This window comes from Phyllobates terribilis, unplaced genomic scaffold (assembly GCF_046119375.1).
Source record: "Phyllobates terribilis strain yellow unplaced genomic scaffold, ASM4611937v1 Scaffold_11__3_contigs__length_659146591, whole genome shotgun sequence".
Classification (NCBI taxonomy): Eukaryota; Metazoa; Chordata; class Amphibia; order Anura; family Dendrobatidae; genus Phyllobates; species Phyllobates terribilis.
The window spans coordinates 32,515,732-32,659,910 of NW_027362771.1; the positions used below are offsets into that span (position 1 = coordinate 32,515,732).

At 42.4% G+C, this 144,179-nt stretch overlaps 1 protein-coding gene across 6 annotated transcripts; it reads left to right on the forward strand.

Annotated features, from left to right (window-relative positions):
- Positions 1-19,866: 19,866 nt before the first annotated feature.
- On the forward strand, positions 19,867-110,932 carry PRR7 (proline rich 7, synaptic). Of its 6 annotated transcripts, none has more exons than XM_073650633.1 (5): positions 19,867-20,092; positions 66,632-66,671; positions 76,548-77,361; positions 77,455-77,502; positions 109,651-110,932. In XM_073650633.1, exons 3-5 carry the CDS (start codon positions 76,962-76,964, stop codon positions 110,028-110,030), a joined length of 828 nt encoding a protein of 275 aa, XP_073506734.1. In that variant the 5' UTR covers positions 19,867-20,092; positions 66,632-66,671; positions 76,548-76,961; the 3' UTR covers positions 110,031-110,932. The 6 variants fall into 6 exon arrangements, with proteins under 6 accessions (XP_073506734.1, XP_073506733.1, XP_073506732.1 ...); XM_073650631.1 differs by lacking the exon at positions 19,867-20,092 and adding an exon at positions 20,099-20,424; XM_073650634.1 differs by lacking the exon at positions 19,867-20,092 and adding an exon at positions 20,480-20,496.
- The last annotated feature ends 33,247 nt before the right edge of the window (positions 110,933-144,179 follow it).

Here is a 144,179-nt window from a genome sequence, read left to right on the forward strand (position 1 = left end):
CCAGCCTGACTACAAGTCCACCCCGCCAGCCTGACTACAAGTCCAGTCTGCCAGCCTGACTACAAGTCCAGTCTGCCAGCCTGACTACCAGCCCTGTCCGACAGCTTGTCTACTCTCCAGCCCAACAGTCTGTCTACGGTCCAGTCCGCCAGTCTGTCAATGGGCCCTGCCCGCCTGCTTACCTGGAAGCACCTGCCTGTTACCTGCCGTGCCTGCCAGCCCGCTTACCTGGAAGCATCTGCCTGTTACCTGCCGTGCCTACCAGCCAGCCTACCTGGAGGCTCCTGCTTGTTACCTGCCGTGTCTGCCAGTCCGCCTACCCGGATCACCCGTCAGCCTGCCTGCCGTGCTCATCTGCTGTACCGGTCAGTTCCTGCCTTCTGACCCGTGGGAGTCACCTGCTCTCATACAAGGTCTGGCCCAGAGTAGCACCTGGTCCCTCTGCTCGGTCCTTCCCTGGTCATGGAGTCGATTGAGCCGCTGTACGACCTTGGTCAGTCCGAGTTGATACCTAGTTACACCCCTCTGGTCCCTCCTTGCACCGCAGCACAGAGGTTCCACCACCCGGATCTGTAACAGTTTGCACGGGCCATGGAACCCGGTGGCCCCCAAGCTCCTTCGCTTGCTGACCTATACCAGGAGGTTTCTCGTCAGAGATCCCAACAGGAAACCATCCTGACCTACACTCCCAACAGCAATTTTAAGATCATTCCACAGGTGTTCAATGGGATTTAGATCCGGACTCATTGCTGGCCACTTTCAGAACTCTCTAGCGCTTTGTTTCCATCCATTTCTGACTGCTTCTTGAAGTATGTTTGAAGTCATTGTCCTGCTGGAAGACCCATGACCTAAGACTCAAACCCAGCTTTCTGACACTGGGCACTACATTGCTACCCAAAATACTTTGGTAATCTTCAAATTTCATGATGCCTTACACACAGTCAAGGCACCCAGTGTCAGAGGCAGCAAAACAACCCCAAAACATCTTTGAACGTCCACTATATTTCACTGAAGGTACTGTGTTCTTTTCTTTGTATGCCTTATTCCGTTTTCAGTAAACAGCAGATGATGTGTTTTACCAAAAGCTCTATCTTGGTCTCATCTGTCCACAAGACGCTTTCCCAGAAAGATTTTGGCTTATTTACATGCATTTTGGCAAACTGCAGTCTAGCTTTTTCATGTCTCTGTCAGCAGTGGTGTCCTCCTGGGTCTCCTGCCATAGCATTTAATTTTATTCAAATGTCGAGAGATAGTTTGCGCTGACACAGATGCACTCTGAGCCTGCAGGAAAGCTTGAATTTCTTTGGAACTTGATTGAGGCTGCTTATCCACTATCTGGACTATCCTGCCTTGCAGCCTCCATGGAGATTAAGCTACAGTGCCATGGGTTGTAAACTTCTTGATTATGCTGTGCACCGTGGACAAAGGAAAAACAAGATCTCTGGAGATGGACTTGTAACCTTGAGATTCTTGATATCTTTCAACAATTTTGGTTCTCAGATCCTCAGATAGTTCTCTTCTCTTTCTGTTCTCCATGCCTAGTGTGGCACACACAAACATGCAATGCAATCATTGAGTTTCTTTTTTTTATCTAGTTTCAGGTGTGATTTTCATATTGCCCACACCTGTTACTTGCCACAGGTGAGTTTGAACGAGCATCATATGGTTAAAACAAAAGTTCTTTACCCACAATTTTGGAAAAGTGCAAACAATTTTGTCCTGTCCATTTTTAGGGTTTTGTGTGAAATTATGTCCAATTTGCCTTTTTTTCTCTTTTTTTGTGCTATTCCAATACACACTAAGGAATTAAATGTGTTTAACAAAACATGTGTAATTGCAATCTTTTTCTGGGAGAAAGACTTCATTTTCTGGAACAATTTCAAGGGTACCAACACTTTCGGCCATGCCTGTACATCACAGAGGATATACTGAGACTGCTGCATGCATCACATAGGATACACTGAGACTCTTCTGTGTATATATCACATATGATACACTGAGACTCTACTGTATATATCCAGGTGCATCTCACTAAATTAAAATATCATCAAAAAATTCATTTATTTCAGTTCTTCAATAGAAAAAGTGAAACTCATATATTACAACCCCTGGCAAAAATTATGGAATCACCGGGCTCAGAGGATGTTCATTCAGTTGTTTAATGTTGTTGAAAAAAAGCAGATCACAGACATGGCACAAAACTAAAGTAATTTCAAATGGCAACTTTAGGGCTTTAAGAAACACTAGAAGAAATCAAGATTAAAAATGTGGTACTCAGTAAGGGTAATTTTTTTCAGACCATATAGTGATTACAAACAGAGTGATCTATTTCAAGTGTTTATTTCTGTTAATGTTGATGATTATGGCTTACAGCCAATGAAAACACAAAAGTCATTATCTCAGTAAATTAGAATACTTTATAACAACAGCTTGAAAAAAAATGTTTAAATCCGAAATGCTGGCCTACTGGATTGTATGTTCAGTAAATGCACTCAATACTTGGTCGGGGCTCCTTTTGCATCACTTACTGCATCAATGCAGCGTGGCATGGAGTCGATCAGCCTGTGGCACTGCTGAGGTGTTATGGAAGCCCAGGTTGCTTTGATAGCAGCCTTCAGATCGCCTGCATTGTTGGTCTGGTGTCTCTCATCTTCCTCTTGACAATACCCCATAGATTCTCTATGAGGTTAAGGTCAGGCGAGTTTGCTGGCCAATCAAGCACAGTGATACTGTTGTTTATAAACCAGGTATTGGTACTTTTGACAGTGTGGACAGGTGCCAAGTCCTGCTGGAGAATTAAATTTCCATCTACAAAAAGCTTGTCGGCAGAGGGAAGGATGAAGTGCTCTAAAATTTCCTGGTAGACGGCTTTGCTAACTTTGGTCTTGATAAAACACAGTGGACATACACCAGCAGATGACATGGCTCCCCAAACCATCACTGATGGTGGAAATTTCACACTAGACCTCAAGCAGCTTGGATTGTGGCCTCTCCACTCTTCCTCCAGACTCTGGTACCTTGCTTTCCAAATGAAATGCAAAATTTACTTTGCATTTACTTAGTGTCAATGACTGCCTTCAAAACATCTGTTAAGTCAGCAGTCTTCCCCATGATTGTGGAGCCTACTGAAACAGACTAAGGGATCTTTTTAAATGCTTAGGAAGCCTTTGCAGGTGTTTTTTGTTAATTATTTTAATTTACTGAGATAATGACTTTTGTGTTTTCATTGGCTGTAAGCCATAATCAGTAACATTAACAGAAATAAACACTTGAAATAGATCACTCTGTTTGTAATGGCTCTGTATAATATATGAGTTTCACTTTTTGTATTGAAGAACTGAAATAAATTAACTTTTTGTATTCTAATTTAGTGAGATGCACCTGTATCACTGAGACTCTTCCTTATTCATTACATAGGAGATATTGATACTCTGCTGACTATACATCACATAGGAGACTCTGAGACTGCTGTGTACATCATAGGAAACACTGAAACACCTGTAAGTATATACAGCATATATGTAAAATCAGGAATCTCAGTGTATTCAAGTGATGTATAAACAGCAATATCAGTGTCTCCTATGTGTTGTGTATATATATTACATTGGAGACATGTGACTGCTGTATACATCATAGGATATACTGACACAGTGGTATATGAATTGACCAAGACCCTGGAGATGCAAAGCTAAAGAGTTCTGATGGTGGGAGCCAGACATGAGGGTGGAGTGTGCTAACTCTGCCCACAAAGAAAGTCCTGATGCTGGCACTGGCTAATGTCAGACTTCTGTGCACAGTGGCTTTCAGTACAAAAATAAAGGTCTGGTGGCTGAAAAACTACGCCGTTGACCCTCTATGCATTTAAGCACTGTGGCTCACTGAAAATTTGTCTTGGGACACAGTAACAGCCATCCTGGGCTGCATGGGGGTTTTACTCCGTGCACTAAACCCTAAGGGATATATTATTACTAACCCCTAAGCCATCCTATGTAAAAATGCATATTACATGTGACACAAAGTAAATATATTGCTGCCTAAGGAGACTCCCATATAATCTAGGAGAACAGGGAATGAAGGACAAGAAAATCTTTTTATTATATATTTAGAAGCCTCCTTGTCCTTTTACTTCCTTTCTTCAATATAGTGGTAATTTTTGTAATTTTGCCTTAAAGGGGAATTCCCATCTCCAAGACCCTATCCCAATATGTAGTAGGTGTATTAAAAATATTAGCAAGTACCTTCAATTAGAAATTTTGTATAGTTCTTCTGATAAGCTATGTCGCTTACAGAATGTGCAGGGCATTTCAGTAGCTTAGGTATCTATGGTTACAACCAGAAACAACTAACTGTCACTATATGAGTGACCATAACCATGGCTACCTAAGCTACTGCAATGCCCTGCACATGGGGTAAGCGACATAGCTTATCAGAAGAACTGTACTACATTTCTAATTGGAAGTATTTGCTAATATTATTATTATTACACCTACTACCGGACTATCGGACATCATGTAGCTGTTAAATTCAAAAGTGCTGTAGAGTAGATCTGCTATAAGGGAAAAAACAGCTTGGCAATATCCCAATCGTTCCACATGTAATGAGGATCAGTTATTAGTTGATTTTTTTTTTTTTTTTTTTTTAAAGGGGGTTGCACCCAGCTAATATGTTTTCATTATTGGTAAAGGATAACTTATTGATCACTAAGGGTCCGAGCTCTGGTGCCCTCATCGATTCTAAGATCCGAGCTCTGCTTTATGCAGTTCCACATCCTCGACCTCTGCTACATTAATTCTCTATGGGATTGCCAGAAGTAGCGCAGCGGAGTTCCAGGTGTAAAAGCTCCTCTTCACTTTGATGAGATTCTGCACAGCCTCTTCTTGGAGCTGATGGAAGTCCCAGTGGTCATACCCCTTCTCAACCCTCTTTCATGATCAAAAGATATCTCCCATCCTTTCAACAGGGAAAAAATTATTAATTTGGTACAACTCAATGCGCATTTCGGTGAACCTTCGTCATGGGGGCGTTGCACTAATGTCCAGGAAGGGGTTTAAATATTAAAACCCCTTCCTGGACATTAGTGCACCGCCCCCTGATGAAGGTTCGCCGAAACGCACGTTGAGGCGGACGTGCGCTCACCCAGTAAATGGCATTGCTCCAGTGCCCCTTATTTGAGGTACATATACGGGCTACATGTACGAAGGGTATTTGCTCTGCTATTAGATGCAATCATGCAGTAGTCAGGACTATGGAAGTATTAACACTGTGAGAGTGTCTCTCTATGTATTGCTCTGTATGCCAATTAATCAGGGTGACTTGAATGTCCGGTTTGTCTTTGCATATGTTTCCTGTCACTTGCTTCAATTGTGTGATATTTGTCTAAATATTTAAATGTTAAATAAAGGTTTTTCTATTTTTATAATTCAGTCAGAGGGCTCTTGTCGCTGTTTCTTTCTTCGCTTAGCAAATGTCCTTTATTAGTGATGTCCTCTCTTTGCTGTCCTTAGCATATTCCACTCGGGTGTGATTCATCTCCTTAGGATATCATGCTTTACTTTCTGTGGTATATCTCTTGTATGGAAGACTATGTTGGGACCATTATAATGTAGGGAGCACTTTTTGTAGCCATTATACTGTATGGATGACTATGTGGGGCTCATTCTGCATGGAGGACTTTTTGTGGCCATTATACTGTATGGAGGGCTGTGTGGAGATTACAGTTGGAGAATCATACATTGATGGGGTCACCATTCTTTGTTGGGGGGAATGAGGGATGGGGGGTACAGTAGGGTCATCATGAGATCGGTATGTGTAGAGGAATTCACTGTGGTGGTATCTTACTATGTTTGGAAGCACTTTTGTTGGCATCATACTTTATCATCTGCATTATGCAAGGTTTTTTATATTTTATTACATGTATAAATTAGGCTATTGGGTCATATGCTTTTTACTGCTCTTGCATAACATATTATTCCAATATGGTATTATAAGATATATTAATTAAAATGTACTTTGTTCGTGGGACAACCCCCATAAGTTTGTTTCCACATGAAAAAGTTTTTAATTTTGGCCCTCTGTGTATTTGAGTTTGACATCCCTGCTTTAAGGTGATTATCCCCTGACCAGCATTTATAGGAACTCTGTGTTGCTCTGTTTATTGGGAGAATGCTAGATGGAACTTTATAATAGGAAAGTCTTTTAGCAGTACGCGGCACTCCATTTATTAGGCTACTAATTCCTTTTTATTTTACAAAAATTCAAAATAATGATATTTTGGTCTATCTAGTAGACCTTCATCAGATACACGTATTGCAGAAAGAGAGTCAGGTTAAGGCCACGGCCCCACTATCAATATTTGGTCAGTATTCGGTCAGTAATTTTTCTCAGGAGTGGGAGCCAAAACCAGGAGTGGGTGATAAATGCAGAATTGGTGACTTGTTTCTATTAGACCTTTACTCTGTTCCTCACCTGGTTTTAGCTCCCAATCCTGAGAAAAAATACTGACCAAATACTGACCAAATACTGATAGTGGGGCCGTGGCCTAAGGCAGAAAGTAGCAGTGTTTATATGCTACATGGAATTTGACTTCATCACTATAAGGCCGCGGCCCCACTATCAGTATTTGGTCATGGAGGAGGTGGGGAGATATGGCAATGATGATGTAGGAGGTAAGGGGAGATATGGCAATGATGATGGAGGAGATGGGGAGAGATATGGCAATGATGATGGAGGAGGTGGGGGGAGATATGGAAATCATGATGGAGGAGGTGGGGGAGATATGGCAATGATGATGGAGGAGGTGGGGGAGATATAGCAATGATGGAGGAGGTGGGGGAGATATGGCAATGATGGAGGAGGTGGGGGAGATATGACAAAGATGGAGGAAGTGGGGGAGATATGACAATGATAGAGGAGGTGGGGGAGATATGACAATGATGGAGAAGGTGGGGGAGAGCAATGATGGAGAAGGTGGGGGAGAGCAATGATGGAGGAGGTGGGGGAAAGCAATGAAGGGGGAGGTGGGGGAAAGCAATGATGGAGGTGAGGGGGAGAGCAATGACGGAGGAGGTGGGAGGAGAGCAATGATGGAGGAGGTGGGAGAGAGTAATGATGGAGGAGGGAGAGAGCAATGATGGTGAAGGTGGGGGAGAGCAATGACTTGGATGGGAGAGAGCAATGATGGGGATTGGGGAAAGCAATGATAGAGGAGATGGGGGGAGAGCAATGATGGAGGAGGTGGGGGAGAGCAATGATGGAGGAGAGGGAGAGCAATGATGGAGGAGGTGGGGGAGAGCAATGATGGGGAATTATTTGGATGTTATATGCTGTTAATATCTAGTCTGGTCACGGTGTCGTGGTTTTTCTCCCTTTTACAGTATGTGGTATTAGTCAATCACTATGTGGTGGTAATATGTGGTCTGGTCACGGGTGTCACTGTATTTCTCCCTTGCATGGAGTATTATTCGGTCACTATGTGGTGGTAATACATGGTCTGGTCATGGTGTGGTGGTATTTCTCCCTAGTATGTAGAATTATTTGGTCGCTATATGCTGGTAATATCTGGTCTGGCCACGGTGTAGCAGTATTTCTCCTTTGCATGTGGTATTATTTGGTCGCTATATGCTGGAAATATGTAGTCCAGTCATGGTGTGGCGGTATTTCTCCAATGTATGTGGTACTATTGGTGTTGGTATAGTGGATTGTGTTGTATATGGCGGTCATTTGTTCTCTCTGATATTAATTAGGAGAAGATTCTTTATTTCCATTAGTGACTAAATATTTGGAACAAGATGCACTTACAGGGGTTCTCCAGGGAATATAAGCAATCACTTCTCCACAGGAGAAGTGATAACTTATTGATTAGTGGGGGTCTGAATACTGGGACCTGCACCGGTTGGTAGAATGTGGAGTTTTTATCCCCATTAGAATGGAGCTCATGTGCGACTTGACCACTGATCCATTCATTCCCTCAGTGGCTGTTCTTGTTTTTTTTCTGGAAGCCCCAAAGAGAATGAATGAGGCTTCGGTCAGACGTCCTACCTGCAACTGCATTTTAAAATGGGGATAAGAGTCCTGACAGAGATAAAACTTCCCCATTCTTCTGATAGCTGCGTTTTCCAATGACCCAAACGATCAATAAGTAATCACCTATCAGGATCAGTGATCATGTGGAGCCCATGGATCGGTGATGATAACTTGTTTTAACCAATTATGGTGGCGCACAGTAGATGTACAGGAGCCGCCTGTGATTTACAGTCGACGCTCCACTATAACAGGGATAAAGGCTAACATGTATTTGCATATACAGTAGCTGTAGTGTGGGCCCCGAGGATCAATTCCTCTTCTGGGCCCCAGACACCCTAGTCAGACACTGTCTGCATTTATCACCCACTCCTGGTTTTGGCTCCCACACCCACACTTGCCCAAGAGCTGTGGCATGATCAGACCACGTTCAGACACAGCCATTACACAGTACACAGCAGGGGCACATTTATAAGATTATCTCAGCACAGGAACATATTATTTAAACACATCCAGTTGTGAAAGTTATTATTATTATTCCAAGATCTATTGATTAAAATGAACTTTTGTTCGTGGGAAAACCCCTTTAATTTAATCTTAAATGTGTGTCCATCTATGGTGAACACATATTTAATAGGGGTCCATTTAGAATCCAAAAGATTTGGCCCTTTTTGGTAAGCGGAGCCAAGTGATCCAGATCACCAAAAAGAGCTGGAATGCCCATCACTATAACTTACTCAGAGTTTCCCAAAGCTTTTCAAGCTCAACACAATCAAAAGCCTAGGTATAAGCAATGAAGCACAGGTAGAGCTTCTTCTGGTACTCCCTCATCTTTTCTATGATCCATCTCAGGTTTGCAATGTGATCACGAATACCTCTGCCCTCATGAGAACCAGTTTGGACGTCAGAAAGTTCTCTGTAAAGGATGGTGCCTAAGCGCTTCTGAATGATCTTTAGAAGCACCTTGCTAGTGTGGGGAATCAGTGTTATTGTTTTATAGTTGGCACAGTCAGGGCCGGCTCCAGGTTTTTCTGGGCCCCGGGCGAAAGAGTCTCAGTGGGCCCCTTTAACACATACCACGATTCATGATGCACAGATACCGCAGAGAAATATATATATATATATATATAGTACAATGCAAAGATTTCACTTCTTACATTACATGAGTGATATCTATTGTAAATTCCACAATAGCTCAGAAACCGGTGAATCGCTCCACACAGAATACTGGCCCCCATATAAGGCTCCATACGGAATACTGGCCCCCATATAACGCTTCATACAGGATACTGGCCCCCATATAACGCTCCACACAGAATACTGGCCCCCATATAACGCTCCATACAGGATACTGGCCCCCATATAACGCTCCACACAGAATACTGGCCCCCATATAAGGCTCCATACGGAATACTGGCCCCCATATAAAGCTTCATACGGAATACTGGCCCCCATATAAGGCTCCATACGGAATACTGGCCTCCATATAAGGCTCCATATGGAATACTGGCCCCCATATAAGGCTCCATACGGAATACTGGCCCCCATATAACGCTCCATACAGGATACTGGTCCCCTTATAAAGCTCTATACAGGATACTGGCCCCCATATAACGCTCCATACAGGATACTGGTCCCCTTATAAAACTCCATACAGGATACTGGCCCCCATATAACGCTCCATACAGGATACCGGTCCCCTTATAACGCTCCATACAGGATACCGGTCCCCTTATAACGCTCCATACAGGATACCGGTCCCCTTATAACTCTCCATACAGGATACTGGCCCCAATATAATGCTGCATGCAGGCTGTTACCCCCCACATAATGCCCCATACAGGCTGTCCCCCCCTTATAATGCTCCATGCAGGCTGTTACCCGCCACATAATGCCCCATACAGGCCCCCCCCCTTTAATGCTCCATGCAGGCTGTTACCCCCCACATAATGCCCCATACAGGCCCCCCCCTTTTAATGCTCCATGCAGGCTGTTACCCTCCACATAATGCCCCATACAGGCCCCCCCCCTTTTAATGCTCCATGCAGGCTGTTACCCCCCACATAATGCCCCATACAGGCTGCCCCCCCTTATAATGCTCCATGCAGGCTGTTCCCCCCCACATAATGCACTATGCAGGCTGCCCCCCCTTTATAATGCCCCATGCAGGATGTCATCCCCCCTTTATAATGCCCCATGCAGGATGTCGTCCCCCCCTTTATAATGCCCCATGCAGGATGCCCCCCCCCTTCTCTTTATAATGCCCCATGCAGGCTGTTCCCCCCCCCTCCTCTATATAATGCCTCATGCAGGATGTCCCCTCCCCCCCTTTATAATGCCCCATGCAGGATGCCCCCCCCTTCTCTTTATAATGCCCCATGCAGGCTGTCCCCCCCCCTCTATATAATGCCCCATGCAGGATGTCCCCCCCCCTCTATATAATGCCCCATGCAGGCTGTCCCCCCCCTCTATATAATGCCCCATGCAGGATGTCCCCCCCTCTTTATAATGCCCCATGCAGGCTGTCCCCCCCCTCTATATAATGTCCCATGCAGGATGTCCCCCCCCCTCTATATAATGCCCCATGCAGGATGTCCCCCCCCTCTATATAATGCCCCATGCAGGCTGCCCCCCCCCCTCTATATAATGCCCCATGCAGGATGCCCCCCCCCTCTTTATAATGCCCCATGCAGGATGTCCCCCCTCTCTTTATAATGCCCCATGCAGGATGTCCCCCCCCTCTCTTTATAATGCCCCATGCCTCCATACATTAAAAAAAAAAAATCAAATACTCACCTCCCTTCTCCTCACCTGCTGCCTGCTGCCTGCTGCCCGCTGCCCGCTGCCCGCCGCTCGCTGCTCGGCTCCGAACTCCAGCGTTGTCGGCGTCTTCCCGCTCAGCGCTCCCTGTGACGGCTCAGGGGAGAGCGCGGTGTAAAGACGTCACCGCGCCCTCTGACCTGAGACGTCACAGGGAGCGCAGAGCAGGAAGACAGCGGATCTGCGGAGGCACGGGGAGAGGTAAGTATCGGGCTGCCGGGGCCCTGAGCAAGCGGCGGAGAAGGGCGGGCGCTGACACCGCTCTCCTCCGCCCATAGCCCAGCGCGGTACGCGACCGCCAGTGGGCCCCTCTGCCTGCTCAGGGCCCCGGCATTTGCCCGGGTGCGCCGGGTGCTGACGCCGGCCCTGCCGCACAGTCCCTAGCATTGCTTTTCTTTGGCAGTTAAATGAAAAATGATCTTTTCCAGTTCTTTGGCCATGTTCAGGTCTTCCAGATCTTCTGACATAGTGCTGTTCTTGGGACTGGTTTGAGCTGCTCGGCAGGGAAAGTGCTTTGTTGTTTGGCAGCTGCCTCAATCCACTTCACTTTCCAATAGGTCTGGTTCTGGTTACTGTTAGCCCCTGTGCTCCTCATGATGGTTTGTGCTGGCATATAGTTTCTCTGTATTCTTTCCGTCTCTGCTTGATTTCCTGCTGCTTGCTAGTTCCATTTCCATCAGTCTTTGATGGTTGTTTGGAGTGCTAAGAAAGGATTCTCCACTTGTTTCACCATGTCAAATAATTTTGTGGTGTGACCCGTATGGCTTCACTTTGGAAATCAGCATTGAGTCGCCTTGCCTCATTTGACCTGCCCCTAGCCGTGGTCTCACTCCTCTTGCAATTTGGAGGATGGTTGCAGTTAGCCAATTCCCATCACGTATTAGCTTGTGTATTGCACATGCTCTTGAGCAGTATCAGTGATGGGCTCTTTGATTTATGCCAACATTTTATGTGGGCCCCTTTCTTCCTGCCTGAACCTAATGCTTTGATTGAATGGAGTGCAAATATCTTTACTGACATCAAACTTCATCTGCATGGCAGCATGCTTTATGGTGCATAGTGTGACCCTGATCTGGGCTATGAGGAGTTGGTGATCAGACACACAGTCGGCGCATGGTAGTGTTTAGGGGCTATAATGTAATTCTATAATTCCCTGCATAGAGGGTGGCTGTGGTCAACTTGCAGGCAAAAATACTATAGGGGCTACATTGCAAAATCAATGCTGCGGCTTCATCATTCTCAGGATTGGCAAGGTTCTTTGAAGTGGCATCTGCATCCTAAAGTGATGGCATATCCTATTGTGTTTATGTGTGTGCCTTTCAGCAATTTCGTGACTATGGCCATATTATTTGAGGGTGGATCTAAACAACTCCTAATCATGGGATCCAGCAGAACCGCAGATTTCAGGTGCTGGTGCTGTACTTGTAGAGTCTACTACTTCTGCGTCACACCGGGCCATCCCAGAATCGTCTGATGAGTTCAAGCTCAAAAAAACACTGCTGAAAACTGCATTGCTGCAAACTTAGCCGGAGATTAAAGTGTAACCGTCGTTTTAATTTCTATTTCATAAATCAATGGAACACGTGAAAATTAGCAACTTTGTAATACAGTAGTGTTCAAAATAATAGCAATACAATATGACTAACCAGATTAATCACTGTTTTTGGTATAAATTATATTACTACATGCCAAACAATTTACCAGTAGGTCCAGTAGATTGTAAGAAAACCAACACACTCAGCATTCATGATCTGCATGTTTTTGAGTCTGTGTATTTGAATAATTAATTGAGAGGGGGTGTGTCCAAAATAATAACAGTGTGGAGTTCAATTAGTGACGTCAATCATTCTGTGAAGAAACAGGTGTGAATCAGGTGCCCTTATTTAAGGGTGAAGCCAGCACATATTGCACATGCATTTCTCCTTGAAAGTCTGAGAAATAAGACAGGGGCTGGAGGCAAATGGAATTAGGTGGAAGCCCCTCATGACTGGGATTGGTTAGGAGGGACAGTTGAAATAATGCAGGGACTTCTTTTAGGGTAGTCATTGGTTGGAAAAAGCAAAGGAAAAAATGGAAGGCCCCTGTACTGAGTTATGGTTCTTTGGTATTCTGATTGATTCGGTTGGGATGTAATGTCAGTTGCCCGAGGATGAGTTATTTTTGTTAAGGCAGGAAATTGAAAGGATATTCAGACTACAGAAGGTAATGTTGAAGGATTTGCAATCCCTTTTAGGTAGGTTAAATTTTGCATGCAGGATCCTACCTATGGGCAGAATTTTTTGTCGAAGATTGGCAGGAGCGACGGAGGGTGTTAGGGCTCTGCATCATTACATTCATTTGAATAAGGAGCACAGGGATAATTTGTTGATTTTGGAAAGCTATAATAGACGGTCTTTGATTCAGAACGAGGTTGTAGATAGTTTTGATTGCGAGATTTTTACGGACACGGCAGGTGGTGCAGGTTTTAGAGCCTATTGGAAAGGGTGGTGGTGTGCTGGCGAATGGCCAGTGGCTTGGAAAGAGCACGGGTATCTAAAAAATTTGGCATTGTTAGAACTGTTTCCAATAGTTGTGGCGGTTTCAAATATGGGGTGAAGCTTTTAGGAACTTTAGGTTGGTTAGAGAGTTAGTTTTACGTTGTTTGGAATTGAATGCATGGGCGTTGGCTGTACATGTTCCTGGGAGTCAAAATTCCATTGCGGATGCATTATCTCATTTTCAGTGGGATCATTTTTGTACGGTGGCACCCAAAGCAGACATCAGGGGAGAGGAGTGTCCTTTACATCTGTGGAAGCTGGTTTTTGGAGGAGCAGGACGATTAATTCAGAGTCGACTGGGCTTTGTACGAGGCATTGTGGAAAGTATGGATGGGTTGGGTCGAGTATTGGTGTAATGTTATTTCAGACAAAGATAAGATGTTAGCAGTTTTGTTTTTGGTGGGCTGAGCAGCAGATTTGGGTTGGTCGGTAGCTATTAAGTTTGTAGCGGGCCTTGCTTTTGGTTTCAAGAAGCAGGGAGTTAATGATGTTACAAAGTTTTTCCTGTTTAGGTAGGATTTGATAGGTTTCAGGAAGGAGAGGACGGTAAAAGATCAGCAGAGACAGCTTTTAGGTACTGGAAAAATTAGGCATAGTATTAGAAGAAATTTGTGGTTCTAAGTTTGAGGTGGCCCTTTTTAGATTGGCGTTTTCTATGGCCTTTTTTGGGGTTTTGAGAATAAGCGAATTGGTGGCGTCAAGTAAGGGTAGGGTAGGTGGTTTGTTTGCAGAAGACGTTAACTGTTGGGTTGGGGTCATTCAGTTTTGGTTTCATAGATCAAAAGCCGTTCAACTAGGAAAAGGGAGGCGTGTGGTGTTAGGAGGGGTCAACGGGGCATTGATGTGTCCTAAGAAGTGTATAGTGAGCTACTGGCAGGTTTGGTCGGGCAGAGCTGGCCCGCTTCTCTGTTATGTTGGTGGGGGTTATTTATCCCGTTTTCAATTCACAGCAGTTCTAAAAATGGGTTCACAGGAACTGGATCTCGACTCTTCCGTATGCGGTTCACATTCTTTTCGAATTGGTGCTGCTACCGAAACTGCAAACAGAAGTTTGGACCCTGAGGTTATCAGGCACATCGGTAGATGGAGCTCAAGTCGCTATTTGTCTTATGTTAGACGTTGATTAGTATGGGGCCATGTTAACGGTTCTTTTGGTTGTTGGTTAATTGCATAATTTCCTTTTATGATTATTTTACAGACCGTGCCCTTCTTAACATGGATTTTTAGACATTCATTCGTCCATTGGGGGGCGTTGCACGCCGATGTCAGGCCGGACGGTAGGCAACTAGGTTTTGGAAGCGATAGAGTCATAATCAGGTGGTGGGGATTTAGAGGCATGGTATGGAGTAGGATATTGCCTGAATTAAATAAAGCAGATAGATTGGATAGGATGCCGGATATTTTGGTGCTGCATATGGGTGGGAATGATCTAGGGACAAGGCCCATGAGGGAACTAATGCGCAACATCCGTTTTGATCTGCTGCGGCTGTGGACATCTTTTCCGGGTGTTTTAACAGTCTGGTCTGAGATTGTCCCGTGGAAAACATGTAGGCTGGAGCGATCTGTAAAAGGGATCAATAAGGCCAGGGTAAAATTGAATACTGCGATCTCGGATTTTGTTACAAGGAACTGGGGTATTAGTGTTCAGCACCACGAATTGGAATCTGGAGATGGGAGTTTTTGGCTCAATGATGGAGTGCATTTGAATGCAATCGGAATCGATTTGTGGGCACTTGCTCTTCAAGAAGGTATTGAAAGAGCTTTGGCGGTGGTGGGACACTCAGAAGTCTGAAGTGTCAGGACTATTCGTGGTGGCTGGGGGTGGGGGTCCTTGGAGTTGGTGTATTATTGGTACCAGTATCCGTATTATTGTATCAGTTTAATATGGAAAAAGGGTTGATCTGGCTTTTATTTGGCTCTGGGCGGGGTTTTACCACGGGAGCTTGTGGTTGTTAAGCTTGTGGTAATATGATGCTCTCGAGCTGGAGTTCACGACTAAGGGTAAAATGGTCGGTTAGTAATTTTAGTAGGTGGTGACAGTTCTCTTAGCTCCAAGATCCCCGTCCCCCTTTCTTTTCCTTTAAGTTTACATGGTATTGTTCTTAAATTAATGTTGTAATGTTTTAATAAATGGCCGCTGTGGCCAAAATTTTCCAAAAGTAAAAAAGTGTCAGTGTTTTAATTGGGGAGACGGAGGAAAGTGGATTTGGGGAGGAAAGATGACGGGGTAGTTGCAATCCGAGTCAGCCATACCCTGTCATGGGTTGTTCGAGACATTGTTCAGAAGAACAGTGTACTTTGATTAAAAAGTTGATTGGAGCGGGTAACATTTATAAAGAAGAGCAGACAATGATAGGCTGTTCAGCTAAAATGATCTCCAATGCTTTAAAATGGAAAGCAAAACCAGAGAGACGTGGAAGAAAACGGAAGACTACCATTTGAATGGATCGAAGAATAGCCAGAATGGCAAAGGCTCAGCCATTGATCAGCTCCAGGATGATCAAAGACAATCTCAAGTTACCTGTGAGTACTGTGACAGTTAGAAGACGCCTGTGTGAAGCTAATCTCTTAGCAAGAAGTCCCGTAAGGTCCCACTGTTAAAAAAAAGACATGTACTGAAGCGGATACAATTTGCCAAAGAAAATTTCAACTGGTCTAAAGAGAAATGGAGAAACATTTTGTGGACCGATTAAAGTATAATTGTTCTTTTGGGGTCCAAAGGCCGCAGACAGTTCGTCAGACGACCCCCAAACTCTGCATTCAAGCCACAGTATACTCTGAAGACAGTGAAGCATGGTTGTGCAAGCATGATGATAAGGGCATGTTTCTCTTACTTTGGTGCCGGATCTATTTACCGCATACCAGGGATCATGGACCAGTTTGCATATATTAAAATACTTGAATAGGTCATGTTGTCTTACGCTGAAGAGGATATGCCTTTGAAATGGGTGTTTCAACAAGACAACGACCCTAAACACACCAGTAAATGAGCAAAATCTTGGTTCCAGTCCAACAAAATTGAGGTTATGGAAAGGCCAGCCCAATCTCCAGACCTTAATCCGATAGAATGCTTGTAGGGTGACATCAAAAATGCCGTTCTGAGGCAAAGCCAACAAATGCCAAAAAATTGTGGGATGTAGTCAAAGCATCCTGGGCTGGAATAATAGAAGTTGGTTGACTCTATGCAACACAGATGTGAAGCAGTTCTAAAAAACTGTGGGTATACAACTAAATATTATGTTAGTGATTCACAGGAATGCTTAATCCTCAAAAAAGAGAGTACATGTACATATTGTTAGTTTGTAAAGACAAATGCAGACACTGCTATATTTTAGAACAGCCCAATGTTCATTTTTTGTTATTTTCTGTAAAATAGTTAAAAATTATATACACTGCTCAAAAAAATAAAGGGAACACTTAAACAACAGAATATAACTCCAAGTAAATCAAACTTCTGTGAAATCAAACTATCCACTTAGGAAGCAACACTGATTGACAATCAATTTCACATGCTGTTGTGCAAATGGAATAGACAATAGATGGAAATTATTGGCAATTATCAAGACACACTCAATAAAGGAATGGTTCTGCAGGTGGGGACCACAGACCACCTCTCTGTACCAATGCTTTCTGGCTGAAATTTTGGTCACTTTTGAATGTTGGTTGTGCTTTCACACTCGTGGTAGCATAAGACAGACTCTACAACCCACAGAAGTTGTTCAGGTAGTGCAGCTCATCCAGGATGGCACATCAATGCGAGCTGTGGCAAGAAGGTTTGCTGTGTCTGTCAGCGTAGTGTCCAGAGACTGGAGGCGCAACCAGGAGATGTGGAGGGGTCCGTAGTAGGGCAACAACCTAGCAGCAGGACTGCTACCTCCGCCTTTGTGCAAGGAGGAACAGGAGGAGCACTGCCAGAGACCTGCAAAATGACCTCCAACAGGCCACAAATGTGCATGTGTCTGCACAAATGGTTAGAAACCGACTCCATGAGTGTGGCATGAGGGCCCGACGTCCACAGATGGGGGTTGTGCTCACAGCCCAACACTGTGCAGGACACTTTGCATTTGCCACAGAACACCAGGATTGGCAAAGTCGCCACTGGCGCCCTGTACTCTTCACAGATGAAAGCAGGTTCACACTGAGCACATGTGACAGACGTGACAAAGTCTCGAGACGCTGTGGAGAGCGATCTGCTGCCTGCAACATCCTTCAGCATAACCGGTTTGGCAGTGGGTCAGTAATGGAGTGGGTGGCATTTCTTTGGAGGGCCGCACAGCCCTCCATGTGCTCGCCAGAGGTAGCCTGACTGCCATTAGGTACCGAGATGAGATTCTCAGAACCCCTTGTGAGACCATATGCTGGTGCAGTTGGCCCTGGGTTCCTCCTAATGCAGGACAATGCCAGACCTCATGCGGCTGGAGTGTGTCAGCATTTCCTGCAAGATAATGGCATTGAAGATATGGATTGGCCCGCCCGTTCCCCAGACCTGAATCCGATTGAGCACTTTTGGGACATCATGTGACAGTCTCGCTCCATCCACCAACGTCACATTGTACCACAGACTGTCCAGGAGTTGGCAGATGCTTTAGTCCAGGTCTGGGAGGAGATCCCACAGGAGACCATCCGCAACCTCATCAGGAGCATTCCCAGGCGTTGTAGGGAGGTCATACAGGCACGTGGAGGCCACACACAATACTGAGCCTCATTTTGACTTGTTTTAAGGACATTACATGAAAGTTGGATCAGCCTGTAGTGTGTTTTTTCCACTTTAATTTTGGGGGTGACTGCAAATCCAGGCCTCCATTGGTTAATAAATTTGATTTCCATTGATGATTTTTGTGTGATTTTGTTGTCAGCAAAAATGTACAGTCGCGGTTTCTGTGCGTCTCAATGCAAGTCAATGGCGGGAGTTCCGCTGCACTTCCGCAAAATTAAATGACATGCTGCGGATTTTTGTACGCAGCATAAACGCTGCGGAAAAATCCGCAGCATGTGCATAGAACATGCGGAATCCCCTTGGGGACCATGGGGTGCGGATTACCTAGCGTTTTACAAGCGTTTCCGCTGCGGAAATTCCGCAGCATAAACGCTTGAAAAACGCTACGTGGGCACACAGCCTAACTCATGTTTTTGAACACACTGCTATTATTTTGAACACTACTGTATGTCTTAGAGAAATCTGCTTCTTTCTCCTCAAGGGATGACCATTCATTGTCAAAATTCTTAATTCACGGGTAAAATCTGTATTCAATGAAGACAGAATGTTACATTACTGAGATAGGAGATGACATTTACTACTGATAAGATTCTATGGAGAAGGGAAGAGGAACTTTGCCTAACTAAAGTGAATTGTTCGGGCCCTGCTTTTTTCTCATACTTGTTGTCAGCACTGTAATATAAAAATCTGTCTTCACTGCATACAGATTTTACCCGTGAGTTGAGAATTTTAAAAATGAATGATCAGTCCTGACGGAGAATAAAAGCAGATCTCTCTGATAAGATATATTACGATGTTTCTTCTTTTCATGTGTGCTATTGATTTATGCAATAAAAATGACATCAGCAATTACTCTTTAAGCTAACCTGGAGCAGGTAGGCAGCTGCTCTCTAATCACATCGAAGCATAATTGTCCTCATGTCCCAAGTAGCCAAGTCATCAGAAAGATGACGCCCACCAGTAATGGCTGCGGCTACAGGTGCCACGGCAAAGTGATACACACAAGAAGGTGAACTTAAAGGGGTCTGTTGATGCAGCGTAGTAAGCGACCACTGCAGCCAGTCACTGAGCTCAGTGGTGATACCGACTACACGGCACAAGATAGCAGGGCCCACAGATTGGCTGTAGCAGTAACGTGTAGTTATTAATCAGGGCAAACTCATTTAAGTGTATACACCCGCCAGGCTTGGGAAGGCTATGACAAGAGTGTAGCGTGAAGGTTTATGGTATCATCGGTGGTCCACTGTATTGGAGGATGTACAGGGGGTGTCCAGGGGAAGGTTCAGGTGTATGTGTGTAATATGGCGTATACACACGGGGGGAAACTCCCAGCATGCCCTGGCGGCTACAGACCGTCAGGCCATGCTGGGTCTTCTTGTCCACCCTCTGGGCTCAGGGTTGGAGTGTCACATAAGTGTAGAGCAGGATGGGTCAATGGCTGGTGTGCACCAGATCATTTCTTGTAAGGAGCCATGAGCAATGAATGTGCAGCAGCTCTAGGTGCAGGAGGAAATGTACTTAGCACTGTGCCCACACACAAGCCTGATGACACATGAGGTGGGCAGTGCAGGGCCTGGGTACCCTGGGCTCTGTGTGACAGGCAGCAGGAGCTCCCTGGGTACCAGTGACGCCGGGTAGCGCCATAGCATTAACCCTGTGAGTGCAATAAGCGCCTGCACGCTCCCCTCACCACCCCCGACCGCCTGCCACATTGTGCTGTCTGCGAGCGTCGTGATTTCCTGCTTACTCTGTTACTATGACAACAGCTGCTAGCAGTGTAATGAATAGGAATCCGGCGACACATGCCAGCACATACAGTGCACGTGTGCCGCACATAGAGGGGCGCTACACCCCCGGGCACTGCCACCCTCCCCTCCGTATAGTCCGTGTAGGAGGGGAGGAGAGGGAGAGAAGGGAACCCAGGCACTGGGGACACAGACAGTTCATCCCCTCCCTCTGGGGGAAAAGGGAACCCTGCGTATGACAGGGACACATAGAGGTAATATGGGGGGAGGGGACATCCGCTAGACTGGAGCCTGGCTAAGCAATGGCCATGGCAGGTGCTGGCTGAGGGGATTCTCCGCTCACCACCGGCTCCCAGGTGCCCCCTGCACCGCTGCCCACAGCTGGGGGAGGACTTCAGAGCAAGGTGCCACCATCACACAGGAGCTGCAGACGAGAACCAGCCTCGCATCCTCACCAGCCAAATCTGGGGGAGGGAGTTGTAGGAAGGAGGAAGACAGACTGTCAGCTCAGTGTACCAGGCAACAAAAGGCTGGCACCATTCTGTCTGCCCGTCTCCTGCCATCACAGGCTGCCCTACCAGCTCAGGTACCAGGGAACCTCTGCAAAGGGAGGGGCGAGTGGCTAAGGGGTGATGGAGCCTTGGGGGCACGGGGAGAGGTGAGCGGGGTCTGTGGCATGCAGATCGATGTGGGCAGCAGCTGAGGACTGCATCCCTCCATGTCTATATATATGTATGTAGATAGCCTACTGGGCTAGTATATACCTGTGGATATAGTCAGTATATATATATAGTCAGTATGTATATAGCCGTGTCCCAGCTGCTCTAGTATATACCTGTGGATATATAGTCAGTATATATATATATATATATATATATATATAGCCATGTCCCAGCTGCTCTAGTATATACCTGTATATATAGTTAGTATGTATATAGCCGTGTCCCAGCTGCTCTAGTATATACCTGTGGATATAGTCAGTATATATATATAGTCAGTATGTATATAGCCATGTCCCAGCTGCTCTAGTATATACCTGTGGATATATAGTCAGTATATATATATATATATATATATATATAGCCATGTCCCAGCTGCTCTAGTATATACCTGTATATATAGTTAGTATGTATATAGCCGTGTCCCAGCTGCTCTAGTATATACCTGTGGATATAGTCAGTATATATATATAGTCAGTATGTATATAGCCGTGTCCCAGCTGCTCTAGTATATACCTGTGGATATATAGTCAGTATATATATATAGTCAGTATGTATATAGCCGTGTCCCAGCTGCTCTAGTATATACCTGTGGATATATAGTCAGTATATATATATATATATATATATATAGCCATGTCCCAGCTGCTCTAGTATATACCTGTATATATAGTCAGTATGTATATAGCCGTGTCCCAGCTGCTCTAGTATATACCTGTATATATAGTCATTATGTATATAGTCGTGTCCCAGCTGCTCTAGTATATACCTGTGTATATAGTCAGTATATATATATAGTCATTATGTATATAGTCGTGTCCCAGCTGCTCTAGTATATTCCTGTGTATATAGTCAGTATGTATATATATAGTCATTATGTATATAGCCATGTCCCAGCTGCTCTAGTATATTCCTGTGTATATAGTCAGTATGTATATATATAGTCATTATGTATATAGCCATGTCCCAGCTGCTCTAGTATATTCCTGTGTATATAGTCAGTATGTATATATATAGTCATTATGTATATAGTCGTGTCCCAGCTGCTCTAGTATATTCCTGTGTATATAGTCAGTATGTATATATATAGTCATTATGTATATAGTCGTGTCCCAGCTGCTCTAGTATATACCTGTGGATATATAGTCAGTATATATATATATATATATATATATATATAGCCATGTCCCAGCTGCTCTAGTATATACCTGTATATATAGTCAGTATGTATATAGCCGTGTCCCAGCTGCTCTAGTATATTCCTGTGTATATAGTCAGTATGTATATATATAGTCATTATGTATATAGCCGTGTCCCAGCTGCTCTAGTATATACCTGTGTATATAGTCAGTATATATATATAGTCATTATGTATATAGTCGTGTCCCAGCTGCTCTAGTATATTCCTGTGTATATAGTCAGTATGTATATATATAGTCATTATGTATATAGCCGTGTCCCAGCTGCTCTAGTATATACCTGTGTATATAGTCAGTATGTATATATATAGTCATTATGTATATAGCCGTGTCCCAGCTGCTCTAGTATATACCTGTGGATATATAGTCAGTATGTATATAGCCATGTCCCAGCTGCTCTAGTATATACCTGTATATATAGTCAGTATGTATATAGCCGTGTCCCAGCTGCTCTAGTATATACCTGTGGATATATAGTCAGTATATATATATAGTCAGTATGTATATAGCCGTGTCCCAGCTGCTCTAGTATATACCTGTGGATATATAGTCAGTATATATATATATATATATATATATAGCCATGTCCCAGCTGCTCTAGTATATACCTGTATATATAGTCAGTATGTATATAGCCGTGTCCCAGCTGCTCTAGTATATACCTGTATATATAGTCATTATGTATATAGTCGTGTCCCAGCTGCTCTAGTATATACCTGTGTATATAGTCAGTATATATATATATAGTCATTATGTATATAGTCGTGTCCCAGCTGCTCTAGTATATTCCTGTGTATATAGTCAGTATGTATATATATAGTCATTATGTATATAGCCATGTCCCAGCTGCTCTAGTATATTCCTGTGTATATAGTCAGTATGTATATATATAGTCATTATGTATATAGCCATGTCCCAGCTGCTCTAGTATATTCCTGTGTATATAGTCAGTATGTATATATATAGTCATTATGTATATAGTCGTGTCCCAGCTGCTCTAGTATATACCTGTGGATATATAGTCAGTATATATATATATATATATATATATATATATATATATATATATAGCCATGTCCCAGCTGCTCTAGTATATACCTGTATATATAGTCAGTATGTATATAGCCGTGTCCCAGCTGCTCTAGTATATTCCTGTGTATATAGTCAGTATGTATATATGTAGTCATTATGTATATAGCCGTGTCCCAGCTGCTCTAGTATATACCTGTGTATATAGTCAGTATATATATATAGTCATTATGTATATAGTCGTGTCCCAGCTGCTCTAGTATATTCCTGTGTATATAGTCAGTATGTATATATATAGTCATTATGTATATAGCCGTGTCCCAGCTGCTCTAGTATATACCTGTGTATATAGTCAGTATGTATATATATAGTCATTATGTATATAGCCGTGTCCCAGCTGCTCTAGTATATACCTGTGGATATATAGTCAGTATGTATATATATAGTCATTATGTATATAGCCATGTCCCAGCTGCTCTAGTATATACCTGTATATATAGTCATTATGTATATAGCCGTGTCCCAGCTGCTCTAGTATATACCTGTGGATATATAGTCAGTATGTATATATATAGTCATTATGTATATAGCCGTGTCCCAGCTGCTCTAGTATATACCTGTATATATAGTCATTATGTATATAGCCGTGTCCCAGCTGCTCTAGTATATACCTGTGTATATAGTCAGTATGTATATATATATAGTCATTATGTATAGTGCCGTGTCCCAGCTGCTCTAGTATATTCCTGTGTATATAGTCAGTATGTATATATATAGTCATTATGTATATAGCCATGTCCCAGCTGCTCTAGTATATACCTGTGGATATATAGTCAGTATGTATATAGCCGTGTCCCAGCTGCTCTAGTATATACCTGTATATATAGTCAGTATGTGTATAGCCGTGTCCCAGCTGCTCTAGTATATACCTGTATATATAGTCAGTATGTGTATAGCCATGTCCCAGCTGCTCTAGTATATACCTGTGTATATAGTCAGTATGTATATAGCCATATCCCAGCTGGTCTAGTATATACCTTTGTATATACCGTCAGTATGTATACTGTCAGTATATATATATATATATATATATATATAGCCATGTCCCAGCTGCTCTAGTAAATACCTGTGTATACAGTCAGTATGTATATATATATATATATAGCCATATCCCAGCTGGTCTAGTATATACCTGTATATATAGTCAGTATGTATATAGCCGTGTCCCAGCTGCTCTAGTATATACCTGTATATATAGTCAGTATGTGTATAGCCGTGTCCCAGCTGCTCTAGTATATACCTGTATATATAGTCAGTATGTGTATAGCCATGTCCCAGCTGCTCTAGTATATACCTGTGTATATAGTCAGTATGTATATAGCCATATCCCAGCTGGTCTAGTATATACCTTTGTATATACCGTCAGTATGTATACTGTCAGTATATATATATATATATATATATATATATATATATAGCCATGTCCCAGCTGCTCTAGTATATACCTGTGTATACAGTCAGTATGTATATATATATATATATATAGCCATATCCCAGCTGGTCTAGTATATACCTGTGTATACAGTCAGTATGTATACAGTCATTAGGTATATAATCAGTATGTATATAGTATGTATATAGCCAGTATGTATATAGTCAGTATGTATACGGCCAGTGTGTATATAGCAGTATGTATATAGTCAGCATGTATACGGTCAGTATGTATATGGTCATTGTGTATACAGTCAGTATATATATAGCCAGTATGTATACGTTCAGTGTGTATACAGTCAGTGTGTATACGGTCAGTATGTATATGGTCAGTGTGTATATAGATAGTATGTATATGGTCAGTATGTGTACGGCCAGTGTGTATATAGCAGTATGTATATAGTCAGCATGTATACGGTCAGTATGTATACGGTCAGTATGTATATGGTCAGTCTGTATACAGTCAGTGTGTATACGGTCAATATGTATATGGTCAGTATGTATATGGTCAGTGTGTATACAGTCAGTATGCATATAGCCAGTGTGTATACAGTCAGTATGTATATGGTCAGAGTGTATACAGTCAGTATATATATAGTCAGCATGTATATAGCCAGTATGTATATGGTCAGTGTGTATACAGTGTGTATACGGTCAGTATGTATATTGTCAGTGTGTATACAGTCATTATTTATATAGCCAGTATGTATATGGTCAGTGTGTATACAGCCAGTATGTATATGGTCAGTGTGTATACAGTCAGTGTGTATACGGTCAATATGTATATGGTCAGTATGTATATGGTCAGTGTGTATACAGTCAGTATGCATATAGCCAGTGTGTATACAGTCAGTATGTATATGGTCAGAGTGTATACAGTCAGTATATATATAGCCAGTATGTATATGGTCAGTGTGTATACAGTGTGTATACGGTCAGTATGTATATTGTCAGTGTGTATACAGTCATTATTTATATAGCCAGTATGTATATGGTCAGTGTGTATACAGCCAGTATGTATATGGTCAGCATGTATACGGTCAGTATGTATATGGTCAGTGTGTATACAGTCAGTATATATATAGCCAGTATGTATACGGTCAGTATGTATACGGTCAGTGTGTATACAGTCAGTGTGTATACGGTCAGTATGTATATGGTCAGTGTGTATACAGCCAGTATGTATATGGTCAGTATGTATATGGTCAGAGTGTATACAGTCAGTATATATATAGTCAGTATGTATATAGCCAGTATGTATATGGTCAGTGTGTATACAGTGTGTATACAGTCAGTGTGTATACGGTCAGTGTATATACGGTCAGTATGTATATAGTTAGTGTGTATACAGTCATTATGTATATAGCCAGTATGTATGTGGTCAGTGTGTATACATTCAGTATGTATATGGTCAGAGTGCATACAGTCAGTATATATATAGCCAGTATGTATACAGTCAGTATGTATATGGTCAGTGTGTATACTGTCAGTGTGTATACAGTCAGTGTGTATACAGTCAGTGTGTATATGGTCAGTGTGTATACAGTCAGTGTGTATACAGTCAGTGTGTATACAGTTAGTATGTATATGGTCAGTGTGTATACAGTCAGTGTGTATACAGTTAGTATGTATATGGTCAGTGTGTATACAATCAGTATGTATATGGTCAGTGTGTATATGGTCAGTGTGTATACTGTCAGTGTGTATATGGTCAGTGTGTATACAATCAGTATGTATATGGTCAGTGTGTATACGGTCAGTGTGTATACTGTCAGTGTGTATATGGTCAGTGTGTATACGGTCAGTGTGTATACTGTCAGTGTGTATACTGTCAGTGTGTATACGGTCAGTGTGTATATGGTCAGTGTGTATACAATCAGTATGTATATGGTCAGTGTGTATATGGTCAGTGTGTATACAATCAGTGTGTATATGGTCAGTGTGTATACTGTCAGTGTGTATACTGTCAGTGTGTATATGGTCAGTGTGTATACGGTCAGTGTGTATATGGTCAGTGTGTATACAATCAGTATGTATATGGTCAGTGTGTATATGGTCAGTGTGTATACAGTCAGTGTGTAGTCAGTATGTATATGGTCAGTGTGTATACAATCAGTATGTATATGGTCAGTGTGTATATGGTCAGTGTGTATACAGTCAGTGTGTATATAGTCAGTGTGTATATGGTCAGTGTGTATACAGTCAGTGTGTAGTCAGTATGTATATGGTCAGTGTGTATACAATCAGTATGTATATGATCAGTGTGTATACAATCAGTATGTATATGGTCAGTGTATATACAGTCAGTGTGTATACAATCAGTCTGTATACGGTCAGTGTGTATACAGTCAGTGTGTATATGGTCAGTGTGTATACAGTCAGTGTGTATATGGTCAGTGTGTATAGTCAGTGTGTATATGGTCAGTGTGTATATGGTCAGTGTGTATACAGTCAGTGTGTAGTCAGTATGTATATGGTCAGTGTGTATACAATCAGTATGTATATGGTCAGTGTGTATACAATCAGTATGTATATGGTCAGTGTGTATGCAATCAGTATGTATATGGTCAGTGTGTATACAATCAGTATGTATACGGTCAGTGTGTATACAGTCAGTGTGTAGTCAGTATGTATATGGTCAGTGTGTATACAGTCAGTGTGTATTCGGTCAGTGTGTATTCGGTCAGTGTGTATTCAGTCAGTGTGTATATAGTCAGTGTGTATGCAATCAGTATGTATATGGTCAGTGTGTATATGGTCAGTGTGTATACAGTCAGTGTGTATATAGTCAGTGTGTATACAGTCAGTATGTATAAGGTCAGTGTGTATATAGTCAGTGTGTATACAGTCAGTGTGTATACAGCCAGTGTGTATATATTCAGTGTGTACAGTTATATGAAAAAGTTTGGGCACCCCTATTAATCTTAAGCTTAATGTTTTATAAAAATTGGTGTTTTTGCAACAGCTATTTCAGTTTGATATATGTAATAACTGTTGGACACAGTAATGTTTCAGCCTTGAAATGAGGTTTATTGTACTAACAGAAAATGTGCAATCTGCCTTCAAACAAAATTTGACAGGTGCATAAGTCTAGGCACCTCACCAGAAAAGTGACATTAATATTTAGTAGATCCTCCTTTTGCAAAAATAACAGCCTCTAGTCGCTTCCTGTAGCTTTTAATGAGTTCCTGGATCCTGGATGAAGGTATTTTTGACCATTCCTCTTTACAAAACAATTCCAGTTCAGTTAAGTTTGATGGTCGCCGAGCATGGACAGCCCTCTTCAAATGATCCCACAGATGTTCAATGATATTCAGGTCTGGGGACTGGGATGGCCATTCCAGAACATTGTAATTGTTCCTCTGCATGAATGCCTGAGTAGATTTGGAGCGGTGTTTTGGATCATTGTCTTGCTGAAAGATCCATCCCCTGCGTAACTTCAACTTTATCACTGATTCTTGAACATTGTTGTCAAGAATCTGCTGATACTGAGTGGAATCCATGCGTCCCTCAACTTTAACAAGATTCCCAGTGCCGGCATTGGCCACACAGCCCCAAAGCATGATGGAACCTCCACCAAATTTTACTGTGGGTAGCAAGTGTTTTTCTTGGAATGCTGTGTTTTTTTGCCGCCATGCATAACGCCTTTTTGTATGACCAAACAACTCAATCTTGGTTTCATCAGTCCACAGGACTTCCAAAAAGAAATTGGCTTCTCCAAATGTGCTTTTGCATACCTCAGCCGACTCTGTTTGTGGCGTGCTTGCAGAAACGGCTTCTTTCGCATCACTCTCCCATACAGCTTCTCCTTGTGCAAAGTGCGTTGTATAGTTGACCGATGCACAGTGACAATATCTGCAGCAAGTTGATGCTGCAGCTCTCTGGAGGTGGTCTGAGGATTGTCCTTGACTGATCTCACCATTCTTCTTCTCTGCCTTTCTGATGTTTTTCTTGGCCTGCCACTTCTGGCCTTAACAAGAACTGTCCCTGTGTTCTTCCATTTCCTTACTATGTTCCTCACAGTGGAAACTGGCAGGTTAAATCTCTGAGACAGCTTTTTGTATCCTTCCCCTGAACAACTATGTTGAATAATCTTTGTTTTCAGATCATTTGACAGTTGTTTTGAGGAGCCCATGATGCCACTCGTCAGCGGAGATTCAAACAGGAGAACAACTTGCAAGTGACCACTTTAAGTAGCTTTTCTCATGATTGCATACACCTGGTTATGAAGTTCAAAGCTCAATGAGGTTACAAAACCAAAAAAAGTGCTTTTGTAAGTCAGTAAAAAGTAGGTAGGAGTATTTAAAACAAGAAAATGATAAGGGTGCCCATACTTATGCACCTGTTAAATTTTGTTTGAATGCAGATTGCACATTTTCTGTTAGTACAATAAACCTCATTTCAAGGCAGAAACATTACTGTGTCCAACAGTTATTACATATATTAAACTGAAATAGCTGTTGCAAAAACACCAATTTTTATAAAACATTAAGCTTAAGATTAATAGGGGTGCCCAAACTTTTTCATATAACTGTATATGGTCAGTGTGTATACAGCCAGTGTGTATATAGTCAGTGTGTATATGGTCAGTGTGTATACAGTCAGTGTGTATACAGCCAGTGTGTATATAGCGTGGACGGCTGGTGCATTCAGTGCCTGGATGGATCTCCCTGTTGCTTGCACAGTACTCCTCTGCTGGATGTGCTATGGATGTGGTGTCTCAGCAGTCACAGATTTCTGCAGGCAGTGTATATATGTATGAAGCTGTGACAGCTGGCATGCTGGGTACATGATGGGCCTCCATAGAGCAGCAGTTTCTGGTCCATGAATGGTATACGCAGTGCACACCACCTTCACACATAGAGCTGCATTCTGTAATTTTGCATCTGTGCCTTCTATGTACCAGTTCTTGCTCTATTCTGTATGTTATGGGCTGGATGGTAATCTGCATTATGTGGATCAGATTATACAGCTGATTGGTGGTTATGTATTCTAGTTTGTGGACTCCTTTGCTTTCATTTCACATTTCCAGATAGCCAGAATGGTTTTGCGGTTATGGAAAATTTGGCTGATTTTGGTTTCAGACCTTTTGGTTTTTTTTAGCCAAACCAAGTACAAAATAGAGGAGAGTATTGAAAGGAAGGACTTGTACATCTCTTTCTACTCACTCCATTGGAAATCTGTATAAGTGAATCCGGACTAGAAAGATGTTCAGGAGCAGTGCTGATTTCAGGTGTTTTTAAATTACTTTTCAGCCTTCATAAACTCAGGACTGTAGGTAATAGGGCTATGAATGTGTTCTTTTTGACAGGGAACATGTAAAAATACAACTGAGGATGACATGTAAGCCCAGTCTAGGGGTATGTGCACACGATCCGTACTGTCAGCGCTTTGAACACAGTATACTCTATGTTGCGTCCAAAGCGCTGCACGCAGGGGAATCCGCATGTGTTCATTGAACCGTTCACCGCATTCAATACATTGTACTGATCTAATTTCTCTTGCTGCGACTAGCGGCTCCAGAAGAGACATTGACATGCTGCGGTCTGTGAAGACGCGCCGCATGTCCATGTCCACAGGTGATCCGCAGAAGCATGGAGACGCATAGTGGGCATGGGATTTCTACACATCCATCCACTTTGCTTGTAATGTAGAATGCTGTGTCCTATTCGCAGCGTTTCCAGACCATGTGCACGTACCCTAATAACTTTAATGATGGCAGGACATCACCCCCATGCCACTGCCCTGTTCACACTACAGTTTTGCATTATGTTCAGGGTTCCTCCTGAATCCCCCAAAAAACAGGAATCAAAAAACGCCAAATAACAAAAAATAAACACAAAAACAAATTTCAAATTAACTTGGTTTGTGATTACTGTTTTTTCCAAAGCATCCGTTTTCTCAGACTGGCACAGAAACATAGGCTGCTACGTTTATGTACACATGTAAACTAATGGGTACTTTAGCAGAAACTCCATTTGTGTCATAGCAGAATATGGGTTCGTTGGGTGTCCATCTGAATCGTGTTCTTAGGGAGATTCAGTTAGTGTTCAGGAACGTAGTGTGAACTTGGTCTTATAGAACAGTGGTCAAATCATTATTAGCAGGTAGCTTTTTTATTAAAGCTCTTACTTAGGCTCTTTTCACATGGTGGTATTTTCCAACAATGATATTGGACTGAATTTGCACCTTATTAGACCCACTCCTAGTTCTAGCTTACACATATGCCAATTTGTCAAATGCCATTTGTTACAATGAAGATGTACGTCTTTTAAGCTCATGTCGTGCTTTCTTTCACAATTGATTAATGGGTTATTTGGAGTAATTTTTCTTTAGTAGTTCATGATGTGGCACAAATGGCTGTAAACATGGCAGATAACAACAATGGCACCATAAATAGTTGTGACGTGATGTGCTAACTGCACGGTGACGTCATCACACTTAATAGAGGGAATGGACATTAGTACAGTTTTGTGTTTTAGTTCCAGTATATGTAAAGTCAATGACAGGTGCAAGGCCCAGGTGTAGATTTCACATTGGTCCAGACACCTCCTGCTAAGCCTCTGATTGGACTTATCCATTTCTTAAAGGGAATCTGTCAACATGATTTCACCCCCACCAACTCTTTATAAGCGCATGTAGCTGTTTCAAATACAAGTCCAGCAATACCTTTATCTAGCCAGTCCATTCCTCCATTACTGAGAATTTGCTATGTGAATGGCTATAGTGGATCAGAAGCCTCTGTCACTCCAGCTCTATTTCCCGCTCAGTGCTGCGTCCTCTTGCTCGACTGATGGTTCCTTTGTCTGAAGTCACACATCATAGTACTCTGTCAGTCAAGCAGGTGGAAGTGGCCCTGGTTGTGGAATAGAGCTGGAGTAACTAAGGCTTCAGATCTACCATAGCTCTTCAGCCTCATTTGCATATCAATTCAAACGCTGATTTCCCAGTAACGGAGGAACAGAATGGCCATCTAAAGCTATTGCTGTACTTGTCTTTGAAAGAGCTACATGCCCTTATAAATAGTTTAAGCGGGGTGAAATTCTGCTGACAGATTCCCTTTCAATATTATCACATAGAAGAGTCAGGAGCACATGGCAAATCAGAATAAGGTCCCCTTTATCATTTTGTATTTCTCTAACACCAGTCTTACCTATTGACTTAAAAGCACAGTGATATTAGAAAGATATTGAGCAGCTTCATTGTGCAGCTCAGCCATTAAAGGAAACTTGTCATGTGATAAAATGCTATTAAGCTGCAGATAAGGGGTTAATCTGCTGGTTAATAGAGTTCTGATGCTGTGCGGCTGCCGCACTGAAAGCCCAGCTGGCGGGAGGAAATTGACTTTATTCGTCCTGGCAGCCTCATGCTTTCAGTCACTGCTCAGTACATAGTGAGCATTGGCTGAAACTGCGCCCCTGGCACTGACTGACAGCCAGCTCAGCAGTGCATCATCAAAACACAACTGGGGTTCCCTTACCAACGTATGTAAACCAAAGCAGATAAGGATGCTGTCCCTATTGTATGTACACGCTACTGTACAACCCTTCACTTTGTGGATTTTTAATACAGTTCATATAGCCTGCTTTCTATGTATCCATATTGTACCTCTGTGCCCTATGTGAAATTGGTGAAAAAAGTATGTCATGACACAAATGGGGGCATGTTACATCAGATAGGTATTCTCACCAACAAACTAATGCCTCTGGCATTGGCAGACGCCATATAGACGCAAATGGAGACCTGCAGATTCATAATAGTGTGGGCATGAATAAGTCATACTGTCAATACGGACTAGTGCATAGATCAGAGAATAGAGGGACAATACAGTCATCAAAACATTTAGGATAGCTGCTTAATTCTAAATACCCATCCGCATCACTGTCATATGCTAATATAGTTATATTTAGCGAGACTTCAAAGTTGCATTATTTCACCCCTGCTATCCTGTGTGCTGTATTCGTTTTTGAGATGAAAATGGATGACAGCAAAAAGTATATATGAAATAGTGGCTTTAGATTTATCAAAGAGGCCCTGCCAGCTCTTCTGACATGTTCATTGTAGCAAATACTGGTACTCTCTATGGGATTACAATTCCGGATCATTTTTTCGTATAACTTTGTGTTGTGTTGTTCATCTCTTATAAATTTCTGAATAAACTGACATTGTGAACTTTGTCTGTCTCCTTAAGCGGCGGGTCCCCACACAATCTAAGGGCTCATACTCATATGTGAGAAAAAAAAGTTCCGATATCGGGACAGAAAAAAAGGATGAGTGACATGCGAGTGTCATGCGATTTTAATGCGAGTGCTATGCGATTTTCTCACCTAGCTTCCGATTTACATCCGATTGCAATGCGATTTTAACATGGGCTTTTACATAGGGGAATTGTCTAGGTTATTTACACATAGTTTGCTATGGAAATATTCTTCACTACATATATATATATATATATATATATATATATATATATATATATATACATATATATACAGTACAGACCAAAAGTTTGGACACACCTTCTCATTTAAAGATTTTTCTGTATTTTCATGACTATGAAAATTGTACATTCACACTGAAGGCATCAAAACTATGAATTAACACACATGGAATTATATACTTAACAAAAAAGTGTGAAACAACTGAAAATATGTCTTATATTCTAGGTTCTTCAAAGTAGCCACCTTTTGCTTTGATGACTGCTTTGCACACTCTTGGCATTCTCTTGATGAGCTTCAAGAGGTAGTCCCCGGAAATGGTCTGTCAACAATCTTGAAGGAGTTCCCAGAGATGCTTAGCACTTGTTGGCCCTTTTGCCTTCACTCTGCGGTCCAGCTCACCCCAAACCATCTCGATTGGGTTCAGGTCTGGTGACTGTGGAGGCCAGGTCATCTGGCGTAGCACCCCAGCACTCTCCTTGGTCAAATAGCCCTTACACAGCCTGGAGGTGTGTTTGGGGTCATTGTCCTGTTGAAAAATAAATGATGGTCCAACTAAACGCAAACCGGATGGAATAGCATGCCGCTGCAAGATGCTGTGGTAGCCATGCTGGTTCAGAATGCCTTCAATTTTGAATAAATCCCCAACAGTGTCACCAGCAAAGCACCCCCACACCATCACACCTCCTCCTCCATGCTTCACGGTGGGAACCAGGCATGTAGAGTCCATCCATTCACCTTTTCTGCGTCGCACAAAGACACGGTGGTTGGAACCAAAGATCTCAAATTTGGACTCATCAGACCAAAGCACAGATTTCCACTGGTCTAATGTCCATTCCTTGTGTTCTTTAGCCCAAACAAGTCTCTTCTGCTTGTTGCCTGTCCTTAGCAGTGGTTTCCTAGCAGCTATTTTACCATGAAGGCCTGCGGCACAAAGTATCCTCTTAACAGTTGTTGAAGAGATGTGTCTGCTGCTAGAACTCTGTGTGGCATTGACCTGGTCTCTAATCTGAGCTGCTGTTAACCTGCGATTTCTGAGGCAGGTGACTCGAATAAACTTATCCTCAGAAGCAGAGGTGACTCTTGGTCTTCCTTTCCTGGGGCGGTCCTTATGAGAGCCAGTTTCTTTGTAGCGCATGATGGTTTTTGCAACTGCTTTTGGGGACACTTTCAAAGTTTTCCCAATTTTTCGCACTGACTGACCTTCATTTCTTAAAGTAATGATGGCCACTCGTTTTTCTTTACTTAGAATTTGTATTATGGCAAGAAAAAAGCAGCTAACAGTCTATTCAGTAGGACTATCAGCTGTTTATCCACCAGACTTCTGCACAACACAACTGATGGTCCCAACCCCATTTATAAGGCAAGAAATCCCACTTATTAAACCTGACAGGGCACACCTGTGAAGTGAAAACCATTTCCGGTGACTACCTCTTGAAGCTCATCAAGAGAATGCCAAGAGTGTGCAAAGCAGTCATCAAAGCAAAAGGTGGCTACTTTGAAGAACCTAGAATATAAGACATATTTTCAGTTGTTTCACACTTTTTTGTTAAGTATATAATTCCACATGTGTTAATTCATAGTTTTGATGCCTTCAGTGTGAATGTACAATTTTCATAGTCAGGAAAATACAGAAAAATCTTTAAATGAGAAGGTGTGTCCAAACTTTTGGTCTGTACTGTATATATATATATATATATATATATATATATATATATATATATATGATAGCTATATACAGATAGATAGATACATACACAAATTCTGAAATATATAAATATAGTTATAAATGTGTAAGTAAATGTGTGTTTTGCATGTGTTGCTTACTGTACATGTAATTTTAAGAAAAAAAAAATTGTGTGGGGTCCCCCCTAATTTTATTCACTAGCGGAGGGTAAGTAGACAGCTGTGGGCAGATGTTTGTAGCAAGGGATGGGGGTAATACCCATGGAGCTTCCTATGCTATTAATATCAGCTCCCAGCTGTATGCTTACCCTTTACTGGCTATTAAATTGGGGGACCCCCAAAAATATTTACGTGGTGTCCCCCTATTTTAACAGCCAGCAAAGGCTAGGCAGACAGCTCGTGGCTGATATTAATAGCCTAGGAAGGGGCCATGAATATTGGCCCCCTCCCAGACTACAAACATTAGCTCTCAGCCATCCCAGAAATGGCGCATCCATAAGATGTGTCATTTCTGGCACTTAGCCTCCGCTCTGCCCACTGCCCTGTGGTAGTGACAGTGCGGTTATAGGGTTGGGGTTGATGACAGCTTAAATTGGCAGCTGACATCAAACCCAGGCTAGTAATGGAGATGCGTCTATAAGACTCAATATTACTAACACCATAGTGAAAGTTAAATAGTGAAAAAAAAACACCCTCACCCAGAATAAAATATTTAATTTGAAATAAACACACTGACTCCTTTAATAGTTCTAAATTAAACCCAACTTAACATTACGTCCATTCCACTGAATCCATTCTCACCTGTAATAAAAATAAAATAATAAACCAACCTCATCCTCACCTCTCCAACATGAAGAACATAATCCATTTGTCCGCGACTATCCAGCCTGCCACTCTGCAGATACACTGAGGAGCGAATGTTTGCGCACCTCAGTGACCCGCAGTGCCATCATCAAGTTGAGCGGGGTTCATGTCATATGAACTCCGTTCACCTCATTGACGTCAGCGTGAGTGTGGAAAAGTTCTCATTTGCCGGCATGGGTACACCCACAACTGGTAATAACCAGTTATCAATTTATTCATATATTTCGAATAATAAAGGAGCAAAATACAAAATTTTAAGATATGTCACATTAGAATGCTACAATTTACTAAAGCGTGTTAAGAGAGAGAAATGTGATTTATTTGGACATGATTAAGCCATGCAAGCTAAACATGTTCAATATGGACAACCTAAAGGGGTGGCCTCATGAGGACTTCTGCTGCCTCCAATGATTGGCTGAAGACACAGGTAATCAGACATCATTGACTGTCAATGTAATGGACAGAAAGGCCTACTAGAGCAGTAATCACTCCTACAGAACGACGTCAATCCATTATGGCTCACAGAGGGAGGTCCTAAGAAGGGGGAGCTTCTCAATATGGCATCTTTCTGCCTTACAGCCTTTTAGATTTTCATATTGTTTGGGAATTTAAAGGGTATATGTCACCAGGTTTATGCCACCTAATCTGAGAGCAGCATACTGTAGAGAAAAGTGTCACTTTCTTGGCTGCTTGCTGTTGTTTTGATAAAATCACTTATTGATCAGCAGGAGATTATCTCTAGAGGACTACCGTAGTAAACCATGTAGTGCTCCATATTCATGAGCTCTGTTTATCTCCGCCCACACCACTGATTATTAGTTTTCTACCTATGCACAGTGTACACAGAAAGCAGTGTGTACAGTGTCAATTAGTGGTGTGGGCTGGATTATACAGAGTTTAGCATCCAGAGAACTGGTAGATCTGCTGCAGATAAAACAGCAATTTTATTATAACTGCAGGAAGTAGACACATCGCTGAAATCAGGGCTCTGTCCCAACATCATGCTGCTCCCAGATAACGTAGCAAAAACATGTTGACAAATTCATTTTAGGCTGTGTGCCCACGATACGTTTTTTAAGCGTTTCCACAGCGGCAAAAAACGCTTGGTAGAAGGCCTGCCGTGTTCCCCAATGATAATCCACATGTGCTGTGCACATGCTGCAGAAATTTCTGCTGCGAGTTATCATTGCGGAAAAAAATGCAGCTCTACCAATTATTTTGCGGAAGCGCTGCGTTTTCGCCGCCATTGACTTGCATTGAACGCATGGATTCCGCATCACTGGATCTGTAGATGCGGAATCCATGCGTTTCAATGTGCGGATGGTACCCGGGTGTGGAGGACAGGAGACTCTCCTCTGGACCCTGATACCATAGAACCTGTGAAAAAAAGAAGAAAATAAAAAATAAATATTATATTTACCTTCTGACGGCCCCCAGTCTCCTTGTCTTCACTTGCCGGCAACTCGTGGTGGACTGAAGGACCTGCGCTGACGTCATAGTCATGTGACGGCAAGTCCTTCAGTGTACCGCGAGCTGCCGGCAGCCAGGACGGAGCGAATAAAGACTGCGGGGGCCATCGGAAGATAAGTATAGATTTATTTTTTACCATTCTTTAAGGTCACACTATAAGGTCTTTAAGGTCACACTATATAAATCCATGCATTTTGCATGGATTTATATAGTGTGACCAAGTTGACAAGCACTTTCCAAGTGATGCTAAAATCGCTTGGAAAGCGCTTGTCAACCCGCATGCGGAAATGCGTCTGAAGAACGCTTCACATCCGCATGTCCCTGGCAGGAAAAACGCATATACAATCCGCATATACAATCCGCATGTACAATCCACATGTACAATCCGCATGCGTTTTTTCTGCCAGGGAGATGCAGAAACGCTCAGGAAAAATCCGGAGCATTTCTGCATCGTGGGCACATAACCTTAGGATAAATTGCTGACTTGCCACATAGAATCACCCACAGGTGGCCAAATCACAGACTTTATAACATTTGTGGTCAGGTTTTTGCAACTTTTTATTGCTTAGATTATCAATATGGTTCTTGCTTGCCTTCCTGGTTTAACCTGGTACTTACAGATACCTGAAGTATACATACCCTTGTTGCTGTATTTGGATTGCAATGCAGGTATTACATGATACTGCAGCAGATAGATTACAGGTAGTGATGAGCGAGCATGCTCGCTTCTGCTCTGTATCTCACTGCTCAAGATGCTCGGCGAGTACTTCCGGGATGCTCGGGCGTGGCTCGAGTCCCCACCCTGCATGTTTGGTGCTGTTTTAACAGTGAATAAACATGCGAGGATTGCCTGCCACTCACTGTAATGCCGCAGCCATGTTGGTTGTGGCAATACAGTGATTGGCTGGCCGCATAGCTTCATTGGGTCTATATCAGACCCGGTAACCCTATGCTCATCACAGTCTACCCTTCAGACAGGCAAAGTAGGGAGTGGTGCTGCTAAGCGAGGGAGAGAATTGGCGGTTTATTAGGTATAGGTACTCCACATCCACAGCAATATCTATATATACATCTGAACTAACAGTCCTTCTGAGGACTAATCCAGCTGTATATATTATTCCTGGGGATAGCAGGAGTTAGGCAGGCAGAGTTTGTGGACAGTGTATAGAGCAGAATAGGGTCCATTGCACATTTTGTCTGCTGCTGTTGCAGATATCCATAGCCCTAGATATCAGGGCTATTTTTTTTTTTGCTCTTAATCCTGATTATCTATATCTATAATGCCACTGCCTAATCAGACGTGATCCAATATTACTGCCATAATAATCGTGACATTTTTTGGAGTTTGACAAATATTACCCTCTATTTAAAGTCTGCCAGTTGTGTGTTGTTCAACCTATTCACACTTAGTCGCTGACCAATACCACATCTATAACGTCACTGCCTCCATTTAAAGTCTGCCAGTTGTGTTTTGTTCAACCTATTCACACTTGGTCGCTGACCAATACCACACCTATAACGCCACTGTGTAAAACTGTGGTCATTAGACGTGATCCGATATTACTGCGGTAATAATCGTGACATTTTTTTAAGCGTTCCAAGTATTACCCTCCATTTAAAGTCTGTCAGTTGTGTGTTGTTCATCCTATTCACCCATGGTGGCTGACCAGTACCACATTTATGAGGCCACTGCGTAAAACCATGGTCATTGTGATATTTTTTTTGACATTTAAAATGGGCAAGGCGCATGGCAAGGGACGGGTAAGTGGACGTGATGGTTATGGTCCACGCAAAGGCTGAGGCCGTGGGCATGCTGAAATTGTGCCTGCTGAGGGAGCACAACAAGCACCCACATCATGTCGCCCTACCTTACTGTCCCACTTTGTAGGGGGCCGCGGAACACCACTATTGAAGCCAGAGCAGTGTGAAAAGATTGTTGGTTGGGTAGCTGATAATGGTTCCAGTCAGTTTGCCGCCACCACCACCCTGCCTTCCACACGGTCCAGTCTCAGTAGCCGTGAGTCTGGACCACATATTCCTCACCCTGATCCTCCTTCAAGTGGGACAAGAGGAGATCGCATGTAACAATACCCAAATACTTGAGCTGCCACGGTCACACGAAGGCGACAGTGGGAAAGTGCAATTACTGTCGTAAGAGGATGATGATGAGACACAATTGTCATGAGGAGGCCCAGGTGGTGGACGATGAAGTCACTGACCTAACCTGGCAAGGTGTCATGCATAGCGAGGACAGCAGCACAGAGGGCGAGGGAGGCGTAGCACCACAACAGGCAGAAACAAGCAGTGGGGTGGCCACAGACATAAGGCGGGCAACTGTTCCCCCGACCCCGAACACCAACACGAGGGAAGTTGTCAGTCCAACTGTTAGGTCTTCAAGAGTCTGGCTCTTTTTTAAAGACTGTCCAGTTAACCCCAAAAAGGTAATTTGCAACATCTGCCATAGCAGCATCAGCAGGGGCACAGCAAAACTACCAGCCTGACCACAACCAGCATGCTCAGGCACATGACAGCAAAGCACCCAACTTGTTGGGCAGAACGCCAGGGTACAGAAACTGTCTTCGGGTGACACCACTGCCTGTACCGCTGTTGTGTGTGCATGCCAATCCCCCGAAGATGCCGCCTGCCTTGCACTTGTCATTGCACACTCGCAACCACCACTATCAGCAACCATGTACTTGTCCCAGCGCAGCGTTCAGTTGTCCCTACCCCAGTCCTTTGATCGCAAGCGCAAATACGCAGCCAACCACCCACAGGCCACAGCACTAAACTGACACATTTCTAGAATGCTTGCACTTGAAATGTTGCCTTTTTGCCTCGTGGAGACGGAATCTTTCTGCAACTTCATGGCCGTCCCTCGGTACTCAGTCCCCAGCCGACACTATTTCTCCCAGTGTGCCGTCCCCGCCTCACACAAGCATGTGTCCCAGAACATTAGCCATGCTCTCAACAACGCAGTTAGTAGGAAGGTCCACCTAACCATGGACAAATGGACAAGTGCTTTTGGCCAGGGACGGTACATCTTGCTGACGGCACACTGGGTTAATATAGTGGAAGCGGGGACCCAGTTGGACCCTGGGACGGAACACGTCCTCTTGACGCCGAGGTTTGCGAGCCCTGGGTCAATCAGGGTTACCCTTACATTCTACAGCTCCTGCACCTCCTCCTCCTCTTCAGCCTCCATCTCCTAAATGACCACATCAGTTGGAAGCTGGAAGCACTGCCTTGGCCAAGCGGCAACAGGCTGTGCTGAAGCTAATATGTTTAGGGGACAAACCGCACACCACTGCAGAGTTGTTGACAGCTGTAACAGAGCAGGCAGATCAGCGGCTGTCACTGCTGAACCTTCAGCTAGGCATGGTCGTGTGTGACAATGGCCGGAACCTGGTGGCGGCTCTGAAGCTTGGCAACCTCGCATACGTACCATACCTGGCCCATGTGCTCAACCTAGTGGTTCAACGGTTTCTCAGAACCTACCCGAATCTGCTTGAGCTGCTTGCCAAAGTACGCTGTCTGTCTGCCCATTTCAGAAAGTCAGCTACAGCTTCCGCCGCCTTCGCCGTGCCTCAGCAGCGTTTGCAGCTTCCAGCTGACCGACTGGTGTGCGATGTCACCATGCGTTGGAACTGAACCTTGCATATGTTGGGAAGGATTTGTGAGCAGCAGAGGGCAGTTGTTGAGTACCAGCTTCAACACGCCCGTCGGTATTCAGGTCAGCCTCCGCACATAAGAGCTGATGAGTGGGCATGGATGTTTGACATCTGTGCCGTCCTCCAAAACTTTGAGGACTCCATCAAGATGGTGAGCAGCGATGACGCCATAATTAGTGTCACCGTACCACTTCTCTGTCTACTGAAACGCTGGCTGCTCACAAAGAGGAGGCATTGCAGGCGGAGCACGATGAGAGGGAGCAATAAACTATACAGGGTAATCCTACACAGCCCAGTCTCATCTTATCTCAACACAGATTGGGTGATAATGAGGAGGAGGAACAGGAGCTGGTTTCCTGCGCTACAGACGGTACTACCCACACAGCATTCATACCATCTGTTCAGAATGGATGGCTTGAGGAGCGGGAGAATGAGGAGGAGAGCATGGACAGTCGTCCCCTTGGTCAGGACAGGGAAGTCTTGGCTGTTGGCATTCTGGCACATGGCAGACTTTATGTTTCGCTGCCTTTGCCATGACCCTCGCGTTGTACACGTTTTGGACAACAATAATTACTGGTTGGTTACACTTCTAGACCCACGCTACAAGGAGAACTTTCTATCTATCCTTCCCATGGCGGAGAGGTTTAATAAAATGTTGCAGTACCAGAAGGCTCTTGTTGAGGAATTATTAAAAAAATTCCCATCTGAAAACGCTGGCGGCAGAGGTCACAGTTCGTTGGTCAACCAAGGAGTACAGGCGAAGGAGACACAAATACGATGCAGCAGAGGCAATGTCAAATGTGTGGGACAGTTTTCTCAGACCTCCCAGCACATAGGCTCTGATGCGCGGGGTACTCTGACTAGGAGGGAAAAGTTTTGGAATATGCTGAAGGAGTACTTTGCCAACCGTACCAACGTCCTCTGTGATTCCTCTGTGCCTTATAATTATTGGGTATCCAAGCTGGACACGTGGCATGAACTGGCTCTCTACGTCTTGGAGGTCCTGGCATGTCCTGCCGCTAGCGTTTTTTCAGAGCAGGTTTTTAGTGCCGCCGGCGGTATTATAACTGATAGGTGCATCCGCCTGTCAACTGAAAATGCTGACAGGCTGACTATTATAAAAATGAAAAAGGGCTGGATTGGGCCAGATTTCTCAACACCACCAGATGATAGCAGCGGAACATAAAGTCAAATCCATTGGTTTTTTTTGGGAGGGGGGGGTCTATTCCCATGCACCTCTTCACACCCAGACATGGGTATGGGTATACGCTTCCTGGTTTTGTCTATTTTCTGTTCCCCTTCTCCTCAAACTTCACCATTATATCACCAGGGTGAAAATGATGCAACACCCACATAATTTTTTTTAAGGGTGTTTATGATACCCGTAGGAAATTTTTTTAGAGGCCTACCGCTAACATTCTGTATGTTATACAGTATGTTCATGTATATCCCCCAGGGGTAAATGTTTTTCAGCCCATGTATTTAGTGCATGGGCATTACCAGTATAGGAGACCTGCTTCTTAACAATGGGAACAATTTTTTTTTAATGAGACCCTCTTCTACATTTCTTCAAAGGGGTATTGGATGCGTCCAATTTTTTGGCAGCCCTTGCAGTCACTGCATGGGCATTACCACTATAAGAGACCCACTCCTTAATAATGGGAACAATTTTTCTAATGAGGTCCTCCTCTATGTCTCTTCAAAGGGGTATTGGAGTGCGTCCTAATTTTTGGCAGCCCTTGCGGTCACTGCATATGCAATAACAGTATAGGAGACCCACTCCTTAATAATGGAAACAACAAATCATAGCCAGCGGATGGCCCTCTAACAATAGTAAGGGCAGCCTGATGGCCTTGTAAAAATAGGTTTTGTGACTTTCACAGTCCCTCCTTCATAAATGAAACAGGATGTGTCTGATCATGTCTCACACACCACATGGCCAGATAAGGTAGTAAAATGTTAAAATTACATTTACTGGTGAATGTATTTTTCATCGTTGAAAGCAATGCAAAAGTGCAAAAACTCATCAAAAACGCTACAAGTGAACGTAGGTCAAGGTGTGGAGGAGCATTTTTGGTTTTGGTTATTTATTTTGCCTTGTATACAAGTCATTATTTTGGCTTCGTTTTTGTATGTTTTATTGTGAGTCCGTAAAAGTGGCATAATACTCTGACAACATTGTTCACAGCAGTGACCTGGGAGTCAGAGATGCTTCCAGGGGCCTTCCCCATGCTGTTCCCATATCATTCGACCACTGTTTCCATTGATTTTGCCAATTTGTAGGCCCGCTCCAGACCACCGGGGGAGGCCGCCGGAAAAATGCTTGAGTTTCCCATTGATTTACATTGGACTCGTTGCTCGGGTCAAGCACCCAAGCATTACGATTTGCTCGACCTAAGCAGCAAGCATCCGAACAGTTTAGTGCTCGCTCATCACTCATTACAGGTCCTCTTATTTGTATACTTTATTATAACAGGATTGCCGTATAGTGGATTGCCCATATAGATCAATGCCTACATGAGTGTAACTCAATATTAACAAAAGTAATCTTATATGGCGGTGCCTCAAAGGGCATCAACCATAAAACAAGATAAAGCTTAAACGGCGGCATTCCCTGAGGGCAGTTCTGTAGCAATGAACACTGGCCTAGCAAGACCTGTCTATCAGTAATGGAGCTCTCTTGCAGCAGACATCCTTCTCTGGCGATTTGCATATGAATAGCTGTTCACATGAAGCTTCTTGGCTGCTAACAGTACAGAACAGAGTATAGTGCTTAACTGTGAAGTTTGCATTCTGGTCTTGAAGGCTCAGGACCTCAGCCAAAATGCGTTGTCATATGTAAACTACAAAGAAGCACATTTTTTCAATATCAGTATTGCTTTATTGTTTCCATTCTTGAAGTAATCCCAGCACCAATTTTGGTGATCACATCCTGGTGAATTGATTTCACTCCAAAGTTATCTACTGCACGATCAGAAATACAGACAGGATACCGATGGTGATCATATTACTTTAGGCTGCCGACTTCTCGCACACATATGTCCTAACATGATTTACAGCAGTGTTTCCCTTCTCTTCCCCAGTATTAACAGCATTGCCTGCCCCAGCAGTTCCTGACAATTTAAAGAGGGATTATTGGTCGTTCCGAAAGTAACCATCAATTCGTACCCTGATACTTAATAACCTTAAAATAAACACATGACTGCTTGCGACTTGGTAAGAATGGCCACAGCAGTCTTTTATTAACTTTACACACAAACTTGGGGCTCCCACAATCCTAGCGCCCCAAGCATTATAGACAATGTAAACATTATAAAACATGAAATAACATTAACCAGCTGATAGGTGTTATTTGGAAGGTTGGGTGTTATGCCTCTGTACCAGACCTAATTAATACCCCTAACTTTGCAGGACATACACCTGCAAGTTACCTTGGCCTATCACAGAAGCCACCATACCCTAATAGTGTCTTCCAACCAAAGGCCATTACCACTTTAAAAGCCTCTAACACAGACTATCACCCTGCCGCTGTGACATAAAAAGACATATTATCAACTCTTTATTTTTTTTTATACAAAAATCAAAAAAAGAGAAGGGCAGGTGGGTAGGCAGCTGGATCCAGTAAGCAAGAGAAGGTAAGAAACCCCTCCTACCTTTAAATAGCCCCCCCTTTTACCCTGCCCCTAAATCTCCCCTCACCAATCAGGCTCCCTGGACCTACATCAGCACAAAATACATCCCATCCTTATTTTCAAACAATTTAACCCCTTCATGCCCACGCTCTAAAATTGTCATGAGGTCCGTCCTCCCTATGGGCTCCATGGCCTTTCTTTACCCTTGTATTCACAGTAGTACTCCTTTACTTAGGATGGGGAATGCAATGTTTTAACTCTTGTCCCCTAATAGTCACAGTAGTGCATGCAACCTTTCCTAGTAGTCACAGCTTTCCCCAGTAATCACTCTAATCATCTTCCAATGTCCAACCACTACTCACAGTTGTGGCTTTTTGTACACTTTCTCCAATAGCCATAAAAATGCTTCACTATCATTAGTTCCAGAAGTGTCTGTCCACCTATCCTATCTACTCATCCACATAATGCAAACATCCACGTAATGCACCAATTGCAAGCTGCAAGTATAAGGCCTCTTTCAGATGTCAAAAAGTGTCATCAGAGTGTTTTGGATCCAATTTTCATCAGTGTTTGGCCAGTGTGTCAATTTTTACCAATAGTGTTTTACCAGTGATTTACACTTATGAAAATAGAAATGAATGGCAAAACCTGTCCTTTCCACCACAATGTTAATCATGGACAGCACACGGATGGCATAGTAATGGAATCTGTGTGCTGCCGTTCATTTTCACGGACCCATAGACTTGTATTGGTAATTTTCATCTACGATGCAGATCAAAATTGGACGTCTCCTTGATTTTTTTTTTGCTGACTCATAGTGTACAGTTCCATAGATTATAATATGCGCGTGTTCTATCCGTCGTTTTCATGACTATGTGAAAAACGGATGTCTGAATGAGACCTAAAAGGTGATTTGATAATTACACAACATGACAACATGCCCCGGGTCCTCAATGTGAATGAAGCCGTAGTACTCACCGCTCCATATTGTCTATGGGACTGTCAACGATAGCGAAGTACAGCACTTGTCATCTCCATCAGTCCACGTCTCCATACTGTTTATGGGACTGTCGACGATAGTGAAGTACAGCACTTGTCTTCTCCATCAGTCTACGGCTCCATACTGTCTATAGAACTGTCGACAATAACGAAGTACAGCACTTGTCATCTCCATCAGTCCACGTCTCCAGACTGTCTAAGGGACTGTTGACGATATCGAAGTACTGCACTTGTCATCTCCATCAGTCCACGGCTCCATACTGTCTATAGGACTATCAACGATAGCGAAGTACAGCACTTGTCATCTCCAACAGTCCACAGCTCCATACTGTCTAAGGGACTCTTGACGATAGCAAAGTACAGCACTTGTCATCTCCATCAGTCTACGGCTCCATACTGTCTATAGGACTGTCGACGATAGCGAAGTACAGCACTTGTCATCTCCATCAGTCCACGGCTCCATACTGTCTATAGGGCTGTCGATGATAGCAAAATACAGCACTTGTCTTCTCCATCAGTCTACTTCTCCATACTGTCTATGGGACTGTCGATGATAGCGAAGTACTAGACTTGTCTTCTCTATCAGTCCATGGCTCCATACTGTCTATAGGACTGTCGACGATAGTGAAGTATAGCACTTGTCATCTCCATCAGTCCACGGCTCCATACTGTCTATAGGACTGTCGACGATAGCGAAGTACAGCACTTGTATTCTCCATCAGTCTACGGCTCCATACTGTCTATAGGACTGTCGACGATAGCGAAGTACAGCACTTGTCATCTCCCATCAGTCTACGGCTCCATACTGTCTATAGGACTGTCGATGATAGCGAAGTACAGCACTTGTCATCTCCATCAGTCCACGACTCCATACTGTCTAAGGGACTGTTGACGATAGCGAAGTACTGTATTTGTCATCTCCATCAGTCTACTGCTCCATACTGTCTATAGGACTATCGACGATAGCAAAGTACAGCACTTGTCATCTCCATCTTTCCATGGCTCCATACTGTCTATAGGACTGTCGACGATAGCGAAGTACAGCACTTGTCATCTCCCATCAGTCTACGGCTCCATACTGTCTATAGGACTGTCGATGATAGCGAAGTACAGCACTTGTCATCTCCATCAGTCCACGGCTCCATACTGTCTAAGGGACTGTTGACGATAGCGAAGTACAGTATTTGTCATCTCCATCAGTCTACAGCTCCGTACTGTGTATAGGACTATCGACGATAGCAAAGTACAGCACTTGTCATCTTCATCAGTCTACGGCTCCATACTGTCTATAGGACTGTCAATGATAGCAAGTACAGCACTTGTCATTTCCATCAGTCCACGGCTCCATACTGTCTATGGGACTGTTGATGATAGCAAAGTACAGCACTTGTCATCTCCATCAGTCTCTTGTACAGCACTTGTCATCTCCATCAGTCCCTCAGACAGTGAATAGTGCGTTGGTCTTGAACTCAGTGACCCACTCTTTTGTGATTATGGGGGTCCAGGTGGTCAGACCCGACTAATCAGACACTTCTCCTAATGATTATTTTAGATTCACATAAATAATGTCGTGTTTTCTCACTTATCGTTCAGATGCCTCACCTGTTTACATTAAGCGCTGATCGCATATGCTCGCTCATTTGCTTTTGCTTCCACCAGTTATCTGCACATGTAAATGGTCCCTGTATGCGAGGTGCCAGTTACATGTAACTTACTATTATTGCATCCATTTCTACTAACATAATTGAGTGCAGAAAGCGAGCACAGCGCTATCATCATCTGGTCCAGCAGGAGCTGTCTATTTTCACCTGCGTCAGGAAAGCGCCCAGTGACTAGCTTTATGTATTTGGGCTTAAAGGAAGGCCCAGTCGACAGGGCCAATTTTCTAGTCACCATGACGACTGGATTTTTCACAGTTTTGCTATTGAACAATTTATGATATAAAAAGCGGTAACCCCCAGCGTTATATGGAGAAGACTTGTACACCCCATCTTGTTCAGTTCATTAGTAATAAAAGTAGCAACGTGTCATCTTTAAATTGCCACCATATGATAATAAACAAAACCAGATTATTTTCTATGAAAGGAATAGTCTGATGTAAATGTTAAGTAGCCAGAAAATAGAGATTTCTTTTGTTCGGAAATATGTTCTGTGACGCAGGCTTCATTGCTAGCACGAGGCTATTTGTGTCACTGCATGCATCCTGTTTCTATTTACACGCTGCTACTATCACGACCTTGTGTAAAACTGGAGAAACATATTACTGTGCAAGTGATACAGACTGGCAAGCATCTATAAAAGCACAGCATGACCTCACAGCTACCAATTCTCTGGCCTTTCCTATCATCTATGTACACTAAATATGCACACTCGAGGGTTAGGGACTGAAGCTTTACAGATTTTGCTTCTGATGAATAAAAATAGGAAGAATAGTCTCGTAACTAGAACTCCATATTGTGGAAATTCTGGAAGAAATGAATGATTCATCTGTAGAAACATTATTATGTGTCACGAAAACGTGAATGTCATTTCTATATTGTAAATTGCTTCTATATTCACACATACAGTACAGACCAAAAGTTTGGACACACCTTCTCATTTAAAGATTTTTCTGTATTTTCATTACTATGAAAATTGTACATTCACACTGAAGGCATCAAAACTATGAATTAACACATGTGGAATTATATACTTAACAAAAAAGTGTGAAACAACTGAAAATATGTCTTATATTCTAGGTTCTTCAAAGTAGCCACCTTTTGACTTGATGACTGCTTTGCACACTCTTTGCATTCTCTTGATGAGCTTCAAGAGGTAGTCACTGGAAATGGTTTTCATTTCACTGGTGTGCCCTGTCAGGTTTAATAAGTGGGATTTCTTTCCTTATAAATGGGGTTGGGACCATGAGTTGTTTTGTGGAGGAGTCTGGGGGATACATAGCTGATAGTCCTACTGAATAGACTGTTAGAATTTGTATTATGGCAAGAAAAAAGCAGCTAAGTAAAGAAAAACAAGTGGCCATCATTACTTTAAGAAATGAAGGTCAGTCAGTGCGAAAAATTGGGAAAACTTTGAAAGTGTCCCCAAGTGCAGTTACAAAAACCATCAAACGCTACAAAGAAACTGGCTCACATGAGGACCGCCCCTGGAAAGGAAGACCAACCTCTGCTTCTGAGGTTAAGTATATCTGAGTCACCAGCCTCAGAAATCGCAGGTTAACAGCAGCTCAGATTAGAGTCCAGGTCAATGCCACACAGAGTTCTAGCAGCAGACACATCTCTACAACAACTGTTAAGAGGAGACTTTGTGCAGCAGGCCTTCATGGTAAAATAGCTGCTAGGAAACCACTACTAAGGACAGGCAACAAGCAGAAGAGACTTGTTTGGGCTAAAGAACACAAGGAATGGACATTAGACCAGTGGAAATCTGTGCTTTGGTCTGATGAGTCCAAATTTGAGATCTTTGGTTCCAACCACCGTGTCTTTGTGCGACGCAGAAAAGGTGAACGGATGGACTCTACATGCCTGGTTCCCACCGTGAAGCATGGAGGAGGAGGTGTGATGGTGTGGGGGTGCTTTGCTGGTGACACTGTTGGGGATTTATTCAAAATTGAAGGCATACTGAACCAGCATGGGTACCACAGCATCTTGCAGCGGCATGCTATTACATCCGGTTTGCATTTAGTTGGACCATCATTTATTTTTCAACAGGACAATGACCCCAAACACACCTCCAGGCAGTGTAAGGGCTATTTGACCAAGAAGGAGAGTGATGGGGTGCTAGGCCAGATAACCTGGCCTCCACAGTCACCAGACCTGAACCCAATCGAGATGGTTTGGGGTGAGCTGGACCGCAGAGTGAAGGCAAAAGGGCCAACAAGTGCTACGCATCTCTGGGAACTCCTTCAAGATTGTTGGAAGACCATTTCCGGTGACTACCTCTTGAAGCTCATCAAGAGAATGCCAAGAGTGTGCAAAGCAGTCATCAAAGCAAAAGGTGGCTACTTTGAAGAACCTAGAATATAAGACATATTTTCAGTTGTTTCACACTTTTTTGTTAAGTATATAATTCCACATGTGTTAATTCATAGTTTTGATGCCTTCAGTGTGAATGTACAATTTTCAGAGTCATGAAAATACAGAAAAATCTTTAAATGAGAAGGTGTGTCCAAACTTTTGGCTTGTACTGTATATATATACTGTGTACATATATATATATATACTGTATATATATATATATATATATATATATATATATATGTATATATACGATACTGTGTTAAAAGAGTGGTCCGAAACACAAATTTAATTTCATCCTAAATATCTATTTAATGCCATAATTATTTTCTAATATAATTTAATTAACAAGTCCCTATCCTTCTTTAACGACACTAGCTGCTTTATTTATTTTTTTACTACTTCTTTTTTTATGACGCTTTGCTGATCTCAGTGCATGCTGGGATAGTCAAACAAAGTGTAATCAGGGGGCAGAGCCTGCAGTCACTGCCACAGCCTCTGCCCACTCCCTAAAATGAACGGTCAACAGTGACCTCCATTTCAGGGGCTGGGCTAGGCACTGGTCTACTGAGCAAGCATCAGTTGTCAATTCCGATGTATGTTTAGTAGATTACTATCACTGTGCAATGTGCTCAATGACAGTGTTGTCTCTTACCAGCTAAGATCAGAAGTAATGAGTCGGGAACAGAGTGCACTGTTAGTGTGCGATGTAAGAATTCCCAGTGTGCAAAGACAAGCGCCTACCCCACAAGTGATGTCACATAAGCCTATGAGCATATACAGTGCCTACAAGTAGTATTCAACCCCCTGCAGATTTAGCTGGTTGACACATGTAGAATTAACTTGGCATTGTGACATTTGTACTGTAGATCAGCCTGGAAGTGGGAAATACAAAAACAAAATTTGCTGCAGTGCTTTTTTTGTTTGTTTTTTTTTAAAACGTTAAAAGTTAATTCAGAGTGTCATTTATTATTCAACCCCTCAAACCACAAGAATTCTCTTTGGTCCCCCTAAAGTATTAAGAAGTAGTTCAGGCACCAAGAATAATGAGAGATTAAAGATCTCTTTTGCCAGCCTTTTCTGACTATTTAAGACCCTCCCCAAACTTGTGAACAGCACTCAGACATGGTCAACATGGGAAAGACAAAGGAGCATTCCAAGGCCATCAGAGACAAGATCGTGGAGGGTCACAAGGCTGGCAAGGGGTACAAAACCCTTTACAAGGAGTTGGGCCTACCTGTCTCCACTGTTGGGAGCATCATCCATAAGTGGAAGGCTTATGGAACTACTGTTAGCCTTCCACGGCCAGGACAGCCTTTGAAAGTGTCCTCCCGTGCCGAGGCCAGGCTTGTCCGAAGAGTCAAGGCTAACCCAAGGACAACAAGGAAGGAGCTCCGGGAAGATCTCATGGCAGTCGGGACATTGGTTTCAGTCAATACCATAAGTAACGTACTCCACCGCAATAGTCTCCGTTCCAGACGAGCCCGTAAGGTACCTTTACTTTCAAAGCGTCATGTCAAGGCTCGTCTACAGTTTGCTCATGATCACTTGGAGGACTCTGAGACAGACTGGTTCAAGGTTCTATGGTCTGATGAGACCAAGATCGAGATCTTTGGTGCCAACCACACATGTGACGTTTGGAGACTGGATGGCACTGCATACGACCCCAAGAATACCATCCCTACAGTCAAGCATGGTGGTGGCAGCATCATGCTGTGGGGCTGTTTCTCTGCCAAGGGGCCTGGCCATCTGGTCCGCATCCATGGGAAGATGGATAGCACAGCCTACCTGGAGATTTTGGCCAAGAACCTCCGCTCCTCCATCAAGGATCTTAAGATGGGTCGTAATTTCATCTTCCAACAAGACAACGACCCAAAGCACACAGCCAAGAAAACCAAGGCCTGGTTCAATAGGGAAAAAGTCAAGGTGTTGGAGTGGCCTAGTCAGTCTCCTGACCTTAACCCAATTGAAAACTTGTGGAAGGAGCTCAAGAATAAAGTCCACATGAGACACCCAAAGAACCTAGATAACTTGGAGAAGATCTGCATGGAGGAGTGGGCCAAGATAACTCCACAGACCTGTGCCGGCCTGATCAGGTCTTATAAAAGACGATTATTAGCTGTAATTGCAAACAAGGGTTATTCCACAAAATATTAAACATAGGGGTTGAATAATAATTGACCCACACTTTTATGTTTAAAATTTAATAAAATTCAACTGAGCAACATAACTTTTTGGTTTGTAAGATTTATGCTTCTGTTCATAAAACCTACTCTCGTTTGCAGTTTGAAGGCTCTAACTTATTTGCATCTTATCAAACCAGCTAAATCTGCAGGGGGTTGAATACTACTTGTAGGCACTGTATATATGTGCACATGCAACATCATATCTTTTTATGTTGGTAACAGACCCTGCCATTCCCTTAAAAAACTATTACCATCTGATGGGCAGCATGGTGGCTCAGTGGTTAGCACCGCAGCCTTGCAGCGCTGGAGTCCTGGATTCAATTCCAACCAAGGACAACATCTGCAAGGAGTTTGTATGTTCTCCCTGTGTTTGGTGGGTTTCCTCTGGGTTCTCAGGTTTCCTCCCACATTCCAAAGACATACTGATAGGGAATTTAGGTTGTGAGCCCCAATGGGGACAGTGCCCATAATGTCTGTAAAGCGCTGTGAAATTAGTGGCACTATATTAGTGAGTAAAATAAATAAAGTAGTATGCATATCTGTAGGATATTGCATCACTTTATGATCGGTGGTTAACCTAGTTGTTATACTCCTTCTGACCCTGAGCGTAAAGAGGTAATATCAGTTTTGTAACACTGTAGTACCTTTCTGTGTTTTTTATGTGAATGGGTTTGTGCTGTTCCTCACTGCACAGCCAAATGGCCTGGAATGGCACTGTGCAGGGAACAATTAGTAGCAGGACTTAACGCTAAACCAAAGTATTATCACACTGCAGACTCTAAAACAGAGAACACCACTGACCAGACGTAATTAGATGAAATACATAGCAGTTACATCTAGTGACTCACAGGGGGCATCTTTTCAGATTGGAGTCAGGTTTTTTTCTGTTCTGTTCTTCATCTCCCCTAGACCTTTCCCAATAACTTCTGCCATCGGCAGAGCTTGCTGCCCAGACATTTATAACTTCAGACTCATTCAGCACACTGAACAGAACAGAAAATATATTGAGATCTTAGATCACCCCCCAACCATATTAGTCCAGATCTCAGATTAGACCCCCTCAGTAAATTCATACTTCAGACCCACAATATATTTGGAAACCTTAAAGTAATTCAAACTCTTAACCAATTATAAAGCTTTTAGACACTAGACCAGAACCTAAATGGATTCAGACCCCAGTCCTGACCCTTAATTCTATATAGATCTCAAACCAAAGCCATAAATGCAGTAAATTATGGCAGGAACAAGAAAAAGTTTTCAGACCTAAATCTAAATTAAGAAAGATGCCATTCATAGACCCCTAAACACATCCCAGGCCCTGCAGATTGTACAAGAGAGAACACCACTGATCTATAGGCAAGTCTGCAGGGACCAGACAACCGGTGTACCAAGTCACAATCTGGGTTTGGTAACCTTGATATACACAATTGCCAAAGATCACCAACCCCTAATAAAATATAACTTTTATCTGAATTTTCAATATATGTAAATTCACAAGGGTTACTCATTAAGGTGTTGAAATGATACTGTATAGTAGCCCAGGGATTTAGGCCAATTTAACTGGTTACCAGAAAGTAAATGTTGATGGCTAAGAGTATCATGGGCAGATGAGTTTAAAGAGTATTCCACAGGAAAATCACACATAATTGTGTGACTTGTATGTGCCACATTGTGGAACTTCCCTCCAGGAATATTTTGATGTGAAACAGTAATATTTTTAATAGAGACCCCTGTGGCCTCTGTTATACATATAGTTACATAGTTACATAGTTTATAAGGCCGAAAAAAGACAAGCGTCCATCCAGTTCAGCCTATTTCTTGTGCACTGCAGCTATTCCGCAGCGTTGATCCAGGGGAAGGCAAAAAAAAAACATGTGGTATAGGCCAATTTACATCATTGAGGAAAAATTCACTTCCCGACTCCAATCTGGCAGTCAGATTAAATCCCTGGATTAATTAACTTTCACTAAGCATAAAATGTAATTTTATTGTTCTCAAGAAAGGCGTCCAGGCCTCTCTTGAACTCATTAAGTGAGTTGGACATCACCACTTCCTCTCCCAGAGAGTTCCAGAGTCTCACGGCTCTGACCGTAAAGAATCCCCTTCTATGCTGGTGCAGGAACCTCCTTTCCTCCAGACGCATAGTGTGCCCCCTCGTCTTTGTCACCATCCTTGGTATAAACAGGTCATGGGAGAGATCTCTGTACTGCCCCCTGATGTATTTATACATGTTTATGAGGTCTCCCCTAAGCCTTCTCTTTTCCAACGTAAATAGGCCTAATTTTGACAACCTCTCTGGGTATTCTAGTCCCTCCATTCCCTTTATTACCTTAGTCGCCCTCCTTTGTACCCTCTCTAGCTCCAATATGTCTTTCCTGAGCACCGGAGCCCAGAACTGTGCACAATATTCTAAGTGCGGCCTTACCAGCGCTTTATACAGAGGAAGAACAATGTTCTCATCATATGCCCCTATTCCTCTTCTGATGCATGCCATGACTCTATTTGCCTTTGCAGCTGCTGCCTGACACTGGGCACTCCAATTTAATTTGCTGTTAACCAAGACGCCCAAGTCCTTCTCCATGTCAGATTTCCCCAACGGTTTCCCATTTAATATGTATGGGTGACTGCTGTTTTTCTTTCCCATGTGCATGACCTTACATTTATCGGCATTGAACCCCATTTGGCATTTTTTGGCCCAACTCCCCAATTTATCTAAATCCTCCTGTAGCTGTGCCCTATCCTCATCTGTATTAACTACTTTACAAAGTTTAGTATCATCTGCAAATATTGCTATTTTACTATGCAACCCTTCCACTAGATCATTAATAAATATATTAAATAATATAGGGCCCAAGACAGACCCTTGAGGCACCCCGCTAGTAACCCTGACACACCCTGAGCTTACTCCATTGATAACCACCCTCTGCTTTCTATCACTCAGCCAGCTATTTACCTACTTGCACACATTATCCCCCAGACCAAGCATTCTCATTTTATATACCAACCTTTTGTGTGGCACGGTATCAAACGCTTTGGAGAAGTCAAGGTATACAACATCCACTGACTCTCCCCGGTCCAGCTGTGAGCTCACCTCCTCGTAGAAGGCGATCAGGTTTGTTTGGCAGGAGCGATCCCTCATGAATCCATGTTGATATGGAGTTAGACAGTTATTGTCATTAAGATATTCTACAATAGCATCTCTAAGAAATCCTTCAAACAATTTACCCACAACAGACGTTAAGCTGACTGGTCTATAGTTCCCAGGGTCACTTTTAGACCCCTTTTTGAATATTGGTATCACATTTTCTTGGTGCCAATCTAGTGGGACAGTCCCTGTCCATAAAGAGTGCTTGAATATAAGATACAGCGGTCTGTCTATCACATTACTTAATTCTTTTAGTACCCGGGGGTGTATGCCATCTGGGCCTGGTGACTTGTCTATTTTGATATTATTTAGGCGTTTCTGAACTTCCTCCTGGGTTAGGTGGGTGATATTTAGCGGAGGGTTTACTTTATCACTCTGCATTTCTTCCGATAAATTGTTTTCCTTTGTGAAAACAGTGGAGAAGAAGCTATTGAGTAGGTTTGCTTTACCCTCATCGCCCTCTAGGATTTTACCCAGGTTATTTTTCAATGGGCCAACTCCATCAGTTTTAATCCTTTTACTGTTTATATAGTTAAAGAACAGTTTGGGATTCGTTTTACTTTCCTTGGCAATTAGTCTTAGTAAGATATTAGCGCTTCCTCGCTGCCTTCTTGTTTAAGTTTACCGAAAGCCCTTTTTTTGTTTTTCATTGCCCTCTTGACTTCCTTATTTAGCCACATTGACTTCCTCCTATTCCTAGCCCTTTTATTCCCATAAGGTATGTACCTTCTACAGTGACTATGTAGGACTGTTTTGAAAATTGCCCATTTTCTATCCGTGCTCCTATTACTGAAGATACTATCCCAGTCTATAAGGTGAAGGGCATCTCTTAGCTGAAGTTCAGTGTTTTTGTGACTCCCTTGCTGGGCTCCCTACTGAAGCACATGTGGAATTGTATAATGTTGTGGTCACTATTTCCCAGGTGCCCCCCGACCTGCACCTCAGTTATTCTGTCTGGCCTGTTAGTTAATATTAAGTCTAAAAGGGCCGTCCCTCTAGTTGGTTCCTGCACAAGTTGTGACAAATAATTGTCTTTGATAATTGACAGAAACCTGTTTCCTTTCTGAGATCTACAGCTTTCGGTTTCCCAGTCTATATCGGGGTAGTTGAAGTCCCTCGTAATAATCACCTCGTTATTTTTTGCTACTTCGTCTATTTGTCTCATTAATAGACTTTCCGTGGCTTCTGCTATATTTGGTGGTTTATAACAGACTCCTATGATAATTTTATTATTGTTTTTTGCCCCATGTATCTCCACCCATAAGGACTCGACCTCCTCATTTCCCTCCCATACATCCTCCCGTATTGTAGGCTTTAGACACGTCTTTACATATAGACAGACTCCACCCCCTTTCCGATTTCTTCGATCCCTTCTAAACAGACTGTAACCCTGTAAGTTAACTGCCCAGTCATAGCTTTCATCTAACCATGTCTCGGTTATTCCCACTATGTCATAGTTACCTGTAGATATTTCTGCTTCCAGTTCATCCATCTTGTTTGTCAGGCTCCTGGCATTTGCTAGCACGCAGTTTACACGATTTTGTTTTGTTCCAATCTTCTCCCTGTGGATTGTATTAGAAATTTTCTTACCTCCCTTCCAAGGTAAAGAACAATTAAGCACATATTGTCCCCCTGCTTCCCTAGATGAAGTTCTTCATATAAATATGTCTCTGGCTGTTGTTGTGACCAATAAGTATTTACTCCAATTTAAATGTAATTCTAGCAATTTCCCTTTTTTAATAGGTGATAATGAGTTTTGTATTATGAATTTTAGGCTGCTGGGCTGAAATGTGCAGCTGAGACACATGATAACAAACACTGTACATGGTGGGCATTACAAGTATAAATTCATATATAATCTGGAGTGCCTCACATATGTGAAAATATTGATTAACACGAAAAAACACTGCACACTTGGACACATTCAGTAGTAAATGTTTTATTTGGTAAACCAATAAACAAACGAGCTACACTATATACAACACACCCATTAATGGCATTTATAACCTACACAAGAAAGTCATAATGCAAGTGCTCATCTTGAGATTGGACCTGCATTTCTCAGACATCTATAACATATTCCATGAATATACCATAAATGACCCAGGTGGGAATACCCCTTCATTGCTTCAAAGCTACTGGTGCATCTCACTAAATTAGAATATCATCAAAAAGTTTATTTATTTCAGTTCTTCAATACAAAACGTGAAACTCATATTATATAGAGTCATTACAAACAGAGTGATCTATTTCATGTGTTTATTTCTGTTAATGTTGATGATTATGGCTTACAGCCAATGAAAACACAAAAGTCATTATCTCAGTAAATTAGAATACTTCATAACAGCTTGAAAAATGTTTTTAAAATCCGAAATGTTGGTCTACTGAAATGTATGTTCAGTGAATGCACTCAATACTTGGTCGGGGCTCCTTTTGCATCAATTACTGCATCAATGCGGCATGGAGGCGATCAGCCTGTGGCACTGCTGAGGTGTTATGGAAGCCAGGTTGCTTTGATAGCAGCCTTCAGCTCATCTGCATTGTTGGGTCTGGTGTCTCTCATCTTCCTCTTGACAATACCATAGATTCTCTATGGGGTTAAGGTCAGGCGAGTTTGCTTGCCAATCAAGCACAGTGATACTGTTGTTTTTACACCAGTTATTGGTATTTTTGGCAGTGTGAACAGGTGCCAAGTCCTGCTGGAGAATGAAATCTCCATCTCCAAAAAGCTTGTCGGCAGAGGGAAGAATGAAGTGCTCTAAAATATCCTGGTAGACGGCTGCACTGACTTTGGTCTTGATAAAACACAGTGGACCTACACCAGCAGATGACATGGCTCCCCAAACCATCACTGATTGTGGAAACGTCACACTAGACCTCAAGCAGCTTGGATTGTGTGCCTCTCCACTCTTCCTCCAGACTCTGGGACCTTAGTTTCCAAATGAAAATTGGAACTCTCGGACCTTGTGGAGTGTGTCAATGACTGCCTTCTGGACATCTGTCAAGTCAGCAGTCTTCTCCATGATTGTGGAGCCTACTGAAACAGACTAAGGGACCTTTTTAAATGCTTAGGAAGATTTTGCAGGTGTTTTTTGTTAATTATTTTAATTTACTGAGATAATGACTTTTGTGTTTTCATTGGATGTAAGCTATAGTCATCAACATTAACAGAAATAAACACATGAAATAGATCATTCTGTTTGTAATGACTCTATATAATATGAGTTTCACTTTTTGTATTGAAGAACTGAAATAAATTAACTTTTTGTTGATATCCTAATTTAGTGAGATGCATCTGTAATTCATTATTTTGTTATATTTGCTTGCCTACATTTGAACTTGATTTGAAAAGAGCTGTGCAATAAATACTGTTTGCCCCTAATTTCATACTGTCAAATTCAGTTCATCTACTGCCGTATGTATGGAAATATTCTTCCCAAGATGCATTGCTATAAGCCCATTTAGAACGTTGAGTCACGTAATCAAACTGTCCTTGTATTACAAGGATGGTAATTTATCTAAATGGCCGTCGTACTGACTCTGCATTTCCACTGCAGGTGAAACGAGTTGACTGGCTGTAACTTTTCTTGGCAAAATCTTCTGTTTGCCTGGAGGATTGCAAAATGTTTAAATCAAGTTTTTATTCTAAACATATTTTACTATTTTCAGTATGTTTTTTATTGTTTATATGCAGTATGTATAAGAAAACCTCACTGAAGCACATGCAACAAGCTGACATGTTCTTTAACTTGTGAGCTGGTCAATTATTAGTGTGTGGTTTTCAGAGCAAGTATCAGGGCATATGTAGTGGTCTGCAACCACCCTATCGAATCTCAGCGTCACTTTGTTACTTGGGAAACACCAACTTCAGTCATAAAATCTCACTGCCTTGACTTACATAGGTGCGCAATGGCTGTTCTGCACACACTCACTGACTGGCTGATGCACTCTTGACCAAAATGTGCGAAATATGCCATCTATACAAAAGCCCCACCTAAAATTGATCATGTGCGGTGCAATGCTCTAACATCTGAACATTGTATCCGTTAATAATTCAATTTAAATGTTCAGATCTTGCTTAGTGCAATACCTCTAACAAACAGGTTTAGCAGCCACATTGGCCCCAATTCATCAATAATGAGTCACGAACATTTTCTAGGTGTTTTCCTCGGATAGAACACCTACCCAGTATAATGACACAAAATTACAGGCATAAGAAAAGCCCAAAATACCAAGAGTATATTTAGCCAAAAAAAATCTTTATTAATTTGATAAAATTAAAACCAATAGAAAAACTGAGTGCTGCTATTTAAATGCGGGGATATACAGTATGCCCACACCAGTCAGATACACAAAACATAATAGTGCTATTAGTACCTAATAAAGATATGAGGTAACTCCTTGCAATAGTGTTAACTTACCTATACCTTATTACATATCAGAAAGTCGAGGGAAAGACCATCACTTGCTTCATCCATATATATAAAATCAAGAACAGCTCATACAGCAGTACTTCCCAAGGCATAGAGGGAAACCATAAAAAGATAAGGTAACACGTTTCTGACCTTTGTGGTCCTTAATCACTGCCTAAGGACCACAAAGGTGAGAAACGCGTTATCTCCAGATAATACTGCGCTAGGTCCTGAAGCTGGCCAGTCCCAGGATGTTGCCCAGAGGACCCTGGAATGAGGAACCATAACTTGAGGACACCAGAGTACCCTCTCTACAATTCAGTGGGTACATGTAGATATTATATCAGAAATTACAGAGAAACACATTATTCAACTATTCCAACAAGAATGAGGGCACATACAATCCATGAGTAAATAGGAGTGGCACAATAGCTAAAAAGTGCTTGTAAAGTATAGTCTCGCCATCTTTTATGAAAAATAAGGTTCTGAATGTAAAGCTACATAAGCGGATCATCAGCCAGTATCTGTATATGTACAGATATGAAGTGCTGCTGAGTGCATTGAGTGTGGGAGTAACTGTTGCCAGAAAGCCCAGATTCATGTTGGATCCCATCAGTGACAATATTTGAAAGAAACTTTTTGTTTTTCCTTGTTTTCATGGGTTCCCTTCAGGTACTCAGGTTTCCTCCCAAATGTCAAAGACATACTGATGGGGAATTTAGATTCTTGGGGACAGTGATAATAAAATTTATAAAGCACAATGGAATATGATGGCGCTATATAAGTGAGTAAAATAGAATCTGAGTAAAAATGTAGTAAGGGATATACTAAGAAAAGTTAGATTAGTGAAGTGATGTGAGAGACCTTTTTAAAAAGATGTGTGTTTAGGGCATGCTTAAAACTGTGCACACTGGGAATTAACATGAATATTTGGGGTAGCGCATTCTAGAGAGCTGATGCAGCACAAAGCAAGTTTGTGGAGACGAGAGTGTATGATTTGAATTATAGGGGGCTGTTAGTCTTAACCCCCCCATACAAATTACCTGTCTGCTGAATGATTGTTCGGCTGATGGCAGTCTTTCCCATCTCCTCCATACTCATGAACAATCGGCTGAGCACTCCTGTGTTCTCCTATGAGAGATCCATTACACACTCCTCTAGCAGTGCTCATCTTCAGGGAGAACAAAAGGAGCGTCAGCAGGCCGGGACCTTCTCTTCCCCAACATCATCGGTGTGTTTAGAATGGAGTTAACAGGTAATGTGGTAGAAAGAAATAAGGATATGTAAGGCAACACAGGACTGTGGATAACTTTGTGAAACAGTGTGATAAGTTTATATTGTGTTTTATAGCGGATGGGCAATCAGTGCACCTAGACACAGGGTGAAGATATTGGTGTAGAAGTTGGTCAGAAATATGAACCAGGCTGCTGCGTTAAAGGGAACCCGTCATGTACTATGTACACTGCCCCCATAGCGTTGTTAGTGATGCAATGTGCATCACTATCAAACTTTTTCATTACAATTGGTGGTAATATAATGAGTATATAGCATTTTAAATACTTATATCCTACCTGCTCGTTTTAGTCATAGGTGTCACAAAGTATTAAATGATTCGTGGCGGCCCTGTTTTCTTTGCTGTTTTTTCCCTTTCGGCTGTCAGGGGTTCATGTCAGTTTTCCTTGCCTTGACGTGTTGATTGTTCTGCTGATGTGTGTGTGGCCTCTTGCTCCACCTTATAAATAGTCTCATGCCCCTCCAGCTGATGTTGGTGTTCAGTTCATTCTGCCTAAGCCGATGTGAGGAGTCGGAGTCTGTCGTCTGGAGAAGTTGGAGGTTTTCCTTGTGTTTTCTGCTTGCTGTTTGGCCAAGTGTTTTCCTATCCTCGGTCCCATTTAGTTTACCTACCTTCTCTTTCCTGGTGTTTACCTTTGTGGCTGCGTGTGTATTTTTGGGGAGCTTGCTTTTCTGTTATCCCTGTGTGTGCTCCCCTGTTCTGTCGGTTCTATTCCCTTCTTCCCGGGGGAAGAGGGGGTCACTGACAGGGCTTCGGTAGGAGTCAGGGATATGCTGGAGGCTCGAACCTCGGCACCATTAACCGTACCTTCGGGATAAGGGAAAGCCAGGGTTCCCCACCAGTCGTAGGGTCAGGTGTGGGTCCCTGTTCGTAGCCACGTCCCCCGATCGCCGTATCCGGCGTGACAATAGGGTTGTGATCCTGGTATTCAGTCAGGGGCAGCGCCACATTCAGTCAGGGCTGGCACTGCCCACGTATTTGAATTTTGCTCCCGGCTAGCGCTGATATAAGTGGGGCGCATGCGCAGTTTTACATCACCGGCCACGGCTCCCTGCGCGTGCGCTGTGAGAGAGTGTAGTTCACAGCTTCACTTCTCATGTGCTGTGACGAACGCCTCCAGCCGCACACAGTGTAGCTTGCAACTTCACTGCGCACGCGCGAGGAGCCGCTCGTCACAGCGATCACAGCATTTCTGGGGTTAATGTGCTGGGAGCAGTGCGGGACCGCTCCTAGCACATAGTACCGGGTGTCAGCTATGACGATTAGCTGACACCCGGCGACGATCGGGCCAGCACAGCCTTTGTGCGGGCGCGATCGCCATGGCGTATTAATACGTATCTAGTCCAATAGGCCCAGGGCGCAGATACGTATTAATACGCCCCACGTCAGAAAGGGGTTAATGACCAGGCCAATTTTTTCAATTCTGACCACTGTCACTTTATGAGGTAATAACTCTGGAACGCTTCAACGGATCCCACTGATTCTGAGACTGTTTTTTTTGTGACATATTGTACTTCATGATAGTGGTAAAATTTATTCGTTATGACTTGTGTTTATTTGTAAAAAAAAAAACGGAAATTTGGCGAAAATGTTGATCATTTTGCAATTTTCAAACTTTGAATTTTTATGCCCTTAAATCAATAGAGATATGTCACACAAAATAGTTAATAAATAACATTTCCCACATGTCTACTTTACATCAGCACAATTTTTTAAACAAAATTTTTTTGTTAGGAAGTTATAAGGGTTAAAAGTTGACCAGCGATTTCTCATTTTTCTTACAAAATTTACAAAACCATTTTTTTAGGGACCACATCACATTTGAAGTCACCTTGGGGGGTCTATATGACAGAAAATACCCCAAAGTGACCCCATTCTAAAAACTGCACCCCTCAAGGTGCTCAAAACCACATTGAAGAAGTTTATTAACCCTTCATGTGCTTCACAGGAACTGAAGCAATGTGGAAGGAAAAAATTAACATTTAACTTTTTTTCACAAAAATTTTATTTCAGACCCCATTTTTTATTTTTGCAAGGCTAACAATAGAAAATTGACGACAAAATTTGTTGTGCAATGTCTCCTGAGCATGCTGATATCCCATATTTGGGGGAGAACCACTGTTTGGGCGCACGGCAGGGCTCAGAAGGGAAGGTGTGCCATTTGACTTTTTGAACGCAAAATTCGCTGGAATCAAGAGCTTACACCATGTCGCGTTAGGAGAACCCCTAAAGTGCCTAAACAGTGGAAACCCCCCACAAGTGACCACATTTTAGAAACTACACCCCTCAAGGATTTTATTAAGGGGTATAATGAACATTTTGAATCCAGAGGTACGACACAGAATTTGATAACATTAGGTCGTCATATTGAATATGTTGCCATTAGTGTTGAACGCAAGTGCTTGCTGCTTGAGTTTGCATTGGTTGCTCGGGTATGCACCAATTATTGCAGGTGCTCGAGAGACATGCTCGAGTCCCCGCCCGCATGTTTCACGGCTTGTTGACACTCAAAAAAACCCATGCACTTATTGCCCGTGTTTGGCAGGCAATGCCTGCGTGTTTTTTTTGCTATATAGCAGCTGTGAAACATATGGGGCAGAGACTCGAGCATGTCACTCGAGCACCCACGATACTCGGTGCATACCCGAACACCCGATGCAAACTCAAGTAGCGAGCACTTGCGCTCAACACTAGTCGTCATTTTTTTTTTCTTTTGAAAAAATCCCAATCCTAACTCTAACCCCAACCCTAACACAACACAACCCTAACCCTCACACAACCCTAATCCTAACCTAACCCTAACACAATCTTAACCCTAATGCTAACACAACCCTAAGCCTAACACTAAAAAACGGAAAAAAATATATTTTTTATTCTATAATTTTTATCTAACTAAGGGGGTGACAAAGGGATATTTGATGTGATAGGGTTTATCACAGTGATCAAAAGAAACCAATAGAAAAAATTCCTTATTGTTGCCGGGTACCGGCTGGCAGATCTCGCCATTTTTTTTTACAGGAAGATGACGGTGGAGTGGGGGTTCTCGGGGTGGCATCATTTCTCTTTGCTCTGACATGTATATCATGCTAGAGGAGAGTCAAATCATTGTAACCGCAGGCACAATTTTTTTTTTTCGTGATCGGGGACCGGAAAAACCAGCCCTGAACACGTTCTCCAGCGTGTCAGCTACCCCCGGTAGCTGAGACCCCGAAGAATTTCCGATTCTGGAGGGCCCGGCAGCCTTTTTCCCTATCACCTTTTTAAAATGGCAATGAGGGAATAAAGACCCTTAATGGCTGCCGTTGTAATGCGTATCGGCGGTCGTTAAGGGGTTAAAGGGAATCTGTCACCAAGTTTCTGCTACCCCATCTGAGAGCAGCATGATGTAGGGAGAGAGACATTGATTCCAGTGATGTATCATTTAGTTCACTGGGTGCATCAGTTGTGATACAATCACTGTTTTCTCCGCTGTAGATCTTGCAGTGCTCTAAATGCTGAGCTCTGTATAACCCCGCCCACACCACTTATTGGCAGCTTTCTGTGTACACTGCATTTTGACAAAAAGCTGCTAATCCGTGGTAGGGGCAAAGTTACACAGACGAACAGGACTAGATGGCACGAGATACCTAGTCCTCTAATAATAATCTGCTGATAAAACACTGATTTTCTAGAAACAAAAACACACAATCCAGTAAGTAACACATTGCTGGAATCAGGGTCTCAGACGTTACAACCTGGAACAGTCTGTGGTCATGGTTTCAGCAAGTACCATGCGCCGCACACTAAACCAAGCAGAGCTTTATGGGCGAATGCCAAGGAAGAAACCATTGCTGAAGAAAAGACATAAAAAGGAAAGACTGATCTTTGCCAAAGAGTACCTTGACAAACCACAATCCTTCTGGGAAAATGTTCTGTGGACAAATGAAACAAAAATAGAGCTTTTTTGGCAATGCGAAGCAACAATTTGTTTACAGATCGCGCAATAAAGCTTATAAGGAAAAGAACACCTTACCAACAGTTAAGCATGTTGGAGGATACATAATGTTGTGGGGTTGCTTTACTGTGTCTAGTACTGCAGGCCTTGACCGTATCACGGCAATCATGAAATCAGAGAATTATCAAGAGATTTTAGAGTGAAATGTCCAACCCAGTGTAAGAAAACTTGGTTTGAGTCGAAAACCATGGGTCCTCCAGCAAGACAATGACCCAAAGCACACATCCAAAAGTACACAGGAAAGGCTGAAAAAAATGGACTGTTGTAAAATGGCCAGCAATGAAGCCTGACCTCAATCCCATTGAAAATCTTTGGTGAGCTGAAATCTGCCATTGGGAAAAAGAACCCTGCAAACATTCAAGAGCTTGAGCAAAGGAAGAGTGGGGGAAAAATCCAGCTGAGAAGTGCCAGAAGCTTATAGATGGCTACAAGAAAAGTTTGCAGGCTGTCATCAAATGGCTGTGCTAGGGCTTATCCCTTCAGTTGCTAATATGCCCAGGTGTCTAGTCTAGTTGCTGTTTAGTGGATTCTAACACCCTGGATGTTTAAACTTATCACTAGTAAAGCCCTATGCGTTTCATCATCTTTTTATCTGACTGCTATGATCATCAGGGCTAGCAGTCTCTCTTATTTTTATGATGCCGGCACAGCCATTTGATATAGGAGTGTTTAATATTTGTCCTGATCATATGGAAATCTGTGGTGTATACTATGGTCACTATATAACCATCTAGTGGTCACTATACCACACTCAATCAGTGATCAGGACAAGAAATTACTGAGTATCTAAAGACCATTAAAGAAGTTGTACACTACTTTATATAACCCCCCCAATGTATCCCCCCAGGGCCCCTAAGACTTTTTGTAAATACCTTATGTTGCTGATAATGCCTGTAAGCGGTGCTCACAGGCATCACGTGACCCCGCGCTGACATCACGACAAGTGAAGCGCGACTCAGCGCTGGGGACCCTGCGATGGCTGCTGGGTTGTGGGCGGGGTTACCCCCCGCGTCACACCCAGCATCCACCGGGTGCTTTCTCAATGAATGGGAAGAGGCAGAGCGCGCAGTAGATGCCTGGTGTGATGCGGGGGGTAACCCCTGGAACGTGGAATACGAAGACCCCCGGCCGCTGCCAGCACTTGTCGTGACATCAGCGGATGTCAGAGCCAGCTGCAGCTGGGGGTCACGTGATGCCTGTGAGCGGCCAGTGATAGCGCCCCGGGGGGATACATGGGGTGGCGTAATATAATGTAGTATACAACCCCTTTAACACTGAGTAATAACAAGATTTTTTGCCTGGCTAATCAAGTGGTTAGTGTCAGAACTGATTGACAGTAGTGTTGATTCTACAATTAGAATTTACCGGATAAAGTATTCTGAAGTGCCAAAATATTTATGGCAACTTGACTATTATTAACAACACCCCATAGTGACTTTAATCCACAGTGATAAAAATCTTAGTCACTGATTTTTAATGTTATAATAGTGTTTGATGAAGTTTTAATATATAACCATTAAAAGTTGAATTTTAGTATTACTCCAATTGGATAAGTCTGAGAATTTGTATTATTTTCTATCTTGGAGATATATTTATAACTCCTATACGGTGAAGAATGTTTTATTGTTGTATCACTTTGTACCACTAAACAATGTTTTATTGTTGTATCACTTTGGACCACTAATTAAAAAATCCTGAGGATATAACTTTGTACAATATCTTCAGAAATAAATGGAAATGTACCAGTCTATGAAAAAAATGAAGAGTGCCAATAACTGACATAGGACGCAAACCCAACTTTCTGACACTGGGCACGACATTGAGACCCAAAATCATTTGGAAATCTTCAGATTTGATGATGCCTTGCACACAGACAAGGCACCCAGTGGCAGAGGCAGCAAAACAACTCCAAAGCCTCTTTGAACCTCCACCATATTTGACTATAGGTAATGTGTTCTTTACTCATTCCGTTTTCAGTAAACAGTAGAATGATGTGCTTTAACAGAAAGCTCTATCTTGGTCTCTTCTGTCCACAAGACGCTTTACCAGAAGGATTTTTTTTACTCACGTACATTTTGGCAAACTGAAGTCTAGCTTTTTTATGTCTCCGTGTTAGCAGAAGGGTCCTCCTGGGTCTTTTGCCATAGAGTTTCATTTCATTCAAATGTCGACCGATATTTCACTCTGACACTGATTCACCCTGAGCTTGTAGAACAGCTTGAATTTCTTTGGAACTTGAATGGGGCTGCTTATCCACCATCCAGACTATCCTGCGTTGCAACCTTTCATCAATTTTTTTCCGCCATCCACGTCCGGGGATATTAACTACAATGCCATGAGTTGTAAACTTCTTGATTATGTTGCGCACCGTGGACAAAGGAACCTTAAGATCTCTGGAGATGGACTTTTAACCTTGGTATTGTTCAACAATTTTGGTTCTCAAGTCCTCAGACAGTTCTCTTCTTCTCTTTCTGTTCTCCATGCTTAGTGTGGTACACACAGATATACAATGCAAAGATTGTCAACTTCTCCCCTTTTTATCTGGTTTCAGGTGGGATTTTCAAATTGCCCAAACCTGTTACTTGCCACAGGTGAGTTTGAACAAGCCTCACATGCTTGAAACAAAGTTGTTTACCCACAATTTTGGAAAGGTGCCAATAATTTTGTCCAGCCAATTTTTGGGGTTTTGTGTGAAATTATTTCCAATTTGCCTTTTATTCTCAGGTTTTTTTGTGTTGTTCCAATACTCACAAAGGAAATAAACAAACATGTGTTTAACAAAACATGTATAATTGCAATAATATTCTGGGAGATATACTTCATTTTCTGGAACAATTTCAAGGGTGCCAACACTTTCAAACATGACTGTATATGATACTATCAATCATATAATATAATGTCTAAGATTGACCTGGAAATCAGCAAGAAAGCCTCAGTTAGGGTTATAAAAAGATAGGCCTTGGACGTAAATCTCTCTCGGATCATTTCACAGTTATGAATATTGATCTTGTAAGGGCAAATTCGCAGCTATTAGCTTTTTACTGTTTGAGGCTCTTTTGAATCCTGGACTCTTAGAAATGAATAAACTATCTGGGGATATAAGAATCACATGGTATTTCTGTAAAAATGATTATATTAATGCAAGTTCTTTATATGTGACATAATTAGCTCACAGTTTATTCATAGATATAATAATGCCAATATATGTCCCAGGGACTGAAATCATGTAGCAAATTGTGACACAATGCGATGCCCAGTGAGTGAATACTTCCCATTTTAACAAACTAAGATAACAGCAAACACACAGTACCTCTATTTTAGACCCTCATATGTATGACCTCCATATGTCATGGATATTCATTCAGCCCTGCCCTATTAAGTCAGGCTCTATCAGGACACTAGATGTGGCTTGTATTCTCAAAGTACCTCCATGAGGATGTTAGATGGCATTCTGGTGACATACCTTACATAACTCTACTGCCATGATCTTTGATAGGATTTTTTTAATTTTGGGATAGCAATTCAAACAACTTTTTGTTGATGGGGAAAAAAATAGAATTAGTTTGAGGCTGTACTCCCTTCCACTCAAGCATAGAGGCATGGCAGTTCAGACTTTGGAGCAAACTTTCAGGTGGCCTACATGCAGAATCTATAACAATGAAGGGGCAGAATCTCTAAAACATCTTTAATCTTTATCTAACCTCTGACGTGAGTCAGAGAACTGCCATTTAGTATTTTTTTAATTATTGTAGAGTAGAATTGTTAATGAATTTTGTAGAATATTTTCATTTTTTAATATAATGCAACATATTACACATGTCATTAAAAAAGGTTGGAGTTACTGGCTTTTTCTTATATATGGATATATAAGTGGGGTAATGTTAAAACACTTGAATATGAGCCGGTTTTGATGGTGGGCATTTTGGATTCTAAAACAGTTGGGATGGGGCCATGAGTATCCTGTGTGATGTTAGCGTATCCTGTGCAATGTATACTGCAATTGCGGTGTATCCTATGTGATGAATAAAGCAGTCTCAGTGTATTCTGTGTGATGTATAGAGCAGTCTCAAAGTCTCATATGTGATGTATAGAGCAGTTTCAGTGTATCCTATGTAAGGTACAACCCCAATTGTAAAAAAGTTTGAGCACTAATGCAACCCCATACCATCAGAGGTGCCGGATTTTGAATGTGCATTGATAAAAAATTGGATGGTCTTGCTTTAGCTGAGTCCACAGGACATGGCGTCCATGGTTTCCATAAAGAATCTCAAATTTTGATTCATCTGACCACAGAACAGTTTTCCATTTTGCCTCGGTACACTTTAAATGAATTTTGGCCCTGAGAAACGCCATAATTTCTGAATTGAGTTGATATATGGTTTCTTCTTTGTGTGATAGACATTTAAAGGGGTTGTCCAGTCAAAAGTGATAAGTCTGCAGTCACTCTGTGTGACTGCAGACTTATGAATCCTCCCAGAGTACGCACTGTGCGCTGTGGGGATTCGCCAGTTTCATACCCGGGACCGGAGGGTATCGGCCATTCAGCGCCGCCTCTCTCCATTCACTTGTATGGAGCGATGCCACGCCCTGTCTAGTGACGTGACGACCAGTGGGTGTGTCCGACTAGAACGTGCGGCCTCGCTCAGTACAAGTGTATGGAGAGCGACGGCACACCCACTGGCCAGGGTATGAATAGCTCATACATACCCTCCGGTCCTGGGTCTGAAACCGGCAAATCCCTGCAGTGCACAGTGCGTGCTCTGGGGGGATTCATAAGTCTGCAGTCACACAGAGTCACTGCAGACTTATCACTTTTGACCGGACAACACCTTTAACTTTCATTTGTGGATTGCACAGCAAATTGTGTTCACAGACAATGATTTCAGAAAGTATTGTAGTGACTTACTTGACCGAATTATGCCTGTTTTTAATACAGTGCCACCTGAAGATCTATTGGCTCTTGGAGCCAATATTGGCCTTGTCCCTAGTACATTTCTCCAGAATATCTGAATCTTTTGTTGATATGTACTGAAGATGGTGGGCTGTACAAAGTCTTGTGTTTTTCTGAAAATGTTCCACAGATTGGTGAACCTCTGACCATTTTTGCTTCTGAAAGACTCTGCCTTTCTAACATGCTATTTTTTTATACACAGTACTGTGTACCCTTCAGCTGTTTTTCATTAATAGCACTTACTTTTCCAGTCTTTTTTTTAACCCTGTCCCAACTTTTTTGAGATGTGTTGCTGCTGTCAGTATCTAAATTAGTTAACTTTTTAAAATGAAATGGAAAAATATCTAACTATAAAGAGTAACCATCGTTTTAAGGCTGCGTGCCCACTATGCGTTTTTCAAGCGTTTTTGCTGCGGAATTTCCGCAGCGAAAACGCTTAAAAAACGCTTGGTAATACGTGCCCCATCGTCCTCAATGATAATCCGCATGTGCTGTGCACATGCTGCTGAAATTTCCGCTGCGGATTATCATTGCAGAAAAATACGCAGCATGTCCATTCATTTTGCGGACACGCAGCGTAATCGCCGCCATTGACTTGCATTGGACCGCGTGACATCCGCATCACTGCATATGCACATGCGGATATCACACGGTTCAATGTGCGGATGGTACCCAGGTCTGGAGAAGAGGAGACGCTCACCCTGACCCGGGTACCATAGTACCTGTAAAAAAAAGAATTTAAAATAAAAAATAAAGATTATACTTACCTTCCGATGTCCCCCGGCCTCCTTAGTGATGTGTCCAGGCTCTTGTACGGCTCACGGTGGTGTGAAGGACCTGCCATGACGTCATTTAGTCATGTGACAGGTCACGCGACCGCTGACGTCGAGGTTGCGTGACCTGTCACATGACTCAATGACGACACCGCAGGTCCTTAAACACCACCGCAACCCAAACAACAGACGGAGCGGAGATAATACTGGGGACCATCGGAAGGTAAGTATAATCTTTCTTTTTTATTTTTTACCATTCTTATTCTTTTTTTATAACTATTTCTCGGTCACACTATATACAGTGCATTGTGAAAGTATTTGGCCCCCTTGAACTTTTCTACCTTTTGCCACATTTCTGGCTTCAAACATAAAGATATAAAATTCTAATTTTTGGGGGAAGAATCAACAACAAGTGGGACACAATCGTGAAGTGGAACGAAATTTATTGAATATTTTAAACTTTTTTAACAAATTAGAAACTGAAAAGTGGGGCGTGCAATATTATTCGGCCCCCTTGAGTTAATACTTTGTAGCGCCACCTTTTGATGCAACTACAGCTGCAAGTCGCTTGGGGTATGTCTCTATCAGTTATGCACATCAAGAGGCTGAAATTCTTGCCAATTCTTCCTTGCAAAACAGCTCGACCTCATTGAGGTTGGATGGAGGGCATTTGTGAACAGCTGTTTTCAGCTTTTTCCTCAGATTCTCGATTGGATTCAGGTCTGGACTTTGAGTTGGCCATTCTAACACCTGGATAAGTTTATTTTTGAACCATTCCATTGTAGATTTTGCTTTATGTTTGGGATCATTGTCTTGTTGGAAGATAAATCTCCGTACCAGTCTCAGGTCTTTTGCAGACTCCAACAGGTTTTCTTCCAGAATGGTTCTGTATTTGGCTATGTCCATCTTCCCATCAATTTTAACCATCTTCCCTGTCCCTGCTGAAGAAAAGCAGGCCAAAACCATGATGCTGCCACCACCATGTTTGACAGTGGGGATGGTGTTTTGAGGGTGATGAGCTGTGTTACTTTTACGCCAAACATATCGTTTTGCATTGTGGCCCAAAAGTTTGATAATGGTTTCATGTGACCAGAGCACCTTATTCCACATCTTTGGTGTGTCTCCCAGGTGGCTTGTGGCAAACTTCAAATGAGACTTTTTATGGATATCTTTGAAAAATGGCTTTCTTCTTGCCACTCTACCATAAAGGCCAGATTTGTGCAGTGTACGACTGATTGTTGTCGTATGGACTGACTCTCCCACCTCAGCTGTAGATCTCTGCAGTTCAACCAGAGTGATCATGGGCCTTTTGGCTGCATCTCTGATCAGTCTTCTACTTGTTCGAGATGAAAGTTTAGAGGGATGGCCGGGTCTTGGTAGATTTTCAGTGGTCTGATACTCCTTCCATTTCAATATGATCGCTTGCACAGTGCTCCTTGAGTTGTTTAAAACTTGGGAAATCTTTTTGTATCCAAATCCGGCTTTAAACTTCGCCACAACACTATATCGGACCTGCCTGGTGTGTTCCTTGGTCTTCATGATGCTCTCTGCACTTGAAACAGAACCCAGAGACTATCACAGAGCAGGTGCATTTATACGGAGACTTGATTACACACAGGTGGATTCTATTTATCATTACCAGTCATTTAGGACAACATTGGATCATTCAAAGATCCTCACTGAACTTCTGCAGTGAGTTTGCTGCACTGAAAGTAAAGGGGCCGAATAATATTGTACGCCCCACTTTTCAGTTTTGAATATGTTAAAAAAGTTTAAAATATCCAATAAATTTCGTTCCACTTCATGATTGTGTCACTTGTTGTTGATTCTTCCCCCAAAAATTAGAATTTTATATCTTTATGTTTGAAGCCAGAAATGTGGCAAAAGGTAGAAAAGTTCAAGGGGGCCAAATACATTCACAATGCACTGTAAATCCATGCTGTTTGCATGGATTTATATAGTGTGACCAAGTTGTCAAGTACTTTTCCAAGTGATGCTAAAATCTCTTGGAAAAGCGCTTGATAACCCGCATGCAGAAATGCATGCAAAACGCTTGACAAACGCTTCTACCTGGCGGGAAAAACGCATGTAAAATCCGCATGCGTTTTTCCTGCCAGGGAGAAGCGGAAAAAATATGCAGCATTTCTGCATCGTGGGCACATAGCCTAATTTTTATCAGAGAAATCTGCTTCCTTCTCCTCCTGAACCATTCACTGAAAAAAAGAACTAAAAAATCAATGAAAGACATCACTGAAAAAGAAAAAAATAAGGCAACCATACCATGTCTAGACATAATTGCACAGCAGAATGCAGTAGACCCCTATGATAATGGTGGGGGCAGCACTGGTGCAAAATACTAATAAAACAACCACTTACTAATCAACTAAACATCTGTGGGTGGCTGCCTACTATTCAAAAATGCACACAGGCTGACATAGGGTGCCATTCACACCATTACATGAGATGCACCTCTGTCTGTATAACTGGCTATTACCAACACCCCTACTATTACATCTGGCAGGCTGCCTATACCATATGTATATACAGTACAGACCAATAGTTTGGACACACCTCATTTAAAGATTTTTCTGTATTTTCCTGACTATGAAAATTGTACATTCACACTGAAGGCATCAAAACTATGAATTAACACGTGGAATTATATAGTTAACAAAAAAGTGTGAAACAACTGAAAATATGTCTTATATTCTAAGTTCTTCAAAGTAGCCACCTTTTGCTTTGATGACTGCTTTGCACACTCTTGGCATTCTCTTGATGAGCTTCAAGAGGTAGTCACCGGAAATGGTCTTCCAACAATCTTGAAGGAGTTCCCAGAGATGCTTAGCACTTGTTGACCCTTTTGCCTTCACTCTGCGGTCCAGCTCACCCCAAACCATCTCGATTGGGTTCAGGTATGGCGACTGTGGAGGCCAGGTCATCTGGCGTAGCACCCCATCACTCTCCTTCTTGGTCAAATAGCCCTTACACAGCCTGGAGGTGTATTTGGGGTCATTGTCCTGTTGAAAAATAAATGATGGTCCAACTAAACGCAAACCGGATGGAATAGCATGCCGCTGCAAGATGCTGTGGTAGCCATGCTGGTTCAGTATGCCTTCAATTTTGAATAAATCCCCAACAGTGTCACCAGCAAAGCACCCCCACACCATCACACCTCCTCCTCCATGCTTCACGGTGGGAACCAGGCATGTAGAGTCCATCCGTTCATCTTTTCTGCGTCGCACAAAGACACGGTGGTTGGAACAAAAGATCTCAAATTTGGACTCATCAGACCAAAGCACAGATTTCCACTGGTCTAATGTCCATTCCTTGTGTTCTTTAGCCCAAACAAGTCTCTTCTGCTTGTTGCCTGTCCTTAGCAGTGGTTTCCTAGAAGCTATTTTACCATGAAGGCCTGCTGCACAAAGTCTCCTCTTAACAGTTGTTAAAGAGATGTGTCTGCTGCTAGAACTCTGTGTGGCATTGACCTGGTCTCTAATCTGAGCTGCTGTTAACCTGCGATTTCTGAGGCTGGTGACTCGGATAAACTTATCCTCAGAAGCAGAGGTGACTCTTGGTCTTCCTTTCCTGGGGCGGTCCTCATGTGAGCCAGTTTCTTTGTAGCGCTTGATGGTTTTTGCAACTGCACTTGGGGACACTTTCAAAGTTTTCCCAATTTTTCGGACTGACTGACCTTCATTTCTTAAAGTAATGATGGCCACTCATTTTTCTTTACTTAGCTGCTTTTTTATTGCCATAATACAAATTCTAAGGCTATGTGCCCACGTTGCAGAAATGAAGCAGAAAATTTCTGCTTCATTTCTGCATGTCCTCTCACGGAAAAACGCATGCGGAATTCCGCACGCGTTTATCGTGCGTTTATCGCGCGATTTCCACATGCGGAATTGCCTTGCGTTTTTTATTGCATTGTAAAGGCAATTCCTCTTGCGGAAACGCAAAATTAAATGACATGCTGCGGATTTTTCCGCGCATCAAAAACGCTGCGGGAAAAATCCGCAGCATGGGCATTGAATTTGCGAAATGCCCTTAGGGAACATGGGATGTGGATTAACAAGCGTTTTACAAGCGTTTACGCTGCTTAATTTCCGCAGCATATACGCTTGTAAAACGCTACGTGGGCACTCAGCCTAACAGTCTATTCAGTAGGACTATCAGCTGTGTATCCACCTGACTTCTGCACAACACAACTGATGGTCCCAACCCCATTTATAAGGCAAGAAATCCCACTTATTAAACCTGACAGGGCACACCTGTGAAGTGAAAACCATTTCCGGTGACTACCTCTTGAAGCTCATCAAGAGAATGCCAAGAGTGTGCAAAGCAGTCATCAAAGCAAAAGGTGGCTACTTTGAAGAACCTAGAATATAAGACATATTTTCAGTTGTTTCACACTTTTTTGTTAAGTATATAATTCCACATGTGTTAATTCATAGTTTTGATGCCTTCAGTGTGAATGTACAATTTTCCTAGTCATGAAAATGCAGAAAAATCTTTAAATGAGAAGGTGTGTCCAAACTTTTGGTCTGTACTGTATACCTGCATAAAAAATGTATGTTTATGTTTATAATGCCTGATGCATTAGTCAATATTTTGTCCAAAATACACAAGCTCGAAACCCACATCAAGGATCACCATTATCTTGCGAGTCCTTACACTAAATTTAAAAACACTCACTGAAAAAAAATTGTGTCTGGACATGGTATTGCAAGTATGGCTGCTATTTTTTTAATTTTCAGTGATGTCCTTCTCCTCCTGGACTGATCATTTATTTTCAAAATGTTAAAATTTGGGGTAAAATCTGTATTCAGTGACTGCAGATTGTTACATTACTGAGATAGGAGATAGTAGTGCTACAGATAAGATTCTATGTAGATGGAGGGAGAGGAGGAGGAGGGTAGAGCTCTACCTCTAGTTTCTCCCACCTCCTGTCTACATAGAATCTTATCAGTAGTAACTGCCATCTCCTATCTCAGTAACAATCTGTCTTCACTGAATACAGATTTTACCTCAGAATTGATAATTTTGATAATGATCAGTCCTGGCAGACAAGGTAGCCAATTTCTCTGTTAAAATATATTACAAAGTTGTTTGTTTTTATGTGTACTATAGATTTATGAAATAATAAAACAACGGTTACTTTTTAACCTTTGATTTGTGTTCTATGTACTGTTGTGAATAAAATATGCCTATATTAGATTTCAAAATCATTGCATTCTTATCGCCCCAACTAGTTTGGAACTGGGGTTATACTTAAGTATAGCTGCAGTGTGATTTAACATCACTGTGGGTTGGTTCTAACAGAACTAAAGTTTCCTGAAAATCCTCTATAAGGGCAGTGTAAAGCTGTGTTTCTTGCCTGCCGCTGACAGATCAGTTTTGTGAAGCAGCCAATGCTGCTCTGCTGATGCACATCACAGAAGATAGTCCTTTGTCATATGCATCAATAGAGCGGAATTTGCAGTTTCACAACACTGGACTCTGCAGAAGCCAACAAACACAGCTCAACCAATCTCATGCCCTGTACATAGCCCCATTTTGCAGTGTATGTTCCTTTCAGCCCCATAAATATCTCTCCTTTCAGTCCCTCTATATACAGCCCCTCATGCAATATATCACCCTTCTCAGCCCTATGTATACAGTCCCATCCTGCAGAACATCACTCATTTTAGCAACCAGCAGATAGGCCCAATTTGGCTTCCTGGTATGAACTCTCTGCCTTGTAATATTTTTGCAGTATATCTATTTGTTTAGCCCCTGTACATAGCCCCATCCTGCAGTATATCTCTCCTTTCAGCATCTCTATACGGAGCTCCACCCTGCAGTATCTCTCCTCCGTTCCCCTATATACATCCTGTAGTATATTTCTCCTTTCACTTCCCTGTGTACAGACCAATCCTGCAGTATATCTTTCTTTTCAGCTCTATGTGTACAGACCTATCCTTCAGTATATCTCTCCTTTCATCCCCTATATACACAGCCCATCCTGAAGTGTATCACTCCTCTCAGCCCCTTCTATATAGAGCCTCCTCCTGCAGTGTATCACTCCTCTCAGCCGCCTGTATACAGCCCCATTCTGCTGAACATTGCCCCTTTTAGTTCCCACTACATAGGCACAACATTTCTTCCTTATACAAACTCTCTGTACTGTAATAAAAGAGGCTCTGGCACTTTTCTTTACTAAACACCTCCCAGAGCACAGCTATCCTGTCAGGAAGCCAACTGAGAGAGACTCAACCATGCATGATCGACCATAAGCACTGGGACTACTACAGCACAGGTCCAAAGACAATTGGAGGGTCATGCTTAGAGATGTGATTACGAGCCAGAATTAAAATATATGTGTATATTTTAAAACCAAATTTTTGAAAATAACCCTTCAAATTATTATTTTTTTAGAATTTTGGTGCTTTTTTATTTTTTAGATCATCTTTAACATTTAGTTAACGAAATTTTGCAGATTTCACTGTAGGCAAACCAGAGGCGGTAACCTACTCCGAAAAGTTAAATAGGTTAGTTTCTCACTAAGGTTTCTCATGTCTTTGTGGCTGCAGTAAAGTAAATTTCTTTTCTGCTTTTCGCAGCCGAGGCAAAGTGGCTGTCCCCATAATAATCAAATTCATACAAAAACATATACAGTAGGTGAAACATTCCTATTAATTGATGAGGGCAATATAAAAGATATGTACATATATATATATTGTAATATTGTATGTTTTTATTTGCAGATAAGGCACTTGGAATAAGACATTCGGGAAAGACATCTGAAGACGATGCCAAAAAAGAAATGTTAAAAAAAGAAAATGTGCTCTATGGAGAGATACACATCTTTATGGACATAATTAGAAGCCCTTACACTGGTTTCTAGATAAATATAAGACAATCTTCTGTAATCAAGCAATATGCTCACTGCCATAGAACTGGCTGATCTTCAGAACCTGTGTGCACCACAACACGCACTCGAGCTATAGGGTTGCCAAATGACAGCTGGCCATAAACAGAAGCATTACAGACTTCCGAAAAGAAACATTTGGTGAATAATGAGATTCATGGGCGGAAAAAAATCTAAAGAACACAGCACAATATGAAAAAAACTGATACCATGGATAATAAGATCAGAGAAAGGAAGAGCCAGGGATGATATGCCATCTTTGCACAAAGAATACCTGACGCTGGTGCCCCCATCTGTGAATCTGCAGTGCGTGTTTGGGGGTTCGTGCCCCTCTGAATGGCAGAATAAGATGGTTATGTCTCAGGGCACATATACTTTTCTCAGTTGTTTTGCTGGATTTTGGCTTATCTGGGGGCTGATAGTATTGCTGTGCTGTCTCTGCAGTTTTCTTAGGCGTCGCATGAAGCGGCGCAGGGAGGAGAGACTGCGGGAGCAGAGTTTACGTTCTGTACAAATTGAGCCACTTCAGTATGAGGAATATGTCAGCAGCCCACGCATCCCTGTGGCACACAGAATTCGTGCACAAGCAGCAAGTCAGCCACCACCGCCAGCTGCACAAGCTCGGCCATGGTCTGCCACCCGCAGGAATGGTAAGGAGGTGACAACCAATAAATATATTGTCAACCATACAATGCTGTATAAAGGAAGAAATTGATACATCTTTTATTTTTATATGTTTATAGGCCCTACTCCAAGTGCTGCTAGCAGGGACATTCCTTCCTTAAGTCAAGGTGAGAGTTTTGGCTCATACAGAACAGGGGTTACTAATGTAGGGGTTAACAAACAAGAAATATTCAGCTCTAAGAATATGCTTAATTCTACCCCCATGCTTTGTACTGATTTCACTTAGACAGCAACCCGGAGCTGCAAATTTACTCTTTAGCCTCGGACACCCCATTACAGGGTGTACAGTACACAGTTGTGTACAGTTCTTACATTTATGCTACCTTCCCACACACACGGCAGTCCTATGTGCATATAATGCTCACACTATACAATCCGGTGTGCATATGATGCTCTGCGCTGCATAAAGTGGTGCACTAATATCTGTAACACAGTGTAGTGTATCAACAGTAGGGCATGTCGCAGGGTAGCTATGCAGGCACAGGGCTGTGTAATGTCTCGTGATATACACTATGGAAAATTCTTAAAGGGAACGTGTCATATCAAAAAGCGCTATTAACCTGTAGATATAGGATAAATCTGCAGGTTGATAGCGTTCTAAACCTGTGCAGGCTCCACACTGAAAGCCTGGCTGCCAGGAGGAAATTTATTTTATTCCTCACCGCAGCCTCCATCTTTCAATCATAGAGGCGAGGCCGGCCTGGCTTCAGTCGCAGCTCACAACAAAGCGGCTATAACTATGCCCCGGCACTGACTGACAGCCGACTCAGCAATGCATAAGTTCTCCTGCCTGTCTCCTTTCGAGTGAAGCTCGCTACAGTAATACACCCGAAAGTGCAGCGATCAGCATCGGAAGAAAGGAGACATGGAGGAGAATCCACGTGGCCACTGTATGCATGCACGGCTACATACATGCCTGCAGCATTCATACAGCACTTGCTCTGGGAAGCAAGCACTGTCAATCAGATGTGGAGGAAGAGCCCCAATATGCAAATTACGAGGCGTAACAGTGCACCAAACTGTTGGCTAATCCAAGGGTGCATCTGAGCTTTCTCCTTTGCATGTGAATTATGTTATTTTCTCAGGCACAGTACCAGTAAAATGTACAAGTGTTAGTGTGGTGGTTGTAGGAGCTAAGTACCCTACAACACTGTATAGCCCATTTAAATGCATTTTTTGGGTTACAGACGCCCTTTAATTTCTTAACTTCAACACATCTAAAGTGTTTTTCTCTACCAATGAATGGCGTTTAAAGAAAAAATGTGGCAGAGTTGCATTATTTTCACCATTTGATTGTACTTGGAATATTTTTCCTGTTTTCCAGTGCATTACAGTGGGGGAAAAAAAGTATTTAGTCAGCCACCAATTGTGCAAGTTCTCCCACTTAAAAAGATGAGAGACCTGTAATTGACATCATAGGTAGACCTCAACTATGAGAGACAAAATGAGAAAACAAATCCTGAAAATCACATTGTCTGATTTGGAAAGAAATTTTTTTTCAAATTTTGGTGGAAAATAAGTATTTGGTCAATTACAAAAGTTCATCTCAATACTTTGTTATATATCCTTTGTTGGCAATGACAGAGGTCAAACGTTTTCTGTAAGTCTTCACAAGGTTGGCACACACTGTTGCTGGTATGTTGGCCCATTCCTCCATGCAGATCTCCTCTAGAGCAGTGATGTTTTGGGGCTGTCCTTGGGCAACATGGACTTTCAACTCCCTCCAAAGGTTTTCTATAGGGTTTAGATCTGGAGACTGGCTAGGCCACTCCAGGACCTTGAAAGGCTTCTTACGAAGCCACTCCTTCATTGCCCTGGCGGTGTGCTTGGGATCATTGTCATGCTGAAAGACCCAGCCACGTTTTATCTTCAATACCCTTGCTGATGGAAGGAGGTTTACACTTAAAATCTTACGATACATGGCCCCATTCATTCTTTCATGTACACAGATCAGTCGTCCTGGTCTCTTGGCAGAGAAACAGCCCCAAAGCATGATGTTCCCACCCCCATGCTTCACAGTAGGTATGGTGTTCTTTGGATGCAACTCAGCATTCTTTCTCCTCCATACACGCCGAGTTGTGTTTTTACCAAACACTTCTACTTTGGTTTCATCTGACCATATGACATTCTCCCAATACTCTTCTGGATCATCCAAAGGCTCTCTAGCAAACTTCAGACGGGCCCGGACATGTAATGGCTTAAGCAGGGGGACATGTCTGGCACTGCAGGATCTGAGTCTCTGGCGGCGTAGTGTGTTACTGATGGTAGCCTGTGTAACCTTGGTTCCAGCTCTCTGCAGGTCATTCACTAGGTCCCCCCGTGTGGTTCTGGGATTTTTGCTCACCATTCTTGAGATCATTTTGACCCCATGGGGTGAGATATGGTGTGGAGCCCCAGATCGAGGGAGATGATCAGTGATCTTGTATGTCTTCCATTTTCTAATTATTGCTCCCACAGTTGATTTCTTCACACCAAGCTGCTTGCCTGTTGCAGAATCAGTCTTCCCAGCCTGGTTCAGGGCTACAATTTTGTTTCTGGTGTCCTTTGACAGCTCTTTAGTCTTCACCATAGTGGAGTTTGGAGTGTGACTGTTTGAGGTTGCAGACAAGTGTCTTTTATACTGATAACAAGTTCAAACAGGTTCCAGTACTACAGGTAATGAGTGGAGGACAGAGGAGCCTCTTAAAGAAGAAGTTACAGGTCTGTGAGAGCCAGAAATCTTGCTTGTTTGTAACTGACCAAATACTTATTTTCCACCTAAATTTGGCAAAAAATTTCTTTCCAAATCAGACAATGTGATTTTCAGGATTTGTTTTCTCATTTTGTATCTCATAGTCGAGGTCTACCTATGATGTCAATTACAGGCCTCTCTCATCTTTTTAAGTGGGAGAACTTGCACAATTGGTGGCTGACTAAATACTTTTTTCCCCACTGTGTGTGGTAGAAAAAAAGTTGTGATTCAAAACTACAACTCATTCCACAAAAAATAAGCCCTCATTTAGCTATGTTGACTGAAAAATAACAAAAAAATATGTTTCTCAGAAAAGGGGGAGGAAAAAATGAAAGCATAAACATGGAGAATCGTCATGAAAGATTTAAAGGATTATTCTCAAGTTGTCCCTTGAGCAGCTCAGAGCAATGCAGTCTCCTTACAGTTTCCTTACTTCCTGGTTTCTTTTAGGGTGGACACTCCTCTTTGAGTGACAGTACAGAGCTGTAGTACTGGTGGAACTGTAAAGCTCAGGACAAGTTCTGCTATAACACATTCAGTTACCAGTTGTTTATTCTGAAGTGTACACTGATATCACTGTATTTACACATATAGATAATAGGGCAATTGAACAAGAGCTCCACTCAGGACAGTGAGAGCCATGATTAGGTGACCTGCTCTGAAAGCTGCCAATGGTGGGCGCTGGTGATTTTGCAAGACTTATAACAGCAGCTTACCAGGAACTGTGAAGGAGGTGAACAGATAGCTGCTGTATAGAAATTAACGTTCTCAAAAGAGCTGACTGATATGTTAGGAGTTAATGCCTCTCATGAAATGTAATTACTCTGCACTCTTAACCAGGGTATGGGCAGGCATTAGTGGCCATTAGAGAGAAAATGCAAAGCAATTGCAAACTTGCTTATTTCCATGTTGTCTAACCACTTAAAGCAATTTAATAACATGAGAATACCCCATTAAGATTTGTGTTAGGTGTAGTCTGTACACTCATACAAAATTGCCCTTTGTTCTCTATGCTATTTTAATCCATGTAAATAGAAACATTTCTAAAGAACTTTTTGGAATAGTATTCTTTCCCTTAATTTTTGCCTCTTATGGACACAAATTAATATGACAGCAAAGAAATATGCATTGTTTCATTCCAGTCCAACTTCCTTGGTCCTTTCTTGCTTTCAAGATTTGTAGTAGTTTAGAGATTTTAAAGAAATATATACTTGGCTGGAATCGAGAAGCCAGACTCTTGATTCATGTTGGCCATGATTCAGGCAGCCTGAATCTAATGACAGGTTACCTTTACGACCTTTGACTTATCCATACGTCCAGGTCGCTTGGTACTTAACGACCTTGGACGTATGGATACATCATGGCGATCGCCCGCGCACAAGCGCTGTGCGTGCACGATCGCCATTGGCATAAAAAATAGGAACGGCGTAAAAAATAAATAAAACCAATTCTTCACTTGCTGTTGATTTGTTCATTCTGCCTCCCAAAGATCACAGTAAGGCTAGGCTGACATTTATCCTGCGCTCTATGCTGAGCGTTTACACTGGGGTTTCCGTGTTAATCTCTGAAATATGTGATTCAGACAGAACCCCTGGCGGAAGATTCCCTATAATGAGGCAGATGGAGGCACTGTGGACGCCGTCTGGCCTATGATCCGGAGGTGTCCGTTTTTAGGCGTGCATAAAAGTGCCATCGGCCACAGTTTTGTGCACTTCTGAAAAGAAGGACAACACTAAATAGAGGCCAGACGGAGTGCAGAGTAGCTCTGCTGCTTCATTATAGTGAATGGATCCCTAGGGAATTTCATCTAATTCACGTCACTCAGAAATTTAGATGGAAACCCCGATATAAGGACTCAGGGTAGAGCGCCGGATAAATGTGATCGTAAACGTTATGTAAAATGTTCCTAATAAAAGCTTCAAATCAATCCACAATAAAAAGCCCCCACTCAGGTCCATCATTTTTCAATGGAAATGTAGGGGGCTTCCATGTTACTGGTAGCACAGAGGCTTTGGAAAAACGCTATGGCTCCTCGCACCCCAATAGAAATCCAGCAATTCTGCACCCCCAAATCCAAATGCCCCCCTCTCTTCTGAGCCCCACAGTGTGCCTAAACCGCAGTTAGCATCCACATGTTTGGCATTTCAGTAGCGATGAGAGCCCGCCTAATTTTCGGGTGCATGACGCCAGAAGCACGAACTGGGCTCAACGTACTGGTCACTACAACATACTGGTCACTACAATGGTAGTTTGCAATTTTCACTTAGCAACATACACTGCTGCTTGTTTCTGGAAAACACCCATGGAGTCAAAATCGTCACTACACATGTAGATAAGTTCTCAAGGGGTATAATTTCCAAAATGGGGTCACTTGAGGGGGGATTCTGCTCTTCTAGCCCTTTGGGCTCTATATATGGAGTTCGCAAACTATTCTAGGATAATCTGCGCTCCAGGATGCAAATAGCGCTCGGTCCCTCCCAAGTCTTGCCGCGTGGCTAAGCAGTACTGTACAGCCACAAATAAAGTATTTCTACATTCCGCAGAAGTGTGGGACAAATTTTGGTGGCATTTTTACCCATTTCCCAGTGTGAACATATAAAATCTGGGGCTAAAACAAAATTTTGTTGGTAGATATGTAATTATTTTTTTCTTCACTGATATATAAAATTCTGTGACCCACCTGTGGTGTCAATATGATCACTGCACCCCTTGATGAACTCATTAAAAGGTGTAGTTTGAAAAATGGGGTCTCTTTAGGAGTTTCTGCTATTCTGGCACCTCAGGAGCTCTGCCAATGTGACATTACACCCTCAAACCAGTCCAGCAAAATCTAAACTCCAATATGGGGCTTCTTCCCCTCTGAGCTTTGCACTGTGTCTCAAAAGTAGTTTTTGACCACATATGGGGTAGTGGTGTACTCAGGAGAAATTGCACAACAAATTTTGGGGTCCATTTTCTCCTGCTTTCCTTGTGAAAATGAAAAATGTGGGGCTAAAACAACATTTTTGTGGGAAAAATATATATTTTTCATTTTCACAGATCAACGTTGTAAAATTCTGTGAAGCACCTGTGGGTTCAAGGTGCTCACCAAACATCTAGATAAATTCCAGGAGGGGTCTAGTCTCCAAAATGGGGTCACTTGTGGTGTTTTTTCACTGTTTAGGCATATCAGGGGCTCTCCAAATGTGACATGACACCCACAGACCATTCCATCAAAATCTGCATTCCAAAACATCACTCCTTCCCTTCTGAGCCCTGCCGTGTGCCCAAACAGTAGTTTTCCCCCACATATGGGGTATCTGCGTACCCAGGAGAAATTGCACAACAAATTTTGGGGTCTGTTTTCTCCTGTCACCCTTGTGAAAATAAAAAATTTGGAGCTAAAAGAACAATTTTTGTGGCAAAAATGTGATTTTTTTATTTTTATTTTCATGGCTCTACATTATAAACTTCTGTGAAGTATCTGGGGGTTCAATGTGCTCACCACACATCTAGATGAGATCCCTGAGAGGTCTAGTTTCCAAAATGTTGTTAGTTGTGGGGGTTTTCACTGTTTAGGCACATCAGGGGCTTTGCAAATGTGACACAATGTCCGCTAATTACCCAAGCAAATTTTATATTCAAAAACTCAACTGGCGCTCCTTCCCTTCCATGGCCTGCTGTGTGCCCAAACAGTAGTTTTTCCCCACATATGGGGTATCTGCGTACTCAGGAGAAATTGCACATAAAATTTTGAGGTCCATTTTCTCCTGTTATACTTGTGAAAATAAAACATTTGGGGCTAAAAGAACATTTTTGTGGAAAAATGTGATTTTTTGATTTTCATGACTTAACGTCACAAACTTCTGTGAAACACCTGGGGGTTCAGGGTGCTCACCAAACATCTAGATAAGTGTCTTGAGGGGTCCAGTTTCCAGAATTGTGCTAATTATTCCAGCAAATTTTACATTTAAAAAGTCAAATGGCGCTCCTTCCATTCTGAGCCCTTTTGTGCGCCCAAACAGTGTTTTTCCCCCACATATGGGGTATCGACGTGCTCAGGAGAAATTGCACTACAAATTTTGGTGTCCATTTTCTCCTGTTATACTTGTGAATTAAAAAAATTGGGTCTAAAGTAAAATTTTTGTGAAAAAAAGTTAAATGTTTATTTTTTCATTCCATTAATTATTGTGAAGCACCTGAAGGGTTAATACAATTCTTGAATGTGGTTTTGAGCACCTGGATGGGGTGAAGTTTTTAGAATGGTGTCACTTTTGGGTATTTTCTGTCATATAGACCCCTCAAAGTCACTTCGAATGTGATGTGGTCCTTAAAAAATGGTTTTGTAAATTTTGTTGGAAACATGAGAAATTGCTGGTCAACTTTTAACCCTTCTAACTTCCTAACAAAAAAAAATGATGTTTCAAAAATTGTGCTGATGTAAAGTAGACATGTGGGAAATGTTATTTATTAACTGTGTTGTGTAACATGGCTCTTTGAGTTAAGGGTATAAAAATTGAAAGTTTGAAAATTGCAAACTTTTCACAATTTTCTCCAAATTTCTATTTTTATTCACAAATAAACGCAAGTCGTAGCAAACAAATTTTACCACTATCATGCAATACAATATGTCACAAAAAACCTGTCTCAAAATTAGTGGGATCAGTTGAAGCATTCCAGAGTTATTACCTCATCAAGTGATATTGGTCAGAATTGTGAAATTTGGCCTGGTCATGAAAGTAAAAACAGGCTTGGGTGTAAAGGGGTTAAAATGTAAATGCTTAATGAATCTAATGCATCCTTACTTCCGCTGTACAAGTCTGTCTTTCGTGTTTATTGCATTTGTTTTCTTTTTACTTTTTTCTAGAGAAACTTTAGAAAGTAAAGGGTAACTAAAATACAAAAGATTTTTCAAATATATATTTAGAAAAAAAGTTAATTTCTGTCTAATTTACCAAGTTAGGCTCTGGCCCTTTAAAAAAATGTAAAGAAAATTGAGCTCTCCACTGTCTCTTTATTTTGACAGCTGTGTGAGACTTTGTGTTTCTCAGCTGGGAGATTTCGGTGTGTGGTGGGGAGATGTGCAGCATGGAAATACAGGGGAGATATGTGCTGCTTTCTTACTTCCTATTATTTAGGAAGGAATATATTGATTTCTGTGTGTTTTGGAGCATCAAGAGATCAGGAGGAGGAACTAAAGAATTAACACAGATATAACCAGTCACAGCCTTCATTCAGGTTGCTGGCTGTAAGCGTATGTAGGTAGGTGTTTCCTTATCTTGTACATTTACCCTTTAGAAACAGCAATGTCATCTTACTAAATACTGCTTTAGGTGCAGCAATGTCCTCCTCATGCAGGTATTGCTTTAAAAACAGCTGTACCATTCTCTTTTATCTGGGACACAATACGCAGGGACCTCTTGTTACATGACTGATATATAACAATATTTTTTATGAAGTAAATTTCAGGCTCCTGGCTGGAGGTGAGGAAAATTTTAACTTGATTTGCGTTTCGATTATTTGATGTCCATTCTGAGTCATTAGACAATTCATTCACTATATTTGTACTTTGCTTTTGGCAAATTTCTGAAAAAAATTGTTTAATTGAGTCCCCTATTGAATTCTAAGAAACAGCAAGTCAATAAAAACGAGAAATAGCAAGTTAATCTGTTCACTCTGAACTCTGCCAGCACAAGGCTCCATATACCATTCAGATGGTATATAGAATCAGCTCCCCCCACACAGTTAGTACATCCAAGAGAAGAGAATATCATCAAATTTTCCACTCACTCTGATAAAATGAAAGAATAACCTGCCTGTTTTCAGAACTGATAGGTCCATGGTCCTATCTAGCATAAACGTGGTCTTTTTTTTCTGCTGCTGTTTTCGTGCAGTCAGTCTATTTACCTGCTCAAGCAAAGTAGATATGATTTCATGAAAACTCATGCCCAGTGCGAATTTAAGGAAATTGTTGAATTGAGCTTTTTTGGTGCATTTTTTGTCTTTTAAGGCAGGGTTCCCCAACTCCAGTCCTCAAGGCCCACCAACAGGGCATGTTTTCAGGATTTCCTTCGTATTGCACAGGTGATAATTACATCACCTGCACAGGCAATAATTCCATCACCTGAGCAACACCAAGGAAATCCTGAAAATATGACCTGTTGGTGGGCCTTGAGGACTGGAGTTGGGGAACCCTGTTTTAAGGGGAACCTGAAAAAACAAATGTAAAAAATGCAGTTGCGTTTTTTAAGTGCAGAATCCGAGTGTTTCGTCACTAAAAACACATTTAAAAATACTGTGTTAAATCTTTACAAAAAAAAATTTAAAAAGGAGAAAAGTAACAAAAAAAAAGAAGCAGAAATATAATAATCATACTTGCTGTTTGGTGTTTTTGCTTTTTTTTAACCGCTTCATGTTTCCAAAGATACCAGTCGGTTAATAGAAGTGCATAAAAAAAATGCACAAAAAAGACGTTTCAGGGCATTTACTGATGCGTTTTGCTCTTGAAAAACTTGTTGTGTGCACATACACCAACCCTTTTAAGCCGGCTATATGAGCATGCAGGTCATAGAAAGTTGAATAAAATGATACTTTGATATTTGCGATCCCACGTTTTATTCCAGAGAAATCCACATTTTTTCTCATATGTAAATGAGCTGTTCAGGACTATCAGACAGAAATAGATGTGCCTGAAAATCTGTCTCCAGAGCTTATTTTAAATGAAAGGACACTCCGGCACTGTTCCAGCAGTGTCAGCCCTAGCTCTCTTGACACAGTGTCACGTGATCCCTGTGGCCAATCAGAGCTGGCTTCACTTTCCTCTTCTACAGATGGAATTGACATCCAGAGGAAGTGAGAGCTGATGCTTCTCTCTCTCTCTTCGTCCAGATGTCTTGATTTGTTTGAAGGAGGGGAAAGTGAAACCGGCACTGATTGGCCGCAGTGTTCGTGTGGCATAACAATGTCGCGTGACCCAGTGCCGAAACCACTGCAAGGTCGCTTGCACCGGAGATGAGTATAAGTGTTATTATTTTGCTGGGTGGAAACAGGGATTGAAAAGGGGTTGTCCAAGTAGTGGACAAGCCCTTTAAGGACCCACATATTTTTCATTTTCAGGATTCTTTTTCAAAGTTGGTAAAAGATCCATGTGAAAATAATTATCATTACATACTTTTTTCCCCTGATGAAGCCACAACTTTAATGGCGATACTCGTGGGATGGTTACCCCTATCTGTTTACTTAATTTCTTTATAGGCTGCCTCAATATAATAATATTTTTTTTCACTTGGATCATTTACCAACCTCTTTGGCTGTAGTATGTTATTTACTATTTTTTAGTCCATTTATATACTTTTCAATATTTTTCTGTTTGGACGCTGTCCTATAACTATGCCAGTGAGGTATGCAATGTTACTTTAGCATATGCTATACTGTGTTTCATATTTGCTGGCTGGTCATTGTTTATTACTATTTACAGTCATTTCCTGTTTAAAGCAGTAATGGGTAGGAATGACAAAAACCTTATCATTGGCTTTTTGTCTAGTAAATTCATTTATATATTTTTAAATTGTTTGTCTTTGGCTTATGTGTTAATAAATATATGTATATTAGTAGGTGATCATTTGTTTGTACATACCTTTTTTCTTTACATTCTGTACTTCTTTTGGTATGTTCAGGTTTGATCCATTTCTATTGAGTGGTGCCCTTCTTGTTGTTTAAACTTTTATTTCTTTTTGTTACTGTTGTATTCCAAAAGCTATAACATTTTTAATTTTTGCCACTTGAATGTTTGTTTTTGTGCCATATGTTGACATTTTGAAAATCTCTTTTTTTTCAGTGGGGGGAGATGCAAAAAGAGAGCAATTATGTAATTTTTAGGGTGTATTTTTAAGATTTCGGTTTTATGGCATTTACCACACTGTAAAAATGTCTTGTCATATTTATAATGTGTGTCAACACAATTAAGGAAATACAAAATGTATATATTTTTTTTAACTTTAACTTTTTTCTTTAACTTTTTACTTTTTCACAATAAAACATTGTTTTTAAATAATTTTTTTGTGTTCATTTTCTAAGAGCCATAAATGTTTCATTTTTGTCACAAAAGCTGTGTGAGCGGGCGTTTTTTGCCAGATGTATTCTTGTTTTTTTTGTATTGGAACCATTGCTATTTCCCCAACTGCCCGAGTAACCCATCAGCAACGTTGCATGGATAGTTGGTGACAGAAGAAGACCTCTCCCTCTGTCTATCCACTTAAATGCCATTGTAGCTATTGACAGCAGCATCTAAAGATTTAAACTTACCTAGTTGATCTCACAAGTTTTCTGGCATCATTCATGTGATCAACCTGATAACATTGTACGTCATTGCACAGGAACCTGTTTGCGACCATGACATACATTCTCTTACATTTTTTCTGGAATCTACAGAAATTTTCCTAAATGATAATACATATTAATCATATTGTCTTTTCAGAGTAAGAAACAAGTAAAGGATTTAGTTAAATCTGTAAGGACTTACATAGATCTGTAAGGTGCTCCCATGCGGTGTATACAAACAGAAATAAACCTTTCCACTTAAGATAGTATTCTTGTATTATGCATTACCTACTGTGTACGGCATCACTGGTACAGTCTCTTTTCATTGGAGATCATATGGTGCAGAATCAAGGGCCATGATGTGTCTTACTTGCTCCCAGGTTCTTTTGCTGTTACAAACCTAATGAGAATGTGTTAGGGAGCCTATATGTACATTAGCTCCAGAAAACTAGGTTTGTAGACAGCCACCCACCCAGTCAGAGGAAGCAGCAGTGCCCCTTACGCGGGTACAGCTTCTGTCCATCTGTCATTCTGGATTGCTTTTGGCTATATATCGCGTAGACGTCAGTTCTCTCAAAATACACTAGCTATCAAGATTGGACTAAGACATGTTTTTTTTCAACAATGGACTTACATAAATAGTATACACATACATATATATAGAGAGAGAGTTATTTAAATGAGTTGTTCACTATTTCAATAATGATGAACTAGGATAGGTCAGCAGTATCAGATCAGTAGAGGTCCAACACTGGCACCCCCGTCGACTAGCTGTTATCTGCTTCGGCGACAGCCGGATGCTGGAAAACAGTGATATATAAACATGTGGTGCTTAGATCCAACAGAGGATGTTTGTTAGATCTAGAGGAAATTATAGAATACTGTAGGAGTGATTGATGTATTCTGTCAAATATATGAAAGATAGAGAAATCATCACAACACAAGTGACTATTCAAACAACCTTGTTGCTCACAACTGGGAGTCCGCTGTCCAGTGCTTGTGTTATATACTGGTGGTGGCACTGAAGATTATCTGCCATGTCAGTCACATATATAATAAGTACAGTGATAGTGTTGGTTACTGTACTTGTCATTTAGTGTTAAAATAAAGCATTTATTAAAAAAAAAATTGGCGTGGGGTTCCCCATAATTTTAGTCTCTAGCGGAGGTTAAGCAGACAGCTGGGGCAGATGTTTGAAGCCTGGGAAGGGGGTAATACCCACTGAGCTTCCCAGGCTACTAATATCAGCCCCCAGCTGAATACCTAGCCTTTACTAGCTATTAAAATGGGGGACCCCCCAAAAAAATGACGTGGGGTCCCCCCTACTTTAATAGCTAGCAGAGGCTAGGCAGACAGCTGGGGGCTGATATTAATAGCCCAGGAAGGGTGCCATGAATATTGGCCCCCTCCCAGGCTAGAAACACCAGCCGTCAGCCGCCCCAGAAATGGCGCATCCATAGGATGCGCCAATTCTGGCACTTAGCTTCGCTCTTCCCACTGCCCTGTAGCGGTGGCAGTGGGGTAATAGGGCTGGGGTTGATGTCAGCTTATAATGCCAGCTGACATCAAGCCCAGGTTAGTAATGGAGAGGCGTCTATAAGACACCCCCATTACTAACCCCATAGTCAAAGTTCAAACAAAAAACACAAACACCCAGAATAAAGTCCTTTAATTGAAATAAACACACAATTCTTTATTATTCTAAATTAAACCATCCATAGGATGCGCCATTTCTGGGGCGGCTGACGGCTGGTGTTTCTATCCTGGGAGGGGGCCAATATTCATGGCACCCTTCCTGGGCTATTAATATCAGCCCCCAGCTGTCTGCCTAGCCTTTGCTAGCTATTAAAATAGGGGGGACCCCACGTCATTTTTTTGGGGGTCCCCCATTTTAATAGCTAGTAAAGGCTATGTATTCAGCTGGGGGCTGATATTAGTAGCCTGGGAAGCTCCGTGGGTATCACCCCTTTCCCAGGCTTCAAACATCTGCCCCAGCCGTCTGCTTAACCTCCGCTAGAGACTAAAATTACGGGGAACCCCACGCCAATTTTTTTTTAATAAATCCTTTATTTTAACACTAAATGACAAGTACAGTAATCAACACTATCACTGTACTTATTATATATGTGACTGACATGTTTCTATCTATCTAATCTATGTGTGATGCTCTATTCTTTCTATTCTAAATTGTCGGGTACCGATGCTGAATTGCCGGCCGGCTTTTTTAAAGAGACGGTCCATGAAAACACTATTATTTTTTTAAATAGATCCTTTAAGACTATATGACAAGTACAGTAACTAACACTGTCACTGTACTTCTTATATATGTGACTGACATGTTTCTATCTATCTAATCGATGTGTGATGCTCTATTCTTTCTGTTCTAAATTGTCGGGTACCGCTGCTGAATTGCTGGCCGTCTTTTTTAAAGAGAGTGTCTTCTGAGCAGTTTGTCAGCCTTTGGACACCTTTGAAGGTGTTTTCTATGTGTTTTTATTTGCCTGCCATTGGTTTTAACGGTGTTCGACAGTGTTCTAAGGTGTTCGACGAACAGTTCCACGAACATCCCGGTGTTCGACGAACCGAACCCGAACACTACGGGGGTGGCTCAACACTATTCTTGACTTGTCCAGGGTGAGTCAAAAGAAGCCATAAATATTCAGAGTGGGTCAGTGTAACTAGTGCAGTATCAAAGAGGTCAGTTTTGGGGCCTCTTCTATTGATATAATTATTAATGAACTTGTGGCGTGAAAGCACTGGAAATTATAGTTAGCATCTTATTTCAAGATCATACGAAACTGTAACAAATTTTTAATTGTTTTTAGAATATTAATACAACAAACTCAGGTAGGTAGAAGACTCCAAGAAATGTTATACATGATAAGGATACTTTCCAAACTTAGGCTTTTTTCATTTAAGTTTTGTATCTTATTTTGCTCCATAACTTCCACTCCAGACTTCCTCTTGAAGTCTATCTTCCAATTATTTCAATGAGAAATCTGTATTGCTGTTCAAACAGGTCACCTAAGGAGGCAGGTGTCGCACATGGATTATTCCAATTCAGTGGGGCTAATCTGTGTGTGGATCCCCTTATTAAGATCAGAACATACCAGCATCCAGTTTCGGGCAGATGTGGACAAGATATATAAGATCATGGGGTTTGAACATGGAATTTCAGTTTCTGGCACCAGTGCATGAGAAAGACATATTTGAGCTTCTGCAGAATCGAAGGCAGAAAACCAAAATAATTAATGGAATGAGTTATCATAGTGAATTAATTGAAAGGAGTCTTGAGGTATTTCTTGAATGTAATTACATACAAGTTATGGATACTAGATTCCTGGACATGGGTTGTTGATCCAAGGATTTTTTCTGATTATTGTATTTGAAGTCAAGAAGCATTTTCTTTTTCCAAAAAAAAAAAGAAAAATTGGCTGCTTTACAGGACATAAAACTGAACTGTGTGAACTTGTTTCTTTTTTTTCAGCCTGAAAAACTATGTTGCTATGCAAGAGGAGGAGGAATTCTCTCAAACTTGCACCAAATGCTAACTGGGCCTTTGTTCTGCCTCACAATCCTGTTACCAAATAAGGAGGGATGAGAAAGGTTACACCTTACCCCCAGAGTTAAAGGCTAATATATAGAATAAAGAACTTGCACTCAAATAGAAGTATGGTGAGTGCCAGGTGCTTTATTCTATATTACGTACAGGCTGGATACCCTACTTGTGCACCAATCTCACCAACCACAAGAGTGCCGTATATAACTCTTATCTTAAAGACTAATATAGGTTTTCCTGTACCTAGGGAAAAAAATTAGTTTGCCGCCCCCTTCCTATACACAGGTTAAGCAGTTTGAGTAGTTGTCAAGTGACCGCCTATATAGCTTCTCTTCCTGATTCTCTCAATGTTCAGTGAAAAACTACAGCCCTTGTTTCATTGAGAGTATCAGGAAGAAAAGACAGTTGGTATATAATACAGTTGAATGCAGGAAACCAGGATCTTACATGTTTTCTGAGCCAGCTGTCAATTTGACCACCAGCTCTGCGAATGGCCAAATCTCATTCACAGGGGGCGGCACAATGCCACTGCATGGGAGGCACCTCAGACCGCCACATTAGGCTCTCCTACTAACTATGCCCAGGGCAAATGCTCAGCCTTCCAACTGTTGTCTCCCCAACTGTTGACTCCTCACTTCCGCTGCCTACACTCTCCTTTGGAGTGCTCATTTCCCAGGATGCCAATCTCCCGTTGTCTGCATTTTCCTCCATTTTCCATCGCTGCACCATGGTTGGTCTTCATGTACCGCCCACCGCTGATCTCCTGCCTTCCCATCTGAGTCTAATTATAATGACTCTTCCAACTAGCTATTATAGCAAAACTTATGAAAACTATTGTTCAGTGCGGAAACTATCTGAGAATATAGCTGACTCATAGGTCATACTCATAAAGATTTGCATATGGGAGAAATATGCAGCGGAAGCTCAGATTTAAGACATGGATCCACACATAGAAAGTCCCCAAAATCTGCGCCTAAATGCTGACAGAATCCCATTGTATGAACATGACCTTAGGAAGCTGCTGTATTCAGAAGATCTCTTCTCATCCCTCATATAAATGACTGTACCCGGAAAATGATTACTGCTTGTTTAGTACAGGCATCAATGCTGTAATATAATATTAGAGCTTCCACAGTACTATTAATCTGTAAGCATACAGTGGGCATCTGTTTTATCATTATTGCTTATATAGCACCATCATATTTAAAGGTCTTACAGACATTATCTCTGCCCCCATTGTGACAATATAAACTCCCTACCATGAATAGTACATACACTGGCATTGTTATTATTAATTATTATTATTAATCCCTTAAGGACGGAGCCAATTATGTCCTTAATGACCGGGTCAAATTTTACAATTCTGGCCAGTGTCACTTTATGAGGTAATAACTCTGGAACGCTTCAACAGATCCCACTAATTCTGACATTGTTTTTTCTTGACATATTGTACTTCATGATAATGGTAAAATTTCTTTGATAAGACTTGCGTTTGAAAAAAATGGAAAAAAATGGAAATTTGGCGAAAATGTTACTATTTTCAAACTTTGAATTTTCATGCCCTTAAATCAGAGAGATATGTCACACAAAATAGTTAATAAATAACATTTCCCACATGTCTACTTTACATCAGAACAATTTTGGAATCCAAATTTTTTTCGTTCGGAAGTTATACGTTGACCAGCGATTTCTCATATTCCCAATAAAATTTACGAAACCATTTTTTTAGGGACCACTTCATATTTGAAGTGACTTTGAGGGATCTATATGACAGAAAATACCCAAAAGTGACACCATTCTAAAAACTGCACCCCTCAAGGAGCACAAAACCACATTCAAGATTATTAACCCTTCACATGCTTCACAGGAACTGAAGCAACGTGGAAGGAAAAAATTAACATTTCACTTTTTTTCACAAAATGTTTACGTCAGACCAAATTTTTTCTTTTCACAAGGGTAACGAGAGAAAATGGACCATAAAATTTGTTGTGCAATTTGTCCTGAGCACGCCGATATCCCATTTGTGGGGGAAAACCACTGTTTGGGCGCATGGCAGGGTTCGGAAGGGAAGGAACACCATTTGACTTTTTAAATGTAAAATTTGCTTGAATAATTAGCGGATGCCATGTTATGTTTGGGGAGCCCCTGATGTGCCTAAACAGTGGAAACCCCCCCCACTAGTGACCCCATTTTGAAAAGTAGACCCCTCAAGGAACTTATCTAGAAGTGTGGTGAACACCTTGAACCTCCAAGTGCTTCACAGAAGTTTATAAAATTGAGCGGTTAAAATAAAATTTTCACATTTTTCCCACAAAAATGTTTTTCAGCCCCCAATTTTGCATTTTCATAATGGTAACAGGATAAATTGCCCCATACCATTTGTTGTGCAATTCCTCCTGAGTAAGCCGATACTCCATATGTTGGGGAAAACCACTATTTGGGCGCACGGCAGGGTTCGGAAGGGAAGAAGCTCCATTTGACTTTTTGAATGTAAAATTTGCTTGCAGACGCCATGTCGCGTTTGGGGAGCCCCTGATGTGCCTAAACAGTGGAACCCCCCCACAAGTTAACCAATTTTGGAAACTAGACCCCTCAGGGAACTTATCTAGATGTATGGTGAGTACCTTGAACCGCCAGATGCTTCACAGAAGTTTATAACATAGAGCCATGAAATTAAGAAATCAAATTTTTTTCCACAAAAATGTACTTTTAGTCCCAATTTTTTTATTTTCACAAGGGTAACAGGAGAAGATGGACCCCAAAATGTGTTGTGCAATTGCTCCGGAGTACGGACATACCCTATATGTAGGGGAAAACTATTGTTTGGGCGCACGGCAGGGCTTGGAAAGGAAGGAGTGACGTTTGGAATGCAGACTTTAATGGAATGGTCTGCGGGTGTCATGTCGCGTTTGGAGAGCCCCTGATATGCCTATACAGTGGAAAACCCTGAGAAGTTACCCCATTTTGGAAACTACTCCCCTCAAGGATTTTATCCAGGGGTATAGTGAGCATTTTGAAACCACAGGCACTACACAGAATTTGATAACATTATGTCGTCATACTGAAAAAAAAATTTTAGCCCCAAATTTGGAATTTTTGCAATGGATAATAGAAGAAAGCTGATACCATAATTTGATATGCTATTTCTCCCAAACACGATGATGCCCCATATGTCATCTGAAATTACTGTTAGGCCACATGTGGTGCCCCTGAGGTACTGCATCTCAAACAGAGGTGTGGTATCTCACTCTCAGGTAAGGAAGGAGTACAGCTCAGGACCCTAACACCTGCATCCAACACGTCCACTTCAGCAGGGCAGGGCGAGATTGCTCCTACGGGAGAGCACAGTCCCTGGTCCCTGGCTGGAGTGGAGGGGAACCTAGTAAAGAGGAACCATGTAGTGGGTGTGGGTGGAGGACGTAGTTAAGGGGAGCACATAACAGAAAGATATAAGTACCGACACCATCTTAGAAAGACATGCCAGTCAGAGGAGGAGAAGTGACAGGAGCAGAGGCTCTGTACGAGCTCTGCTCCAGAGGCGGGCCGAGACAGTGAGGCACAAGTCTGTGAGGAGAAGGAGAGAAGAGAGGAGAGGGAGCAGGAAGGCTCCAGGAATAGAAGGGATCCCAGGGGTACGGGCAGTGCTGGAGGCCACCCATACGCCCGAATCTACCGGGAGGTGGAGGGGTCAGGCCACACAAAGGGAACCGGGTCCCTCAACTAGTAGAAGATTGCAAGTCTCAGCTAGAAACCGGAGGCTGCAGAACTTTATGTCCTGTAGCCACAAGTCCACGTCAGTCTCACCGAGAAGGTAGCCATATAGGACCCAGGGGACGGAACATATGTCGCCCGCCAAGGACCGCGGGTACCTGATTGGAGTCACTAGGTGTGAGGTGCAGGGAAAAGGCCAGAGGAAGGAAACAGAAGGGGGTCCTGCTAAGTACTCCAGAGATATCTGAGGGTGGACTGAACCCCTCACTGAGTAAACGCAGCACGACGTGGACAGTTACACTGAGCTCTGTAACTTGGACTGCAATAACCGTGAGTAAAGACCCTGGGACTGCACCACCTTGTCTCCGTGTTTCTTGCTGCACCAACACTCCCTGCACTATAACACCCTGCACAACCTGCAACATCTACACTGCCCTGGAGCTAACTCTTCCTGTGGGGAGTCATAACATCCTTGCTGCAATACCACCAGCTTCAGAGGACTGTTCTGCAGCGGCGGCCCCTTTAGCCGCATTCCACAGGTGGCGTAGTCGGACTCTTTAATAAAACCTATACATATAAAATCCCCCTTGGATTGACTGCCCTGGGTCACGGACCGGGTCACCGCCACTGTGACTACAACCCCCAGCATCTACCGGCCCGGCACCGGGTACCCCACGGCCCAGGGGGCGCGTCACACACATCAGGGCTAAGAAGGAAGGAGCACTATTTGGGTTTTAGAGCATAGATTTTGGTAGAATAGTTTGTGGGCGACATTTGCAGTGCCCCTAAGGTGCCAGAACAGCACAAAAAAACAAAAGTGACCCAATTTTAGAAATTACACATCTCAATGAATTCATCTACTGCTGCAGGGACTGTTATGTGACATCCACGCCAGGCTTTATTCTGGAGAATTTCAAAAATGCCAGTTTAGTACCCATACATTGTGCCCCCATAAAGGGTAGTGCCCCCATACATTTCTCCTGGTGTCACACACCCCGTAAATTAAGTGCTCTCCCCGCTACAATAATGGCAAACATGTGGCCACTTACAGCGGTTTAGGCACAGTGGGGCTCAGAAGGAGGGGGCATTTTGATTTGGGAGTGCAGAATTCAATGGATTTAATTTGAGGGGGTGGGAGCTGTCGCTTTTCCAGAGTTTGTTCTACCAGTAAAGTGGGTCCTCCTATAGTTCCAGTGACAGATGACTAACCTGAGAGGGGGCTGGTTTTGTGTGGGATAAATTAGGGGTTTTATTGGTAACATTTTGGGGTAGCTAATTTTCGATTGCTTCCAGAATAAAACTGGATCGCCAGTCTACGCTGAGCACTTACGACGGGGTTTCCGTGTAAATCCCACAAAAATGCGATTCTGACGAAACCCCCAACGGAACCACCCACTACAAAGAGGCAGATGGAGACACTTTGGAATCTGTTTGATGTATGCTTCGGTGATTACCATCTTTTTAGGCGCACACAGATCTGTGATCGTCCACACTTGTGCGCTAAAAAAAAAAGCCTAAAATGATGGTACGCCGCCGGAACAGAGATTAGTCCAAAGGGACTCCATCGACCTCATAAGTGAGTGGCTCCATCTGGGTTTTTTGTCTGAATTATGGTTTTGGTGAATTTACACGGAAACCCCAATGTAAGCGCTCAGCGGAAAGCGCAGGATAAACGTGAGCCGAGCCTTATTCCCATTTTTTTGGAGGCAGAATGAAGAAATAGACAGCAGTATCAGAACAGTTCTTATTTTTATTTTTTCACGGTTCACTGTGTGATATAAATCATTTATTCTTCGGGTCGGTGCAATTACAGCGATACCAGATTTATATGTTTTTTTTTAGGTTTTGTTGCTATCACACAGTAAAAATGTTTTTTTTATAAAAAGTAGTTATTTTCGTCACCATATTCTGAGAGCTGTAACTTTTTTATTTTTTGGTGAACAGAGGTGTATGATGGCTTATTTTTTTGCGGGACGAGTTGTAGATTTTTTTGGTACCATTTTGGGGCACATAGTAATTTTTGCTCACTTTTTATTCAGATTTTTCAGACACAGAATGAACAAAAAACAGTAATTCAGTTATTTTTTTTATTTTTTGCGCCGTTCACCTTGCGGTAAAAGTGATATGACAGATTTGTCCGTCAGGTCGGTACAATTACAGCGATACCAGATTTATAGATTTTTTTTATGCTTTGCTATTTTTACAGACTAAAAACAGTATTTTACAAAAAAGAACTTGATTTTGCATCGTCATATTCTGAGAGCCGTAACTTTTTTATTTTTTTGCTGAATGAGCCATATTATGGCTTGCTTATTGCGGGACGGTTTGGTGTTTTTATTTCTATATTTTATTTTTACATACGACCTTTTGATCGCTTTTTATTCACTTTTTTGTGAGTTAGAATGCTGAAAAAGCGTCATTTTTGCCATGTTTTTTATTTATTTATTTTACAGCATTCGCCAAACGGACTAAATAACGTGACAGTTTTATAGAGCGGGTCGTTCCGGATGCGGCAATGCCAATTATGTGTATGTTTTTTTGTTTATGTTTGTTTTATTACAAACGCTGCGTTTTGAGCGGCGAAACGGATTTTAGTGATTTGTGTGCACTTTTTGTTTTGTGTGTTTCTTTTACTTTTTTACATATTTTATTTAAGTTTTTTTTACTTTTTCTCCAAGTCCCACTGTGGAACATGTGTATTTTTCACTTTCATTGCTGATCTCATACACTGCAGTACTCCTGTACTGCAGTGTATGAGACCGGTCAGTGAGTCACTGATCTCACTGACTCTGCCTGTGACATCCAGCTTATTGCTAGATCTCACAGGCCACCGTACCCTGGGATCATCACATGATCTCAGGGTACCATGGTAACCATCAGGACCCGCGATTCTCATCGCAGGGGTCATCCGATGGTTACTAAGGGGGTCTTGCGACCCCATGGTAAGCACTTAAATACCGCTGTGACGATTGACAGCAGTATTTAAGGGGTTAATTGGCCCGATACTGCAGGGTGTCAGCTGTCACACACAGCGACGCATTTTCACGGCGCTGTGAAATAAGTACCCTTAATGACCGCCGTAAAAATGCGTTATGGAGGTCGTTAAGGGGTTAATAATAATAATTTCTTCAACATTCAAGTGTGTGCTTAATGTTTTTTTATGATTATTGCATTTATATTTTATACAGACCAAGTTCCAGCAAGGACTTTCTTATGATGAATAACACTTTTTATTTTTTCATCTTAGTAAAATACAGCCCCTCTATTGAATTGTCTGAACAGTCATCTGACAATAGGTCACAGTTTTGAAACCATATGAGGTTAGAGCTGAGATAAGGGAGCAAAAAGGATGACTGTCTGTCTAAGGTAATGTTTGGTTTTATTCCAGATGTAATGTCTTCCCAGTATATTTATTCAAAAACATCCAATAAAGACATTATATCCTTCAGACTTGACACTGTAAAATGAATTCTTGGATCACATGTCACAGATCATATTTCTGGTAGGAAGCATAATCACCCTACAGTTGGAGCCATAAGTTTGAGGACATACTTTGATGTCATTAAGGCTACGGTCACACTATCAGTATTTGGACAGTATTTTACATCAGTATTTGTAAGCCAAAACCAGGTGAGGAACAATTGGAGAAAAAGTATTATAGAAACACGTCACCAATTTGCATTTTTGACCCACTCCTGGCTAAATACTGATAGTGTGACCGTAGTCTAAAACTCATTTATCCCATCCACAGATTCCATGTCAACAACATATATTTTAGGCGATTTTTTGGGATATTTACTTTGTACAGTACATGATACAAGTGACGCGCCCCCTGGGCCTGTGCGCTGCTGCTGTGCAGGGGGAATACCCGGAGCCGGATCGCTGGGGGTTGTAGTCTCCGTGTGGCGGTGACGCGGTCCGTGCCCAGGGTGGTCAAACCAGTGGCAGTCTTAATGTTGTAACAAATGTCCGACTACGCCACCCGTGGATTGCGGTCAGTGGGGACCGCCGCTGCGCTGCAGACCGCTGAGGCTGATGTTGTTTGTGCAGCTGAGTATGGGATGACTCCCCACGGGAGGAGTATAGCCTCAGGGCAGCTAGTGTGGAGATTGATGGGAGTGATGGTGCGAGTGTCCCAGTACTGATGGTGCTGGTACGGCGATGAAACACAGAGACTTGTAATTGCAGTTTCCAAAGCTTTACTCACGGTTGTTATTCAGGTCAATGCTGCAGGCGATGACTGCCCAAGCCGTGCTGCGTCCACCAGGTGAGGGACTCGGTCAACTCCCAGGCAATTCCAGAGTGTGGTTCAGAGCTCCCCTCTCTTCCTTTCTACTGGCCGTCCCCACCAGTGACCCACCTTTGTCCAGCTTCCTCGGGCCTTCTGTTGGCGAAACCTCTCCCGGTTTCCCTGACCCTATGCGGTATGCCTTTCTGGTGGATGTAGTGAGGGGTCGCACCAAGATGTGGTAACAACCTCCGGTTTTGGCTGAGGATTAGTCACCTCCACCAATTCGGGTTCCGGTACCCTGCTCTGCCAACCAGTCACCCAGTATCTCCTCTGGGCATATGGGGTTCCTTCTGCCTTCGTGTCTCTGGGCCTTTCTCTGTGTTCCTTGCTTCCTTTCTCCTCTGTTTCAGTTCCTTTCTTACTTTCCTTTCTGTTCCTTCTCCTCTCTCTTTCTGCTGCTTCTGGCCTCCACTCCAGGCCTGGCTCTGGAGCTGGGCCCAGACTGAGCCACAGCTCCCTGTCAGCCCTCTCTGGCTGAGCTCCTCTCCTCTTCTCCTCCTGACTGAACTGAACACTGTCCCAAGATGGTGCCCACCTTATATACCTCCCTCTATGTGTGAGCCCAAGTGACTAGCAACCAATGGGCTCCTACCTATGCCCAGAAACCCACCCCTATCTGCTCCTACACCACTGGGTGTGCTTTCCCCTCCCCACTCTAGCCAGGAACAGAAGCTGTCGTGCCTGCACTCTGTCTAGTGGGAGCACCGTTGGTCTGTTCCTCGGAAATGGGGTGTGTGTGGTGCATGCAGCTAACTGAGCCCTGGTCCACACTCCATCCTTACCCGGGAGTGGAATACCACACCTCTGGTTCGAGGTGCAATATCCCTGTAGCAGCCGAGTCCTCGGGGTGCTACACAAGGAGTTCTTTCAACAAATCTTCACAAACAGATAATTTCATTTAGAATTCACTATATCAAAATTCCAGTGAATCAGAAGTTTACATACATCAAGTTGACTATGCCTTTAAATAGGAACATTCCAGAAAACTTTGACATTGCCTTAGAAACTTGTGATAGGCTAATTTTAATCATTTGAGTAAATTGGAGGGGTACATGTGATAGTAATTTAAAGAGTTTGTACCAAGATATGAACTCATCCTCGAATATCCTTAGGCTAAGGGATAACTCCCTCATGGCTGAGGGTCAACCACTGAAATGGAGCCCCATCTGAATGGAGTGGAGGTTGAACATGCCTACCTGTGCTCCATTCATTCTCAGTGGGACCTTGGTGCAAACCCTTTAATGTGTACCTTCATGACTGACGTGTCTCATTTCTTCACATCTTGGGAAAATCAAAACAAATCTGACGAGTCTAGTATATCTCTAGGAGCAATTTTCTAATGCCTGAAGGTACCACCTTCATCCGTTGGAATGAAAATATGTGTAAACACTATAGTAGCACTCATACCAGAAAGGAAATATGTCCTAGAGATGAGCATACTTTGGTGAAAAAATACAAGAACAATACCAAACATTCTTGTAAAGATGCTGGAGGAATTTACTTTTTGGATAAATGTCCTCTAGTATGATGAAACAAAAATGGAACTATTCTGCCGTATTAACCATTGCTATGTGTGGAGAAAAAAGTCAGAAGCTTGCTAGCCAAAGAACACTATCCCAACCATGAAATACTGGGGTGGCAGCAGCATGTGGGGGTCCTTTGCCGCAGGAGGGACATGTACACTTTACAAAATAGATGCTATTATGAGAAAGAATAATTATGTGGAGATATTCAGATATTCAAACAACATCTCAAGACAAGAAGTTAAAGCTTTGGCGCAAATGGGTTTTCCAAATGGATAATGACCCCAAGCATACTTCCAAAGTGGCAGTAGGATAATAAAGTGAAGGTAATGTAGTGGCTATCAAAAAACCCTGACCTCAATCCCGTGAAAAATGTATGGGCAAAAGTGAGAAAGCCTGTGCAAGCAATGAGGGCTACCGACCTGCTCAGTTAGGCCACGTTCACATGTTCAGAATTTGGTCATTTTTTTACATCAGTATTTGTAAGCCAAAATCAGGAGTGGGTAATAAATGTAGATGTGGCGACGTGTTTCTATTATACTTTTCCTCCGATTGTTCTACTCCTGATTTTGGCTTACAAATACTGATCAAATACTGAACGTGTGAATGTGGCCTTATACCAGTTCTGTCCAGAGGAGTACACCAAAATTCCAGTAACTTATAGTGAGAAGCTTACAGAAGGCTACCCGGAACTGTTGACCTGAGTTAGCCAATTTAAAGGCAATAAATAGACCTAAAGGAGGGAATGTGTTCTAGGATTAAATGTCAGGAATTTTGAAAACCTGAGTTTTAATAAAAGTGTCTAAGATGTATGTAAACTTATGACTTCAGCTTGTCATGGCGGTAACTCCCATGCGTTCCCAGTGCTGTGCTACTCACTGCATTCGCCGCTCTGCTTATATTCATGTCAGGCTGCCACGCTAGTCCTCATGCAGCACTTCCAACTCTCCACATTGCTATAGATTGGGCCAGATCTTGCAGGGTTTGGATTCCCCAGCTAATCACCAATCAGCAGGTGCTATATTAGGCAGTGCTGTCCTCCACACCTATGCCTGAGCTTAGGTTCCAGTTTGCTGTTAGCATTTAGTTTCCAGCCAAGCTGTTTTATTGTTTATCTCTCCTGATACTGACATGACTTGTCTACTCGTCCTGTCTGATCTCTCCACTCCTAACTTTGGCTAAATATTCTGAACCTGTGCTGCCTGCCAGGACCCCGACCGCTTCTGTCTCGTCCCTCTGTATCTCGCTTAACTACTCTAACCCGTGGGTCAGCTGCTGCAGGTCCGGACACTACTCTGAAGTGGCACCTGGTGGCTTTCCTGCTGCCCAAGCCTATCCACACCATCAGAGGCGCTAGTGAAGACCAGGTAGCCACTTAATGACGCCCCTTCAGGGTAAGCTCGGCCAGTGGCGCAGCATTACAGTAAGCTCAGGCCATGGACCCTGCTGACAAGATGGGATCTAGAGACTCCAAGTTTCTTGTGTAAATCCTGTATGAGGAGGTTCGTTCGCAACATGAGCGTCAAGACCTGCTGATGAATGCAATTAATGTGATGGCAACTCAGCAGCAGGATTTTCCACTTTTGTGTCCACTTTGTCCTGTGCCTCAACCGCGATAGATCCTCCTTCCTCACTATCACAATCCTCTCCAAGGAAAGCTGCTGCTTAATAAACCAGTGCCAAATCCACTTCACTCTCCATGCTTTGTTCCTTCAGCTAGGAAAAGTTTGTCCGGGAGACACGAATCAAAATTGGTCAGCCATGTGGGCATATGCAAATCTTCCAGAAGCAAACCTACTGGGTCCCTTCTGCCTCTGTCGGTTCCTCCTGTCCCTGTGGTTCCCTCGGATGTGCTTGAAGTGAAGGATTTTGGCTCTGAAGAGAGTTCTAGGGGTCTGTCAAGAACATCCACATCCCTGCCATTCTTGAGAAGAGTCTCTGTCGGTCTGGCCTAAAAAGGGTGGATGTAAAGGGGGGTACTGTCACGGCTGTAACTCGCATGCATTCCCGATGCTGTGTTACTCACTGTGTTCTCCACATAGCTATAAGGGTGCATGCCCAGACCCTGCAGGAATTTAACCCTGCTGTATCCTGTAGTTTTTGGATTCCCCAGCCAATCACAAACCAGCAGGTGATTTATTAGGCAGCGCCACCATCCACACCATTGACTGAGCTTAGGTTCCAGTTTGTTGTTAGCATCTAGTTCCCAGCCAAGGTGTTTTATTGTTTATCCCTCCCATTAGTGACCTGGCTTGTCTTCTCGTCCTGTCTGATCTCTCCGCTCCTGACCTCGGCTATGTATCCTAAAGCTGTGCTGCCTGCCTCGACCCCAGACCGTTTGACTACGCTTCTGTCTCGACCCACTGTACATTGCATGCCTGGTCTGACTGGTGGGTCAGCTGTTGTAGGTGCGGACACTGCCTTGGAGTGGCACCTGGTGGCTATCCTCCTGCCTAAGCCTATCCTGACCATAAAGGCGCTAGTGAAGACCTGGTAGCCACTTAGTCATGCCCCTCCAGGGTTATACCAGCCAGTGGCATAGTCGGTCCACACCCACCAGCGTTACACAGCTGTAATCGTATTCTGAAAGGAAAGAGTTAAGCAGCACCATAATTGTCCTGGCAGTGAGTGTTTTTAATCCAGATAAACAATACAAAATTGGCAGCACTCCATTGCTTCAGATGGAAATAATGTAGTTTATTCAACCAGTTAAATTCAACATTTCAGCTCTGCTATAGAGCCTTTCTCACAGTTGTGAAAGGCTCTTTATCAGGGCTAAAATGTTGCTGTAATGCTGTGTGGAGATTGCAATACAAAGTCTATATAAAGAGCAGTCTGATTTTTTTAATAATCATTAAGGCTCAGTTTTCACTTGCCAAAAGTTTGAATTTGTGGCAAAACCTATATACTGATAGGCAATATATACAACATGTTGATTTTCATTGTGGAAATATGCACTAAAAAAATAGCGAAAATTAGATTACATGTGAACTGTGCCTAAAGATTAAGGCCTCATACACATGGCCGTTTTACGCAATACTACTATGAGATATTCTGTACAATGCCATAATATGGGTCTCATACATATATATGCCATAATATGGGTTCCATGCTCCACCTCTATGCCTCCACTGATTTCTCAATGTACTTTGGTAATTGTTGATGGAATTTTTGAGGTGTTAAAATTTTTTTAGTGGAAACTGCTTCAAGAAATGCTCTTTCTTTGGGGAGTCTTTGGAAAACTTTTACGTTTCCTAAAGCGGTTTTCAAGAATTTTATAAGTGTTTTAGGAGAGTTTTTTTCATGAAGTGTTTCTCACAGCCCTCTGATTGGCCAGTGACTAGTATAGGCCGGATTTCATCAGGAACTACTTCACCAAAGTGTCACACACTTTTTTTTCCACCAGGCATTTTCCAAAACTGGAGTAAGAAAAAAAAAACACTCAAAACTTGTGAAAAGCGAAGTGGTTTTGACAATAGGAGTGAATTAGAAGCATTTTAAGCTATTTTTAAAGCAAACCCGCTTCAATAAAATCCTCAAAAACTCTGTGTGCACATACACTTACAGTATGCAGACTTAAAGGGGTTTTCCTATAAACAAAAGTTCATTTTAATCAATAGATCTTGGAATAATAATAATTTCCACATTTGGATGTTTAAATAAAATGTTCCTGTGCTGAGATAATGTTATAAATGTGCCCCTGCTGTGTACTGTGTAATGGCTGTGTCTAAACTTGGTCTGATCATACCACAGCTCCTGGGCAGGGGAGGAAGCAAAAGAGTATACAGACATTACAACAGGGGATCACAGCTGATTCTTTCTGTGAGGTAAAACATTTCCCTGCCTGTTTTTAAACAATGTTTTACTTCACAGAAAGAATCAGCTGTGAGCCCCTGCTGTAATGTCTGTATACTTATTTGCTTCCTCCCCTGCCCAGGAGATGTGGTATGATCAGACCATGTTCTGTACACGGTCAGAAAAAAACATTAGGTCTCATACCCATCAGCGTTAATAAAAACAGAGCGTTGTTGTTCCTGAAAAGACTAATAAACTTTATGGCAGTTCAGACAACATTTAATATGTATGGACAGCTTAGAATAAGAACTCCGTTCACTACAATGACGTCAATGCGAGCGCCATGAGAACTCACACTCTCGCTGATGTCAGTGAGGGGAACGAAGTTTATCGGCTATGAACTCCGCTCACCTTATTCATGGCACCCCAAGGCACTAATGCTGCGCTATCACGAGCAGCTCAGTGTCTCTTCTGGATGCCAGGCTGAATGGTTGCATCATGTAACCATTCAGCAAGGCATCTAGATGTAGCAGAGCTAAACGCATCGCGGGACAAATGGATTATCTTCTTGTCAGACAGGTGAGGAATATGCTGGTTTATTATTTATTCTTTTTCCATAAAAAATGTGTAAAGGGGGGGGGGGAGTGTTTATTTCAAATAAAGGTGTCAGTGTCTTTATTTCTATTAAAAGACTTTATTCAAGCTGTTTATTATTTTCAATTTGACTATGGAGTTAGTAATGGGGGCATCTTATAGACACCTCTCCATTACTAACCCCTGGACTTGATGTCAGCTGCCAATACAAAGCTGACATCAATCTCAATACTAGTACCCCACTTGCCAACGCACCAGGGCAAGTGGGAAGAGCGGAGGCTAAGCACCAGAATTGGTGCATCTTATGGATGCGCCATTTCTGGGGCGACTGAGGGCTGATGTTTTTAGTCTGGGAGGGGTCCAATATCCATGGCCCCTTCCTAGCCTATTAAAATCAGACCCCAACTGTCTGGCTAGCCATTGCTGGTTAATAATTATAGATGGGACCCCATGTCTTTTTTTGGGGGGGTCCCCCATTTTAATAACCAATAAAGGCTAAGTATACAGCTATGATCTGATATTAATAGCCTGGGAAGCTCCATGTCTATTACCACCTTCCCAGGATATAAACATCATCCCCCAGCTGTCGGCTTTACCTCAGCTGGTGTCACAGGTGTGTCAGATGAAACAGACAGTCACCCTGCAGCTGGCTGCAGAAGATCACTTTGTTTGGCGTTGCAGACGCCTTCTTAAATCTGTCTTATTTTAGGACCCAACTTCTACCTCCCTCCTGCTCTGATTGACACCCTGGCCTTGGTGTTTAAATACTTTCAGTTTGCTGCAGGGAGGTGCCGGTGATATTCACATATTCCCTTGTGAAAGCTTGGAGCTATTGCAGTCGGCTTACTTACTCTCTGGTGCTTTGGAGGACGTTTGGTGTAACCTCTCTGGAGTCTGCTCAAGCTAAGTTTCTCCCCCCTGTATTTGTCTCCCTTGTTGTCTTTAGTTTATAGTGGGGACTGACGAGTGGTCACCCCCTTCCCTATCCAGGGCCTTGCTCTTGGGATTTACAGGGCTTAGTTTTCCTGTTCGGTGATTGGTGAAGAACCGATATAGGGATGATAGGGGAGATGGGGTGATATTAGATCAGCCTAGGGGTCTCCACTCCCCCTTTCCCTAGTGTCTGGGCTCCCTTCCCCCATCCCTTCATGTTGCTCTTAGTCTTTCCTACACTGTGCATGACAGCTGGTTATTAAAATGTTGGGGGAAACCGCGCCATTTTTTTCTTTCATTTATTGAATTATTAGCTAAATGCATGAACATTAAACTACACACGCACTGCACTAATTTTATGTCAGTGACATCTTTCTATCTATTTTATGTATATTTCTATTCTGACGGATCATACTGTGAATTTACTGTACTCGGCTGAGAAAATGTTGGATTTTCTAGGAGATGGGTGCGTAAATATCGGACAACACACGCATGGTTCAAGTGCCATGCGATTTTTTTCATTGCACCCATTGACTTGCATTGGTGAGTCTTGTCTGATATATGCGGCCACTCGCAACATGCTGTAATTTTTTTTTCTCAGTCCAATCTGAGCTGAGAAAAAAATCGCAGATGAGCAGGGAATTATTGATTAACATTAGCCAGAGTGCAATCCGATTTTTCATTTTTTTTTCTGTGGGAAAACCCCTTTCAGCTGTCCATACACATTTAGATGCCGGTTTTAGACAAAATGGGGCCCTAGGCAAAAGTTTAAAGTTGGGCCCCAAATGCTCACATATTGCACATACTGCACCATCTCACACAGAAACATTTCGGTTGTATTTATAATGCACACCTCATAGTCCTCCATATTGTATGATGCACACCCCATAGTCCTCAATATTGTATAATGCACACCCCATAGTCCTCCATATTGTATAATGCACACCCCATAGTCCTCCATATTGTATAATGCACATCCCATAGTCCTTCATATAGTATAATGCACTCTCCATAGTCCTTCATATAGTATAATGCACTCTCCATAGTCCTTCATATAGTATAATGCACTCTCCATAGTCCTTGTGCACCAACACAATCTGGGAACACCTTAGTTCCGATTTGGACAACTTTTATCTATTGTGTATGTGTGTTTCTATACTACATTTACACCACCGTGTCAGGTTTTGCTTCAGTAAAAACGGACCAGTGAAAACAGGTCACAGATGTACTCTCAAGGATCTGATCTATAAATATAGACCAGAATAGGAGAGGTAATGAGATTTTCCTTGGATAGGGCACCTGGATCTGTAAAAAAAATAGATATGTGTATAGACCCATTGCCTTATTTGCTTCAGTGAGATGGCAGTTTTTAAAACAGCACATGGATGAGAAAAACCGAGGAAGACTTTACTCAGGAGCGCTACACTACGGCAGGAGGCCATCCACCTACAGGATTACACTCTAGTTAATATGGAGGCACACAGAGTTTTGTTGTTTCTGATCCATACAGAATATAAACAATTTATGCCAGCTGAAACAGCACATCTCAGACTTCCTGCTCTGCCTACCCCCTGCATGTTAAAACTGAGATCACCTCCTCCATGTTCTTTTTTAAACCTAAAAGGAAGCAGGGAACTCTCAGCATTATGATTATTATGTGCATGTAGGGGGCGGACAAAGCAGTATGACTGTGAGGCGCAGCTACCACTACGGCTATAGTGCACAAAGCAATCTGAAACCAATTAAATGTTCACTTTATCGGAACACAAACCTAGAAACTTCCTTATATTCATTTTATAATTTTGTAAGCTGTTTTCAGGAAAAAAAATATGACTTAACAACAATTTTTGCGTACTAATGGCAGACAGGACAGTTAGGATAGCCTGCTTCCACAGCTGGTTGTCTAAAAGCCAGACTGAATACCGTAAGTAGGAAAATGTAGCATTTACCTTTCTTGTGTAAAGAAATTATTTTCTTTCTCAGGTCTTCTGACATTTCTCTTCCATGTGATGCACTTTTATAGTCAACTCTCTGTTGGACACTTGTTTAATGAATAATTAGTCTAACCTGTGGTTGAATTCTTACTAATTAGAATGTTATAGTCAAAACTTTAGCTTTGGGGTTTACTCATTTTTGCAACATGTTCTGAATTAATTTGTTAGGAAAATTACTTTTTTGGGTGTTCAAAATAACAAATCATGTTTGCAGTCAATGGCGCACATTTGTATTTTGTAGTATGGTAGCCCATGGAAAATGTTGATTCTGAAAGGAATTTAAAGGTTTTCTGACAAATCTGTTGGGATGTACTCATTTAAGCTGAACACTGTGTTTTCTTGCATATTTCACAATTTTACTTGCGATATGAGACAAAATATATTAAAAGGAAAGAAGGAGAGATTTTCTGTATTTTAGCAGGGAATGCAGAAATTAATGTATAATCTATTAACCCTTTATTGCACACTTTACAAGTATCAGTTTTAAAATTGTTTGACACGGTAGTCAGTAAGAAGGTCTATGTAGTTAATAGAAATGTTGCTATTCACTTACAATTTTCATTTCTTTTCCCCAGATGGCAGCATATAAAAATCACAGTTGCTTACAGTTTACACTCTGCATAAACTGTAAAACTGGTATATTGCCTGGAGTTTACAGTATGCAACTTTGAGTTAACATTGTAATTGCCAGACACATTAATCTGTAGAACATCACAGATTATTGTTGATGAAAATATATGATTCTTTATATTATAGTATATCAGTATAATGTAACAAACTTTTCATGGATATTAACTTACAACTTCTATTTGTATTGAATTTACAGAGCCAGATTTATCTCAGCCACCATGTTATGAAGAGGCATTGCTTATGGCAGAACCACCACCACCCTATAGCGAGGTCCTGACTGATACTCGAGGTATCTACAGGAAGATTCTCAGTCCTTTTCTCACTGTTCAGGATGAGCTTGTGAAACCAGAACAACCCCTGAGCCATAAACAACATCTGGCAGGACCACCCCATACGCAACCACTTCCAGGTGCCCTAAGTTCACCAATTTCATCGACTCCTCCTCAAGAAGCACAGGGGGTGAGACGACCATCCTGGTCAGGATCGGAAATTGGAAGTGGAGGTCTACACAGACTGCCTAGGGGCTGCCAGCTGATCTTCCCAATTCCTCTTCTGGGCAGGACTACGGCTGTTTGAAACAACATGCACAGTTGGATCATATATCTTATAGTGGTCCAAAGCGCATATGTAGGGAATTGGGTGGGCTGTGAACATCACAAAATGACAATGTAGAAACTTAGATAATCAGACTTTCAAATATTTTTTGAACTATGTAATCATATAAAAAGTTCTAAAATCAAGTCAGATGCACTTTAATTGTTTCATGGACACTGTGGATTTTAACAACCCCAAAAGCGCATCTAAAATTCTTGTACAGCTCTCTGAGAATACACGTTCAACTTGAACCTGATTTTCAGGATGTCTATGTCCTACTCTAAGAAGACTCATACAAACTGAAAGCCATCTTTATTTATTTATTTATATTTTTTAGTTGCACTTTCTTTTTGTGGGATTAAAGTTTGGCAGCCGTTGTGTACATTTGAGCTACTGGCTAAATCATGGGGTCCATTTCTGTTTGTTGTATATACTGTGTCTAAAAGAAGATTCTGTTCTTCATAGCAAAATGTTCAATACATTTAATCTGGAAGGGCTTCACATTGAACAATTTCAAGTCGTGATGTGTAAATGATAAAATGCCGTGCCACGCGCCAACACTGTGCTAAAGTGACCTGTCCAGTGATACAAAAGTGAAAATACTATTTTATATTATTCATATTTTAAATCAAGATTTAATTAATCATATTTGGATAGCTCTGGAATCCTTAATTTATTTCCAGTTATTCGGAAGAACTCAAAGAACAAAAATGAAAGAGTAAACTGTTGGAAGATAAACATGGAAGCATAAACTGTTAGTAGGCACTGTCCTGATAGAAATCAAATTAGGTTATTTATGCACACTGTGATCTTAATAAACATGTACAGTGGGGAAAAAAAGTATTTAATAAGCCACCAATTGTGCAAGTTCTCCCATTTAAAAATATTAGAGAGGCCTGTAATTGACATCATAGGTAGACCTCAACTATGAGAGACAAAATGAGAAAACAAATCTTGAAAATCACACTTTCTGATTTGAAGAAATTTTTTTAAAATCTTGGTGGAAAATAAGTATTTGGTCACCTACCAAAATTCATCTCAATACTTTGTTATATATCCTTTGTTGGCAATGACAGAGGTCAAACGTTTTCTGTAAGTCTTCACAAGGTTGGCACACACTGTTGCTGGTATGTTGGCCCATTCCTCCATGCAGATATCCTCTGAAGCAGTGATGTTTTGGGGCTGTCGCTGGGCAACACGGACTTTCAACTCCCTCCAAAGGTTTTCTATAGGGTTTAGATCTGGAGACTGACAAGACCACTCCAGGACTTTGAAATGCTTCTCACGAAGCCACTCCTTCGTTGCCCTGGTGGCGTGCTTGGGATCATTGTCATGCTGAAAGACCCAGCCACGTTTCATCTTCTATGCCCTTGCTGATGGAAGGAGGTTTGCACTCAAAATCTCATGATACATGGCCCCATTCATTCATTCATGTACACAAATCAGTCGTCCTGGTCCCTGAGCAGAGAAACAGCCCCAAAGCATGATGTTGCCACCCCCATGCTTCACAGTAGGTATGGTGTTCTTTGGATGCAACTCAGCATTCTTTCTCCTCCAAACATGACGAGTTGTGTGTGTACCAAACAGTTCTACTTTGGTTTCATATGACCATATGACATTCTCCCAGTACTCTACTGGATCATCCAAATGCTCTCTAGCAAACTTCAGACGGGCCCGGACATGTAATGGCTTAAGCAGGGAGACACGTCTGGCACTGCAGGATCCCTGGCGGCGTAGTGTGTTACTGATGTTAGCCTGTGTAACGTTGGTCTCAGCTCTCTGCAGGTCATTCACTAGGTCCCCCCTGTGTGGTTCTGGGATTTTTGCTCACCTTTCTTGAGATCATTTTGACCCCACGGGGTGAGATCTTGTGTGGAGCCCTAGATCGAGGGAGATTATCAGTGGGCTTGTATGTCTTCCATTTTCTAATTATTGCTCCCACAATTGATTTCTTCACACCAAGCTGCTTGTGTATTGCAGATTCAGTCTTCCCAGCCTGGTGCAGGGCTACAATTTTGTTTCTGGTGTCCTTCGACAGCTCTTTGGTCTTCACCATAGTGGAGTTTGGAGTGTGACTGTTTGTGGTTGTGGACGGGTGTCTTTTATACTGATAACAAGTTCAAACAGGGGCCAGTACTACAGGTAATGAGTGGAGGACAGAGGAGCCTCTTAAAGAAGAAGTTACAGGTCTGTGAGAGTCAGAAATCTTGCTTGTTTGTAATTGACCATATACTTATCTTCCACCAAAATTTAAAAAAAAAATTCTTTCCAAATCAGACAATGTGATTTTCAGGATTTGTTTTCTCATTTTGTCTCTCATAGTTGAGGTCTACCTATGATGTCAATTACAGGTCTCTCTCATATGTTTAAGTGGGAGAACTTGCACAATTGGTGGCTGACTAAATACTTTTTTCCCCACTGTATATTGCCAGTAGTAGTGTAAAAAAGAGTGAGACATCCATATTTAGCACACAGTGAAGGCCCCCTTCACATGTCTGTATTAAACCGATCCCGGAAAAAACAGTACCGATGTCATCAGTGTTTTCGATCAGTGTATCATCAATGTGTCATCAGTGAGCATCTGTTTTTTTCCGGTATGGATGAAGAAAGAATAAAATTACAAAGCTTCTCTTATACTTTGCAATGTTAAACATTTACAGCACTCGTACAGCTCCATGCTTGTGCTGTACGTGTTTTTCACTGACCCATAGACTTTTATTGGCCCTTGTCATCCATGCTGCCAGAAAAAAACGTACATGAACACACGGACATGTGAAGATTACCAGTTTATAATGGGTACGTGTGTCATCCGTGAAAAAAATGGATGCCCCACGTACTGCAAACACATACAAGAGAAGGGGGCCTTAGCATGTGTGGTGGCTGTAAAACTTAGACTTCCTGTAGATCTACTGCACCAAACTTGGATCACCATTGCACCCTATAGCCATCTAAATTTTATTCTGCATAACCTCAGATGGTCTGGGTATTATAGCCTTAAGGCCACCGTCCCACTCTCAGTATTCTGTCAGTATTTTTTCTCATGAGTGGGAGCCAAAACCAGGTGAGGAACAATCAGAGAAAAGGTATAATAGAAACAAGTCACCAATTCTGCATTTATCACCCACTCCTGGTTTTGGCTCCCACTCCTGAGAAAAAATACTGACCAAATACTGATAGTGGGGACGTGGCCTAATAGAGATGCTGAAGCAGCACTATTATATCTTTCTGAAACCAGCCTACAGTACTGAAGTCTGCCCCACACAAAATAAATCCATAAAAATAAACATCATTCATTTATCCCACTTTCTTTGCACTTAAATGGGATCTGAATTAGGCTATGTGCACATGATGTCTTTTTCAGGCAGATTCCTCCGCTGAAATACAGAAAAACGCAAAAAAATGAACATATGCATTTCTATGTAAAAATAGCTTGCTGTTCAAATGTTTAGGCTTCTGAACGTTTTTTATGCCAAGCGGTTAAAAGACGTGAGCTGACCACTCGTCTGATGTTTTACACTCGGTTGATGTTCTGTACTTTACAATACAAGTCAATGGGAAAGCTCCAAAAACACCCAAAAAGCTTTTGTAGCATTTTGCCATTGTTTTTGCCTAAAAACAAATAGCAGTTTCTTCATAATGAATAGAGAGAAAAAATGGTCAGAAACGCCAGTAAAAAAAGATGTCACAAAAACCATGGGAAAACACTTAAAAAAATAGCTGGTGGCCAAAATCATAGGAAAAACGCTAAGTAAATGACCAGAAACACAACACAAAAGATAACTCAGGGAAAAAAAGCCAGTTTCTTGAAGCATCTTCTGCTTGAAAACTCAACAGGTACGCCTACTTTGTGTGCACATAGCCTTAGGCAGAGTCTAGTTTCTTCAGTCTTGCAGGGGTCCAGTACCTTTTCATGTTCCAGGTATATGGTGGCAACTTGTGACTGAGAAGGTGATCTTCATCCTGCAGAGTTGCAACTCATTATGTACTTAAGCATATTAGTCAATCTTGCGCATGCGCTATGTGTTCCCGGCTAGGTGCATACTCGGTGGTCTCTGCACTTGGAGCATGTGCAATTTAAATTACATAAGAGAAGTTGATTTTGTGAAAATTCCTAAAGAGATCTACAGTCAAACAGAAATGCTTTCAAACATCTTGAAATATCCTCCCAACACTGTAGATGGTTTTTCGGAAGGTCACAAAACTTGTTGCAAATGTACTACAGTCCCCCTTGGAGTTATTTTCTGTAGGCCAAACATTATGACTCCCATTTTTGCGACGTTTTGCAAAAATGCGACTTTTGCTGTAAAACGTTGCAAAAAAAAAGTTAAGGATGAAGAACATTTTTGACTTTGAGCAAAATTCTTGAACCATGTGTGCCATTTTGAAGAATTTGGCGCCAAAAATGGCAATGAATGCAACAAAACAAAAAAAGAAAACGGACTTAAAGAAATGTAAATGATGAGTTGAGGCCCAAAATTTAAAACTCATTATTGCATTTGTGCTTTTTTTGGCACATTTTTGCGCAACAGGCCATTTTTTTTCTTAAAAAAGGTAAAAGATAAAAATAAACAGCATTTTTTATTTTAAGCAAAATTCATGAACCACTTGCACCATTTTGAAGAATTTGGCACAAAAAACGCCAACGAATACCACAAGACAAAAAAAGAAAAGTGGCTTAATAAAATTGACTAAAATTTGCTTGAAGCCTGGGTTTTTTCATGTTGAAAATGCAATAATATACAGGACAATGTAAGTGAATTAGGTTACACCAAGTCCATTCACATAATTTCTAACAAGCCCCATCTCTTGCTAATGTCTTCTGGATTTTTGCTGCAGATTTCACTCAAAAAGATAAAAATCAGAAACAAAACCCATGTTGTTAAATTGAATTGGTTGCTGGAGGAGAACATGGCTGTAAATAATACAACACTTAACACCTAAGAACTTTGGTGTGACTGGAACGTACTGGCTCTCCTTAAAAAGACCAGCTGAGTATGAAGTCAATGTTCCTTGGGAGAAACGTATACTGTCTTGCAAAGTACGGCCAAGGAGAGGTGGTTACCCTATGTCAGTATAGGTTACCCTTCAGCTCGTCTCTTGAAGGAAAACCAGTACTTCTCCCATGTTGTCTCATTGGTGTCCCACTCAGCCAGCTAGACTCTGCTCTACACTGATGAGGGGCAAACATCACGCAACAGGCTGTCTGTAGATGCATTTCCCTGGTCATGGTGTAAGGCTTGTAAAAGGGTTGAACAACTTATGGGTTAACTACCCCTCCTAGGTGGTACTTTGTGAGATAGCTTCTTTTCTGCAAAAGAGATAGTTTGTATACTTTTTAAAATACTATTAGAAAAGCTGTTTAGTAGGTCCTCAAGCTACAGATGATACTGCTGTGTAACATTATAGGTGGCATAGCATGAATAGGACTGGTTAACAGGTTTTGACTGGAGAAACATTTTCTGTAATGGTACACTTACCATACGATGCCATGAATGGTGAGTTCAAAGATCATGGGTATCAAGAGCCAGAGGGTGTGCTCCAAACAGAATGAATGGACTTTGTACCCGCACAACAATACAAATAGAAGATGCCAAGAGATGATTTCAACCAGCTGAATCGGGTAAATAAAGTTATGGTTTTGTCTAATCTTTATGTTATTGCATGTACCAATAATACCATTATACAATATGTGATGACATCACTTTTGTGTAGAATCTAAAGCTATATTTATTTTTGGGCACTGGAGGTCCATTACTTAGGATAGGTCCATGCAGGGGCCTTTGCCAGGCACAGTTGCACCACTAAAGGCTCATGGGCACCCTTACCACATCTGACAAAACCAGCACTGATGGCAATCTTACCAGGCAGGATAGAGGTTGCTGGTTTTTAACATCTTGTAGATACAGATTGCAAAGGGGTAACCTTCCTCTAACAGACATTTATGGCATATCTTGTGAATATATCAAAAAATTCTAAATTGTAACATTTCTAGAAGATTAATGTTAAAGTAACAAAAATACAATACTCACATGTTAAATCTTTTGCCACTCCCGTTTTAATGCTTCTTTGGTCCCCCAGCATAGTCTGTGTCAATTGTAGTGATTATATGCCACCATTACCACCGCAGAGAGCATTAATGTCAACAAGTAATGTTAACAAGTGCAAATTCAATGCTGCAACCTTATTAGAGACCAGCAGGGGTCCACTAGCACATGGTGTGGATGATTGAAAGATTGCATATTGTCTGCTTTGTGTAAGATATTCTGCCTCCAGATTTCTTTTTTTAACAGCTGGACAACTCCTACTATGCATTTACATACATATTCATATTATGTATGGATTTATTTTTATATGTGGATTTGTAATTACTTATATATAGGGTTGAGCGAGTATGTTCTGTCTGAGTATGCTCGGGCCGAGCTCCGAGTATTTACAGCTGCTCGGTGATATGGTTGAATCGCTCCCGTGTGCATGATTTGCAACTGTTTGACAGCTTTATTACATGGGAGGAATGTCTATTTCTTACACATTCCTCACATGTATTAAAACTGCCAAACAGTCGCAAATCATGCACACGGGAGCGATTCAACCATATCACCGAGCAGCTGTAAATACTCGGAGCTCGGCCCGAGCATACTCAGCAAAAGGGTTAATAGAACATACTCGCTCAACACTACTTATATACTGTATAATAATTATTTTTATATGTAGTTATTTATTTAAAGGGAAGCAGAGAACACAGTTTGAAAAACTGGCCAGGGATTGTAGGCAGAAAAGTGACTAATCCGATGACGTCTCTGGCCAGCTTCTCCCTGCGCTGCTCTAGTTGATTGACGGGTCTCTCCCATGTGTGTACAAAAGGAGAGACATGTCCATCAACTAGAGCGGGGAAGGAAGAAGCTGGCCAGAGACGTCATTGGACTAGTCAGATCTCTCCTTACAATCACTGCCTGCTTTTCAATTGATGTGTTCCCTGAACTGCAGTGTTTCAGAGAAAGAAATACCTGGCTGCAATTGCACAGCCAGGTTCTGATACATGCTGTCCGGAGTTCGAGCAGCAATAATCTAATGACAGTTTCCTATAATAATATATGTATTTTTTTATTGTCTGTTTCTTTATTGTCTCTCATGTGTGACTGCTTAGCATGACAGATATACACACTACATTGAGTGGCTAATAACTGCCACTTTACCAGCAGCAGCTACTAGTAGCTGGCAACGTAAAATAAGTAGCTCATGGGATCGCTATCTGGGTATAGCTGGCCATACACAATTAGATAGCTGTCAGCTGAACAATCGACTGACAACGGTTTCTTCCGACTCATGCTTGGCTCCACTGAGTATTTTTGTGTTCTAAATGATAGAGCCAGTGTTAGCCTCTTACTGATATATGACGTACTGGTACGCCATATTCCAGCTCCCTGACATTGATGCGGGCTCGCAATCAATACCGACATCAAATACTGACATCAAAAGTTTCTATGACTGTCCCATGTTCCTGAATGTGCTTGCCACCAAAGCCCAGCATCCACCGCGAGCTTTCCCTCTCCTCATTCATTGGGAGCGGGGCGCGGTGGATGCTGAACTGTGACGTGCAGGGAAACCCCGCCCACAGCCCATCAATCAGGGGAAAGCGCGTCACTGGGTCACGCCCATCTGCAGTCGGAACTTGATGTGACATCAGCGGATGTCAGAGTCGGCTGCAGCCGAGGGTCACGTGATGCCTGGTGAGCGGTCAGCAATTGCTCACAGGCAAGGCTCACAACAGAAGGTATTTACAAAAAAAATTATTTCCACCATATAAATACATTGGGGCATTTCTAAAGTAGTGGACAACATCTTTAACTTGCATATATAAAGTTTTAAAATGGATCGGCACTCTGTATGTCCAGCTGGTGCTTGTGGAAAAATATGACAGCAAATTCCAAATAGTTCTCGCGTTATTTTGAATAAATTCTTTTTGATCAGTCAATAAAGAAATTTCATAGCAGCTTAGAACGACCAATCATAGCTGCTATGAAATTTCGTTGTTGACTGATTAAAAAGAATTTATTCAACGTAACGTGAGTGCTGGAACTATTTGGAATTTGCTATCATTAACTTGCATATCTGAGTGCGATCTGAATATTGGATCAAACTCGGGCATGCTGCAATTTTTTCCTTAGAATGAGCCGTCCCCATAGAATAACATTGGCCTGAGTGCGATCCGACGTTTTGTTGAATCGCACTCGGACCAAAAATACGGTGATGTTCACAAGCCCTTAGTCACTGATATTTCTTTAACACATTTGTGTAAAATACCCTAAGTTACACATTATATCAAATTGTGAGGTAAATTTTGATTTTTCTATGTTACAATCATACTGTATCTTTTTTTTCTGTGATTTTACTAAGTCACAGCATAAACAATGTGGTTGTGTAAGGTTACATTCATGTGACCGTATTTTCAGTCTGAATACTGTATGTGGAAAATACTGACATCATACAGACAAAACTAGGACCAATATTATTCAATTTAGTCGTTCACATGAACGTTTTTTTTTACACGCACCGAATGTCTGCATGAAAAAAATTGCAGCATGCACTATTATCTTCTGTATTTCGGTTGAGAATTGCCTCTATGGGTGGTCAAAAAAATCAGATCCAGTAGAGATCAACCATATAACATCTGATTTTTTACAGATACATTGCCATTTACATAGGAAACTGTTTTTGGCCTTGAAAATTTCATTCACTGCTGAAGTATAAAAATGACTGCCATACGGATTGCATACAGAGGACAATAGAGATAAAAAAATTATACATTTTTCTGGATGAAAATCGGACCTTATTCTTCTATAGTGTAAACTTAGCCTAAAGATGCTGCAGTTTTGCAATGACATTATGCCATAAAAACGTTATATGGCTGAAATGTGTGAAAACAGCGTAAAAGCACTTTACTAAATAGGTGAGATTAGTAATAAAGTATCAGAGCGGTAGTGTGAACATCATGGGAAATCAGTAAGTAGTTAGCCTGCCTTAGGCCTCATTCTGCCGTCCGTTTGTTAGAAGTTTGATGGCAATACCCTACTTGTAGGAAATGTAATCCTCATGAGACTAGACAAAGTTGTTCATCTCTGTGGAAAGACTTTCAGCTTTAGGGCTAGTGTTTTCTTAATGGTAGAGACATCTTGTAGAAATCCTATTAGGTCAGTGACTTAGAAACCAATTCCAGGATAAAATATGGTTGAGTAGAGATCAGTCTCTCGTGTCTATAATCTGTTCATTATGTGATTTGGCAATTGTCTCCTAATTAGAGCAATTCCTGTTTTAGAGAGTCAGCAATCTCTTTAATATTTTCTTGATTTAGCTTTTAATAGATGAGACCATTCAAAAGTAGTCCCTCACTTAGAGAAGAGTCTTCAGCTTGAGCGTATACGGCCAACCCGGGTTCCACCGTTCACATGCCTCCACCCCCATCTTACCGCACTTACATACTTTAACAAATAAAAACACTGCACCTGTAATTTTCTTTGGATACATTTGGCCACAGCGGCCATTTTATTAACAAACAACATTAACATATATACATTATTATGAAATAAATAAGAAAGGAGGGTTCTTGGAGTTAAAAATTGATCTGGCAAAACTAAACCGAAGTCGAACCACCGTGTTACCCTCAGCCGTCCATCACCAGCTCGAGGGCACCAAAAGCTCCCAGGGTAAAACCCCGTCCAGAGCCCCAAAAAAACAGATGCCAGATCACCCCGCTTAATCAAACCACTGCCTGTAAAATTCAAATAATTTTCCACTGACACTTCTGTGCCAACTCCAAGAACCCCACCCCCCGCCAAGCCACTGTGACAATCCTTCTTACACAACTTAAATACTCTTCTTTATGCCACATCAAATGCCACTTTAATTTGTCCCTGATAAAAGAAAAACCACCCTTTTACCCATAACCTACAAAGATACCAACGGAAAAGAGGGTGGGTGGGTGGGTACTTTTTCCTATGCTCTTCTCCTCTGGACTACCCGTTTCCCGCACTTTTCCTTCTTATACCTCTCTTCCCCCATCTCCACCCCCGTCCCAATGCCCGCCCTTCCTGACCTCTACCCAATCCCGATCATTGGGATTCAAATTACACCCTGCTGGCCCATCCCGGTCATGTGGGGCTTCCTTCTAGGTTGCCCTGCCTCCAACCCCTTTCTTGACCGTATACGGCCAACCCGGGTTCCACCGTTCACATGCCTCCACCCCCATCTTACCGCACTTACATACTTTAACAAATAAAAACACTGCACCTGTAATTTTCTTTGGATACATTTGGCCACAGCGGCCATTTTATTAACAAACAACATTAACATATATACATTATTATGAAATAAATAAGAAGGGAGGGTTCTTGGAGTTAAAAATTGATCTGGCAAAACTAAACCGAAGTCGAACCACCGTGTTACCCTCAGCCGTCCATCACCAGCTCGAGGGCACCAAAAGCTCCCAGGGTAAAACCCCGTCCAGAGCCCAAAAAAACAGATGCCAGATCACCCCGCTTAATCAAACCACTGCCTGTAAAATTCAAATAATTTTCCACTGACACTTCTGCGCCAACTCCAAGAACCCCACCCCCCGCCACAAACGAACAGCCCTGACCACCTCAGGCTTGTGAGCGCCCCAACACCGCCATGGCCCTCTCAATCCCCTCCTGTATAGCCAATGTCCACAAATCCATTCCAACATCGTTCAGATGTACGCCATCCTTTGCCCAAAATTCTCCAACCCCTGCCTCAAGATCAAGATGCCGAACACTTACTCCCCCGTTCCAACCGACAAACGCTGCTATGGCTCTATTTAACTTAACTCGTGCCCTGTTAATGCCCTTCACTGATCTAGCCTCCCTCCATTTTTTTCTCGGTACAATGTCAGACCAAACCGTTATCACCCCCGGAAAAGATGTAAACAACCTTAAAAAATCAATCCGAATATCCCTCATCAACTCCCTAACCGGCCGAGACCCCAAATCATTCCCCCCCAAATGCACTACCAAAATATCCGGCGCCCGGTCCAAACGAGCCGCCCTATAGAATTCAGGCAGCACCCTTCTCCATACCATCCCTCGAAAACCCAGCCACCGAACCACCGCTTGTTCTCTGCTAAAACCCAATTGTCTACCGTTCGGCCTCACGTCCGCCCGCAGCGCCCCCCAATGAACGAAAGAGTGTCCGAGAATCCAGACTAATAACGGGACGCCACCTGCAAAAAGACAACCAAAGAATTGTATTCACTTCTGACCAGATAAAACATAAGCCTGCACACCTAATGCCGTACATAGGACAGATAACGATCTGAACTCCACCTCCCGATGCGCTTTATCACCTCCTTGCTTAAACCCAAACCATCCGCTTCTGACGCCGCACCGATTCTGAAAGAATGCGACCCGTAAACCTCAGGGCTAAGGCCCAATTCTATGATCCCTTTCTTAAACACTGCAATAAATTGAAAACGAGACAAAAACTCACCATTTTTATGACACAATAATGGGCCCTTACGTCCCGACCAGACTTGCCAATAAGCCATTAAACATCTCCTAGGACACATAAACGATCCATCAACTTCACCCAATACCACTTGCCTCTGCCCAGTTGATCCGTCTTCCCCCTCCTGATCCAGAATTCAATGCACCTGTCCTGATCGCTCACGTCCTCGGCAAACAAACCCCCAGCCTTATTCCTACTTGGTGCCACCAACTCACCTAATCTTAGTGCGCCGAAAAACGCCCATGAAAAAGCCAACCTAAACAGTGTGGCTTCAAAAACAAAACAACAGATCTTATCCAACGCAAAACCCAACTGCTCTAAAATACTAAAAGTCACCGGTCTTCGTTTATCTAACACTTTACTTCCCCTCCTAAAGCCCTTAATTGCTTGCTTCACTAAAAACAATTTTGTAACATTTTTTAACCCCTGTAATCTAAAACCGAATGCCAATCCTGCAACAAATTTACTAACTTTTGAAACAGACCATCCGCTCTCCGCTGCCTTTCCCACAAGAAACAACACCGCCATCTCTCTATCTCCATCACTCTCCACCCTACCCCACTGCAGAATCCAGCTTTGCCATACTCGCCATGATGCCTCGTATGATGCCCAAGTCTACCTTGTAATGGACTCCTGTATTAAACGTCCTGCTCTTCCATAATCAGCTGCCACAAATGCGAAGGGCATTCCTGTCCCACGTCCTCGGCCTCTGGTGCTAGCGCGCGAAAACGGTCCCACTGAAAACGAGACAAGGCATCTGCTATGGAATTTTGCACACCTGGAACATGTACCGCTGTAATCCAAGCGTTCAAGTTAAGGCAACAAAGAACTAGTTCCCTCAGCAGCCTAATCACAGGCGGGGACGAGGCAGACAAGCGGTTAATGACAGACACCACTCCCATGTTGTCGCAATGAAACCGAATTCTCCTGTTGGCAAAACACTCACCCCAAATAGTAACTGCAACAACGATGGGGAACAATTCCAAAAAAGCCAAATTCTTCGTAAGACCCTTCTCCGTCCACTCGCCCGGCCATACTCCAACACTCCACCTCCCTTTCCAATAGGCCCCATAACCAGCACCTCCCGCCGCACCCGTAAATATCTCACAATCAAAGCTGCTTAAGAACTCCTGCTGGATTAATGACCTGCCGTTATAACTTTCCAAAAACAGGCTCCAAACCTTTAGATCCTCCTTGTGTTCCCTATTTAGCCGAATAAAATGATGGGGGGCCCGCACTCCTGCTGTCGCGCCTGACAACCTGCGACAAAATATTCTGCCCATTGGCATAATCCTGCATGCAAAATTCAGTCGCCCTAACAACGATTGCAACTCCCTCAGGGTCACCTTGCGCAGCCTCCCGACTCTATCAACCTCCTGCTTGAGCAAAATCAATTTGTCCTCCGGTAACCGACACTCCATTCTTTCTGTATCAATTACAATGCCCAAAAAACTTATGGTTGTGCAAGGGCCTTCTGTCTTTTCTTCAGCCAATGGTACGCCAAAATGCTCTGCCACCCACACCATAGTACCTAATAAATTCCTACACAACAACGATTGCGGAGGGCCTATAAACAAGAAATCATCCAAATAATGAATGACTGACTTAACTGATGCGAGGTCCTTCACAACCCATTCCAAAAATGTACTAAACGTTTCAAACAAAGAACACGAAATTTCACAACCCATTGGCAAACACCTATCCACGTAATATGCCCCATTCCAAAAACAACCTAACAACGGGATACTATCCGGGTGAACTGGCAGCAACCGAAAAGCCGACTCGATATCCGTTTTTGCTAGCAACGATCCTGACCCATATCGCCGTACCCATTGCACCGCAGCATCAAATGAAGTATATTCAACTGAACACAATTCTTGTGCAATGCCATCGTTCACCGAGAGCCCCTTTGGGTACGACAAATGCTGAATTAAACGAAACTTATTCCGCTCTTTTTTGGGCACAACCCCCAGTGGCGAGATAATCACTTTGTTACTAGGTAAGTCCTGAAACGGTCCCGCCATCCTGCCCAACTCCACTTCCTTAGCCAATTTCACACTGACCACATCAGGATGAAGGGAGGCCGACATCAAATTTTTTACTGAAACGGGGACCTCGTGCTCAGGAGGAGGTATTCTAAAACCTTCCAAAAACCCGTCCGAAATAACCTTAGCCTTCAACTGATCCGGATACCTACTTAGAAAGGGGGCCATCGTGTGCACCCTCACTGGAGTCACCCCCTTGACAGGTACCCACTGGCGGCTTTCCCTTACCCTTTTTAAAACATTTTGATGCTCCGTGTGAGCCTCCACTACAATGGGAGCACACATGTTTAAATTTACAGGAGCTCCCATATTTGCATTGGCCATCGTTGAATTGCCAGCAAGTTCCCGCTTCTTTCTTAGTGCTTTGTGCCCCCTGACTGTTTCCCCCATGTCCTGCTGATTGGTTCCCGCTACTGTTGCTCCCGTGAAAGGACTGCCCATACCTCACTGGGGCCATAACCTTCTGCCACAATCCAATGTCCTATTGATCCCATCTAATCTCCGGGCGACCTGCCTTCCTCTGACGAAATTGCTCGTCATACCGTAACCATGCCTGACCCCCATAAGTCCTATGAGCCTCCCCAATGGCGTCCAAGCAGCAAAACAGCCCCGAGCAATTATCAGGAGCCTTTTCCCCAATAACGCTAGCCATTATTGCAAAAGCTTGTAACCAGTTAACAAACGTCTGTGGAATCAACCTCCACCTGCGCTTTTCTTCCTCCTCTTTCTTACTGTCGTCCTTTTTTCCCTTATCCAGGTTAAACTTTTCCAACGGAAGAAGGGAAAAAATTTCCACATACTCATCCTGCCAAATTTTTTCCTTAACCTCTTTTTTTAAATGCGCCCCCAACGGCCCCTCAAAACACACATAAACCTCCCCTTTCGCCCTGTCATCCAGTTTTGCAGTATACCCTTTCTCCTTTTCCGTCTGCACACACACCAACACCCCAGACGGTGTCCCGGCTCCAACCCCGCTGACCTGGCCGATTCGCTCCCCTCCTCTGACAACACCGCTTGACTATGTACCCAAGCCCCCGCTGGTGACGACCCCACTTGATTAGCTCCACCGCCTTCTAATCTGGCCAGAATGCGTGACATGTTAACCAACATATCCCTAGTCCCGCATCCATCCGACCCACTACCTCCTCTAACATTTCCCCCACTGGGGCCCGCCAACTGCCTATCCACCACCCTGTCTGCTAATGACCCCGCGGGCGACAAACCATACATAGATGCATACTCACCGAGCTGCACGGGTGCTGTGTCCCCACCAGCCGTACTCCCCGAGTCCTGACGATTCCTTGCTTCGCCTTGATCTCCACCGAAGTCCAATCCGCCCGCCTCCATGCGCTCAAGGCCCGAGCCCCTGGCTGCCACGTCACCAGGGGGGACCCGAGCCCGTGTTGATGTCCCAGCCGCTCGTCCTCCGCTCATCTCTGCTCCGGTCCTCACCGCCGTCCATGTACGGCCTTGATTATCAGATCCAGACTCCCTGGCCCGATCCGTGTCAGTCCGAAAAAAACTGCCAGGCAACCCTATGCTGCTGCCTGCCGCCTCATTCCTCTGCCTGGTGTGACTTGGGCCAGGCAGGAGGTCCTGGAATTGCTGCCTGCCCGTGTGCCTCTGCTGCATCCTTCCCCTGCTGGTCTGTCTGGCAGGCACCCCGACAGGTACCTCGGTGGCAGAGAACTCTGGATCCTGAACTCTAATGAAGTCGTTGAGTTAGAGACCAATTCCAGAATATGGTAAAGTCAAACTATGTAAAGTATGGATTGGCCTCCAATATCCTTGATTGTTATTTCTATGTTATTTATATGTCTTCCCTTATTTCCTCATTTGCATTAATTCATTATGTGATTTGGGCAACTAATAGAAGTAATTATTTTAGAAAGTAAACAATTCCATTAACATCCTCCAAATTGGACCCTCCATCGATGCTTGGTGAATTCCTCAGCAAAAATTAAAAGGTCTCTTCCATCAAATGGAATATTGAGATTGGTCTACATCTTCTACATCTATTAGTAATGCGGAATATACAGAAATGAGTACATTTAGTTACTAAACAAGGTGTATTTGGGGTATATGTGGGTCAGTAGGGGGTCAATAGGGGACAGTACCTCAGTAAAGACCATTTAGATTTTTTTTGATGAAGATGAAACAAGGATGGTCTGTATGAAATATGACATCCTTCTGGTTTGGTGCCCTCAATAATGTCTTCATGAACTCCTCAGTTACTATTGAATGCATGATGAATTAGAGAGTATCTTCTCCATCACCCAGAATACTGTGAGACAGAAAGGATGCCCTCCATTATTTTGTTAGATAGTATTTAATCTTAGTATTTAATAGGAGGGAATAAAGAGGACTATCCAGAATACAGTTAATTCCCAAGCGTTCTTAAAGCGAATCAACTTTCCCAAAGATTGGACTAGGTGGGCAGCAACCTGCACTCATATTTCCTTTAAGAGGCAGAACACCAATATCAGACATTTTTATCTGTCTCTGATTAGAGTAAGAGGCAGCAAGGTTGGTAACCTCTGGAATATAACATCCTGATAGCTGGGCCCTCAATAAATGCCCGAAGGATGAATTCTTTGCTGACTATCATATGTCCTAGTATTGATTAGGGGGTGATAAAGAGGAATATAAGGACTAGGTTACAGTTAGTTACCAGAGCCAAGCAGCATTCTCGAGGAAAAAACAAGCTGGAGAGCACCAATACAGGCTGTCAATGACCAGAGAAAGAGGCAAGGGATGATTCCATGTGGAATATGGAAAATTGCTGGTGCCTACTGTCTCACAGTAATGCAAAAGAAAATGTATGTGTTAAGCTTTCACCTCAGACCTAACTTCAAATTGCTTCTAAATTGATCTAAATGCTGAAGCAATTAAGGTCGTTTTTATGGGTGCAATGAAGAAAATACCTTCATTGACATGCTGATTGGACTGGATTAGAAATTTCAATTCAAAGCACACAGGTGCCTTATTGAGGCTGTGCGACCCTCCTGGAATTCCAATCTCTCCTGATCTTGTCTTTTATCAATTCTCTAGTTAACCTCTTTGGTGCAAGGCTGGCTTTATTCTTCCACATGTTAAGGCGTTCTCTTGGCCTGGTAATAGGTAGTCCTTGGGAAAGCAGAAGTAGTGGTTCTTCTTAATAATAGATGATTTTTTAGGTGAATGCTCCCACATTACAAGCGTATAGAAAAAAAATCCTAATCAGCAAGCTGAAGACTAGTCAAAATTCAAGCTAAAGTGAAGGACCTCCAACAAACAAGCACATCCAGTAAATAGGCCCAGGGGCAGGGCAAGCAGCAAACAAGCAAAAAAACCATGCAGCGGTCGAGACAGATGACAGCAAGAAATCATTAAGAAGGCCAAGACTGAAAGTCCGTCAGAATATGCTGTGCAATATGACGATAATTACACCCTACAAAATACTCCAGCACTGTGTTTTTCAGCAGCAAAGGTATATTTTTCCTGTAATACTGTTTTTTGGGTTGTTTTTTTTTTTTTTTTTAGGAAAATGCCATTTTTGTGTAAAAGTGTACCTCACTAAATCTTCCTCGTCCATCAATAATGGACCTGCACTCGGTCATATTGCTGTCTCAGAGCCACCTGAATGCACTGTGTTAAGGCATTGGGCGCACCCCAGACCCTTGAGGGTTCTACTGACCCTCTCTGAGCTGGCAAAACTGATGACGATCTTGCAGGGAACTTCAATGGGTGATCCCAAATCATATATTTATATTATATTTATGTCATAAATATCTTATAGCTTCAGGTTCCACCTCTGAAACTTGCCTCTATGATGAAAACAGGGTTAACTCAATCCCTGTTTCCCCTGGTGAGGTGCCTGCTGCTGCATGTAGGCAAAGAGTTAATAGAGAGAAAGGATTCTTTACATAAATGCAGGGCTGAGAGGGTATATGCAATATATGACTGAGTTGGAAATAACCCTTTTATTGGCATAACAAAGTGGTACTTCTGAATGTACATGTGTGCACAATCATTACGGAGCCCACGCGGTGTGTCAATGACTAAATTGAACCTTGCAATATACAGCAAAGACTCGTTTTGGCCTGTTAATTTAAAGTAGATGTAACATTTGAGCACATTTTAATCATTTTAATTTTTAGGTATAAAAAAGTGTTGGCTGTTCACTAGAAAAATAGAGTTTCTGTTCCTACAACAGATCAGCTGAGAATCTTGGTCCTACATGAAATATTAAAAAAAAGCCATTTAAAGGTGTGCATACAAGTTTATGGTCCCATGTAGCTATCGGTACATGACTATGGTGTGGGTGTAATGGAGTAGTGTCCTCACAGTCGCAGTGGCTGTCTTAAGTATTGCAGGGAAATGAGTGTAAATTGTTTGCTTATTGTTAGTGACTGCTTGTGCAAAAACTGTATGGCTGTTAAAGGGTTATTCCCAAAATAGTAAGTTATCCTATGGATAGGGGCTAGTATACTGATTGCTGGGGGTCTGACTTCTGGGACCCAAAGTGATTCCAAGAACTGGGCTCAATAACTTTGGAACTAGGCTCTCCAGAGGTGTACATTGACCTCTGCCTTGTTCATTGTCTTTGAGACTGCCAGTAATAGCCGAGCGCAACTGCATATAGCAGAGTGCTGTGCTCAGCTTTTTCTGGCAGTCCCATAGACAATGAATGGAGTTAGGGACAAGCATGCATACCTCCACTCTATTCAACACAGGCTCTGCAAGATTCTGCCGAGTCCCGTTCTCGGAATCACTGATGGTCCCAATAGTTGGATACTCAGCAATCAACAATTTATCCGTTATGGAAATAACCCTTTAGTAAGTAATCAATTTACCCTCCTCTCCCTATAATCCATTTGACAGCCACTGCAACTGTCTGGAGATGGCCTAAAGAAAAACGGTCAACTTTGCAATGGTGCCCTGCGGGCAACGTGAAGAAGCGAGAGGCATGCTGATAATTTGCCGGCTCCCCTCTTCCTCCAGCCCCTGGTTGACAGATATCACCTTGGTGACTGAAGGGGAAGAGGAACAAGCATAGTATGAAAACATTGTAATCCTACCTCACAGCAGACTTCTCGCTGGCCACAAGCTGAAGATTAAGATGTAAGTTCTTAAAAGCTACTGAATCTGAAAACATGCAGTGTAGGTGACAGGCGGCTGAAAGCAGCATGTTTTTCACTATAGCGGTCCTGACAGGTCCATGCATAAGCTAGAAAAGAAACTGAATATATTTATGTGCTTGACTCTAAGTTTCTGAAAGGAATGAATATAGATATTGATTTAAACTTATTTGCAAGAAATCATAGTGTCATTTTAAATTACACATTTGTCTTTGACTGTTTCTGCAATATGGGCTGGAGCATATGGCTTTTAAGGATGTTTTCTTATCTCAGATGATGTACCCTTGATGAAGCTTGCAGGCGAAACCAAGGCACTTGTTTAGTAGGTGAAATAAAGTCACAGTAGAATCTTTTTAATACGACTTCACGCAGTGTGTTCTTTTGTTTCCTCTATTCCTGTAGTTCTGGAAATAACAGAGGGAGTAGAAGAGAAGCTGCTGTTACGTGAAGGCTTCCATAGCTAGCAAAGAGGAGAAAGCATGTACTTTTTTTGGACAGGTGATCATGTTGGATTGTTGGGGACTGAAGCAGAGGTGGAAGAACAGAGCACCCAGTAGTGCAGAATGCCAGAAGCCGTGAGATGCTTGCTTGGCATACCAATGTTTCCATGCAATCCATTCAACGCTTTGAACATTTTATGGGGTTATTAAATTATTATTAATTATTACATGTTTTTTTGCGGACCAAGTGTCACGGATCAAAATTACCCATACAAGTAAATGAAAATGTACTGTCCGTGTTTAACATCACAAAGAATAAGAGAAGCTTTGTAATTCATTTATTTATCCATATGTGACAATCACTGATGAAAGACTTGATTATAAAAATTGACACACCGATGAAACTCTGATCCAAAACACTGATGAACAACAGTCTCTGTTTTTACGTACAAGAAAAATTACGAACATCTGAAGGAGGCGTTGTTATAAGTTCTAGGAACGTATGATTTTATTTTTCAATATGCAGTTCTACAGTAATTAATCTCCTATTTTGCATCTTCATTATCGTTGATTTTCAGTTAGAGAACTTTGCTATGAAGCCCACACCATTGCTCGGTGACTCATTAGAAAGAAACAAAAATAAAAGACTGTTTTGCCTGCTCATCTCGCAGAACACATCTGAAAGGTCTCTGTGAGCAACTGGTATTTGCTGTAGATTATGGGAACAGGAAACTAAATGCCTTTGCAAGAATGGGGCTGGCACATCATAGTTTGGTTTTTCTAAATGTGAAATGTGTTTTGCATTGCAGTAATTAAAACATGACAAACGTCCAATCCAAGGTTTATAATAACAACAAAATTCATTAGTCTCTTAGAACTTTATTTTTTTCATCTTCAGAAAATTGTCTACATTGAAGCTTAAAGGAAACCTGTCATGTCCCCAATTGCTATTAACCTGCAGATATAGGATTAATCTACAGATTAATAGCGTTACAAGGCTCTCCGGCCACCTTACTGAGAGCACAACTTCCAGGAAAAAATGTACTTTATTCATCCCGGGAGCTGTGCTTTCAGTAAGGCAGCCAGACAGCCTTGAAACGCTATTAATCTGTAGATTGACTCTATATCAGGTACCCATTAAATATTGGCTACAAAAGAAAGTATTTGATCAAAAGAGACTTGTAGCTTATGGCATATAACAAAACTGTTAATTGAAAAGCTAATTAAATGGGGCTGATTCACCAATGACACAAAAGTGGTGTACAAGCTTTGAAAAGTTGCAATTTTTTTTTTGCACAACGTGGAGACGAGCCAAAGACCTGCGACTTTTGTTGTTTTGACACCACTTTGGCCCAGCTGTGCTGATATGTGCGAAGCTGGAGAGAAGCCGTCGCACGGTGTGGTCATGGTAAAATTGTGTGCCAGCTAGTGATGCTATTTCTGCATCAATGGTAGCACTTGTACAAGGACAACTATTATGCTAGTATCTCTCTACATAAATCCCTCCATACTACAAATATAGGAGCCTGTGGGATAGTCTGTAAAAACAGGGTTGGTTTCCCATCACAGTTGGTGTCCAGATGTTTGAAAAAAAGGGGCCTCATTCGTACTTCATAGAATCATAGAATGTTAAATTTGGAAGGGATCTCCAGGGTCATCATGTCCAACCCCCTGCTTAATGCAGGATTTACTAAACCATCTCAGACAGATGTCTGTTCAGCCTCTTCTTGAAGACTTCCTTGAAGGAGAACTCACCACCTCTCGTGGAAGCCTGTTCCACTCATTGATCACCCTAACTGTCAAAAAGTTTTTTCTAATATCTAATCTGAATCTTCTCCCTTTCAGTTTCATTCCATTGTTTCTCATATTTCCATGTGCATATGAGAATAGGGATGATCCCTCTACACTGTGACATCCCTTCAGATATTTGTAGACAGCTATAAAGTCTCCTCTTAGCCTTCTTTTTTGCAAGCTAAACATTCCCAGATCCTTTAACCGTTCCTTGTAGGACATACTTTGCAGTCCGCTAACCATCCTAGTAGCTCTTCTCTGAACTTGCTCCAGTTTTTCAATGTCTTTTTTAAAATGTGGTGACCAGAACTGGACACAGTATTCCAGATGAGGTCTGACCAAGGAGGAGTAGAGGGGGATAATTACTTCACGTGATCTAGACTCTATGCTTCTCTTTATACATCCCAGAACTGTGCTTACCTTTTTTTCTGCTACATAACACTGTTGACTCACGTGCAGTCTGTGATCTATTAGTATATCCAAGTCTTTTTCACATGTGCTGTTGCTTAGTTCTATTCCTCCCATTCTGTAGATGTAATTTTCATTTTTATTGCCCAGATGTAGAATCTTGCATTTCTCCCTGTTACATACCATTCCATTGGTCAATGCCCATTGTTCAAGCTTATGTAGACCCTTCTGATCCTTTCTCTGTCTTCTCTAGTGTTAGGTATCCCTCCTAGCTTTGCATCATCTGCAAATTTGATTAGTTTCCCTTCAGTTCCCTTATCTAGATCATTTCTAAAAATGTTGAACAACACTGGGACCAAGATAGACCTTGTGGTACCCCACTTGAAAAACTCTTCCAATTGGATGTGCAACCATTTATTACCACTCTTTGAGTACGATCACTGAGCCAGTTATGAATCCACCTAACCGTAGCCTTTTCAATCCCATACTTGGCCATTTTTTCAATAAGGATAGTGTGAGATACTTTATCAACTGCTTTGCTGAAGTCGCGATATACTATATCTATTGCATTTCCGTGATCCATCCAGTCAGTGATTCCATCATAGAAGGAAATTAGATTAGTCTGGCATGACTTGTTTGTTACAAACCCATGTTGGCTCTGCTTAATTATTGCATTCTTATCCAAGTACTTACATACATACTGTTTAATAATTTGTTAAATTTTTTTTCCTGGTATAGAAGTAAGGCTCACTGGGCTGTAATTTCCTGCCTCCATCTTCTTTGCCTTTTTGAAGTTAGGGACAACATTTGCTCTTCTCCAATCTTCTGGGACTTCCTCTGTTCTCCAGGAATTTTCAAAGATTTTGGCTAGTGGTTCTGCAATTTCCTCTGCTATCTCTTTCAGTATCCTAGAATGTTGACCATCTGGACCAGGAGATTTCAATTCTTACAAGTGACCAACATTTTGCAGTGGAATTGAATAACAGAAAATATGTTTATATGTTGACCACCTTGCATATGGACATCACTGTGACATTTACAGAGAAGGAGACCACCAGGGACAAGTAGAGTCTGTTACAAGTAGAGGAACAGACTTCAAGATATTTATGGGAGGTGCAAAAAAAGATTGGGGCTAAAACATTATCATTTCAATTTGAATTAACTCCTGTGAAGAACCTGGAGGGTTTAAGAATGTCCTGACAGTTGTTTTGAATACTTTGAGGGGTTCGGTTTTTAAAATTGTATTGCTTTTGATGGTTTTCCAATATGTAGGCCCCTCAAAGTCACTTCAACACTGAATAGTTTCATAAAATAACAAGTTTTGCAAATTTCCTTGAAAAAGTGAACATTTGTTGTTAAACTTTTATTCCTTTTAACATCCTTACAAAATAAAAGGACTGATGCTGACAAAGTAGATATAAGGTAAATGTTATTTGTTAACTTTTTTGTGGTCTGACTATCTAGTTTAAGGGCATATAAATTCAAAGTTTGAAAATTGATATTTTTAAAAAAACTTACGTCAAATATCTGATAGTTTCATAATCACAGAAGATCTACTAACAAAGTACAATGTGTCAAAAAACATTCTTAGAATCACTGGGATATGTTGAGGCATTCCAGAGCTATTACTACATTATGTGAAACATGTCAAATTTGAAAAATGGGGATTGTTCATTAAAGAGAACCTTTAACAATATTGTTTTTACTTTAAACTGTATATATCAGTAAAAAGGGGCAGTGGGGCTGATTTTACTATTATTTTTATTTTATCAATGGTGCTTATTAGGGAGTAGTATACTAACACAGCTAGTACAAAAAGAAAAAGAGAATTGTGATTCAAGCAATAATGAGAATATTAATAGATAATATCAAGAGAGCTATGAGAACTGACCTTTGGTGTTAAAATGGAACAAAAAAAGTCAGTTTTCCCATTTAATATTGGCTGTCATGGCCTAAGAGGATATCAGTTCTAAGGAGGTCCCATCAAAACTGTAGGGTTGAAGACAGATATAAAGATGTCTGTTAGAATAGTGAGGGAAGGTGGGGGGAGGAAGCACACAGTGCGTAAATAAAAAGTAGAGCTTCTTCCATGTAATGGGTTGCAAAGATGAGATAAAATAAGACTAATTAGACAATTGTGTATATGACATTCAGCACAACAATTACGTAGGAATTTATTCTGCCTATCTAAAAGAATAAAAGTAAGTTTCTCTTGGACTATATACCAAGAGAGGCATTTTTTATCTTCTGCAAATGGGAGGCTGTTTCTCTTCGAAACATGAGCAAATGTCACCTTCATTAGGAGATAAAACTTGAAATGGTTTAGGTATATAAAGAAAACGTATTTAGGAGGGGCTCCTTGTGGTCTTTAGCAGCGTAAATAGGCAAATAAGTTCTGATCTGCACTCTTTTGACCATTCGGTAGGTCTGCTAAATGTGAAGCATGTTGCCTATAGCGGTGCAAGCACTGAAGCAATTAGGGGGAACAGCCAATGTCTGCATGGACAATATGGGCTTCTGTGAGGTAACACATAGTTAAGACCTTGTTGTTAGCCTCCAACATCAAGTATTGAGATTGCTTTTTTGTGCACGAGGTCCAGCTAGGGGACCACTGATTTTCATTTAAAAAGGACCCCGAATTTGATTATGATTCAGATATGTAAGTTAGATGTGTATGAAAGAGTCCATGAATCAAATTAGAATGGAGCAGATAAATAAGTCCCAGAGAATATTTGTGCATTTTTTCTTAAATTATGTTAATCTGAGGGGTCTGAAGGCTGAAAAAATTATGGATAAGATAAAGTGCCTTACCTGGATATATGGAAAAAAAATACTCAAACTACGAAATATCATTGCATTCCTACAACACAGGGAATGGTTTCACTCCCTTGCTGAGAAGAAGGTGGTTGACCTTGGTCACACCTGCAAGAGACCGCACCCAGTATTCTGAGGGGTCAGCGAGTCCTGGAAGAAAAACAGTAAAGGGAGCTATAGAAGTAGTCACTAGCCAGTATCAGTGCGTGGGAACAGATAAAAGAAAGGACCAGATTCTAAGAACAAATTTAGGTTGGAAGAGACTGTGAAAAGTTAGACTAGTGAAATGATGTGATAGATCTGTCTAAAAAAGATGGCTTTTTAGGGCATGCTTAAAACTGTGTACTCTAGGAATTAACCTGGAGGATTTTTAAAATGGATGCTGGCCTGAAGGACCGCATAGGACCATTGCCACAGATAACTTTTCCGTAGGATTTGCTCAATTGGGGATCAGGACAGATAACTTTTCCTAGGAACCGCTCAATTGGGGATCGGGTGGTACATAGCTACTTTACTTGCCCAACAAAACAAGGGGATGTTTTAGATATAGTGGATGCGTATCATGACAACATATAACAGCAGGCAAAATCTTTGTGGGTAATGTGACTAAGAAATGCTATATGATCAGGGACTTCATTAACTATAGGACCAAACACATGATCTATAAGGCTACATGCACCTGTTGTAAAGAATATGTGAGTAAAATTACACGTGAATTTAGAAGGATGGGATAATATATGGGTGATATCCTAAATGGTCAGGATATTGCTATTGTGAGACATATCAACCAATCAGTGGCGTACCACCAATGGCGGCAGGCCACACCACTGCTATAGGGCCCATGAGCCGGGGGGGACCCCTGAGCAGCGGGGGAACGAAGAGTATAGGTGAGTATTGGGGAGGAGGGAGGTTGCGGCGGCAGAGGAGCGGTGCACACACAGTAGCCGCTGCTGCAGCTACCACGTGTGCCCGCTGCTAAAGGGACATGAATATTCCCTCTTCTTCACTCCCATGGGCGTGGAGAAGAATGAATATTCATTCTATTTAGCAGTGGGCATGGAGGAGCGCTGAGCCGCGGCTCCTGACAGTGCCCGCTACTAAAGAGAATATTCACTCTTCTCCACGCCCATAGTCCTGGAGTGGAGAAAAGTGAATATGCCAGCAGCAGCTCACATCGGCATCTGAGATCGCACACTGCTCAGATGCCGACATGAGCTGCTGGCAGACAGAACGCAGCGCTGGAGCAGAGGTGAGGAAGGAAGGTGAGTACAAGTGTTTATTTTTTTGTGTGTGCAGTGATGGGACCACACATACCAGGATTGCTGGATGAGGGGGTCACACATACCAGGATTGGGGGGGTGAGGAGGCCACACATACCAGGATTGGGGGGGTGAGGAGGCCACACATACCAGGAATGGGGGATGAGGGGGCCATACATACCAGGATTGGGGGATGAGGAGGCCACACATACCAGGATTGGTGGATGAGGGGGCCATACATACCAGGATTGGGGGATGAGGGGGACCACACATACCAGGATTGGGGGATGAGGGGGGCCACACATACCAGGATTGGGGGATGAGGGGGGCCACACATACCAGTATTGGGGGATGAGGGTGGGCACACATACCAAGATTGGGAGATGAGGGGGGCCACATATACCAAGATTGGGGGATGAGGAGGCCACGCATACAAGGATTGGGGAATGAGGGGTCCACGCATACCAGGATTGGGGGAAGAGGGGTTCACGCATACCAGGATTGGGGGATGAGGGAGCCATGCATACCAGGATTGGGGGATGAGGAGGCCATGCATACCAGGATTTGGGGATGAGGGGTGCCATGCGTACCAGGATTGGGGGATGAGGAGGCTATGCATACCAGGATTGGTGGATGAGGGGGCCATACATACCAGGATTGGGGGATGAGGGGGACCACACATACCAGGATTGGGGGATGAGGGGGCCACACATACCAGGATTGGGGGATGAGGGGGGCCACACATACCAGTATTGGGGGATGAGGGTGGGCACACATACCAAGATTGGGGGATGAGGGGGGCCACATATACCAAGATTGGGGGATGAGGAGGCCACGCATACAAGGATTGGGGAATGAGGGGTCCACGCATACCAGGATTGGGGGAAGAGGGGTTCACGCATACCAGGATTGGGGGATGAGGGAGCCATGCATACCAGGATTGGGGGATGAGGAGGCCATGCATACCAGGATTTGGGGATGAGGGGTGCCATGCATACCAGGATTGGGGGATGAGGAGGCTATGCATACCAGGATTGGGGATGAGGGGTGCCATACATACCAGGATTGGGGGATGAGGGGTGCCATGCATACCAGGATTGGGGGATGAGGAGGCCATGCATACCAGGACTGGGGGATGAGGAGGCCATGCATACTAGGATTTGTTGATGAGGGGTGCCATGCGTACCAGGATCGGGGGATGAGGGGTGCCATACGTACCAAGATTGGGGGATGAGGGGTGCCATGCGTACCAGGATTGGTGGATGAGGGGTGACATTCATACCAGGATTGGGGGATGAGGGGTGCCATAGGTACCAGGATTGGGGGATGAGGGGTGCCATACGTTCCAGGATTGGGGGATGAGGGGTGCCATACGTTCCAGGATTGGGGGATGAGGGGTGCCATACGTACCACGATTGGGGGATGAGGGGTGCCATGCGTACCAGGATTGGAGGATAAGGGGTGCCAATCATACCAGGATTGGGGGATGAGAGGTGCCATTCATACCAAGATTGGGGGATGAGGGGTGCCATACATACCAGGATGGGGAAATTTACCAGTAGCTGCTGCATTTCCCACCCTAGGCTTATACGCGAGTCAATACGTTTTCCCAGTTTTTTTATGATAAAATTAGGGGCCTCGGCTTATACTCGGGCCGGCTTATTTAAAATATATGGTATTTTAAAATCAGTGAGTACGTGGTGCCCATAATACTGCAGGACTGTTAGGTGCATTATACTATATGGAGGCTGCATTTTACCCTATGGGGTGTGTAATATACTGTAAGGAGGACTATGGGGAGTGCATTATATTCTATGGAGGACCATGGGAAGTTCATTATACTATATGGAGGATTATGGGGGGCGCATTATACTATATGGAGGTTTATGGGGGAGCATTATACTATATGGAGGATTATGGGGGCGCATTATACTATATGGAAGATTATTGGTGGTGTATTATACTATATGGAAGGCTATGTGGGGACCTTATAATATTTTGAGGGCTATGTGGGGGGCCATTATACTGTATGAAAGCAATTATACAGTGTGAAGGTTTGTGTGGGGTCCATCATACTGTTTGGAGGGCTGTGTGGGGGCCATTATATTGTTTGGAGGGCTAGTGCGGGCCATTATACTGTATGTAGGCCCATTACACTGTATGGAGGGCTGTGTGGGTATCACAGTTGTGGGATCATACTGTGTTAGGGTCACCATACTTTGCCTTGGGAGTTGAAGTGGGGTACAATAGGGTCATTATACTGTGCATGTGGAGGAATGCACCATGGGGGTATCATACTGTGTTTGGTGGGCACTTTTGTTTGCATAATACTTCTAGGACTCAAGCAGGAGGAAAATTACTAAGTAAAGGCTGAAAAGTTGTGAGATCTGCTCTTCTTTGACACAGACAAATATTTATTTATTTTTTGTGGGGGGGGGGGGGGGCAATAAGATCTTCTGCTATGAAGCCCCATGATTTCTATGTACGCTCCTGCAACCAATCACATGGAGGGGACAACAGGGCCACCAGCTTCATGGGGATTGATTGAATTAAACTATGTAGGTGGTTGGGGGCAACATGAATTGAGCCCTATTACAAAGGGAAACTAGATGGAATTACCATTTACAGACAGCTACACCTGGTGGACTAAATGAGCAGCCTAATTTGGGCTGTTTCATTTAGTCCCCTTGAGCACCCCTCCGCTCACACACAAGACAGGATAAACTCCATTCAATTTGCCCCTCTGCTCCCCCCTCACTCTCCTTTTTTTCCACTGGTTCCCCCTTTCCTTTCCTCCCTCCTCGGTGTTTGTTTGTCTTATAAAAAAAAATCCCATTTTTCCCTATGTTTTATTTCCTGTAATATATATATTCTGTATAAATGCAGTTATATCTTGTTTTTTTGTACTATTTTTTTTCCTGGTCTTGTATTGGACCTTTGATGCCTTCTCATGTTTCTGAGAATCTATTTGGGCCATTATACATAGTCGACTGTGCATAGTGTACCCACATCGGCATGACAGCGACACTCCCCTTCCTCTCTTGGTGGAGCATGGCACGCTCTCCTGGTGAGGAGGAATGGCCTAGCATTAGCCACCAGAGAGGCACCGGCGCACACTGTCCTAGGCACTTTGATGATGCTTCTGCGTCTAATGGCTGTAACATACACACGAGGACGGAGGTCATGATGTCAGATGTCCTGACTGGGAGGAGGTTGACCACTGATTGTATTTGTCCTCCCAGTTTGGGCTGGAAAATTCCCCTTCCTTTTTCTTAACAGATGATACTGCACTCTGCACACCTGAAGAGAGAAACCTGTCATTGCAGGACCATCTCTCTTTCTGCCCTACCCCCGCAAACACACTGTCCTGATGACTCCTCAATGATGAGTGTTCCAGTCTTTCTCTGTCACATCCTTGATGAACAAAAATGAAAATAACAAATTGATATGTTCACAAGTAAGGCATCTAAACCTTATGTGTCTATACTTGTTCACATACTGGTTGGTGACTGGTTCATTTAGCATTAGGTGATTACCCTATTTATTACATTGATGTTGACCGTACAATGCAAGCAATTGTTACCATCCACCTTTCGTGTCTCCCCTATTTCCTCAGATTGTAAGCTTGCGAGCAGGGCTCTCTATCCTCCTGGTATTTGTTGATTTATATGATTATTGTTATTCTGTAATGTCTTTTATTGTCTGTACAAGTCCCCTCTAAAATGTAAAGTGCTGCGGAATATGTTGGCGCTATAGAAATAAAAATAATGATAATTATTATTATTATTATTATTATTATTATTATTAAATATAGTATGGCATAGGCAATCATATGGAGGATGCAACAAATGTAGATGTGTCACCCTGGCCTGGATGCCACAAATGTATAATAAAGCTGTGTCTGAGAGCAAAGGGGAGGTTCTCTGGTCAAGGACCATTAGCATGCAATACCTCCTGTCCCAGGCCAGTAGGGGGAGCAGGCTGCCCCTATAAAAGCTGGAACTGGGGGCAGGGTTAGGGAGAACTGGACAACCTGTGTCTGAAGGAAGAGGTGTCCCAGAGCAGGGACAGACAGTTGTGTTGCAGCCTAAGAGGCCGTGTGGCAGTAGGAGAGCCACGAGCCAGGGGCAAGAGGCGAAGCAAGCCTGTCCTGGCAGATAGCGAAACTAATCTACCAGACTTTGGTGTCTGAGGCTGTGTGGATTCCAAGTCCTACAGCAAATAACCAGTCCGCAGGGGATTGTATGTTCCCTGGCCTAAGAAGCCCGGAGGTTCCACCACAGCAGAAGGGACCAGCAAAGCCGAACCAGGCCGGGAGTAGAAAGGGACCCAAGTTGCAAGCCATACGGGCGAGAAGACACGGCAAGCTCAGGAACGTGGGCTATTACACCACGAGGAGGGAAATAGCCAGAGAGAGCGCAGAGAGCACAGTAGGCCTGCACCCTCACCCTGATCAGGGCCAGCTTCCCACTTGTTCTCAGACATCCAGGCCCCCTCTTAGCCGGGACTGTTTTTGGGTCGTCTCACCTGTTCTAATAAAGACCCTGAACTGTTTAAGAGGCCTCCGTTTCCTGGCTATTGCTGTCGGAATCATCCCCTCCATCATCCATTATATACTGCCCTGGGGCCATACTCCTCCCGTGGGGAGTTGTACTATTCAGTGCTGCACATTTACATCTGCCCCAGCGGTCTGCACTGCAGCGGCGGTTAGCCCTGACCCCAATCCACGGGTGGCGTAGTCAGACATTGCAAAACATATAGAAGACTGCCACTGGTCTGACCACCCTGAGCCACGGACCGGGTTGCCTCTACTACCCCCATTATTGCCCTGTTGCCCGGATCCGAGTGTCCCACGGCCCAGGGGGCGAGTCATAGACATGAATGTGTATGGCACGGTCAGGCTTCAAGACAATAACAAGCCAAAACCAGCATTTGTGTACTAAAAGCTTGAACCTCAAAGCCAATGTTTTTCTCGTCTTTTCTGTGTGACCAGTGACAGATCCCAGGATCCAAATAAAAAGTCAGGCTTGTATAGGCATCATGGTGGATCAGTGGTTAGCACTGTTGCTTTACAGCACTGGGTTTTTGGGTTCAAATCCCACCAAGGACAACATCTGCAAGGAGTTTGTATGTTCTCCCCGTGTTTGTGTGGGTTTCCTCCAGGTTCTCCGGTTTCCTCCCACATTCCAAAGACATACTGATAGGGAATGTAGATTGTGAGCCCCAATGGGAACAGTATAATAAATATGTCCCTGTTATATTTAAAACAATGAACGTGATTGCTTTAGGTTTCCAGTTTCTCATTAAAATTTACTGAAAGAAATATTTGAAACTGCAGAGTATGGCCTGAAATCTGTGGAAAGTGAGAACCCCATCGATTTTTGGTATATAATTTATTCTTGCCCTGTGCCTCAAGTTTTGACACTATTATTCTTTGCAACTGTTTCCTGAGGTTCTTTAAATAGTTCCTGTTCCAAGTTCATAATGAGGACACAATTTAAGCATGTAACGAAACAACCAACAGTCAGCAGGAAGCATTTGTTAACAAGCTGACAGGTAACACAACAATAATCTCACAGTGAGAAACAGTTTCGTAACACAATATTAGTCATTTTACATGGATCATCCATTTGAATACAACTATTTTTGGAACAAATACTAGGTTCTTTTGCAGCTCTAAATGATTGATTGTACATTGACTTTTCTTACCTGTGAATGCTCAGAACAAGCAATGTCTGCCATGAACAGCTGGTAAATCTTTTCACTGTTGTCAGGTGCTTTTTTTCTACAAGACTTTATTGATTTAATAAAACATTGAGATAATCCATATGCAGTTGCGTACCGCTAGTGATAGACCACAAGATCACTATAGTGCCAATGAGACAGGAAAGTCATGCATGCAGGTTCAGTTGGATTAAATAATGGATTAGGGAGCGGATCCTGCCCCCCCACCATTCAGCCTGTGCATCTGAGTCACATACTACACAGACCGGAGCAGCACATCAAGGGAACGGTGGAAACAGGGCTAGGTGAGTAGTTTTTATTTTATTATTTTATCAGTTAGCATTTGCAAGATACTGTGGGGCCTTATAATGTTTGTGGTGGGGACTATGGGGCAAATATACTGTGTGGGACTGTAGGGCCAATCATACTGTGTGGTGATTTTGGGGGCCATCGTACTTTGTGATGAGAGTTTGGGGGGGCATTATACTGTGTGTTTGAAGTTTGTGGTAGCAATCACACTGTGGAGGCTGTTGGGGGTATCATCAGGTGTTTGGGGACCATCATACAGTGTGTAGGTGTTCTGTAGACATCATACTGTGAGGAGTGCTGTGGAGGTGCCATCATGTTATTTGGAGGACTATGGTGGCTATGAAACTGTGTGGGGGTTTATGGTGGCATCATACTATGTTGGGGATCATTGTAAGGACCTCAAAATGTGTATAGGGAAACTTATGGGGTATCATACTATGTGTGTGGTTCTTGTGGGGTTCTCAATGTGTGTGGGGGAGCATCATACTGTATGGGGGGAACTTTAGGGGCATCATACTGTCTTGGGAGCAATGTGGCACCATCATACTCTGTGTTGGAAGCACTGTGGGGCATCATTTTGCTGGAGGAACTGTGAGCAGTACTTTGGGGGAATTTAATGTCGGGAAATCATAATGTGTTTGGGGACATTTTTAGGGGCAACATACTCTATGGTGGCCATGAAAGGGGTATTATACTGGGTGACAGCACTAACAGGCTTCGATAGGGGCAAAATTATTGTGCAAGTGCCACAATACGTACATGTCCCTATTCTTGCCTTTCAAAGTTTTGAAAGTTGGGAGGTATGACCTTCTGTGACTGTGCATAGGCACCGTGACCATGCCTATTCTATCCAAATATTTTCTTCTTTTTGTGGGAAAGGGGGGCCCAATTAAGACTTTTGCCATGGAGCCTTATGATTTCTATGTACACTCTTGTGTGTATGGTGCACAATTTCATCATAGATGAGAGCACTGGGGTAGTAGCTGCTTATAAAATAAATAGCCTTTTATTTTTAGACTAAGGCTGAGTTCACACGATGCGTTTTTAATGCGTTTCCGCGACGTTTTTGCAGCTGTGTAAACGCCACGGAAACGCATTAAAAACGCATGGTAGAAGGGCAGCAATGTTCCCCAATTGAAATCCGCATGTGTTGTGCCCATGATGCGGATTTTTCCGCAGCGTAAACGCTGCGCTCAAAAATCCGCAGCATGTCAATTAATTTTCCGTAAACGCCGCGTTTTCGCCGCCATTGACTTGCATTAGAACGCGCCAATTCCGCAAGACTGCATTTGTACTTGCGTTATTGGCGCGTTCTAATGTGCGGATGGTACCCGGGTGTGGAGAAGATGAGACTCTCCTCCACACCCAGGTACCATTTAAAAAGCTGTAAAACAAGAATAAAATAAAAAATAAAGATATATTCATCTTCTGACGGCCCCCGGTCTCCTTCCCTCTGCTCGCGTGCAAGACTGAAGGACCTTCGGTGACGTCACAGTCCTATGACCGCAGGCCCTTCAGCGCAGTGTCTCGCGATATCCCGGCAGCCAGGAACTAGCCAGGAACGAACGCGGCAGCACACACCGGGGCATCAGAGGGTAAGTATAGCTTTATTTTTTTATTTTTAAACATTCTTATACGGTCACACGATATAAATCCATGCCGTTTGCATGGATTTATATAGTGTGACCTAGTTGTCAAGCACTTTCCAAGTGATGCTAAAATCGCCTGGAAAGCGCTTGTCAATCCGCATGCTGAAACGCATGTGAATCCGCATGTATTCCGCAGGAAAAACGTATGTACAATCCGCATGTATAATCCGCATGCATTTTTTCTGCCAGGGAGATGCAGAAATGATGCAGAAATTTTCAGCTTCATTTCTGCATCGTGTGCACATACCCTAACACTACCTGTCAATAACTGATTCAATACAAATTGTTGGCCATAAATTTTTTATAAATACTGCAAACATATTAATGCTAATATAGTAACACCAACCCTATTAGTGACCATATCATGCCATTCTGCTAAATGTACCGTACTATTGCCAAGGATAGTGTACTTGTATATTGTAAGCAATAGTGTACCACTGCCAACCCTAGAAAATAAATACAATGCATTACCCAGAAATTGGCATACACTATTTGCAGCTGGGTGGAAAGTCACGCACATGTAGGAGTCAGTATATACAGTATATACGGTACATGAATTATGCACAAGTGATTTATAGTGATTGTTTATAATTTTTTGTAGAATGAATATTCTTTATTATATTTTAAACTAATGATTCGATAAATGTCCTGAGATTAATGTTCAGCATTGTGCTTCTGTATGAGCAGGAAAATAAGTATATGAAGAAGAAAAAATACGCATAATTATAATGATTATGGAATTCCTTTAAAACAGAACTTCGCTTTTTTACCTATATCATGCATCATGAACTATTAAAGAATAATCTAGAGGCTTTTAGATATACATGTTTTAACCGATGTGCCATTTTGAGGCTAATTACCATTTTGATTCCTTCTTCCTCCCTGATGTGGTCTCCTGAATGAAGATTTAATTTCCCTTGATACTTCATGTTATGAAAAGGGTGTGAGTCTCCTTACATTGCACTTCTCTATCACCACTACTGAACCAGGACGTCATAAGGAGAGAGGGGTGACAGAAGCTGTGGTAAGTGACAGTAACCGCCACATGATGACGT

Excerpts from the sequence above, each read along its gene's own strand:
- PRR7 (XM_073650633.1), top strand. The coding sequence starts at position 76,962 with ATGCCATCTTTGCACAAAGAATACCTGACGCTGGTGCCCCCATCTGTG. Across the intron at positions 77,362-77,454 it reads GTCTGCCACCCGCAGGAATG|GCCCTACTCCAAGTGCTGCT; the intron begins GTAAGGAGGTGA and ends ATATGTTTATAG. Across the intron at positions 77,503-109,650 it reads CATTCCTTCCTTAAGTCAAG|AGCCAGATTTATCTCAGCCA; the intron begins GTGAGAGTTTTG and ends TTGAATTTACAG.